At 43.9% G+C, this 144,179-nt stretch overlaps 2 protein-coding genes across 11 annotated transcripts; both read right to left on the bottom strand.

The window, feature by feature from the left end:
- Nucleotides 1-19,726: 19,726 nt before the first annotated feature.
- ZNF326 (zinc finger protein 326) lies at nt 19,727-43,516 on the bottom strand. Of its 4 annotated transcripts, none has more exons than XM_083511147.1 (12): nt 43,079-43,516; nt 40,273-40,393; nt 38,017-38,422; nt 35,590-35,785; nt 33,358-33,392; nt 30,873-30,957; nt 28,656-28,770; nt 26,706-26,853; nt 25,896-25,995; nt 24,966-25,096; nt 22,280-22,375; nt 19,727-20,411 (listed from the first exon to the last, which is right to left on the bottom strand). In XM_083511147.1, the coding sequence occupies exons 1-12, from the start codon at nt 43,092-43,094 to the stop codon at nt 20,241-20,243; spliced, it is 1,620 nt and encodes a 539-aa protein (XP_083367273.1). In that variant the 5' UTR covers nt 43,095-43,516; the 3' UTR covers nt 19,727-20,240. The 4 variants fall into 4 exon arrangements, with proteins under 4 accessions (XP_083367273.1, XP_083367274.1, XP_083367275.1 ...); XM_083511148.1 differs by having other exon boundaries at nt 28,674-28,770; nt 43,079-43,273; XM_083511149.1 differs by lacking the exons at nt 30,873-30,957; nt 33,358-33,392 and having other exon boundaries at nt 43,079-43,270.
- Nucleotides 43,517-62,834: 19,318 nt separating this feature from the next.
- Nucleotides 62,835-134,930, bottom strand: LRRC8D (leucine rich repeat containing 8 VRAC subunit D). Of its 7 annotated transcripts, XM_083511043.1 has the most exons (3): nt 104,849-105,052; nt 103,705-104,669; nt 62,835-65,761 (listed from the first exon to the last, which is right to left on the bottom strand). In XM_083511043.1, exon 3 carries the CDS (start codon nt 65,757-65,759, stop codon nt 63,180-63,182), a length of 2,580 nt encoding a protein of 859 aa, XP_083367169.1. In that variant the 5' UTR covers nt 65,760-65,761; nt 103,705-104,669; nt 104,849-105,052; the 3' UTR covers nt 62,835-63,179. The 7 variants fall into 7 exon arrangements, with proteins under 7 accessions (XP_083367169.1, XP_083367171.1, XP_083367173.1 ...); XM_083511045.1 differs by lacking the exons at nt 103,705-104,669; nt 104,849-105,052 and adding an exon at nt 134,566-134,930; XM_083511047.1 differs by lacking the exon at nt 103,705-104,669 and having other exon boundaries at nt 104,849-105,044.
- Between the last annotated feature and the right edge of the window lie 9,249 nt (nt 134,931-144,179).

The raw sequence follows: 144,179 nt of genomic DNA, 5'->3' as shown, positions 1-144,179 counted from the left end.
GCTTACCTGGCTGAGATTAGTAATAGAAAATGACCCAGTGAGTTTAACTGAACATCTTAACTCTGCCTTGTAGATAGAGAAGTCAGGCCCAGAAAGCAGGACTTGGGTTTCCTCAGGGAATTGCCAGGGCTAGCACTTGCTCTCAGTGGGCTCCTTGCTTCCTCCTCCCCCCCCCCCACACAATGCTAGGGGTCCAAATAGTGCTTGCCCCCACCATCTAAATTTTCCATTGTGCCCCTGATGTAGCATCACTTTTGGAAATTGTGGGACATTTGCATGGTTCACTGTGCTGATCAGAGCACCAGATGCCAGGATTTTTACAAAGAGCAATGGATTGGAAACACTATACAGTGGTACCTTGGTTCTCAAACTTAATCTGTTCCAGAAGTCCGTTCCTAAACCAAAGCATTCCAAAACCAAGGCACACTTTCCCATAGAAAGTAATGCAAAACGGATTAATCCGTTCCAGACTTTTAAAAACAACCCCTAAAGCAGCAGTTTAACATGAATTTTACTATCTAAAGAGATCATTGATCCACAAAATGAAAGCAATAATCAATGTATTGTACTACTGTATAAAATAAATAAGACAGTATTGCAGATGATAAAAATTAAAATTAATTTTTTTTCTTACCTGCACTGATGATAGTCATTGTTTGGATTTTTATCCATTTCCGCGGTCACACAATCAATCAGTAGCTGAACTGGGTTCCACACAGTCACAAAAACAAATTAACTGAAAAAGCCTAAAAAATGCAAAATAAATTTCAAAAACAAAAAGCGCCAAACTTAATCCATTCCAGAAGTCTGTTTGACTTCCGAAATGTTCGAAAACCAAGGCACAGCTTCTGTTTGGTGCATGCATCCCGGAAACAATAGCCAGCAGCCACATCGGACGTTGGGCTTCCGAAAAACGTTCAAAAACTGGAACACACACTTCCAGGTTTTCAATGTTTGGGAACCAAGGCGTTTGAGTACCAAGGTGTTTGAGAACCAAGGTACCACTGTACTTGTTGCTGTGACCTCCATTGTAAGACATGACCCACCAGAGGGCACTTTGCAACCCCCACCCCCGAACCTGAGAACCCCCACAAATCTGGAAAGAGCCCTGATAGAATTAGCACGAATGAACTGATAAAAAAGAAATAAGCTAGTTTGATTTCAGAACTTCGTAACTGACTGGCAGTCTGATCCTTTAAATGCTTTACTCAGGAAAGAACCGACACCTCCAGCTCCTCCTCTCTTCCCGTCCTCATTGTCCTCATCTTCATTTGCTGCTTCTTTTCTTCTGGCAGACGGAGGAGACACGACCTCTGGGCTTGGCACGAATGGCCTGGCCTGCAACACCAGCTGCTCCCCTTCCTACATCTCCATGGGCCCGGGACCGGGCACCTTCTTTCATGTAAAAGACGCACGTCTTTTGGTGCCGAGCTCTCACGGGAGCCATTTGACTCGCATGAGAGCTCAGCACCAAAAATGGGATAGCTGAGGTGGCTTCTGTAATTCTGTAATGTCCTGATCAAATCAGGACTGTTGACGGGCATGCAGTCAGTAACCTGCTGTCACCCAGGATGGATGGGCAAAGTATTATTATTATTATTATTATTATTATTAGCCCAAGACACTTGCAAAGCCATTGTGTGGATCTTTTCTAGAGTATTAATTTGTTGAGCTGCTGCCCAGCAAAAGAGAAATTAACCATTAATTAAATAACTCTCAGCCGATTAATGGATCAAACCTCCGCAAATCCTCATATGAGGGAGAAAAACCAAGAGAAAGGAAAGCGGGAAGCGGGAGGGAAACACACTTTGTGTGTTATTAAAAGATGTGTGTACAGTGGTACCTCAGGTTAAGAACGTAATTCGTTCTGGAGGTCCGTTCTTATCCTGAAACTGTTCTTAACCTGAGGTACCACTTTAGCTAATGGGGCCTCATGCTGCCGCCGCCACACAATTTCTGTTCTCATCCTGAAGCAAAGTTCTTAACGCAAGGTACCATTTCTGGATTAGCGGAGTCTGTAACCTGAAGCGTATGTAACCTGAAGCGTCTGTAACCCGAGGTACCACTGTATGTGTTTCATCAGGCATTGTCTGTATAGCCGTTCCCACTTCTCTGCCACATTGGAGAGAATACATCTCCTTAAACATTCATTTAATCCAGAGGTTTTCAAACTTTCTGGGACCACGGCTCCCTTGACCAACTCCCTGGGCCAACTTCTTTCTGTGGCACCCCTGTGGGGCTCAGGAGTCCAGTTATGTCGCCCCTTGCCTGCAGAGCTGGCAGAATCTCACTCCCTGTGGTGCCTCTTCCCACTGCCCCACAGGGGCCTGGGAAGCACCCCTGGCCAGCTCCAGAGGCACCATTCGCATGGGGAACCTGTAGCCAGGGCTGCTGCAACAAACAGATGTGCAAGCCTTTGGGAGGCAGAGACGTGATAGGGCATCAGAGGAAGGCAGAGAAGGAAAGGGGGCAGAGGCCAGTGTTGCCAGCGGCACCCCTGACCATCATTCAAGGCAGCCCAGGGTGCCACAGCACACTGGTTGAAAACCACTGATCTAATTGATTAATCAGCTAAATGCTGCAGCCCTAATAACATGGGTGTTGTGGCGAAAAATATTCAGAGCCGTGAGAGGAGGTTGAGGAAGCTGCTAAGTAATTCACTGTGTTGCATAACTGAGCATTGCACCTCTGTCGCGAACTGAACCCAAGTTCCGCTGTGACAAATCAAAGTACTTGCGCATTGTGGAATCTCTTTGATAGCAGCAACTAATGAGGATATTGAGAGTATCTCACACTCATAGCATAGCGTCATAGCAACCGCACACACAAAACAACAGGGAGGGGCAAGCCTTCCTTTCGCTTGAAATTGGTGCAACCTCCCATTTTGCTACTAGGGCCAGAGGTAAAATTTAGTAGTTGGAGGTGGAGGAGAATCAATAGCAGGAAGAACTTGCTCCAACCATTACCATAAGTTGAAATTACAAGGAGACCACTTTAAGCAGTCATGGCTTCCCCCAAAGAATTCTGGGAGTTGAGAGGTCTTAGTAAAGGTAAAGGGACCCCTGACCATTAGGTCCAATCATGACCGACTCTGGGGCTGCGGCACTCATCTCGCTTTTTTGACCAAAGGAGCCGGCATACAGCTTCCAGGTCATGTGGCCAGCATGACTAAGCCACTTCTGGCAAACCAGAGCAGCATACGGAAATGCCGTTTACCTTCCCGCCAGAGCGGTACCTATTAACTACTTGCACTTGGACGTGCTTTCGAACTGCTAGGTTGGCAGGAGAGGGACCGAGCAATGGGAGCTCACCCCGTCACGAGGATTCGAACCGCCGACCTTCTGATCAGCAAGTCCTAGGCTCTGTGGTTTAACCCACAGCGCCACCTGCGTCCCAATGCCACCTGTGTCCGAAGACCCTATTCCCATCACAGAGGGACAATTTCCAGAGTGGCTTAACAATCAATCCCTCTTCACAGGAAACCCTGGGATCCAGAGCTCTGTGAGAAGACAATGTGCCAACAACACATTAAATATATATATTTTAAATGATCAAAAAACAAATCTCTTTATTTTTAAACACGTCTTGGAACTTTTTGGAGCCAAGTAGTACAATATTAGGAGAAGTGCAAAATCTGACAGATAATTACATTTGTATCTGCATTGTATTATTTAGTTTATTTTATTTCAGCCATTTATATACCTCTTAATGCCGTAGTGCCTAAGCAATGTATAGTAAGCTCACGAAAGATATAATAAAGATAGAAGCATTACATTAGAAAACTTACTCATTTGCGTGCTGAGGTCCCCCAAAACACCCCATCCCCAATAACTCACACTTCACACATAATTTTTGTTTAAGGTTTTTGGCATAATTTTGGCCACAACTTTATTATCATACATAAACTGTGAGTGGTTGCTTAGGCATTGGTTAAGACTATCTGTCCCCCCGCCTTGGGGACAGGACTGACTTCCGGATTCCAGCGGAAGCCAGTGTGGAGGAACAAGTTCCGGGATAACTGGAGCTGCGACACAGACCCTCAGCTTCTCCCCACATGCTCCCAGGGGCTTACGCGGCCCAAACCCGATTCCAGGGGTTTGGACAAAAGGATGGTAAGCCCCTGAATTCCTTTAACGGAATTTCCGTGCAGCAGCATCACCTGAGGGGCAGGCACAGCCAATCCATACCCCTCCACCAACCAATTTAAACCAATGCCTAACCGCCAACCTTACAAGTTGTGACGATTTGCTACGCGGTAGGCAAAAACCAAATGGCACACACTAATCAGCCATATGGCAAAATTCCTACCGGGCCCCCGCATCAATGCGAACGACCCCATGACAGGCAATAGCAAGGTCAAAGCGAAGCCCAAACAAGGGAGGGCGGGCGGGTGATCCGATGCCCACAGCAAAAGAGAAAGCAACTCTCTGTGGGCCTTGCTTAAATATCCTCTGATCTCCACCCCCAAATTGGCAACATACTATTTGCCCCAACACCAATCCTGGCCAGATGCCTTCCCACGATTCTGCCTGGCAACTAAAGGGTGCTTTGCCTGGCCCCAGCCGCAACACGTGCTCTCCCTTAGTGAGAACACGCTTTGTCCAGGAGATGCAACTAAGGACAGTTTGCTTAAAAGAGGAGCTTCATCACTTAAAGGAGAAGGCACTGGGGCTGCCTTGAGAACAGGAGGTATCTGACTAGCAGTGGTGTAACATGGGGCACCCGATTGCCCCGGGTGCAAAATTTGTTTGTGGCCCAAAATGTCAACACCCATTGCTGCCGTCGCTGGGCTCTGTTGAAAACAACATCTCCGTGCAAACCAGGAAGTGACCTCTCCAGACAACGGAACAATTCTCTTTTTCTTAGCTCTGTGGCTGTGATCTCCTGGGTGACACGGACGCCTTAGGCAGTTGAATATGCATGTGCACTCTGTCCGTTCCCCTCCCTCCCACCATGCCTCCATGCAGCCCTGGGAGTTGGCAACCCACGCTATGCCACTGCTGACTAGTCCAACATCACAGGGGCAGAACTCTCCTCTGTCAAGCTCTTTGGTCCCTCCCCTGGATCCTGCTCTCCACTTCCTAAGCCACTGGACCGCCTCACCGGATTCAGGCACTGCTCGGGATCCCGATTCCATCTCCCACATCCCGCTATGATCCTCCCCGGGATCGATCAGCTCCAACTCCCTGTGCTCCTCCAGTCCTGCTCTGGATCTGAACATCCCCTCCATGGCATCTCCACAGGACTGGTGACACAGACCCGTAGCAGGAAGTCTAGAGACTTCTGCCTGTCCTCCTTTCTCCGCAAGTAACACAGTACTGCTGCTGCTACTGCTACTGCTGCTGCAGCCTTTCAGTTGAAATAAGAAGCTACCTCTTCTCTCGTCTCCATGGTGTGTGCTTGCCTGAACTCCACTACCTTAGTAGACTGAAACTGACAAAACTCTGAGTATCACATATCTCTCTCAGTCATCTTGAACAGATCTTGTTAGTGCAGATTAGAACTTGTTAAAGATTAATTCTTAAAGCATACTCAAGCTTTCTTTTCCAACAAAGGAAACATCAATTATAGGCTCACACATAAACTTTGCCCCTTCCTTGAATACTTGCTGCCCTTTATAAATCTTAGATTTCTTCCCCTTGAGTGTGTTCAAAGGAGAGATTTCATTGCCTCCAGGGGTTGTTAAACTGATTGCAATACCACATATTTAGAGCAGTTCAGTGGGAATTAGGCTGGTTCAGCGCTGTCAGACCTAGAATATAGCTGTCAAATAGCATTACAAGTAAAACACCCTTGATGAGAAATAATGACCAAACGTCAATCTGTTATTCACTGGCGGCACTATAGGCTTGGCCGGCCAATGAAAAATGCAATATTTCTGCCCATTATGGCAGCCATGCTTTTTAAAGATGGTGTGGCTCAGATTGCGTCGTTGCTTCTATTCAGCTTGTGGGGTTGTTTTTTAGGCGTTATATAACACAATCCGAAGCTCACTGTCAAGAAGAAGAAGAAGAAGAAGAAGAAGAAGAAGAAGAAGAAGAAGAAGAAGAAGAAGAAGAAGAAGAAGAAGAAGAAGAAGAAGAAGAGAGACTTTAAGCTGCCGTTCCATGGCCCATTTATCTTTAAGGGAAAATAAAACCAGGGAAGAAAATTCAGAAATAGGAAGCACACATTTAGCAGGATGCTTTCTAACTGAATAGATGTCAGCTCAGAAACTGGCAACATTACCGCAGAGTCCACTTCCTTCTGATGTTTTTCGTTCAAGGCATTGCATCTGAGCATAAAAAACCAAGGTTGCAATCCTATGCGGTCTTACTTCCAATTTCCACTGAACTCTACAGGACCCGCTTTTGAGTAAACACACAAAGGATCAGTCACCAATGACTTTTCGAAAGGCCATCGGACGCTCTAAATATGCAAGCCGTACATTACATTAATATAGCTTTAAACATCCACATGCTAATATTAACGAATATCAGCGAATAGATGAGCATATTTGAGCAAAGTAAACTACAAATGCGTACTATTCTTTCCATTAGCATTGATCATGGATTTTTAAAAATCACAGGTGTTCTAAACGACTCTACAGACCCATTCGCTGGCACGAGAGGAGAATCAAAGTCACTTGAGGAAAAGAAGGCTCCTTCATTATGCAGGGATCCTGCAATGAGAGTTGCCTACTGAGACACGCAAAACATCCCCAAAAATAAGTGGAACAAGGCAGCTCCTATTCCTGGCAACTGAATCATATATATAAATACTATATACGTATTTACCCATGAGCCAACGTTGTCTCGGGAGTAAATGAATCATTTACAAATACTCAGGAAGATTAGCAGAAAAGACGTGGGGATAGCAGTCTGATTGTCATTGTACCCACTAGGGATTCCTGTTGACTACCATGAAAGCCAGTGGCACGTATCGGAAGCCAAATGGGATTTGGTGCATTTAAAACCACATTAATTGGATGATACGGGAAGAGGGAATGAATGAATATATATATAGAGAGAGGGGGGGAGATGAAATCTGCTCAGAAAGATAGATGCAAAACAAAGTTCAGTCCTTTCATGTGGCAACTCTTACACTGGGGAAACCCAGCCTGAAGGGTGGGGTATAAATATATTATTATTATTATTATTATTATTATTATTATTATTATTATTATTTCTACTACTACTACTACTTTGGAACTCGCTGCCTACTGACATCAGGCAGGCACCTTCACTATACTTTTTTAGCGCCTACTGAAAACATTTTCGTTCAGACAAGTCTACGCAGATGCGTGGAATGTTAACGTGTTTTTTAAAATGTTCTTAGCTTCTTTTAATGTATCAAACAGTCCGACTCATTTTCTTTTTGTATGAACAAGTACAAAGGAGGTTTCCCAGCCCGTTCACAGGTCCTTATAATATCAGTGGAAACAGTTGGTCCTGGAGAGTATTAACCACTTTCAATTTCAATTTTAAACTAAGGATTGTCATTTGTTCAGTTTTAATTTTAAGTTATTTGAATTAATTTTGGGATGCATTTTAATCGATTGCTTGTTTTTATGCATATTGTATTACTTATATGATGTTAGCCGCTCTGAGCCTGGCTCCAGCTGGGGAGGGCAGGGTACAAATAAAAAAATATTTATTATTTTTTATTATTTAACTTTTTGCTGATAATTTTACCGTTTTATTTCTTTTTTTAAAAGGTTTGTTCTTTTTAAAAGGTTTGTTTTTTTAAATAAAAAAAATCAAGTGAGATATGCATTAGTTGAAATAAATAGAAATAAATGAAATCTCAGGGGCTACTAATCCTGGCAGCTCTGAATTGCCTCCAGGATCAGAGAGGGAGTGCTGCGACTGGGTAGCTCAGTTGGTTAGAGCGTAGTGCTGATAACACCAAGGTTGCAGGTTCAATACCCATATGGCACAGCTGCATATTCCTGCATTGCAGAGTCCCTTCCAAGTCCACGATTCTATGATTCTATGAATAGTAGTTAGTGGGAAACATGGGCTCTAGGAGAAGGCTATTGCCCTGGTATGCACTCCAGCTGGCCTCCACAGGAAACACGATCCTAGATTAGATGAACATTTGACGTGATTCAGCGGGACTTCTTATCGTAGGAAGCTGGTAGCACAGCCCTAACTAGGGTGGAATCTAAAGGTAAAGGAAAAGGGACCCCTGACCATTAGGTCCAGTCGTGACCGACTCCGGGGTTGCGGCGCTCATCTCGCTTTACTGGCCGAGGTAGCCGGCGTACAGCTTCCGGGTCATGTGGCCAGCATGACTAAGCCGCTTCTGGCGAACCAGAGCAGAGCACAGAAACACCATTTACCTTCCCGCTGGAGCAGTACCTATTTATCTACTTGCACTTTTTTGTTGTGCTTTCGAACTGCTAGGTTGGCAGGAGCAGGGACTGAGCAACAGGAGCTCACCCCATCGCGGGGATTCGAACCGCCGACCTTCTGATCGGCAAGTCCTAGGCTCTGTGGTTTAACCCACAGTGCCACCTGCGTCCCTAGGGTGGAATCTACACACATATTAAAAAACGTTCTGAAAATGCTTTTTTTAAGCGTTTTTTAAAAATACATTGAATTTTCCATAAGGCTCACTTTCGCCATTTAGCATCACATTGTATATTGCACCTAAAACACACTTTAAACGTTTTATTTGCAGCTGAATAGCTGAGTCCCTAGGACAGTTGACAGGTTAACTCAGAAATCATGTGTAAATGAAGAAGCAGGATTTATCTTCCAATGAGCAGTAAGCAAAGTAACCTTTGTGAAATTCATTGGTGCTTTAGGAGGGAAGAGAGAATTTTGGCTGTTTCCAGTGTACCTTATATTCAGAGGTCCTCTGCTTGAGCTGAAAGCCTATACCACGGGTGGCCAATATGGTGTCCTCTCGATGATGCTGGTCAGAGATGATGGGAGTTGTAATCTAGCAATATCTGGAGGGCCCCACACTTCCCATCCCTGACCTATGAATGCTTCCTGAACTTGCTTACTTAGCTTGTTTACTTTACCCAGTAAAAGCCATTGGCAGGGAGTCATTGATAACTAAACCGCTGGTCAGTGGGTGCCATTGACAACCAAGCTGTGCGAAACCACTTTGCTTGCACCTCCCTGCTGTTAAGTATAGCCATTTCATTCACTGAAATTGTAAATGTTTAAATTTGATTGGTTGGTAGCTGAATTCCAAAGTTCTCTAGCCATGTGATTGGCTAACATTGGTCACGTGGGAGGTATCTAGTGACTGAGAGATTCCGTTTTTGTCAGACAACATGGCGGTGTTTTAGAATCCACTGTGAACACTGCTAAGTTGAATAGAGTGTTGGAGTGCTTCTTCTGTGCTTGAAGAAAGAGAGTAAAGATGCAGGAGAAGGTAAAAGTGGAAATCTCTCCTAGGAGCTGCAAGGCATGGCCTAACTGAGATACAGAAGGCTCTGGAAAAAGAGGGGAACACAGTTGTTCGGAAGTTAGAAGAATACACTTTAAACCCAAGCATGTGACTGTAAATATTATGTTTTAATTCACCTATAAGTTTCTGCAAGTTAAGTTTTGGAATGTTAAAGTCTGGAGATTGATTTAATTTCCAAAGAAGAGTGTCAGTCATATATACGTTTTGAGCTTCTTTGCTGCGTTTTCGCTATTCTTACTTCAAAACCCATCATGGGGGGTTTCATTTCTTGGCTGCACACTAGCTCTGCACCCAAAGTGATAAAATTGCACGCCAGCTTTAAAATTCCAGGGTTCATCGCTCAAGTCCCCTCTGCCTACAAAGAGACTGTGTGCACTTCATCAGCCGAAAACACAGCTAGGTCGTTCTTTTTTCCTCAATTTGGATGGAAGCTGCTTTGGGTGGGGCAAGTATTAAAATGTAGTACTTCGTAAGAAATGACAGGATAGATACGGATCGTGGCTAGCAGTTGTATTCTGGATGCAGAATACACAGAAGCCAGAGAAAAAAATTCACATTTCCTTCAAAGGAAGGAGTATGGCAGTTTGGCAATAATGCAGGCAGCTTAAATAACAATGTACTATAAGAACACAGAAAGCTGAGGTAAAGGTACCCCTGCCCGTACGGGCCAGTCTTGACAGACTCTAGGGTTGTGCGCTCATCTCACTCTAGAGGCCGGGAGCCAGCGCTGTCCGCAGACACTTCCGGGTCACATGGCCAGTGTGACATCGCTGCTCTGGCGAGCCTGCACCAGCGCAGAACACAGAACGCCGTTTACCTTCCCACTATAAAGCGGTACCTATTTATCTACTTGCACTTTAAGGGTGCTTTCGAACTGCTAGGTGGGCAGGAGCTGGGACCGAAAGACGGGAGCTCACCCCACTGTGGGGATTCGAACCGCCGACCATATGATCGGCAAGTCCTAGGCACTGTGGTTTTACCCACAGCGCCATCCACGTCCCCACAGTGCTACCCGCTGCCATATACCAAATCAAACCCCTAGTCCATCAGCTCTCTTCCAGCAATACCTGGAGAAAGTGGGATTTCAACCTGGAACTTTCTGCATGCAAGACATATGTTCTAGCACTAAGCCACAACCCTTCCCCGACTGCTTACTTAGCAAAATAACTCAGCTGACGACTCAGCTACATTGGCAAAGGAAAAAATGTTTTATATGTGTTGTATTTGCAGTATAACACTGTGACACCAGATGGCGCTGCGGAGTTCCGTTTTTTGCCGACCCGATTTCTCATACAAAGTTTAAAAGGTAAAGGGACCCCTGACCATGAGGTCCAGTCGTGACCGACTCTGGGGTTGCAGCGCTCATCTCGCTTTATTGGCCGAGGGAGCCGGCGTACAGCTTCCAGGTCATGTGGCCAGCATGACTAAGCCGCTTCTGGTGAAACAGAGCAGTGCACAGAAATGCCATTTACCTTCCCGCTGGAGTGGTACCTATTTATCTACTTGCACTTTGAGGTGCTTTCGAACTGCTAGGTTGGCAGGAGCTGGGACCGAGCAACAGGAGCTCACCCCGTCACGGGGATTCGAACCGCCAACCTTCTGATCAGCAAGTCCTAGGCTCTGTGGTTTAACCCACAGCACCACCCGCGTCCCCATACAATGTTTATGACACGTTTAACTGGAACGCTTATTCGATGTGTCTAGATCCAGCCTGAATCTTGCATTTAATGAAGCAAACTCTACTTTGCTTTAACATTCATTGTTAATGGCTAGGGTACTGCAAAGGATATTCCCTTTTGGGTTAAATCGTAAAAATGAGACTTAAGTTTTTGTTTCTATTTTGTGTGGTTCCCCCCCCCCCTTAATTTTCTTTGGAGTGTGTCAGATTTTCCTGTGTGGGATGCTTACCATGCAGACACGTAACAATGCTGTAGGCGTTTTTTGTTTTTTATTTCGTTTAGGTTTGGTGCATTTATTTCAGAAAGAGGTTTCAGATTAAACACGGGGGTGGGAAGGAGGGAGAGAGAGTGAGTTCGGCCACTGAATAATATGAATAATTTCACACTGCTAGGAAAGTAACGTTGAGATGCGGTATATATCCGAAAATCAATCCTCTGCCGGAGGCGAGACTTTGTCCTTTCATTTTAAAGGATGCTGGAGGTGGAAAGACATCCAGAATCGTTTTGTGAAATTGCGTCCAATCCACCAAGCGCTGTTGTGGTAAGAGGCCCATTCGGTTCAATGCCGGCTGTTGCACAGTTCTGGCTGACAGGCCGCTCTAAAATGAATTTGGGATGCTCGGCTGTACAGGGCTTCAAAATATGGCCCTCACAATTTCCGCTATGTGAGCGTAACCCTGTACATGCCTGCTCAGGAGTAAGACCCACAGAGTTCGGAGTGAATCACTCCCAGGTAAGTGTTTGCGGCCTATCTCCATTAATGCAGCCATGATACATGACTAACATCTTGATTTGATTTTATTTTTGCAAAATGCTAAATTATCTTCGTGGGCGTTTTGAACAGGTGACGCCTAACTTGTTTCAGAAAACTCTTTCCCTATATTTATACCTGCTTGGCTTCCGCCTTCAAAATGCTTTCACAAGCGTTCTCTCGGCTGAAGCTTCCCTCTTGGTGAATTTTTAAATTGGTAAATAAAAGAGCGCATCACTTTTCAGTCGTGACACAGCTTTGCTGAGCTAAAATATAAAGCCAGTTTCTTAATTGAACCAAAGGGGGGAGGGTTGTTGTTTTTTTAATGGGGCTTTGCTGCCCTCTGCCGATCAGTTTGAGAAAAACATTGCGAGAGTGGATCTTTGACTAACTTAGGCCACATCCGCAAGGTTCACTCAGAGTACATAGCACATAGCTGACTTCCAAAGAATCTTGGGAAGCGTAATTTGCTGGGAAATGTAGTTCTGTGAGGGTAAACCACAGTTCCCAGCATTCTGTGTGTGAAGCAAAGGCTGTTAAAGTGGTTTAAATGTGACCTGGGGCAACTTCTCTCTGGTATTGGTAGGAAGGTGCAAGGTCTCTTGGGTGCAACGTAAGACGTATGTAAAAAGGATAGATTTGCAGAGCTTTGGTTTGGTTGTATTACGCAAGTCAGTAAGGAAGAGCACGTTCTGTCTTCTCCCCTATTCCTATCCATGGATCTGGCCAATTCAATAATATATGATATTACTCCTCTTTAAGATTCATCCCTCCCATAACTGTAGCAGAACCCCCACCAAATGTCGCTTTTTTCCAGGGACAGTCTCATATTTACAGAAGCCAGCCCAGTTTCTGATTTCATCCTGAAATACCCCACTTTTCCTTAGGACATCCCTCTTTTCATCGGAAAAATGTTGGAGGTAGGGCATTGCTAATTTTCACAGGATAAAGGTTGGAGTTATCTGACCCCCTGAGCCAAATAGGTAAGTTAACTGTACAACCTAGAAACCATCTGAAGGCAAGGTGTTTTTTAAATGTTTAATGTTTTATTATGTTTCTATAGATGTTGGAAGCAGCCCAGAGTGGCTGGGGCAACCCAATCAAATGGGCGGGGTATAAGTAGTAAAATTTTGATTATGGAATGGGACGTCCCAATTTTCATTGGAGAAATGTTGGAGGCTATGCTGTAGTGGGGTTCATTTTATTCTGTGTTTAAAAGTACTGTATACCCAGCCTTCTATTTTTATTGTACCAGCCTCATGCGTAATTTTGTTGCTGTTAGCCCAATGATGTAAGATGCTTTTCTTGCTTAAAACAATATATAATTAAAAGGTAGTAAGCAGATGTGGGGTGGGGAGAGAGGTCTCTCCCAGAGACCCTGGAGTGCTTTTGGCCATCTGGAATCGGCAACTGGAATCATATTGTCCCTGATCGCAAAGCAGCTTCACATGTTTGTTAAGCCTACCCGATTAATATGTGAGAGCACCTCCACAACACTTGAAAATATAACACAATCCACAATGCAACCTATTGGATACATCTCTAAAGTTTGGCAGGTCTTTCACCACAGAGAAGTGACTAAATGGCTGACCTGTTACATCTGGTTTGTGGAAGACTCCTGGGTGGTTTGAAAATAGCCACATGCTCCCCAATTCCACTTATACTATGCACTTAGCAGTTGAATTGTTACTATTTTGTACCACAAACATGGAAGTGCCAAGTAAGAAGAAGAAGAGTTTGGATTTGATATCGCGCTTTATCACTACCCGAAGGAGCCTCAAAGCGGCTAACCATCTCCTTTTCCCTTCCTCCCCCACAACAAACACTGTGAGGTGAGTGGGGCTGAGAGACTTCAGAGAAGTATGACTAATGAAATTTATGGCGATGAAGGCTGCTCCACACATCAGGTGTACTCGTAAAATCTTCTCCGCCTGTAAACCTGATATATGATGGCTTGCCAGAAACCTAGCATTGGGTACACCTTTCCAATGTTTTTACATTCCGTGGGAAATGGGTTGGGGGTGTAACATATTGAGCAGAACTGAGACTTGCTTCGGGTGTCGCGTTGTACCTATACAGTGGTACCTCAGGTTAAGACCTTAATTCATTCCGGAGGTCCGTTCTTAACCTGAAACTGTTCTTAACCTGAAGCACCATTTTTGCTAATGGGGCCTCCTGCTGCCACTGCGCCACCGGAGCTCAATTTCTGTTCTCATCCTGAAGCAAAGTTCTTAACCCGAGGTACTATTTCTGGGTTACCTGAAGCTTCTGTAACCTGAAGTGTATGCAACCCAAGGTACCACTGTACAGTGGTACCTCAGCTTAAGAAATTAATTCATTCCGGAGGTCCGTTTTTAACCTGAAACTGTTCTTAACCTGAAGAACCACTTTAGCTAATGGGGCCTCCTGCGGCTGCCGTGCCGCCGGAGCACGATTTCTGTTCTCATCCTGAAGCAAAGTTCTTAACCCGAGGTACTATTTCTGGGTTAGCAGAGTCTGTAACCTGAAGCATCTGTAACCTGAAGCGTATGTAACCCGAGTATGTACCACTGTACAGATACTGTAATGGTGCGTGTTAAAAACAACAACACATGCATACCTGGCAGCTAGTAGGGTCTCTGGCAAAAGGGGACATCTTTGCCATCCAAGAAGACACAGTCCTGTCAGGAAAGGCCATGCATGAAATGGTGCTGAGCTGAAGGACGGACACAGCCTTCAAGATTCCAGTTGGCATCTGCCCCAATAAATTGGTTCAGAAATTTCAATCTTAAACACAGAACCAATTCCTGAGACTTCCTTCCTTGCCTGCCTGCCTGCCTGCCTGCCTGCCTGCCTTACTTTTGTGCGTCCTCAGGACTTTTTTCAGCTGGAATTTGCTGGCACCTCTCAGGTGGGCACCATTGCCATTCTAAGAGAACAAGGGAGATGTTGATGGCGAGTTCTGGACTGGTACCTCTTTTTCTAGGAAAAATAGCACCGTGCGTCCTGAATCTTACAGGAGAAAACAACCCAGATCCCAAGCTCTTCCTAAACTATGCTTAATAGCTACAGATCCTCAAAAAGCAAACTAAAAAGAAGTTCTGCAAATTGGATTAAAGTACATTTGTTTACTACAAGAAATAGAAAAACCTGGAGCGACACATGATACAACTAATGAGCCGCTTCTATTGAAACTGAAATCCTATTAACGCTAATCTAGAATTATTTAATCAGGCAACTGTTCTTTATGCACCTCCCTCGGGCAAGAAATAAAAATAATTTTCGTTATGCTTGGGAAATGATTATTAACCTAGCTGGCACGTTGTTTGCACTCGCAGCCGGCTAGAAGAGCCAAGTGGATGGGAAGAGAGCAGACTTCCACTTGCAAAAGGAGCACTTAAAGGAACGTCTACCATTACCAGTCAACCTGTGTGCCACATTCGGCCAGGGGTGCCCTGCAACAGGGCATTCTCTGGAGCAGCACCTCACTTCTAGAAGGCTCTCCCTGTTGACATCCTGTTTGTCCCCACATTGAAACCAAGGCTGAAGAGCAAGAATCCTGGTGGCTAAGTACTATTGGAAAGGGAATCAGTTACCCACTAGGGGAGTGTGGCTATGTAAGCTTTCAGAATATTTAGAATTAGCCCAATTAAACAGATATAAGAAGGCAATATCCAAAAAGTGAAGTGAAAAAGGAATGGGAGTGTCTAAATGAATACCTTAAAAGCCAAGGTTCGAGGACAGAAATCTGGCTGAGTCTGGAATAACCTTGTGAAGTGAAAGGATAAGAAAGAGGGATTTATATCTAGATGCTAGGATAGAGATGATAAGGAAAACGGGAAGATACAATGAGAGGTAAAGGAGGTGCTGTGGGATTGGTGGAAGTCAATGTTTGTTTTTCTTTTTAGTATTTATATTATTAACTTGTAAGATACGGATTTTTTTTGGTATGTTGGTTTTTGTGTTTTGCTATTTTTCGATATTTTTTGTGTTGTTGTTGTTGTGTGGAAAATACTAATAAAATTTATTTTAAAAAACAAAAAACCAAGGCTGAAGTGTGTCCTGGATACTAACTGGATCTGATTTTGGCTGAGCGGAACTCGGTATCTGTTGCTGTTGAATTATTGTGATTTTACAGCTTTATATTTGTTTGGTCTGTGTTGTTAGGAACATAAGAAGATCCCTGCTGGATGAGGCCAATGGCCCATCTTGTCCAACGTCCTGCTCTCACGGTGGCCAACCAGAGACCTGTGAGAAACTCTCAAGCAGGAATCAAGCACATGAACCCTGCTGTGGTTTCCAGCAACTGCTATTCAGAAGCATTGTTGCCCCCAACTGTGGATGTTAGTAGCCATCAATAGCCCTCTCCTCCAGGAACCTGTCTGACCTGTGCTCCTGATTGACGGAAGGGCAGGATACAGTTGTACCTTGGAAGTCAAACACCTTGCCAGTTGAACGTTTTGGCTCTCGCAAACCCGGAAGTGACTGTTCCGGTTTGCGAACTATTTTTGGAAGCTGAAGTTCCGACGGAGCTTCCGATTGGCTGCAGGAGCTTCCTGCAGCCAATTAGAAGCTGCGCTTTGGTTTCCAAACTTTTGGAAGTTGGACGGACTTCTGGAACAGAGTCCATTCGACTTCCAAGGCACGACTGTATAAAAATAATAAAACAATTTTCCTCTGTTTAAAAAAAGAAAACATTCACAGCTACTCCTTCTTATACAAGCAGAATATCTAAAGCAGGGGTGCCCAAACTTTTTTCAAAGAGGACCAGATTTGTGAAGTGAACATGTGTGAGGGCCAACCAAAATTGTTGAGCTCTTTTTAGGATTTTTAGTTGCTGAGCTTTTTTTAGGATTTTACCCCCAGGACATATACTGCCATGGGGGCCTGATTAAATTGACCGGCGGACCGGATTAGGCCCCCAAAACAGACTTTGGACATGCCTGATCTATTGGAATGGTTGCTTGGAGGAAGAAAAAACCAGATGATGATGAAGAAGAGATGCAACATGAGCAGAAGATACCACCTTCCTATCTGGAACCAATCCCCTTTTCAGAACAAACCTTTGGTTAAAGCTGCAGCAGAGATCCACAGAAGACAGGTTAGATAGCCAGCTCCATTTGCACAATGTATATATTCAGAGCACTTCAGTGGGGAGCAAATAGGGGGTCCCCGAGGCAATTATGGGAAACTTGCTGCCCAAATTGCTTAACTTGAATACTAAAGACAGTCCCACGCGGAGGGAGAAAAGCAACAAAATACCTTTGAGGCGGCAGGATGAAAGACATAACTTGGGGGCCATTAAAGCATCTTGCACAGGCTACAGGCAGAGTCCTAGATTCTGGAAGCCAATTTTCTACCGAGGCAAAGAACTGGTACTTCCCCAAGTATATTCTGCCTACTTTCATATAAAGGCAAGTGCAAGAGTATTTAAATAAAGCTTCATATATTTCACCGGAGGGGAAATATAAGGCTATTCAAAGAAAATAAAAAAGCAACCTTTTCTCTCTTTTTGTGAGAAATGAATAGCTTCTGAAACAGCAGTGCACTTATTTTATCACCATTTTAGTAAAGCTCTAATGTGATGAAATGGTTATAGGGCATTTATGTTTCTGTTAGGAAAATCTGCCACTGATGAACAGTATTGCTTGCGTACATAGCCTGGCTGAATTCATGTATCCAGCAATAGAGGCTGCATAATAATAATAATAATATCTTTATTGTCATCGCCCCCTCTCGGGGACAACGAAATTACTTGCATGTGCCGTTTCAGATGCTGGATTAAGGAGATGTGAAGTTGGCAGCATCGGTTTTGACACTGAACTCAGTGAGACTTCCTTCACACAAGGAGCACCCCCCCCCCCTCAATGAACATGAGGTGCATTAAATCAAAAGTTCAGGCAAAGAAATTCCATCGTGCAGCTCTTCTGCTGGGTACCTTATTCAAATAGTTATTTTTTTAATCTTAAGCAAACCCTTTTTAAAGTGCAATTCTTCTTAGTCGAACTGCTGCCAAGCCCAACTTTTAAACGCACTTCATTTAGAAACCTAGTCTCTGAAACAGGAATTTATGCTTTGCAATCGTGACAGCATTCCCAACAAACATCCATCCGGTATGGAAAGGACTTAGCTGGAGAATACAAATAGGAAGCATTGGATAATTACGTCTTGGGGATTGCATCCTTCTCTGAGCTTCATCATTTAAACTGACACGGAGGCTCGCGATTGGTCATTCCCGATACCCCGCAGGGGCTGTCTGGAATTACAGATCAGGGACCTTATTGTCGTACCCCAGCTGCTGCACAAAGCCGCTCGAAGAAAGGAGATTTACGAGCATTTCAGCAGCACTGAACCAGGGCTACAGAAGCTGTACAACTGGGAGTACGGTGACTCTAAATCTACAGGCATTATGCAAAAAGAAAACGCAGACTTCGGTGCCAAGGGAGTCCCTGTAGGAGCAAGAGGACATTTTTGCAAAATCTCTAAAGAATAAATTTAACAGTTATTAGAGAACAACACCCTGTTATTGCAGTTGCTGAACTTTACATCACAAGGGAAGATGCAAGGGATTTTCAGGAAGACATCTGTCATTTAAGAGTGACAATGACCTCAGCACAGACAGGCAATCAAAAAACCCCCAGGGCTGGAAACGTATTAACCCCTTCGTGGAAGCTAGGACAAAAACTCCAGCGCACAAAGGCTTCCTAAAGTTCTCGGTGCAACACACCGCATCAAGGCACACAGCATCGCAATGTCAAGAAGGAATGGTAATTTAAATGAAACCCAGCATCGACATCTGGGTTGGTATTGCAACTCATTTCCAATTTCTGCTTTTAACCAGTTTGGGTATGGCAAATTGCTGTTAACTACAGAAGTTAGCCTGATATAGCTCCATTCCACAGTAGTATTACGGTAAGACAGAAAAGGAACACTTGTGGCTTCTAGCTATGGCCAGACACCAACTCCTGTGGTAGGAAGCTGAGTTATGTTGGGCCATGGGTCCATCATTGTCTTCACTTGGGTTGAGGACTGTGTGGCCCTCCACCATCTCTGACAAACGTTCCCCATTCCTGGTCTACTCCGACTCTCCAAAATTTCGGACAGCACTGTCTTCCAGTCCCACGAGATGCTGGGAATCAGAACTCAAGGCATCTCCTTCTTCTGAGCTACAATGCTTCCCCAAAGACAATGCTGGCTGGGACAAATGATCATTACCCAAAGATATTCTGGAGAGCCCAGAGTTCATACCTCTGTGGTAAGGACCAACAAACAAGCTATGCACCTTTAAAACTAGTGGAGACAAACAGGTTAGCACAAGGTAAAATAGTGCCCATACACCAAGCAGTGAGCCTAATTTGGTCTGCGGGGTCTTTCACTTTAGTAGGGAGGTAGGAAAATTCAAGGGTCTGGGGGAAACTGTTAGGTTTTGACCAAGGGAACACTGTTTTTTCATAAGGCTAGTGCGTAGTCCATTGTAGATTGAAGGACGTCTTGAGGATGGGGGCTGCCACCTTTCAGAAATATACAAGACAAACAATGGAAAGGAAAGCAAAATTTTGTTTGGCCTTTGTAGCAACATGTTAGCAGAAGCTTTCTAGGTGGAGCAGAGCCACTAGGCTGCTTTCCAACAGCATTCATACAGCATAGATCAACAGGGCCTTCTCAGTGTCTGCTCCCTCCTTATAAAAAGTTAAGACTGGCTCCCTCTTTGTTGTTCTTCTGCCAGCAGGTGAAGACCACCTTGTTTCAACAGACTTTTGTGAACTGACTGCTTTTAGTAAGTGGGCTGATGCTATGCTGCCTTTGTTGTGCTTATCTGTACATTTTTAGTATATAGTTTTAATTCTACTAATGTTTAACTGTTTTCAATTATTGTTTCCCCGCCCCAATGCTTAAAACAACAAAACACTAAGATTTCTAAAATGTTTTATTGCTACAAACATACATCTTTATCACAAAAAGACTACAAGATATATTGTAACATGTATTTTACAATGAGTGATGCAGTCCAAAAGACGGCCACACTCACAACATAATTCTTAAAGTTTATGCATTCTAAAACAAAGTAGCTATAGCATTCACTTGAAATACCTTTGTGCTGAAATGATTAAACGGTCTAGTTCCTTTATTTCCGATTCTCAACACCAAGAGAGGAAAACATTAAGAACACATACACCATACAATGTTTAATCGAATCTAACAGCCGCCGGCTTACTATTAAAGCTAAACTAAAAAGAGCTTTGTCTGCATTTTAAGCAAAGGTAAAAACAAAGTAACAAACACATTTTCAATTTAAATGGAATGCATGCATAGCGTAGGGATGGTAAAAAGCCTTATTTCTAACTACTATAAATTTTACACTTAGCCACGGAAACAATAAAAATAAAGCGGCATTTTCCTCTACTTGTGCACATTTCACGCATTTAAGCATCCTCTGTTTGGTCAAGAGTGAAGTCGGTTTGTTCTGCAGTCTCGGCTTCCTCTTCTTCCTCGGCTTCTGCTTCCTCTTCCTCCTCCTCCACAGGTTCGTCTGCCTTGTCTTCTTCCGCTTGCTGCTCAGGAGTTTGATCAGTAACTTCAAATGGATTTTCACCCTAGCAAGAACATTGATAAATATTAGCAACACTGGGCAAAGCATGTTGGGTGAAGAACGCAGTAGAAGATGCAAGGAAACAGCGGGATAAAACCGGATACACAATTCCCATGGCATGCTTAGAAGGCATCTTTAAATAATGAGTGTTACGAAACTGCTGCAAATATAAATAAGTAAAACGATAGCCTGCATTTAAAATGTACGTGCAGGAACAAGCAGGATTAATTGTTTTTTGGTCACATATTCTGCAACGTTCAATAAAATCACAATCGGGGAGGGGGAGGACCAGACAGGTAACACACTAACCCCAAAATCTTTTGATTTCTGGGAAGGAATCTCAGAGAACAAAGGAAGCATTAGATTTCTCTCTGAGGATAGAGACCTCTGTTCGATCTCATCATGGTGATCCAATGTTGGATGCTTCTTTACAATGCCATATAAATTTATTCAGCTGTTGACCAACACTGGTGTCAGTCAGGGTGAAAAGCGGGCATGCTATTGATAAGACTGGAAGCGTGCCAGGGACAAGCATGGATCTGAAGGATCCAGCCTTCCCAGTACCTGACATACCTACAAACCAGGGAGAAAACCTAATGTAGTGAATTTCCCTACTATTAGGAACAGTGGAAGGGAAATAATTTGGGGCTGGGGGAAATCAGAGGTCAGACAGAGGAATGCTGTCATGTGCTTACTTCAGCTCTGCTGGTGAAAGCCAGGCAGGGATATGAGTAAGGTGGATAATCTGCCTTCAGTTGCTATTCCTTCCCTGTCCACCTCTACAATGCCATTTCTAGCTGCCCAGTGATTAAATGGAATACATATAGGGAATCCCTACCCACAGATGTGCATGTCATTTCCAACCTACAAGTTTTACTGTTTACCTATTTATTTCAAACGACATCTTTTCCTAAAAGAGATCTTTTAATGTCGCAAAAGATGCAAGCGTTATAAGTATTACTAGTCTTCTGTTGTACTACTCAGTAACTTTTAAGCAAAGTGACCTGTGCATTTTAAAATTTTATGTTCCGTTATGGCAGTTTTCCTTCTATGTATTTTATTTCCCGATTATGCAAGCTGCTTTGTGACGGCCGTGCCCTGAAAGATGCCTACAAATAACAACAAGAGGCCAGAAACTAGACAAAGACAGACTGCTTTTTGGTTTTCCTCCAACAACCAATCAACAGGGCTTTACAGTAGGCACTGATTAGTCTTTCTTCCAAGAGGGGAGGTTTGCCTGCCCCTCCCTGGCCCTCTGGACAATGGACTTGGAATCCAAACTGCTCCTACCAATTAATCTACAGTCACAAACTCAAACCACATTAGGCTGCTGAGGTTTTCAAGACTTGATAGCCACACGTTCCGTTTTCTTCCATTTAGACCAAATTATGTCTTAAGGCAATGGAAGGCAGTTAATACTGAGTACTACTCAAGCTGAAATTCATGTTTCTACTTAAGAGCTGCAACTTTTAATTGATCAGAAATATTTCAATTTACTAAAAACACCCTCTTATCAAACAGATTTTTAAGAAGTAGTAACAAGTAAAAAACTTCAAATGACAAGCACTATCTTAATCCTTTCTACCTCACAAAGGAGTACTATTTCTAAGGTATAGTGTGCACTATTACACAAATAAAGTTTCTTGCACTGGAAATATTTAATTGATCAACAGACAAGCCCTTCTGATCAATCAATTATTTTTTATTTATTCTGATTGCAGCTGTTTTATCTACTGATGTGAAGTGCGGGTACCCAACAAAAAATATAGGATTACTTCACTTATAAATGATCAAATCGAGAAAATCATGCAGGAGCCGATCTTAAGCATTCTTTATCTGCCGCTAAAAAGTTAGGTCATACTGCAAGCTTACCTTGACATAGCGCTCATATCGTGCCTTCACAATTGGGTTATTCAATATGCTGGTAGCAGTTAGTACACTCTCTCTTTTAATTTGCTCTTTGTAAGTCTGTAAACAAGATTATACTGTAAAAACAAGCACTAGAAACCTATTCCAAAGAGACACCCCATTCCCATTATAACAAATGCAATATTAGCCAGACATATGAACTGGTTATTGAAGAGAAAAGTAAAAGTAAAATTTTCAGGAAAAAAGTTGAATTACTGTTAAGAGTGCTATGTACCAACTAAACAACTGGCTTTAGTACAATCATAAAAGGATATAGTTTAGGACTATCTAGCACATTCTAGAAGCAGGCACTCTGTGGTTTTACATTTATTATGGATCATTAAACAAGAATCTGCAATGATCTTCAAGCCCTACTGGTTCTGTTCAACTGCAGAACAGGATTTTGATTTAAGTATGAATCAGTTTTGTCTGCATTAATTTTTATGATATACAAGCACATACTATTTGAGGCCTATTGTCAACACCTGGAAATAAAGTTGGCTTCATAAAGTGTTGAAGCAGTTCCCGTGTTTTTAAAACATGCTAGCAACACCCTTAATCTCATCAAAATAATGTATGGCTTGCCAAGTGACCACATCCAAACACTTATTCAATCACTAAATTTAAGCTGTATACAAAATAGGACATGAATTACTTCATTGGTTATCTATTAATAGCACTGATTTCTCAAGGGGGGAAATGGTGAGAACATAAAATTCTATCCATCTTCCAGTCAACCACAGGAGACCAAATGATAAGAGCATGCTATAAATGGAAAACTAACAAGGTAGCAGAAGAGGAGGCAACAGTGTTAGAAACTGGGATAAAAAACCTAAGAATCAAATGACTTCTGGGACCTGGGTTGTGGGCATCAAAACAGAATGCCGTTGGCATATACTTCAAGGCTTCAAAGCACACACATTTCAGTAATCGTTGAGTGTCAGCCAGGTGCAAAAAATGGCACCCAGACTTTTGGAGGTGCTCGCAAATGGAGAATCTTTAGGTGCAAAATGTGCCAGGCGCCCTGCTAATTTCAAACAGTGGGAGGCAAGGTCATTTTTGTCCAATACCCTTCCCCAGCCCCCCCTCCCCCAGTGCCACTATCCACTCTGTTCTGGAGTAACCTCCAACTCTCTAGAATGGATCTGTTGAGAATACTGGGACAGCTTGAGGGGGCAGAGGGAGAGAGGAAGAGAAGAAGAGAGGAAGGAAGGAAGGAAGGAAGGAAGGAAGGAAGGAAGGAAGGAAGGAAGGAAAATTGGTGGAAGAAACCCATCCCCATTATTGGATGCTTCTCCAACACATTTCTGTGACCGCAAAGGCACCAACTGGATTAAGGCTATTATTATTTTTTAAACTTGTTTTTATAGTGGGGAGTAACCTGTATTTTTAGATTTTGGTTTTCAATGGACTTTCAATAATGTGAAAAAATTCTTATTTTCCTAAAAATATCAAGACAATTCCTTATTACCCCAAAGAGGAAAAATACCAGTGTTTACTTTCCTGTCAGTGTTTCAACATAATTTTGGGGTAACCTCTCCTCCTCCTCCTGTTCATAGGAGTCCATACATTATGAGCCACAAAGGCTTTATGATCCTATGTGTGCATGGTTGCTTCAGGTTACCTGCAGTACTGCTGAAAAAGTTTCACTGGAGTTTAGTACTCACCTATTTGGAAACTAAATCTATACACGGGGAAAGCCAAGTAAGTGCAAAACTATGATTGGACTTCGTCCACCATAAGAGCAACTACAGAGGTGTCATTATTAACTGCAACGCTAACCATTTATTTGTGGCAGGATGGAGTTCTCTTTATTGCTTTTGGAATGGCCTGTCGTACTTTGTCTGTGTACGTCCAACTGTCTGCACAAATGAGCACTGAGCTTATGTTTTGCCTTCTACTCATTTGCAAATGATTCTAAGTGTAGAGAACCATAGAATCAGGGGAAAACAATCTAATCAAAGTTGAAATTCAAGGAGGATTGGCACTAAAGGTGATCTTAGCTTTTGTCAATATTCTGTATCCATCTACAGCTCAGTCCTAGCAAGCAAACCACTGGGCCACTCATTAGATTGCGGGTGTGGCCAAGCAGAATCATCAGATTCCAAGTGAAATCTTCAGTTGGCCGGGAAAGCCAATCCCATAGTTTGTGATTGTGTGGCACCCACAGCCCCGGGGTAGTATGTAAACTTCACCACTACCCAGCCAGATCTTTCCCAACTGCGTTTAGATTTAATAGAAGAACCAAATATATGCATCACATTAGGTACTAACCCCTTTCTTCTGCTAATTTACACAGGAGCTGGTATGTCTTAAACAGGATTGTTAAATTTTGTACTACTGTGTGGTGTAATCATGAACTGTTGCTGATACTAATGGCAAAGCAAACAAAGGGGGGAAAGCATGGGCTCAATGAAGCAACGGACCAAGACACACACTAGACCAGGCACCCCCAACCTGCGGCCCTCCAGATGTTTTGGTCTACAACTCCCATGGTCCCTACCTAACAGGACCAGTGGTCAGGGATGATGGGAATTGTAGTCCAAAACATCTGGAAGACCGAAGGTTGGGGATGCCAGCACTAGACCATCTTTACTGCTTTAGTGGTCAATCAGTAAGGTAAAAGGAAAACTCTACAGTCAAATTTTACCGTTTTTCCCTTTGCATGCTCAGGAGACTTTAAGTGCTGCTGAACAGAACTGTGTAGAGCAGGAACATAAACACTGCATGCAGAGCAGAGAACAGTCTCTACTTTCATCATGTGGTCATCAGCCGTGACACCTGGCAAAGAAACAAATATGTTAAGGGTAACAGATTATGCTAAGAGAAAGACATGTAGTAAGGGTTAAGGGATCTGTGTGTGCATATCAAACAAAACCGATTTTGTAAACCATGAGACAAAGGGAGAAACAAGAATTTCTTCCAAATTTATGCCTATTAATGGTACTATCACATTTAAATGTGATAAGTTATTCTACAGAGGAGATTTACAAGTAGGCATCAAATATGGGAGTTTTGCAAATGCCTGGTGCAGTGACACAAAATTCTTCAACATTTACCACATTTCTCCTCCCAAAACCCAAAATTGATTGTTTTAAGTAACAATCACTTAGGTTTACAGAACCATTTGCCCTTGCTAGTTAAATGGGAAGTCCCATCGAGTCCAATATCGTTTTCAAAATGCATTAAGTAAGATTCATAGGGCCTCTTGACAACAAACTCTTTAAGCGGTGTACATAATGAAATTATCCATAAAATGCAGCAAAAATCTGCAAAACTATTAAAATACAAATATACATTAAATATAAATTAATTATCAATAAATCAGAAATAAAATGAGTAGAATAAATAAATAATACAAATACAGCTAACTTATACACTGTGGTAGCCTTGCTGGAATAAGTTTTTGGCAGGTGTCTAAGAACAGGCCATATCCCAGAGACCGGCATCCCCAACTTCTGAGTTTGGTGACCAAATTTAGGAAATATGATTTGGCCTTGTTAACATACAGTTCTAGACTGTGCCTACATGACAAATTTGCTATGCTGACACACAGCAGACGCTTTCATAGGCCACTTGCCTTCCATAACATCTTTTTCAGTCATCTGGGCAGCTTCCATTTGGCTAGTAGTCTGCTGCTTACGCATAGCAGTCTTCTTGAATTTATTCACCATACATTCCTTTGGGGGGGGGAGAGAGTGTATATCACTTTCAGGAAATCAAACATTATCTTCACTTGTTTTAAATTCACCTCCCACATACTGAAGCTACCAGACTCACTGGCCAGGATCCAAAGTATTATGAAATTAGTTTGATGAGCCCAAAGGGGATGGGTGCTTTAGAGAAAGAGAGAAAGAGAGAGAGAGATCTTCTGAAAACAGAAGAGGCTTTCACCACTACCCCATTTGCAGTGTTGCAAACTGCTTTTGTAACTGAGTAGATTCAAAAGCATTTTGCAATCCGGCAAAGGGGTTCACCAGTGAAAGAAGAGATCTTGAGAATTCCCCTGAGCTAGCACTCATGCCTAAGAAAGCTCTTTTGATCCTGGTCACTGTGCTATTCTTGGTCAGTGCCATCCCTGCCATGCAGCAAGATGAAGCATTTATCCTGAGTGTATAAACGAAGGCAGAAATTGGTATCTGAAAGGTGCAAGGTTATTTTAAAGTGCTGGTCCTAGCAGGAGGGGTGGGCTGTGTCATGCAACACACTCCATGTAGAAAAACAAGTAATGTATGTGTTAAAAACTCTTTAACGTTATTTATGTTTAGAAAAATGTATCACTTTACTTATGGTGTTAGAAATACTGTTTCAATTTTCCCAGTTTAAGGATATTGGGACAGTGAATCGTGTATTTCACAAGCCAATCCATAGTTCCATTTAGACAACTTACATGTAGAAACTCCATCACAACCTTGTCGAATTTGGTTTGCTTCTGAATATGATCTAACGTTTCCTGGTGAACAGGACTTTCCAGATGAGCTTCAATGTCTTTTTCTTCAAATGTTCGAAACTTGCAGAATGAGCAGGTGAATGCCATTCTGGCAGAAGATAGAGACATGTTGCACAGAGAGATATAGAATTTGTTAAAATCCTGCCACTGCAACACTCAATTCATTTCATTAACAAATGTAATATATGGATAAAAACACAAGAGATGGTTCCATCACAATAATCTAAGTCAGTTTGGAGTTTCCTTTAGACCCTTTAACTGAAATAGAAATAAGTGAGAGTACCGTATTTTTCGCTCCATAAGACACACTTTTTTCCTCCTAAAAAGTATGGGGAAATGTGTGTGGGTCTTATGGAGCGAATGATGCTGCGCAGAGGAGAGCGGCACAGCGCCCCTTCAGCAAAGCGGGAGGAGAAATGGAGCCTCTTCAGTTTCTCCTCCCGCTTCGCTGGAGAGATTTTTTTTCTTGTTTTCCTCCTCTAAAAACTAGGTGTGTCTTACAGAGCAAAAAATACGGTATCTTCTGAATAAGCATGCCTTGGATTGAACAGCAAGACCAGTATTTCACCCAGGATCTCGTGGCACCTTAACAGATTGAAACAAATGTGTTGTGGCACAGGCTTTCATGGACCAGAGAGAAATTCAAATGAATCCTCATTCTGATGGGACTCTAGCCCACAAAAGAGTCTGCCACAAGGCATTGGTCTTTAATGTGCAACAAGGCTCTTTGTTGCAGACACATGGTTACCCAGGCAGAGGTGGCAGAAAAGTAAAAGGCACACCTAGTTACACATTTTAATCACAGTACAATATAATAGAAATCCGCAGTATTAATTTAACAGGAGTGACTCAACAGTCCTAAAGTTACTGTACTCTAGAGAAAGAAATATGTTACCTCTCCTGTTTAAGCAGGTGATATTAGTCAAAACAGCAGCTACTTTTATACTTTCTGCTTGTTAACAGAACACACAGAGTCCAGTATTTCGAAGTTTATATAGACTCAAAGACCCTGGATGAATCCAGCATAGTGCAAATGGGCATCCCAGTTCCGCAACAGACTTCTCCTCCCTCCTCCCAAAATCTGCTCCACACATATGGGGACATGTGGAGGGAGAAAAGGGACAGGAAGTCCCATTGAGCAAGTGGGTGGACATCATTTGATGTCGCTGCCAGACAGTGCTGAGCAAGTTTTACTTGTCAAACATTTAACCACAGCAATAAATCACAACAATTACCATTTTTATATAGGATTTCAAATGTTCCAAGTGCCACAACACATTTATTTCATGCACTATACCTCCATATTGAACATGGAAACTTGCAATGAGCTTATGACCATGGCAAAATTTGAACCAAGAACCTTTGGGCTTGCAGCTCACATTTAGCCACAATACCAGCCCTGTATTGTTAAGTTTTTAATGTTTTATGTTTTATTATGTGGAAGCTGCCCAGAGTGGCTGCAGCAATGCAGTCAGATGGGCAGGGGTACAGATATAACAATAACAATAACAAACGGGTAACAAAACCAAATAAACCCATTACAACTTGTGAAGCTTTCCACTGAAACTAAGCACACACTCTTCACAAGAGGATTAAATGATAATTCGCTAGGAGATCCCTCAACATGGTGTGCAGGCATTCTGTCCTTACAATGAATAATTCTTTGGGTATTCCTGATAGTTCAGGAATAATGGCTTATCATGAAATACATTGCATCTGCCCTTCCAGATACATGGAAATATAGCATACTGTCTATGTGGCATTGGGGGGCTCAGGCATAAGACACCATGGAGCAGGCAGAGCAAAGACAGAATAAGGGAGATGCTATTCCCACTTTGCGCGCCTGTGAATTTTGGCTGGGGACAAATTCATGACATTTCCACCACAAACCTGTAACCATCACCATACTTTTCACTGTTCTTCTCCCTTCTACGCCTTTGCTTCTCTCTTCTTGCCTCAATTCGACGTTTTTCTTCCTCTTCATTTTTCACCTCCGGCTTGACGCCTAAAAACAATTAAAGAGCTAAATAAATAATTGCGTTCTAGACTCCAACAAGAGGGAAATGTGAAGTCCAACTTACCCTACACCACTCCATCTCAACCACTACACTTAGGGCGTCATTAAGGAGGAATAAAGTCAAGCCACCTATGCCAATGGCATCTACCAGGGCTTAGTTAATTTAAAACTAAAGGGAATATCTAAGCATTTCAGTGTAGGTTTGAGAATTAGCAAAAGATAAAGCCAACCTAACCTCATTGTGCCTAGATACTAAAGGCACTACTATGTAAGGGACCAGCAGAGAACAGTAAACAGTTGTAGAGCCTACAATCAAGAAGATATCAAACTTAATGCTGCATAAAATTTATGCTGTTTTAAGCTAGATTGCTTCCTGGTTTTATTGTGAAGACAGCTTATTGAATAAGGAAAACTATTATCTGAAAAGGAATAGCATGCAGTCTTCAAAATCCCAATAAAATGGAAGACTTTAACCCTAAACTACGACACAACATCGAGTACAGGTTTCCTAATCGTTCCCCCCAAATGATTGACAATCTGGTGGGTTTTAACACAAATATCAAAATGTATGAACAGTCCTCATTCTTCCAAACTTGGGATTGCATATTCAGAAAAGCAACTTCAAAATTTCGTTTCAAAGATGTTAAGGATTCCATGCATTTATTGGGGGGGGCAGGTTTTCAATTCACAGGCAAAATGGGGTTTTTTATGTCAATCTGGACATGATTTTCAAGCAGCCAAACAGCTGTTCTCTCCTTTGCATGTATCTTTGAAAGAAACATCTGCCTTATTAAAAACAGGTACCAATGATGTCAATTTCTGACTGTTATTCACACCCAAGGTAGGAATAATAATCAGAACAGCCTACAATTACTTTTGGAGGTGATAAGCAAACAATGAAGTACTATTCCCCCAGTACATAGAGCAAGCACTCCACTCGCATTTTTACACATACACACAGAGAAATCCATTCCACCAAAGAATCCCTAGGCCTCTCCAAAGCGCTCCATAGGGATGAACTTGCAATGTGGCACCTTACCTCAAAGGAAACGCAAGTGAGTCCTTGTTTAACTGCTGTATAAGCCATCTGACATTGGGTTCTGCAGAGAGAAAGTCTGCATCTTGTCTCTCAAGATCAGCAGACACCTTCTAAATCTCTAGATTTACTGAAGTCCAGAGGAATGGAGGCTCAAGTCCAGAAACCAACTCAAGACTCCTGCTTTCCAGCATGATGATTTATTTGAAGATTTAAGCGGAACAACTGGTAAATTTGCTAAGGTGCCATCAATATGAATCCAGATACAACACTACACTAGAATCTCAAACAGGCTTCAGTGGTAACCTGAAGATGGTTCAATTTTGGAGTAAAAAAAAGAAGATTCTGCTTCACCTTGTAATCATAGCAGCACAAACAAAACAGTGAACAGTATTTCAATGGAAAGCCTATTACACAGTATGAGATACACCCAAGGTTTTGAGACAAGAAACTCCATACAATTTGTAGCAAGTTCCCAGCATTCCTCATTTATCATACAGACCATATACAATAGCAAAGCACATCAGGGGGAAAAGAAGTTTAGGACAGAAGGTCAGCCTCAATGTAGAATTTTCTTGCTTGTGGGTTTGAAGATATGGTTTAGCAACTGAAACATCTTTCTCCTAGAAATAGATAGTTTACCTGTTTTAATAAGCAGCATGTATAAACACAACCAATTTATGGTGAAGAACAGCTGGCAGTTGGTCTACTTTAAAATCAATACCATGAAATATTAAGTGACTACAAAGATAAGGATGATCAATACTAGAGCTCTAATTTTAAGTGATGGCATTAATGCTACAGGAAACAGAAAGTTAAATTAAGTGTTGTGTATACATGATCTGGATGTAGAAAAGAAAACGTTATCACAAGCAAGTAATGATACATTTGTCACAGTCAAGAGCCATGGAACTAAACGTTCTCCGTTTTGAACATGAAACACACAACTGCAGGAAATAACACATCATTAAGTACAGTTTTTCTTGAAAATGTAACCAGATGAAACTGTAGAGGCACTGTACCTTGAGTTACCTGATAAAATAAGCAGGCTTACCTTCAAATTCCTGACAGATGCCATCACAGGCATCTTGTGTAAAGTCTTCATCTGTAATTGCGCCACCTGCTTCAGCTTCATTACCCTAATGAAAGGTCAAAACGCACAAGTTTCCAGAGTAAACAGATGAGCGGACAAAACGTGGCACATTAATTCCAGAACGGGAAGAAAACATTCATTTCAATTCAATTAGCTGAAGTGATCAGCTTGAATTAAGAGGAATGAACTTAAAAAGTAAATTCTGGTTGTGTTTTTCTGGGTGTTAAGTTGGTACTGTGGTGATGAGTAAATTTGGTTGCATTGAACGCTGCCTTTGGGCGAGTAGAGCAGGCACCCACTCATTCACACAACAGGACTTCACATTCCTCTTCTCCTTGCCCTCTAAAGATTTTTTTCTGAGTGGTGGGGGTGGGGCAAAGGGTGGAGGAGAGGAAGGTTAACTTCCACTATATGATAAAATATTGGACTCTGCTGACACTGATAATTTTAAATTCCACTTATTTGTCATCAACAATCTGACAGTCAAACCATTTGAAGAGTTGCGCTATTACATAGCATAATGCATTTAAAACTGTAATTATCATTAGAATTGCACCCTTAGAGCTAAAGATACTTCCATTCATAAAATGGGCAGCTATCAGAAAGACAAGTAAAAAGGAAATTTGCCCCATCAGAACATGAATATTAGGCAGGATGCAAATGTCCTTGTCGCTGACATGCTTGACTGATCAAAATTATTTTATCAGATTTGGAACATCTACTCTGCACATGGCGTGATAAAATATTCTGATCAACCAAGCATGTCAGCTACAAGAGCATTTGTATCTTGCTCAACATTCAGGATCTGATGGGACAAAAGCTTCTATTTTCCTGGCTTTTCTAATAGCTGCCCAACTCAGAAATGGAAGTCTCCTTATCCTTTAATCTTACCAACATGTATTTCCACTTTCCTACTATTAAGTTTCCATTATTCAACCTTTGCTCTTTCAACTTTAATAATGAGTTGCCTCTCAGGAGGATGTACGCTCCTATGAGACCATTCCCATATACAGCAAATTTCCTGGGGTTCCCTACATGGTGTCCATCATCAGAACTCAGAATGGAAGCAGGAACTTTCCTGTGGTGGCACATGTGACAAAGAGCACCAGAACTGTTACACTAAGCTTTTAGCGGATGTCATTTAACATTTGTTTCTACCAAGCTATGAGAGAATCTCTGGTTTTTGTGTTGTGCCATGTTCATGCAAGCCATTTTCTATGTTTTTGCTGTGTTCATTCTATTACCGATACTGCATTTAAACTGCAAGCCACCTAAAAGCCACGGGTTTCATTTAACAAAGCACAACTATAAGAGAAACAAATAAAACTACAAATTGCTGTGAAATAGTTCAGAGTTCCTTACACAGAGTGCTTTAAGTACTAGGTTCAAACCAGCTAGAAATGTAATTCAGTGTTCCAACATGCCATGACAGTCAGGTACCTAGGATTTTTCTAGACCTTATCTAGATAAATAAAACTGTCAGCAATCCTGTGTAATCAGGCTATAGATTCAAAGCAACCATGAACAGAAGCTGAAAATGAAACAATTGGTTAAAAAAGAAAATCTTTCCTCCTAGTTATTGTAACCACTGGAATGAAGATCCGCTATTTGGCTATATAACCAGTATTTTGAAACCTGCAAGTTTATTGAGACTCCACATATATAAACTTACACTAAGCTACTACAAGCACTGAAGTATCTCAAGTTCAGTACTGGATGTCTTTTAATAAAAGCTACAAGTTCAACTGAATAGTATGCTGAAGCTAAAACACCCGAGTCTCGATCAGAGACTGCCTAGGAATCCCACATACATTGCATTGAGTTCCATGATGGAAAGGAAGGATATAAATGTATTAAATGTGTTTTTTAGAAATGCAGGTTCCATGACCAAAATCTGAAAGTAGGTGAAGAGTCACAAGTACATAGCTTTTATCTTGCCTTTCAATTATGTCTTATTAAGACTAAAACCACAATGGCACATATAAAAGAACCACCAGTTGCCTACCCTTAAAATTCAATGGGCAGGATTCACCTAACCAGTCCCATTACTGGAAGCCAAGTGCAACGTCTTCCACTTCTGCAATGGGGCTTTCCCCCTTCCTTTCCCCCAATCGGGTTGTGGAGGGTCAGGAGAACCCCCAGAATGGAGCAACTGGAATAGTGTGACACTGAATTCTAATCTGTTTAGATTGCTCTCTGGATTGCACCACAGAGAACCTCACTCTTGCATTAACAGCAGGTTCTTATTCTAGTCCAGCACTAACAGGGGGGCGGGGGAGGGGGAGAGGGGGCGGGAGAGAGAGAGAGAGACTGAAAAATCTCATTGGGACAGGTATCACTGTGCCCTGTGGCCTTCTAGATTATATATGGTGTTTGTGTTAAATATCAAGACACACTCTAACGCTTATTGCAAAGCACAATATTTTGCAAAGCTAGAGATCGTTACCTCTGTAGTAGCTTTCTTGCTTGGTGTCCATGGCTCTATTAGCATGAAAGGAGGAAGAAATTTAAAGAGAATCAAGCTGCAGTGTAATATTTTGTCTCACCTAGCATTTTGCTTAAATCCTTGGGAAACTGGGAAAATAGGAAGCTTGGTTATAGAAAACTGAAAGAATATGTTAAAGAAATTAGCATGCAGTTGCAGGTTATATAAAAAACCACAAAGAAAATACATATAATTTGAATTAATCAAGCTCTTGTACTGGTACTGAAATTATATCAAAACTGGGAGAATGCAGCAGAACTAGCACATGTAGGATTACATCATCATACTGTGTAATTGGTTTTCCATTCATTGGTTACACACCTTTTAAATTCAATTCACCGTTGTTTATATCACACTTAAAATCTGTCATCATATTGTGCGCATGAAAGAATCAGTTGTGTTTTCTACATTTACTCTCAGACTCCAAAGGTAGAATAGCATACCTGAGGCTTTCAACAGACCACCAACCCCAGTGAGAGGAATTAACAAGAAATGGTAAACAAAAATTTAGACCATCTCATTGATTACACTGTGGAAACAAGACCATATGCAACAGTAGAAGACTTTTTTAAAAAGTTACTTATTCATATAAAGAACAATTTTTAAATCTCAGGTCTTAAGCCTAAATCTCAGGTTGACTTAAATGAGATGAAGACAACTGAAACAAGGTTTTGAAGATATTTCCAGCAAACAGAGACCACTGTCAATTTCTTGCTGGTTAAAAACAAAAATTGTAGCTTAAGGGCACCAGTAGGACATATTTTTACATTCAAGAAACAGGATAATCTACCGCAAAATAAAGACAAAATAGAAACAGGTGGATGGATGAAGGCAGAGACCCTTATGAGAAATCTCTCAATCTAGTCCGGTATGCTTCTACTGTAAGAGGAAATATAATTTCCAGTTTTCATTATATATATTTAATATCTTTTGTACCTATTGCACAGGCCACCCGTGAACAACACAAGCTATAGCTGATGCGATGTTAGTGAGCAATACCCAAATGCACAATATTAGATGAATTCAGCAAGTGACTGTATTTACTCAAATCTAATGCTCACCATTTTTTGGCCAAATTACGTTGCGAAAATTAAGGTGTGCATTAGATTCAATGGCACATTTGCATTCGCAAGCAAATATTTATTTTGGTTTCAAGGTTCTGAAAGTAACTTTGGTAGTACTTATGCCCCCATCCCAACCAGCATTCCCTCTGACAACCCATTACTCCAGCGTTCCCCAACCTGGTGCCCTCCTGATATTATTGGACTTCAAATCCCATGAACCCCAGGCAGCATGACCAGTGGCCAAAGCTGGTGGCAGGTGTAGTTCAATACATCTTGAGGGCATCGGGTTGGGAAAATCTGCTTTACTTTCTCACACACAGCCATTCAGGAAGAGCAAACCTGCCCATCAACACTGATGGCAAGTGGCCCAGTCTCCATCACCTAGGGATTCATGTGGAGATACCATGCAATATGTTACAGTCATTCCACCCACCTCTCACGTTTCTGCCACAGAACCTAGCCACATATACTCCATTCATCACAATTATGAGTATTTCACTAATAGAGATATTGCAAAGTGGCATGTGTGCCATTTGGAGTCCTCTCAAAATTCAAGTCAATTCAAAAAGCAACCACACACTGAGCCCAAAAAGTATGAGGGGGAAATTTAAGGTGAAATACACATACAAAGCAATCTATACAAACAGGCTTAGTGATGTTAGTGCAGAAAAAAAATGTTAACTTTCTGTTGTTGCTTCAAGTAGCAAGTCAACAATCTTTGCAGAAGGGAACCAAAAAAAAATCTGATCTGAATATTGTATTTCCATAAGCATTCAAACATTAAGGTCTGAAATTCGTCTAAGCAGCAATTGTTCTCTTGGTAACAATCCTACAGCATCTAGCAAGCAGTCTTCACAATAAAAGAAGCCAGAAGAGGTTCCAAAATATAGGCGTACATGTATTAAAGGACTAATTTTCCAAGATAACATTTCACACAGGAGAATAGTATATAGGCACAAATCTGATAAAGTGACTTCATTTTAAGTAGCAGATTAAATTTTCTGATCTGTGCTAAGTTTCAAAAGGGGCTTTGAGGCTGAAAAATGAAGAATGGCAAATCATCATAAATGTCTCCTCCCAGAAAAAGTTAAATAGCGCTATTATTTGTATCTTTCATTCAATTACTTACTAGGTTTGTTTTGGTTCATCTTCACATTAGGTTTTGTCAGTTTGGGTTTCTTGATAAATGTCCCACCTGGTTTATTATACGGCTGCTGTATCATTTTTCTCTTTATTCCTCGTGCAGCTACTGCTGCATTACTGGGTTTGTTATGATAGTCTACCACAATTCCAGGTCTATGCATGCCTCCAAAGTCTCCCATGTACTGTAAACAGGTGAAGAGCAAGTATTAGAAAATGATATGGTTGGTGGCAAGAAACATAATTCCTACAAACACATATTTACAAATATTTTAACTCCGGGAAAAGAACGCAATACTAGCAAGTTAACACACATCAGAACTGCAAGCTCATTCATTTTTCAGTTAACTGACCACAAACTGTTTATATCAAATGAATTTCTGCTTATGAGAAGTCATAAATCCAGATCTTGAGTTATATTCTAATTTCAGTTATATTCCCTCTCTTCAGATTCTCTAGATGATACATTTAACAAAAGACAAAGCCAAAAACGTATTTCTATCCTATATCAAGAAGAGGGGGTTTGCGGCAGTGAGTGCAGAAAAACAAGACTGCCTTGTATCATGAAATGTTTTGAAACAAGGATCAAACTGTCATCTACTGGTGTGAAAAGACTATTTCCTTTCTTCCTATTTCAGACATCTACATAAGGATACTTAAATTGGCTTGTTCCACACATTTTAAGGCACTGAAAATAGAAGCAAACTGAAGAGAAGGAACCAACCAAAAGGCAGGCAAGCTTTCCTACAGATACATTTAATTAAATCAAGAAAGCTCATCTGACCAGATAAGTGAAATCATATAAGCAGAAATAAGTTTCCCTAACTTGACTAACAAATAGCATTAGCACACCAGAATATGTTAGAGAACATTAAAATAATAATACGCTAACAAAGTCCATGCATACGTTCTAAATTTCACTTTGTCTACAAATTGGTCCCTAGCAAAAAAACAGTCTAGCAATATCTCCACGCTGAATGTACATAAATCAAAAGGACACTTTCTAGGCGATTTACATTTGCACAAGCAAATATTTCCAGATCCATTAAAGGTGCAATGCATTTTAAGTACAGTAAGTAGCTTATTCCTCAAAGTATTTCAAGTTCAAGAAAGGCACACTTAAGTTTTAAAAAGTGAACTGTCAATACTCCCTGAGACTTTTAACTCACTCAGTAACATAAACCTACTTAAAAAAAAGAAAGTCTTGACAACAAGGGCTACACAAATATGCAAAGTACTTTATTACCAAACTACAAGAAAGCTCCTAGCTCCTTTTATGTCTCTCTGTGTTAAATCTTATTATGCCAATTGTACCCTTAAGAATGCCACATGGGTAAAAACGTTTTTGAAAGAACAGTTTAGGGATGCAGACCACCTTTTCTTTTTTTAAAAGATCTTTATCACTACATTTAGGCTATAAATAAACTACCCTATGTTTTTTTTAGAGCTAGTTTCTTGAAACATATTATGCTTATGAGATTTATGATAGCATATATGAGCTCAAAATAAGCTTCTATAACTTAACTATTTGTACTAAAATGAGATATAAGATTATAAAGTAAGTTAATGGGACATCATCATCTTATAAACCTGAAGTATTCCATCAGGAGTCTAGCAGCTGTTAAAAGGTTTTTCCTGCTAATCTTTGAGTTTCTTTACTCTGTTCAAAATGTTTCAACTGCAATTTTGAAGCTGCACTGGAACATCACATTCAGCATGCAAGAACGTGTTGTGTGCAATTTTATATATAAATCATCCAAGTGTTAGACAAAACTGTTCAGTGCACCGTTAGTTTTCATTCTGAAACAATTAGTTAAGTTGATGGCGCCCCTTTAACTATGGTTTCAAATCACCTCATTTCTTATTACACATCTTTATTATACCCATTACTCCACGTAAGTCTAGCGACCTTACATTAAGTTAAGAATGAGTATGTAGAACTGATTGCCTGCCTATCAGGACAAAATCAGCTTTATGGCATTCAACCCCTAAAATTCAACAATATACATACATTGCACCTTTAAGCTACTCAGAACGGAGAAAGGTTCTAATTAACCTTTACAATGATTCAAGACTTCTCCCACTAGCCAAGATGCTAGTGTTAACAAGGAAAAATGCAATTCCTTTTAACCCCTTTTAGACCAAACCCATTGCCTTAATCTTCACCTTTCAAACAAAAGGAGAGATTTGATAAAAGCCTTAGCAACTAATCTCTTAGTGCTTTACTTGCAAATGAAGAAACACTGGGTGCTAAGTTCTAGTTAAATACCAAACGGGATTGGGAGGTCATCAACCCTAACAGTTTGGCCAAAAGTGCACTGTGTTTGGACAGCGCCCGTTTGTTTTAAATGCTATGGTCTTGAAAGGGTTTAAAAGAGTGACTAGTGAAAAGAATCTGAAAAGATTCTGTACTTACTCCTCTGCCACGGCCTCTGCCTGTTGATGGTCCTCCAAAAGCATCATAGTTTCTGCTTCCAAATCCACTGTCAGGGTAAGCAGGCGTTCCTCTCCCCCGAGAGCCTACAGGTGCAGGCTTCATATGGGGTGAAGAAAAACTGCTGTAGGAAGAGTAACTCTCTCTTCCTCTGTCCTCCATAAACCCAGGCCTCAACTTTGAGCGTGAGTAAGGTGCTTCCCAGCTAGACCCGCCCTGGTTTCTACCTCCGAAAGAGTCAAGGCTATTCCGGTAGTTGCTGTCAAATCGACCACCATAACTACCTCCGAAGCGGCTTTGTTCGGGTTCATTATAACCATAGCCAGATCTGTACAGATCTCGCCCACCCAGAGAAGACCCGGAGTCATAAGACTCATAAGGTCCAAACCTGGAAAAGTTGCAGTGAGGAAAAAAAAAGTAAGCTTACTAAAGTTAAAACATTTCAAAAGACAAGTCATCAGTTGACATTTATCAACTCAAATCAATGTATATTTTACTTTGGTAGGGTTTGCCTTGATTAGGGCTGGGCAATTTCAAGATATGACCAGACAGAAAGCTATCTGAGCCATTTTTCCATAAAAGTAATATTAAAAGTTCAGAATACCTGAACTTCACTAAATTTGGTCTATCAGCAGTATTTAAACCTCATTATTTGTGCCCAGACCTAGTCTTACAGATGCAGGCACCTGCACAGACTTAAAGGTTAATAAAACTATTTTATCTTTGAAGTCATACCTAACAACAGTTAACAGCATTTAAAAGGCTTTCCTCTCAATCGGGAAAGTTGTGATAGTATCAATAATGAGAGGCAATTACAACTTGATACTTTTTTCTTTTAATCCCTGCAAAGTTCACAGTGCAATTATTTAATTTTCTTATTTCTGCTACATACAGTCCAACTGCCAGAATACCCCATATTGTATTATTACATTTGGCATATTCTAGAGACTAAAGAAGGTACTTTAGTATAGAACTGAAAAGGCAAGTATAAGTTTTCAGTATCAATGTACCCTTGACAGAAGGAAAGGCTATGCATTACATGTAAACATCAAAAACCATATAAAACAGTATTTTACTTATTTACTGAGGTACAGGAATAGGCAGAGTGCAGGGGAACATAGTTGTCAGCTACAACTGCACTATAAAGGGGAGTCTCTCCCAGGATAAAAATATAATTAATTCAGTAGAAACAGAAAAATCCTTTACTTTGAAAATTGGACACTGGTGACTATGTATACTATCCTCATTTACAACAGCATAACCCATTTTCATTTTTAAAACTTCAGTCACACAAACTTGCATATTTAAAATACCATCTACAGAAGTGTCTATTACAACAGTGATTTTAAATTAATTCTGATCAGTGAACTCCAATCATATGCAGATTACTAAACGGTAGGTACATCTTAATCATTATTCTTGAGACAGTTAACTATGCATAAGTATTGGATATCAACCAATTCTTCAACAAAACTGTGCAGTTTCCTGATTTTCAATGTCACAAAAGATCTTGTGGATTCAGGGTTGCCAACCTGCAGTCTTGCATTCTCATACAATAATTAAAATATAAAAATGGGAATACAACAAAGTTTAATGTTTCATCCAGTTATTTTGTTTAAAATGCACAGATCTTAAAAGAAAACCAATTTTGCATAAAAAGGATGGCCTTAAGTTAGTAAACATGAACTGCAGGCACCGTGCAAATCCAAAAGCTTATCAGAATCCCATTACAGCGCTAAGAACAAAATGGTACGATCACTGCACAAAAAATTTGTAGAATAAGCCAAACACACATTTTAGTGTAATTAGTACCTGCCAATAAAATAATCTGGACATGACAATTTGTCTACAAGGGAACATTTTAACAAAATGTATTAGCGCTAAATAAGTGAAATTTAAATGTTCCTTGAAAATTGAAGGCTAAAATCAAATCAAATAATGTAATCAAAATTGTCTACTTCAACTATACGTTCTATGCTGCTACTTCAACGGTGATGTCAGAGACTCTAGATCAAATGCATGCAGTCATCTTAAAATCTGTTACAGCACTGTACATCATTAAAAGAATCCAACCCCAATTTTTTTAAAAAAAATTCTACCACACAGTACCTTCCTGTGCTTTTTTGCACACAGAATCAACATGGCATGTTCAAGGAACACTTAAATTCAATAAGGATATATTGTCAAACATATTTATGCTTTCGTTTAATACGTAAGGCAAGTGATTCAGTATTTTACCTGGCACCACCACCGCCTCCTCCACCACCTCCATGACTTTCCATTCCATATGACTGGTTCATATAAGAGTCCATGGCTCTTGGGCCACCATAGGCACCATGCCCATAGTCACGGTCCATTTCTAAGAAAGGAAGAAAGTTTATTTTATTAAAATGAGACTCGTGACCTCTCCTAGTGTATCAGCAATAACAGTGTAAGCCACCTTGGAAAAAAAGTTGGAAACAAACCTAACAATAATTAAATAAAGTGCAACTAATATACTCTTTAAACCATGGGTAGGCAAACTAAGATCCAAGGGACAGATCGGGCCCAATCGCCTTCTAAATCTGGCCGGCAGACAGTCCGGCAATCAGTGTATTTTTACATGAGGAGAATGTGTCCTTTTATTTAAAATGCATCTATTTTTCAAAATAGTCCAGCCCCCCACAAGGTCTGAGGGACAGTGGACCATCCCCCTGCTGAAAACATTTGCTGACCCCTGCTTAAAACCATGGGTTCCTGGCTTGTTTCAAAGCTGCTAGCCTATATAGGCAACTCCCAATTTATGGGTTATGTTCTGTGCCTCTGCACATGTAATAGAAATCATATATATTGTAAGCAGCGTGGAGAGTCCACCAATTTTAATATGTCTTTTCAAAGTGTAAGATAGCTGGATCTCACCCAACGCATGAGGCCCCCTCTGGGCTGTCTTCCACCAGAACAAGTAAAGGGGAGGGGGAGCCTGAAGAAGTTTTTAAGAGCTGGCACACGCCCCACATTGTCTTTTGGCAGAAGCAAAAGACACAATTTTTAAAAAACCTGCCCTACAGGAAGGGGAAAACTAATTCAAGGCCTAGTTCAGTCACTTTCCTATTCTCCAGGGTTCCACCAGCAGTCATCCACTTCTAAATGAAAAACATGTGTTCTTTATGGAGACACCAGCTCTTGTAGATGCCATTTTCTCCTACACAATAGTATTCTTGGCTTTGTGGAATTACTTGACTGCAATCAATCAACCTCTCTGATACCAGCATTTGACAGATCAAGGGCTGGCACCCCAAACATAGCAGAACAAAATACAAACATAAGACTACAGATTTACACTGGGTCCCAGATGTAACCTCTGAGAAGCAGAAGGCATGTGAATTGCTTTTGTGAATTGTCTACTTGCATTTTTCTTGTCCCGCTCTTGCAGAAAATATAAGAATAGCAGTAATGCAACTTATGGCCAAAGGTCTGGTAGGCTTTCCAATCATTGTTAAGAATAAGTTGTCAACGTAAAAGCAACAACTATTAAAAGCTCTTCATTCCAAGGAAGAAGTATTACAGCTATAACAGAGTTTAAATGGAAATATCCTTCACTTTCTAAATTCAAACTTAAGAACTACCCCGATAATTTAGTGTTTTGGATGCAGCCTAAAAAGATACTCCCACCAAATGCTGTCCCAAAGGTTTCCCCAACTCTTGGATCAGAATTGGGGATGGGGGCAAGGGCTGCAGAAGGAACGGGGAATAACAGAAAATGCTTCCCAGCACCCCTTCATGGAAACCTCCACTGGATCAGAGAGCTTCTATGAATGGTTACAATTGGGGAAAAACCCATTGGCTAAAATGTTTTGATTTGAAAGACAGTTAATTGATCTTTAAACCTACCCTTTGACGATTACCCTTACCTTTATATGTTTTATTACAAATATCGTGTGTTTTACATTCTATTTTCCGTCACTGATTACTTGGGGGGGGGGGTAATTGGGTTGTTCTTGTTTGCATTTTGATTATGTATTCTGGGTTTTTATATTGTGATTTTATCCTATGAATATCCCTGAGACCTGTGTGTATAGAGCGGTATATAAATTTAATACTAATAATAAAATACATTGGGCAGCGGCGTAGCTTGGGGGGGGGCTAGCCAGGTTTTATTTTGCCCCAGACACAGCCTCTAAAGGGGCGTCAGTGAGGCTTGCAACCTGTGTGTGCAAATGCCCACGGGGTGGGTGGGTGCCAAACCGGGTCTTTGACCCGGGTGAAATAAAGCCGAGTCTCGCCCCTGGGTTGGGGGATGGGTGGGGTGAACCTAGGAAAAAGCTTTCTCCACGTGCGGCTGTGGCTGTTGCAGGAGCCCCACCCTACCTACCCGCGCGCCCTCGCCCTGGATATAGTACCGGGGTATGTGTGTTTGTGTGTGTAAGAGTATTCATGATTTTCATTTATAACAAATAAACATCTCGACGACGACGAAATGCAAACAATTCAAGAATTCTCGCCTAGCAAACCTCGAGTTCCGCCCACCCCTCTTTTCAGCGGTTCCAGAAATCCCCCCCCCGCTCTCTCCCATCTTCTTTTTTCCCCTCCTCCGTATCCTAATTAACTCCATTTATTCATTTCCTCAACTATATCAGATGTTTTAGGAAATGCAAGCTCCGCCCCCCTATAACCCTGCGAACGTCTTCACTTGCCTGAAAACATTCAATAAATGAAATTTAAGGGGGGGGCGGGAAGAGCAAAAAAAATAAAAAGCAGGCAAAATTAACTGGTGGAGCCTTACTATTTATTTATTTATAAAATTATTAGTAATTTACTATTACTATTTATTAATTTAAAAGGGGGTGGGAAGAGCAAAAAAATACAAAGCAGGCGAAATTGACTCCCCCCGCACAGACCCGGGCGAGGCTCTGGGGCTCTTTTCCCCTCCCCTCCCCCACCAACATGGCGCGTCCAGCCAGGCCCGTTTCCCGCCTCCGCCGCAGACCCCGCCGCCATCTTGAGTCCGCAGCGCCCATCCCAGCGGCGGCGGCAGCCTCGTCGCGGCCTCTCCGGAGCGCCTCACCTTCCCCGTAATCCATGGCGGCGACAGCCCTCGGCGGTGCGACCGGGCTGCTGGGAACGTCGGCGGCCTCCTGGTCGCGTCTCCTTCCTCGCCGCTTCGCCTGCCGCTTCCTTCGCACCGCAGGCGCCCAAGTGACGCCGGGGCTGAGAGGAGCGCGGCTGAGAGACCGCCCCCGGAGCGCTCCGATTGGCTGCGCGGGGTCGCCGGCTATAGAGGAGGAGCGCGAAGGGATAGAAGGCCCGCGTAGGAAGGGCTCGGGCGGCGAGTGGCGGTGGCGGAAGTTGCGGCGAGATCCTTCTCCCTCTCGAGGGTGGGGGAAGCATAGTCAAAGGGGAGCGCCACCTACTGGGCACCGCCGGATGTGTGTACGCCGCGCAGCGCCGGGCGTGAACTGCAAGGTTTCTCTTACGGAGCGGTGGCTCGGAGCAGGGTTGCCATACGTCATCTCCGGGACGCAGTCGTCCGGGAAGATCCGGGCGCGTGGCAACCCGGCACGATTTTCCATAACTGGCTCAAAAACTGCATTTTTGCCCCTTGAGATTTTGGCCAAGAAAGAAAGAAAAAAAAGCTCAACAGCTTTTCTAAAAAAAATATTTTTATTAAAGATTTTCTTGGTTTACAAAAGTCTCTTTTTTCAGGTTGTCTTTCTTACAAATCAGTTACATTTGTTATGAGGTGTGATAGGAATTTTGAGGTCTTAGATATATGGTAATGTTCATAAGTGTACCAACCAAGCACGTACATAGATCAGCACAGAAAGACCGACCTGAATCCATTTTGATTCCCCAACTGGCCAAATGTTTTCCCTGCAAAGAGCATTGTCTCAGGAATTGAGTAATCAGCATTTTAATGGGTGACAGACTATCAGGAAAGGCAATCAGATAACCTGGCAAACAGGAAAAACAACTTTCAAATTTCTGTTTTAGACCGCCTTTTCTGTGGTGTAGGTATGATGTTTCTGGGGGTGGTCTTGAGCTCCAGGGCAGGGAATTTAAAATTAAGGCCTTGCTGGCCATTGTTAGGGGATCCTCCTCCCTCCTGCGTTGTGGTGAGTGAGGACCCTGTTGCAACAGATTCTCTCTGTGGAGAGAATATTTATGCCAGCTTTATGATCCCCATCTACGCAGAACTCTTTTCCTCGCAAGATTTGACGTCTTCCCATCTGCAGTTTCGCAAGGCAGATTCTCAAAAACCCCAAACTCTGAATGATGCTGCCCTTGTGGCATAAAACAGGTTGAATCCCTCACGCATGTTTTATTCTATTGCCTATTTTATGCACGCGCACAAAAAATGATAAATATTTGGCCACCCTGTTGAAAGAGGGAATTCATCACACTGACTCTTCAAGGTGTCTTATCTGCTGAACAATTGTAGGAACGACGTAGAGAATGTGGCAAGATTTTTGAGAGACACTATTGTTCACTATGAAATTACGTCACCCAAGGTCCTAAGAGCCATATTTGTACCTCACAATGTCTGGACAGTTTTATTGTAAAGTATCTCCTGCTATGTTTCTTTAACTGTGTTGTGTTCTGATCCATGTATACAATGCACTTTTTCTCTGCCAATGAAAGAGATTGATTGATTGCTCTTTTTTCCTAGCTTTTTGGTGGGCATAGTTGGGGTGTGTGTATACACAACAACATGTCACTGATACAACAATTGTTCATTAAAAAAGGTAAAGGGACCTGTTATGTATTAAGATTAGTTGCAGTTCACACTCAGGGCCACCAGTATGTAAATGAAGGATTGAAAACTGTTGCTCCTGATTGGTTAACTAGTTGTAAGTTGTTACTGTTTCAAGTTACTTAGTATTATATAAAGCAGCTAGCTAGGCTGCTGTCAGTCTGATTCCAGGAGCGGTTTTAACTGCTGCAATAAAGAGTTGTGAATCCAACAGAGCTGTGTCCTTCATCCATCTTTTCCACTATTCAGCAGGACCCTTGACCGTTAGGTCCAGTCACGGACAACTTTGGGGTTGTGGCGCTCATCTCACTTTACTGGCCAAGGGAGCCGGCGTTTGTCCGTAGACAGTTTTTCCGGGTCATGTGGCCAGCATTACTAAGCCGCTTCTGGTGAAACAAGAGCAGCGCACGGAAACACCGTTTACCTTCCCGCCAGAAGGTATTTATCTACTTGCACTTTTACGTGCTTTTGAACTTCTAGGTTGGCAGGAGCAGGGACCGAGCAATGGGAGCTCACCCCGTCGCAGGGATTCAAACCACCAACCTTCTGATCAGCAAGCCCTAGGCTCAGTGGTTTAGACCACAGTGCCACCTGCATCACAATTGTTCATTAGTGGTGGCTTTATACTGGACCATCCACAAATCATTTTGCTTTATTCATTGTTTTGTGCAGCTTCCCCAGTGTTATGGCATTACTGCTATCTGGAAGGGAAGTCATGCACTATAGCCAAGAAAGGAGGACCAAAATTTTAAAATAAAAAATGGAACATTTGTACTATCAAAGGTTACTGGATTTCAGCAGAAAGTTTGCAGGATGTGCGCTGATTGGATACAAATGTAGTCTGACCACCTTGGAAATTTTGCAGGTACAAACAGTTGCAAGTGGGATCATGTATAACTGCCCCGATACTATCATGAGCAAAAACTCTCATGAATGCACAATCGATCGGATGTCTGGAGGCACCTCGCTGCTGCTTGAAACAGACAATAGCTGAAACCATTGCGGCAACAGGGCTTTTTAATCTGGATGTTGTGCGGTACCGATATAAAGTAGTTGCATTTATTGCTATGACAAAGGCTATTGAAGATGATCAAATCTGATGAAGAGGAAAATGAGAACTGCAATCTTTTCTTCTTCCAATGTGTGGTGGCTTTTGCTTCTTAAGTTGTAATGAAACGCTGCAGGCAATGGAAGTGTGTGTCCTGATCACGTTTTCGGCTTGGCTAAAATGAAAGGGATGATTCAAAGTTGATGGCATAACTAACCCAGATGCAGTAGGAAGCAAGGGTGGCTTTGCTGTGGCAGGACGTGAAGGAACTGTGCTTGCTTATTAGTAGGGGAAAGAGAGGGGGTTTGATCAACTTTAGCCCTGGAGAGGGAAAGTGCACCCTTGCCCCCAGTTTTTATTAATCAACCGACATGTGCAGCTGGTTCAATGTACAAAGAAAATATTCTATGCATCTAGCATGCGATTGTCCTACCGGCGCTTCTTTGCTTAGCAAATGCAAAAACACACTCCTGGGTTTGAACAATGCAAGAATACTGAGAGAACAGTGGGTGAAGTTCTTCTCAAGCCATTCTGGCCAGCTTCCCATCCATTAAAAACAGCCTTTTTATTCACGTGTAAGATCAGATAACAGCTGTTGCTGGCATCAAAAGAGTGGGCAACAAACCAAGCTGGAAATCTAAAAAGCAGTATTGTTAGGTATTTGTGTGCTAGTTATTCTTCTGTTGCTGTACAGAGATGTTCATTGTCTGGGAACCCAAGCTAATTCAGTCTTTATCTTGCAGAAGGGGGTGGAAGTCAAGCGGGTACCTATTGGACGGCGTCTGTGTCATCACTGCATAAGTCCAACAAGTGTAATTATATTGTTACCTGAGTTTTTGTTTGTTGGCGTTGGTAGTTGGAATACAGACCTCAGTGTGAGTCAAGTTATGCATTGGATTCCACTGTTACGATGGCAGTTGCCACCTGCAGCTTTTACGAATGGTTGTGTTAAAAAATGTGTGTGGGTGCATGTGTGAAAGAGCTGAAACATCTGCCACCTGATTCACTGGGGGCATCTTTTTATTCAATTAAAAGGTTTTGGGGGGCGAAATGTTTCCACTTAAATTTTCAACAAGCAAATGATACAGTGCAAATAACAACCAACCACAGACTGGTATGTGATCAGAGCGCAGCATTCCTTCAGACATACGAATGGCATCAATATTGTATATAGTGAGACATGGAATGGCACATGGTGGCGAGTTTCCTTAATTTTGTTCCCATAGCTTAGAAATGGAAATTAAATCTTGACAAATTCATTGTGCTTTAATTCACATTTATATAGGTTTGGGGGTTTTTTTTTTTTTGGCAGTGTATACAATGGCTAGGGCAGGTCAGAAGGGCCCTTGCCAAATGCCTACACACCGGTAGAGGCCTGACTAAAAGGTAAAGGGACCCCTGACCATTAGGTCCAGTCGTGGCAGACTCTGGGGTTGCGGCGCTCATCTCGCTTTATTGGCCGAGGGAGCCGGCATACAGTTTCCGGGTCATGTGGCCAGCATGACTAAGCCGCTTCTGGCGAACCACAGCAGCGCACGGAAACGCCGTTTACCTTCCAGCTGGAGCGATACCTATTTATATACTTGCACTTTGACGTGCTTTCGAACTGCTAGGTGGGCAGGAGCTGGGACCGAGCAATGGGCGCTCACCCCATCGCGGGCATTCAAACCATGACCTCCTGATCGGCAAGTCCTAGGCTCTGTGGTTTAACCCACAGCGCCACCCGCATCCCACAGAGGCCTGACTGGAAAGATTAAAACCCGCCACTGCTACATGGGAGATGGGTCGAAAAAAAGGAAATATAAATTGGTCCTTGCCAAATTGTTAACTTTTGCTTCGCTTCGTTAAGTCCTTTACAAGGTCTTCCTTTGAGAAGTCACCGCCATATTTGTTTTAAAGGTTTTTTTAATGTATTTACTACTATTTTAAAAACATGAATTGATCATTTTATTTGGGGGGGGGACTATGAAATACAGAGGAAGGGGTAGGAGGAGGATTTTGAAGTACGACAGGAACCACAGCCATTATTCCTAGGGACAACCAGCTGGAATAATGCAACAGCACATGGATACAGGATGCAACAAATTAATAGTCCCGGTGCTGTTTGGATCAATTGTTCTGAGGATGTAATGTTCAGAACAACAACAAGAAGATGGCAGGACTCTACAGAGAATAAAAACCCAATTATTACTAGAAATGGCTAAGGCTGAGGCACCCTTACCTGGAAGTAAGTTCTAGTGTGTGCAATGGGACATATTTATGAGTAAACATGCATAAGACTGTGGCATCCAGCTCAATCTTTTGCAAGAGCAAAAGTGGAATTCTGAGGAATCTTGGCTCCGTCATTTGTGGTTTGGATTCTTTCCCTCGCCGGCTAACACAGAACTCTGTTCTATTCTGTCCCCCTCCCCCTTTTCTTTCTTTCTTTCTTTCCCATTGCTTTTCCTTCTCCTCCCTTGCCGTTCACTTCTTTTTGCAATCCTGCAGGGAGAAAAGAAGGCAGCTTGGTTTCAAACAAACTCGAACCAGCAGAAACCCGCTGACAGTTCCTCCGGCTAAAATAATACCTTCTTGCTGACCTGTTTATCTCCGACAGCATACCTGCTATGTCTGCAAATCCAGTTTCTTGTCACTTCCCCTTCCAACTTTTCTGCTTATCTAGGATAGCAACGCTTAATATCAAAGCCCACATATGTGGTTGCTATTCTGTGCACAGGTTACTGTGGAGAGAAAACGGCCTCTCGTCCTGAACCGTGCAGCGTGTGTAGATTTGTTACTGCAACACAGGTTTTTCTTTGCTATCGCTGCGAACCTTCTCATTATTTGCTAGTTATTACACGGCCATATCCCTAATGAGGCAGACGTTTCCTTATGGCGGGCTTGTCAGCAATTGCATCATAAATGAGGAAGAAGCACACAGAACATCCCCCCCAGTGCTTTCAAGACAATTGCAGAGATCAGGGCATTTTTCAGATTGACGGGCACCTTTCAGGCAACCTTTTGGGGACTACATCCCAGAGGTGGGGTGTGGGAGCACTGGCAAAAAATAGGACCACTTGATGTACATTTTGCCCTTGTGAGGGTAATTTCTACACGAACTCTCCTCTACATCCAGGCCTGCAGCAAGTGTTAGAAAAGGAAAAATGAAAGCTTGGAGGTCAATGGCACCTTAAACTGAGGTTACATGCGCAACAACAGAATGACTGGGCGCGCTTTTTATAGCAAGAATACAAAGCTGAAAATGAATGAACTGCAGCAGTAATAATAATAATAATAATAATAATAATAATAATAAATAAACAACGGTAGCATGATTGGAGCAATATTGCCAGGTAACTCCAAAAGCAGAGGAAGGGGCTCACCAGAGCGCACCAGTCTTCAGCAATTGAGGATATGTGTTCCAAACAAATGAAGGGCACAAGTTGAGTTTTAGGGTATGTTTAAAAGAGCCCCAGATAATAAAGACAACTGGGTCAGATTGAGACTTAGTCACACTTAGACCGACTCTTTTCAGCACGACACAGTCTGCATCCAGGCCAAGGTTGTCACAAACGACAATGAGGAATTGCTCTTGGATTGGCAATGTAGACATTTTCAAAATAAACAAATACATAAACCAGGGTATAAAAAAAGCGCTGTGAAAATGCTTTTTCTAAAAACGTTTTGAAAAATGCATTGAATTTGGCATAACTCACTGTCGCCATTTAGTGTCATATTTGTATATTGCACTTTACAGCACATTTAAAATGTTTTAAGAGCAGCTGTACAGCTGAGTCCCTGGATTGGAACTGAGTTCTCTGGTTGCATAAATGTCACTCAGGAATTACTGCATACTGCAGACAATCTGAATAACCTCACCATGTTTACAGTACTCCAAAAGACTGAACTTTGTGTGCGCTGAACAACTCCCACTGACATTTCAGGTTTCTGAGCAAAGGCTCACTCAGTGATTTCATCTGCACTCTGTGACATTTATTGAGGAAGATTCCTGAATCTGCCCACTTGAATACATCCGTAATAAGGCCTTTTTGGAATGTAACCGTATTTCACCTTTGCTGAAAGGGGGGACACACACAACTGAAGCTGAAGGTCAAGGGTCAGGGTTTTCCAGGGATGTGCTCACTAAGATTTCCACATCTCAGTAGTTTCTAACAAAGAGCAGCCGTAACTTGCATGACCAGGAAAAATGGCAAGTCTCGTTTGCTGGTTTTGGAAAGATCACCCCATTCTCTTCATCCTGAGCAGTGTTGCTCCTCCTTTGCCCTTTACATAGCTTTCCTCAGGTTCTCCAAAATACACAGCGAAGAACAAACATCTCAAAGGAGCCAAAATATGGCCTCTCTCCAAGCTACACAGATTTGTACGGTTTGTCCCCATTAAGGAAAATATGCAAAGGTTTAGGTTTGCCGTGAAGCAGCAAGGGAAGTGTGCTCATGTGTGCGAATGTCCACACACATGTACATACATTTGCCAGCTGCCACTTTACACGTGAGTAAGGATATTTGGTGGTGCTGGAGGAGACTCTTGAGAGTCCCATGGACTGCAAGAAGATCAAACACATCCATTCTTAAGGAAATCAGCCCTGAGTGCTCACTCGAAGGACAGATCCTGAAGCTGAGGCTCCAATACTTTGACCACCTCATGAGAAGAGAAGACTCCCTGAAAAAGACCCTGATGTTGGGAAAGATGGAGGGCACAAGGAGAAGGGGACGACAGAGGACGAGATGGTTGGACAGTGTTCTCGAAGCTACCAGCATGAGTTTGACCAAGCTGCGGGAGGCAGTGGAAGACAGGAGTGCCTGGCGTGCTCTGGTCCATGGGATCACGAAGAGTCGGACATGACTAAACGACTAAACAACAACAAAGGATATTTGGAACCAGAAAAAAAATAGAGGTGAAGACTGGATCTCTTTGTGCCTGGCTTGGCTGGTTTGGAGAACTCATATGATTACTTAACAGGCTGAGATGATGGCAATTGTTGTCCAACAACAGACTTTCCCCATCCCAGTGTTAAAGGAAGGACCTGGCTGAGACACGGTGAGCCTTTTCTTCCTGCAATTTGTCAAATGCCCACTCAAACAGCTCTCCCCCATGTCTCATTCTTAGGAGCGGCTGAAGGAAAAGCCTTGTTGTGCATCATGGACTGGTCCCAAAGGAGCTTTCTCCAGATGCCCCAGGCCATTGACAACGATAATTACTTTCGTTGCACTATAGGACCTCTGGATAGCAATCACGTGGCTACACTGCGGAAGCATAGCAGAACTTGATAGCTCAGCTGGTTAGAGCGTGGTGCTGATAATGCCAAGGTTGCAAGTTTGATCCCTGTGTGGGGCAGCTCCAGATTCCTGCTTTGAGAATGCAGGGTCCCTTCTGTTATGTATTGAAGTTCTCACCCTGGGCCAGCAGGGGGATACTGTAGATAGTTATGCAAATAAGGGATTGAAAGTGACATTCAGTGATTGGATAGTTTTAGAAAATTGTTACAGTTACGTTGTACTGGAGCTCTATACAGTGGTGCCCCGGAAGACGAATGCCTCGCAAGACGAAAAACTCACTAGACGAAAGGGTTTTGCGTTTTTTGAGCTGCTTTGCAAGACGAATTTCCCTATGCGCTTGCTTCACAAGACGAAAAACGAAAACGTCTTGCAAGTTTGTTTCCTTTTTCTTAACACTGTTAATACAGTTGCGACTTGACTTCGAGGAGCAACTCATAGCCTTTTTTGAGGTTTTTGAAGACTTTGGTGATTGTTGAAGCTTTTCCAAAACTTCTTTTGCAGCCATTTGCTAAGTTAAACTTTTAAAACTTTTTTGGGGGGTTTTGGATTTTGGGTTGGGGTGTTTGGAATTCAAGGACTTGGTGTTGGGGAGGGGTTTGCAAGAATCTGGAAGCTTGTGTGTGTTTTTTTCTGCATTTTTATGGTTTTCTGTGACCATTGGGCCACTCTGCTGTTTTTTTAAAAAAAATCTGGATTGGAATTTCTGTGTGGTGGGTGGCTGGGGGAACAGTTGAGGAGGGGGTTCTTCAGCAAGAAGCAAAGAGTGGAAGAGGAACCTTCTTCTAGTTGTCCCCCAGAGTCTTAGAAAATGTACTGTACACTTTGTTGATTTTTAAATGTTTTTCTGTCATGTTTAGAAACTTAATTTATTGTTCCTTCAATTTTTGAAATGCTTTTTACAGTATGTGTGACTTTAAAGAGCACTTAATAAACTCTTGTTGTACCAAATTTGGCTTCGTTTGGACTTTTTTTGACCATAGGAACGCATTAATTGAATTTCAATGCATTCCTATGGGATTTCGTGCTTCGCAAGACGAAAAATTCGCTAGACGAAAAAACTCGCGGAACGAATTAATTTCGTCCTGCGAGGCACCACTGTATAAGCAGGTTGACTGAACCCTTCAGTTCAGTTCTGGCCTGGCCTGTGAATAAACAAGAGCTGTTTGAAGAATCGCTGTGTTGTCTGATAATGTTCACCCACAACTTAACACCTTCCAACTCTACAATTCTATTAGAAAAGCTTAGCTAGAAAATAAAGTAATAGTAATATCAGGAGCGGCTAAAGTCATATACAGAGAGCCCCTCTGGTTCTTTTTTATTGCACACTCATGGTGATTTGTGCTTACGATGCTGTTGGGATCCCCATATGACTCTGGGGCAATTACCCTGCTTTGTTTCCAATCAGTGCATGTCCCCAAGACTTTTGCAGCAACCAGAACCGTCCACAGCTCCCAACAGAATAATAATAATGATAATAGAAAAGCGATAAAATATCAAGCATTAAAAATTTCCCTAAACAGGGCTCCCTTCAGGTGTCTTCTAAAAGTCAGATAGTTGTTTATGAATGAATTTATTATTTTGGTCACAGACCAGTTCATAGCTGTCAACGTTTCCCTTTTTTAAGGGAAATTCTCTTATTCCGAATAGGATTCCTCGCAGGAAAAGGGAAAAGTTGACAGCTATGGACCAGTTCCAGTCCACATACAATATCAAGGAAGTCATAAAACATGATAGGGATACATTTGAATTTGCAATTAGGTACAGTGGTGCCTCGCAAGACGAAAAGAATCCGTTCTGTGATTCTCTTCGTCTAGCGGTTTTTTCGTCTTACGAAGCAAGCCCATTGACGGATTAGCGGATTAGCGCTATTAGCGGCTTTTAGCGGCTTATCTGCTGATCGGATCAGCTGATAAGCGGCTTAGCAGCTTAGCAGCTTAGAAAAAGGGGGGGAAGGGGAAAAAAACAGCAGGAACTTTCAAGACATTGTCGTCTTGCGAAGCAAGCCCATAGGAAATTCGTTTTGCGAAGCACCTCCAAAACGGAAAACTCTTTCGTCTAGCGAGTTTTCCGTCTTGCGAGGCATTCGTCTTGCGGGGCACCACTGTATAACAGGGACAATACAGATATAGCAACAGTTAAAAAATATATGAATTAAAACTTACGTCACTAACATATAACCTAAAACTATCATTTAAGGCCTTAATCATGATGATAGCACAGCTTGTTCCCTAAGTTTTATGGCAATCGCACAGAATTTGGCTACCCTTAATGGGATCTCAGGATCCTTGTCCTCTACCAGGGATTTTAGACACAGAAGTTCGGATTCATTTGGAGATTTGTGCATAGCAGGGTAATAAATACCGATGGTATATCCCCGTAAAAATGGCAGCGTAACAAGGCATGAGAGACAGTGATAGTGTGTGATAGTTGTTTATTTCCTTGACATCTGATGGGGAGGACGTTCCACTACCGATAAGGCCCTCTGCCTATATTCCAAGTGTGGCCACAGACACTACAAAGACATTAAAGGTAAAGGGACCCCTGACCATTAGGTCCAGTCGTGACCGACTCTGGGGTTGCGGCACTCATTTTGTTCTATTGGCCGAGGGAGCCGGCGTACAGCTTCTGGGTCATGCGGCCAGCATGACTAAGCCGCTTCTGGAGAACCAGAGCAGCGCACGGAAATGCCGTTTACCTTCCCGCCGGAGCGGTACCTATTTATCTACTTGCACTTTGACGTGCTTTTGATCTGCTAGGTTGGCAGGAGGAGGGACCGAGCAACGGGAGCTCACCCCGTCGCGGGGATTAGAACTGCTGACCTTCTGATCGGCAAGTCCTAGGCTCTGTGGTTTAACCCACAGCGCCACCCATGTCCCTCACAAACACATTACTTGTGCTTTTATTTTCAGTCCCTTCCCTGAGGATCCCCAACATGGAATTTGTTTTGAACCCCGCAGCTGCCACACTCCGCGTCCGTGTTGCTTCTGTCCAGCAGATGCCACAGGCATTTTGAAAGCCAGGCATGAAAGAACTTCCACATCTCAGATGGGTGCTAAGTTTGCCATGGGTAAGCCTTGCAAGCGTTTTTTACACTTCCTGTGCGATGCGTTCAGGCTTGTTTCACGTTCCCCGTAGCAGCTGTATTACAAATGGTTAGAAAAGGAAGCCTAAGGGGATAGAAAAGGCACGCCTCGACAGCTTTGCTTATTCACTCATTTAAAGGTACTAGCAGGCATGTCTTTTAATTGTGGAATGAAGGCGTCTGATAACATCTCCAAGCGCTGCCAGGCCAGCTAGAGTCTTCATAATCATCTCTGCAGTGCTTTGAACTCGGAAGTATCGCTTTGATGTATTTAACGACACTTCCAGGGACTCAGCTACACAGCTGCGAATGAAAGGTTTCAAGTGTGTTGTAAAATGCAGGATGAAAATTTGACACTAGATGGCGACAGCGAACTATGCCAAATTCAATATATCTTTCGAAACATTTTTTTAAAAAAGCATTTTCACAGCGTTTTTAAAATGTGTGTAGATTCCACCCAGTTCCCCTTCCTGTCTCGGCACTTGCAAGGGCTGGAGAAGCTATTGCCTCGCATGCCTGAAGGAAATGGTTTAAAACTATATACAGTGACTTTCAGTGGTGTGCAGTGAAATTTTTCGTAGGGGAGCAATTAAGGCCACAGCCCCGCTGCCTCTTTCAGAAAGCTGGGCAGTCTTTGGGAAGGTGGCATGAGGGCTCCTGGATCCAATCAAAGCATCGCACCTCCCTCCCTAAGCCAGGCAAAAGCTTCCTGGGCTTTGGAAAGGAGGACCCAGGCTTTAATACTCATGTGAAATAAAAAGATCTCACTACTTCAAGCCCCTGGATCAGTAAATTCAGCCTAGGTTAGAGAGGTTGAGAGTCACATTACCTCCAGAGCAAACATCTGTACTTTGTTTGAGAAAAGCTGAGCTGTGGAACTCCTTGCCACAAGGAAAACACTGTGGCAAAGATTTTAGCCATTTCCAAATATGGTTTAAATCTCAGCAAGGGCCAATCAGAGAAGGCCCCATTGGGCCTGAGCCCCAAGCTCAAATTTAGACATTAGTTAATTTTTTGTTACGTTTCAGTTTGTTTTTCTGCACATCGTACCAGAGCATGCTGCACTCTAGCAGGTTTCAGAAGTTCAGAGATACAAGAGACTTTCTCTTTTTTTGTAAATTGATACAGGTTGTGTTCTATTGAATGGTTTCAAATGTCTTATTTTGTTTCTGCACACCGTCATTTAATTTTTTTATTATGGCTAAGTACCTCAAAAGCTGGAAATGGCCCAGGCCTCTCTAGACCTCCGAGAGGGGCTGGATGTCAGTCGAAAGTGATGCCCGTAATTGCCAACTGATTGTGCTAAACTCTGCCTGCATCTGCCACTGTTTTGTGACTGGGTGAGCCCAGGCACCACTATTTTGTGGTTGCTAGGGAAACATTTGTGCGGAGGAAATGTGGCCATAAGCAGTAGAGAACCAAATACATGCATTCGGCTCTCTCATTAACAGCTGGCATAGTGACTGGCAAAGAAGTGTGGGGTTTTTGTCCCTCATAAACGCATTCCCAGCTTGTCCTAACATTGCTGGCATTGGATAAAACATTAGTCAGCAAGATCCAGAATGATCCGGTGCCATTGTGCTCATGCTGCAATGAAGGTAGGTTCCTCGATTCCTCGATTGCCATTGTGCTCATGCTGCAATGAAGGTGGGTTCCTCGATTCCTTCGTGGGTTGAACGTATTTGCCAAGTAAAAGCAGGCAATGGGCATCTCTCCCCCCCCCCTTTTAATTGCATTTTGATATACAGTGGTACCTCGGGTTAAGAACTTAATTTGTTCCGGAGGTCCGTTCTTAACCTGAAACTGTTCTTAACCTGAAACACCACTTTAGCTAATGGGGCCTCTGCCGCACCGCCAGAGCCCGATTTCTGTTCTCATCCTGAAGCAAAGTTCTTAACCCGAGGTACTATTTCTGGGTTAGCGGACTTTGTAACCTGAAGCGTCTGTAACCCGAGGTACCACTGTATTTCCACAAAATATGAACATATATATAATGCAAAAAGAAAAGAAACTATGAGGATAAAATAAAAGAAAGAAAAATGACTGTTTGAAGATAACAAATACCGTATTTTTTGCACCACAACACTCACTTTTTTCCTCCTAAAAAGTAAGGGGAAATGTCTGTGCGTGTTATGGAGGGAATGCCTAAGGGTGGCATGCCTACGGATTTTCCTCCTCTAAAAACTACGTGCGTGTTATGGTCAGGTGCGTGTTATAGAGCGCAAAAATATGGTAATAGATAGAAAACCAGAGAGCATTCCTTAACTGACTTCCCACCCTCTCCTTCCACGGTTCCGTTTATTTCCTCTCTAATGTTTTCTTGTTTCATCCCGTCAATCGCAATGACTTAGATCGACGTTAGTTGTTTCTTACACTGTTGGAAAAACTTGCCATCCTGCGAGGTTGATGATCTGCTTATAGGCAATGGGCATTCAGCAACCCCTACTTGCAGGGGGCTCCATTTCTCATTCTCTAGAAATAACGAAACATCCCTCCTCTCAGCCAGTCTGATTTACTGACTGCCTTAATATATTGCTTTCCTGGCAGTTTTACAGTTTAAAAATAAAAGCATACAACCAGAGAGAGGTAATACAGTAAGAAAGGAAGAGAGGAGGGCAGAAGCTTGGTCCCAACTCAAGAGTACAGTGGTGCCCCGCAAGACGAATGCCTCGCAAGACGAAAAACTCGCTAGACGAAATGGTTTTCCATTTTTGCGTTGCTTCGCTAGACGAATTTCCCTATGGGCTTGCTTCGCAAGACGAAAACGTCTTGCCCTTTTTTTTAAAAGCCGCTTGAAGAGGCGCAGTTGCGACGGACCGTGCTTCGCAAGACGAAAAACATCGCAAGACGAAAAGACTCGCGGAACGAATTCTTTTCGTCTTGCGAGGCACCACTGTATGGAAAGGGTGTCAATTCCAGATGTTGTTGGACTCCAACTCTCATTAATCCCATACACTCCAATGTTTCTCCGATGAAAACAGGGACGTCCTATTCCATTATTATTATTATTATTATTATTATTATTATTATTATTATTACCCCACCCATCTGACTGGGTTACACCAGCCCTCTGGGCAGCTTACAACATATATAAAAAACACAACAAAACATTCAACATCAAAATAAAACCTTCCCCATACAGGGTTGCCTTCAGTTGTCTTCTAAAGGTTGTAGAGTTACTTATCTCATTGGCTCAGGGGTTGCAGAACTTCAAACCCTCCAATATTTCTCTGATGAAAATGGGGGCGTTCTAAGGATGCAGGTGGCGCTGTGAGTTAAACCACAGAGCCTAGGACTTGCCGATCAGAAGGTCAGTGGTTCGAATCCCCGCGATGGGGTGAGCTCCCATTGCTCGGTCCCTGCTCCAGCCAACCTAGCAGTTCGAAAGCACGTCAAAGTGCAAGTAGATAAATAGGTACCGCTCCGGCGGGAAGGTAGACGGCGTTTCCATGCACTGCTCTGGTTTGCCAGAAGCGGCTTAGTCATGCTGGCCACATGACCCAGAAGCTGTACGCTGGCTCCCTCGGCCAGTAAAGCGAGATGAGCGCCGCAACCCCAGAGTTGGTCATGACTGGACCTAATGGTCAGGGGTCCCTTTACCTTTTAAGGAAAAGCGTGACATTCCGGGATCAAATCAGAAACACTTGGAAGGTCTGCAGTTTGGAGTCCAACAACATTTGGAGAACTATAGGGTCCCCACCCTAGATACCCCTAGCTGAACCTTCACTGCTCTGCACTTCGTTCTACAAGCCTGGCAAAGTCAGTTTTAAAACTGAGACCTGCACCCAGAGGATCCTCCCATTCATACAAGATGAACTCTTTAAAAAATAATAATGAACAAATCTATCTCTCCTTTCAGTGGATTGTATTTATTGTTGCTTTTGTTCTGGATTCTTCCAGCTTTGTGTGCAGAACTATGTGTGCAGTTGCTGAACTATTACTTTGCCTAGTTGGTGCTCCTTAGAACAGCTTAGCAATTAATTGCCCTTTTAGGATCAGTGGTGCTAAAACTTTCAATGAAGCAGATTATTGAGAGAGAGAGAGAGAGAGAGAGAGAGAGAGAGAGAGAGAGAGATGGAGCAGATGGAGATTGATGGCATGAAGAATCCCTTCTTGCTCAAGTCTTCTGCACAACAACTTTTTGCTGTTAGAAACTTCCTCTCCTCTTGTCGAAGGCACTGCCATCTCTTCCCCAATGACCATCAGCCCCAGGCTGAGGGATGTGGGTTATAACACAGAATACTTTGCACCCTCCAATCATGAGGTTGCCTTGGATTTCTATATTCACATGCCTCTAGAAGCAAAGGATGGCAAAACTGGCCATGCCAGCTGGGTTGCAAAGTGATTACCGTATTTTTCGCTCTATTAGACGCACTGGACCATAAGACACACCTAGTTTTTAGGGGAGGAAAACAAGAAATAAGCAACGCAAAGCCTCCTGAGCAAAGAGGGACCGATCCTCCCTCTTCGCTCAGGAGGCTTTGCGGGGCTATCCCTGAAGCCAGGAGAGCAAGCGGGATCGGTGCTTGCAGCCTGCCCGCTGCTCCCGGGGTTGGAGGGGGAAGCTTGGGTTTCCCCTGCCAGTCCCAAAGAGCAGCTCAGGAGCATGGCGCACTCCGGCAGTTTAGCTCCAGGGACCACACGTTCACTCGATAATACACACAGACATTTCCCCTTAGTTTTTAAGAGGAAAAAGTGTGTCTTATGGAGCGAAAAATACGGTAATAGTGCAGTCCAATTCAGGCGCACAACCCACAGAAGTCAGTGGGTAAACTCCCCCCAAAATAGGTTTAGCAATAGGTTGCAGGCTGTTTAAAAATTGTCTGTACTGGCAATATGTAATTGTGGTTTTGGGTTTTTTTTTTAAATGACGTACTTCCAAGTGTATATCTTGTCTAGACTTGAAGTACGTTCAAGCTTGCCTCTTCTTTCAACAGCTCAAAAACAGTCTGGATCAAACCTTAAGTCTCCAAGGCATTGACATTTCAAACCTTCCAGAAACTTGCCAAAGCTTTCCTTTTGGAGACCGTAACAGAACCCAGCAGCAGATACACCGGCCTTTGCTAAACGCTTCAATAAGAGAATAAAAGTTTGGATCCAGACTTCCTGGCTTATATGCTATGGTAGTCATATGCAGAGCAGTAGACCCATGGAAATTTATGGGCATGGGAAAATGAGGTCCGTTAGTTTCATAAAAGTAGCATTTAATTGCACCCAGCACCCAGCTGTTGTCGTTGTCATCTTCATCAAACAGTGAGACATCAAACATTAGAAACTCCCCTCAACAGGGCTGAGAAGTCCCTCTGCCATGGGAAAGCCAGAAGAGCAGAAGTCCAGAGCACTCTTGACTCCTGTGGTTTCCAGCAACTGGTAGTCAGAAGCTGTACCATCTTCATCCATGGCTAGTAGAAGTCGACTCTATCTGGAAGAGTCTTGGAGGTGACAATGGGAATCTGCCCAAATCGCCTCTCCCCGCCCATCCTTCCTTCAGCAGATGTTTCTTCTAGATCTCTCTCTTGTGCGAATGAAAGGAGTCCTTCTGCTTGTGGAAAAGCAAATCCTTGAGCGTATTTCACCGCCAGGCAGTCTCAGAGTTCTTGCCACACAGCCCTCCCATACACAAAAGGAGGTTAAATTATTAGAGATAATTTAAAGGCTTTTCTAACAAAATACCCCCTGTCCCTGTGCATAGCTGGGTGTTCTTCTGCTAGTTAGCACACCTGGTACAGAGGGGAAGCAGGCCACACAAATGAGTCATGAACCCAGCGGAGATTTTGTAAGCCTCGGATTTAACACAAATAACTTTTAATATAAAAAAAATATTTAAGAAGCAATTTGGATTATTTGTCCAGCATGCAATACAAAAGGTGCCGTATGTTTTCCAGCCCTCCTGTGTCGCTCATTTTCTACAATTACGCAAAGGCCACGGGAAGGGCCTTTGTAGCAAGAATTCCATGAATGACTTTTACCCTCCCTTTTGGTAGTAGGCAATTGCCAGTTCCTTTCATTCTGGAGCCAGATTCTTAACTATTCTGCTTCAAAGAAAGGGGACTTTTATTATCAGTCCTACTTCCGGAGCATGTTCTCAATTCATGTTAGGGCACATTGTTCCCCTCTCTCTTCCAGCAACGAAGCAGGGAGCAAATGGAATGCAGACAGTAGACGAGTTTGGTACAGATATTTGGGAAGACGCACTCACTGACAGCAGTACCTGTGTACTCAACAAATGTAGTCTTAGCACCAGCTCTCTGGTAACAAACTCATTGTTCAACAAGGCAAAATTAATAAATACAGTCTTGGGAAGAGTTATATGCAGGTGGGGTTAAGTGATGTTTTGTCCCAAATGAAAACAGACGTTTTCAAATTAATTCACTCCCCCAGCCCAATCCCTTCCCTTCCCGTTTTAGTACTGTACCTCCAGAAGCTCCCATACAACAGGAGTAATACACACAATATTCCGATCTGGATGAGGGGAGCCCTGCTGATGGTCCCCCGCTACACCTCTTAAAAAGAAAAAGAAAATAAGGGGGTGTCACAAGAGCACTCCTGATCTTGAGTGATGTGAGGGAGCACTCTATAAGTAAATAAATATTTAATAATAATGATAATAGTGGTTCAGTGTTGGTTATTGCGGTCACTCATTAAGAGGGGATGGCATTGGCACTGAGCAATAGGTGCTTGTGGCACTCACACCACCAGATTCCACACAGCACTCACAATTGTAATAGAAATGGGGAAGGGGAGGACAGAGAATATTTACTCGCTGACATAACAATGAGGTACGAATGCTGGAGAAAATGCAACAGAAGCGATACCTTGAAGAACAGCCCTAGGCATTTATCCAGGACAACTGAGCAATGCAAGAAAAAGAAATGGTCACGTGCAAAGAATCAAAACTCACACTTTGAATACTTTGGAATTGGAGGGGGAAACATTCGCCTCAAGAGGATTTAAAGTGCAACCCTATGAATCTCTATTCAGGGGAGTCCTATTGAGTTCAACTGGACCTTTGGGTATTTGCAGGTTTGCAGATCTAGATTGTATTTATGGCAAACTGACTAGTGAAGTGGGTGGGGGTTTTTTTTTGGGGGGGGGGGGGTAGAAACCAAGTATGTGGCTCCACCAAGTTTAATAATCTGAAGTTCTGACAATACTGTCACTGCATTGTCTTCCAGTTGTAGTATGCTGTGATGGGGATTGTGTAGAGTGAAGGTAATCTTTGTGTGGGGTGATCTTTGGGGTGGGGTGTGGATGAGAGAATTAGCAGCTATTTAGTATTTGCTGCCCTTGGGAGGTATTTATACTGTAAGACAGGATAATTTATATCTATATATAAATTAAAAAACAAAACAAAACCAGACCACTTTTTTAATTCATTGCACAGCAGTGCTGGGAACTTTGCACAGAGAAAGAAATGTGCAATGTTAACGCACTGTCACCCGCCTCAAAACTCTCCTACCAGTTTCTACCCTACTCTGTTTTCCAGGCTCATGTTTGCTTTGTTGGAAGGGGAATTGGTCATCCATACTCTTCCCAACATCATTTTATCTTCCTGCTGCCAAGCCGTCCATCTATATAACTCAGCTTGACACAGTGGGGTTTTTTTTTCAGCTGATGAATTTGCCATTATTTTGTCTTCCTGGAATAAACAGTAACAAGATCAACCATCGTCGAGGAAGCAAACTTAATATGATGGTGCAAATTCTTTGTTTATGTACTCTCTAAAACTAGGCTGCTGAACGTATTATTCTTGAATAAAGGGGTGGGGGCTCAACTACTGGGTTGTAGTTTTTGGGTGGTTTTTAAGGCTACGTTCAGCTTGAACCCAGCTTTCCCAGCCATTTGTTTTAGCTAAGTGGGTTTTGATTAGTCCATTGGTGTTTAAATTAGTCAAAAGAGCAGAAGGCCTAATATGATTAAGGAACAGACCCGGATGGTGGCAGGCATCGAGACCATAGTCTGTAGAAGCTCCAAAATGTGATGTTGGGAAAATTGTTTTGTTAAAAACTACTGTTCTGTGGAACAGAGCGGATGCTTCATACTCCATCGCTATTGAGGTGCTGTATGCTATGCCTTTCAATTTTTATTTCAGCTGCATACGTAAGAGCTTCAGGGCATGATTTGAGGTGTTGTCTGTGCCAATGGATCTCTGTTTAGGCAAAGTGTTCTTTCTAGCATAGCTCGTCACTAACATTTGCCCTTGGTATGCTGTACTTTGGCACAGCCTGAGGCTAGCGTGATATAGCAGTACTCCCTCCTAGTCAACCCAACCTTGCATTCTCCCGTGCTCTTTGTTGGAAGATTCCCAGCCTTTTTTAGTGGGAGATGATGATTGCATTCAGGGTGTGTATCTGGGATCTATTGCATGTGAAACATCCCTTTGCTGTACATTTAGGAAACGAGATTTGCGGTCCAGAAAAGATAGCCACATGCAACATGCATGCATGCCACCACGAGGTTAAAAAAGTAGGTGTGGTGTATTTTCCATCCACGTTGCAAGAAAGGTGGAAATCCCTATTCCCATCCACATAGCAGAGGGCAGATGATCACATTAGACAATTCCCAACTAAATGAACGTCCAGTTTCTCCTTGCTAGATCAGCGTCAGCAATACAGCACCTGTGGTCTCTAAAAGAACACTAAAATGAACTGAGCCACTAAATGCTTTTTTATAGTAAGAAAAGGTCACCAGTTTAATCATGTACATTAAGCAGGCGAGCAGTTTGTAAACATTCAAAAGCGGCAGCATCCAAGTTACAAACATCTTTAAAGGAAAAAGAAGAAGAATCAAGATTGTTTAAGGATTTCCCTCCCCGCCCCTTCCTCTTTCCCCTCCAAAAAATTTGGAAATGATGTTTCAAAATACTACAAACACCAAACAAGCTTCTACCACCCTTGGTTAACAGTCCTTTCTTACAAAAAAGGAGTTCCGGATTCCCAACACAGGGTTTTATAACAAGGTGTACTTTTAATATAATCTACGTTAGTCACTTGGGAGTTCTACCTCTGTTCAGATCCCATTAGCAAAGGGAATGTTTGTGTCTTGGTTCAACGCTTCTTTGACCTCTGAAGGCAACGTGTCAAAGAGGTGATCTTCTACAATGAGTCCACTTTTCCTGAGAAGCCGACACAGACCCAGCGTAGCCGGGAGACGGTCTAAACAGTTCCCCTTCAGCTCTAGGTGTGTTAGCTGCAAGAGCTGGCCAATCTTTTCCGGAATCGAGGTGATGCAGTTTTGCCCCAGGCTCAAAGTCCTCAGCTTGGTACACTTAAACAGCTGTTTTGGCAAAATGTCTACTTTGTTTCCGGTGATATGCAGGTGCTGGAGGTTCTGCAGTAGGCCTACCTCCAGGGGAATCGCTGCAATAGAGTTGTAGCTCACATCTAAGCATCTGAGCTTCTGTAAACTGAACACTGCAGCCGGTAAGGATTCGAGTTTATTGTTGGAGAGGTAAAGCGACTCCAGGTTTTTCACGTGGGTAATGGAAGGAGGAATGATGACTATTTTGTTGTGCCACAACTTCAGGCAAGTCAGTCTTTTCAAATGTTGGAAGCTGATGACTTCTTCGATTGTGCGTATGCTGTTGGACTTCAGGTCCAGCTCCTGCAAGTTGGTGAGGCTGAAGATGGCGTGCGGAATCCGCTCCAGGTCGCAATTCTGCAATTCCAGCTCTGCTACATTCATCATTTTCTTAAGGCTATTCAACACAAAGAGCTTGGTGCCGTCGTTATGGATGACGAGCTTGGTTAGATGTGGGGCCACATCTGTGATGTTGGATGGGATTTTGGTCAGGTTGCTTTTCACGTAGAGAATTTTGAGGTGCCTCAGTTCCCTAAGAGATTCAAGTCCAATCATTTTGTTGTTTTCAGAGTTCAAGTTGCCTATCAGGTACAACTCCCGGAGGTTTTTAAGTAAGTACACCCAAGCCGGGATTTCCGCCACATCGGTGAACTTCACGTGCAGGCACCTCAGGTGGTCGCGAAGGAAGCTGAAGGCTGTTTGTTCCACCTTTGCGGGACAGTGGTAGAGGTGTAGCTCTTGCAGGTTCGTCATCTGGGAGATCTTAGCCGGGATTTTAGCTTCAGGGATCAGCTCAAGTTTCAGCACGTCCAAGTCGGTAAGATCAAACACGGCATCAGGGACCCCTGAGAGCATGAAGAGATGAAGTTCTTGCTTGTCCTGGGCGTTGCGGGAAACATGCTGGCGCAGCTTTTCAAAAGTCCACTCGTGGTTCAGGCTTATTTCCCTCAGCTTGTTTTCACTCACCTCCGACAAGAAGACACCGAACCGCTTGGAGTACAGCTGGTCATACTGGTCCACCATGTGCAAGAGAAACGCAAAGTCGTTCTTAACATCTGGAATATCGCTGAAGCTGCTCTCTTCCCTAACCTTCTCGAAGGAATACTCCTTCAGGGGTAACCGGAACAACCAGAAGAGTGTGTACAAACAGATGAAACCGTAGACGCAAATGAGGGAAATGTAACTGATGAGCAGCTTTTTCAGCATGTAAGCCATGTTGTGTGTGCATTCGAACTCCTGGTAGCCAGTCAGGTGCTCCACTTTGGGCATGCAGCTGTGCTCAAAGCTGATTTCGTTGACGAAGTTTGCCGTGTAGCAGAGAATAAATATGAACTTCACAGTTTTGATGACCGTCTGGACGACGTAGAGTTTGTATATCAAGTCGCTGTCCTCCACGTGCGCCCGGAATTTCCGTACTTTTTCGAAGAGGGCTTTGGCTTGCTCGCCATCTTTTTTGTCCAAAATGGTCATGCTCGGAACCTCGACGACGGGCTTCTCCGCTGAAAACTTGAAGCCCGTCTTGTTGATCATGGGGGTGCTGGCGCTCGGACTTCCTTCATCACTGCTGGTGGACACATGCTTGGGCAAAGACTGGGCCCCGGTCAGCCTCTGCTTATTCTCCTCAGAATCCTCACACGCCGTCTCAGACAACGCCTTTGTAGTCCACGGAGATTCAAAGCACTTCCCCAGAATGGAAACAAAGTGCTCGATCTTCGAGCAAGTTTTGGGATATTTGAACCAAAAGTTGCTGCTGACCATTAAAATAATGGTATGTATAAGAGCTAAGTAGGGAAAGTACTTTGAATACCAAGGAAGAGCCAAGTGGTAGCACATCTGGTTAATGAAAACATATTGCTGATAATCCAAGTTAGTTTTTCGGCCCAGGGGATCTGCCTGCTCCTTCTTCTCCTCCGGACTGGCGACAGTGGAGTGCAACGGCGGAAAGGTAGATCTGCTGAGAGGTATGTCAGTTGCGACGACAGGTGCAAAAGAAATGGCCCTCGCTCCCGGCGTTTCTTTGTCTTGAGCTGCGGTTGTTTCGGGTTCCGGAACAGCGTCTGTAGCTTTGGCACTCGCCGGGGAGGTGGGCTGCACCTTTGCGTTGACAGCCGACTGCAGGACGGGCAAACAGACCACCTGATCTTTGGTCAGCTGCATGGTTCCAGCAAAAATGGCGACCATCAGCATAACGACTGCTAGGTAATCCATAAATACGTCCCACCATGGTTTCAGAATGCGGTACGTTGGCTGAATGTCATTAAGAGATGCAACTTCTGCAAGGGTAAACATTCCTGTAACGAGAAGGAAGAAAAAAGCAGCTGTCATTCATTGCTGGCAGATCAAATTGTGCTTTATACTCTTGAATGTAAACTTAATCCATTAGACCAGGGAGTGGGTAACCTTTTCCTTTTGGCCGAAGGGCTATATTCACCCTTGGCTAACCCTCCAGTAGTGGGTGTAGCCGCCACACACACACACACACCAACCCTCAGCTAACCCATGTAGATCAGCAAAGGAGGGGGTTATTGTGCCCTCCTTGCTCAAATGAACCATTCAATGACTGGGAAAGGAGTGAGTTGCATCCCCGTTAAAGTGGTTCAGACGTCTCTGCTCAACCCAGTCCAGTATCCGCTTATATTGTTTTCCTATGCTCTGCCTTTGACCAAACTGCGGGAGGCAGTGGAAGACAGGAGTGCCTGGTGTGCTCTGGTCCATGGGGTCATGAAGAGTCGGACACAACTAAACAACAATAACATGCTCTGCCACTGCCAAAATGGGAGGGTTCTTGGGTAGCAAAAAAACCTTGTTTTTTTCCGGGGGGCGGGGAGAATCAGACCCTTAGGTCAGGGATTAGCCACTCCTGTACAAGACCTACAAATTGCTAACCTCATTCACTTGCTTTCTGAAATGAAAAAGGAACACGCACAACCCTTTCTCTACCCATTGTGAATAGCACCCCTAAACGGATTTACTCAAGCCTGGGCAATTTTGTTTATTCTGTGAAATACTCCATCTGAAGATTCTGCCCCCATTGACTGATAAACTCAAGAGTTTTAAAATCGTACCAAATGAAGGACGCACCACGCCGTTTAGTTCTTCTTTATAAAAGCCTTTCTTTCCTGAAGGGAAAATGGTATTGCAAAAGGGGCGTGACAAGTCATGATGGTACAATGGACGTCGCTAAAAAGCGGTTCTTAACGATTAAAAATTAGTCAACGTTTTAGAATTAATTTCTTTCCACAAAGAGCAGTTCTCAAAGCATTTGCGCAGCTCTCTTTTCAGTGATTTCAGGCTTTTGTTGTTCATTATGTTCACCGGATATGAGCTATGCAAGTATGAGAATTTGGGTGTTATGGAGAGATCTAATTTTGTTGCTTGTAATTACACAGCCCAGTATGATTTCAATTTTCACCTACGTGTCTTGAAGAGCTAAGTAAAACAAAACCACACTTTAGGAAACTGCCCCCTGCCCCCAATTCTTACAAGAAGAGCTGGCTTTGGGTTTTTCTGGAAGATAAGAAGCATCCTTTAAAACAAAGAAACCTACCATATATGTTGACCTGCAACTACAAGATGATCTAACTAAATGCAAAAAGGATGCCCGCTTATTCATCACTGCCTGAACCGGAGAAAACCAGATCTCCAAAGGAGAGACTGCAAGTAGTATCAGGTGAACTGCAAGACCAGCAGTAGGGGAGACTTCACGACTAGTTGTCTAGGCAACCATCAGTTTTAAGTCTGAAATCCCATTGAGCACAGCAGGACTTACTTCTGAGTAAACACACCAAAGAGAGGATTGCTAAGGCTATAAAAATATTTCCCCAGCTACGGTGGCCAGGAAGAGGAACTGGAAGCAAGGCAACGTGGAGGAAGGAATTCAGAATTATTCTAGTTAAATGCATTTGCACAGATTTTAGGTTTTTAACTACATCCACTTTGATAAGCAAATATTTTTTTTAAAAAAAATTACAAGACACAGGGGAATTGTGTGTGTGTGTATAATTTGACAATTCACTCCCCCCCCCCCCGACTAAAAGGTAAAGGACAAGGACCCCTGACAGTTAAGTCCAGTCGCAGACGACTCTGGGGTTGCGGCGCTCATCTCACTTTATAGGCCAAGGGAGCCGGCGTTTCTCCGCAGTTTTTCCGGGTCATTTGGCCAGCATGACTAAGTTGCTTCTGGTGCAATGGGACACCAAAACCAGAGCAGTGAACGGAAAAGCCGTTTACCTTCCCACTGGAGCGGTACCTATTTATCTATTTGCACTTTTGGGGCGTGCTTTCGAACTGCTAGGTTGGCAGGAGCTGGGACCGAGCAACGGGAACTCACCCCGTCGTGGGGATTTGAACCGCTGACCTTCTGATTGGCAAGTCTAAGAGGCTCAGTGGTTTAGACCACAGTGCCACCTGCGTCCCTCCACCACAGACCACAGAAATGTAAATATAGCGTGAAAGCTAAGAGAAGCGTGGCCAGTTAGAAAACTACTAGTCAGATCAGTTTTTGGAAGCCTCTTCCTCAAGTGCAAAGAAGGAGGTGGGGGAAGCTCCCTCCCTCCCCCATACAATCTAGTTCTTCTATTTAAAATTTTTTTTAAAAATGCTAGTTTTGCTCACATCTAATGGGTAGGGAGAGCAGGTTAGCCTGGAAGCATTAGTGTCATGGATTGGCTGATGCAGAGCGGTGTGAGGCACCAGCTGGGGAACCCCCAAGGGAACTCCCAGGGGAAGAAGGCTCGGAGCCAGGCGGTTGGGTGGTGGGACACCAATGGGTGGTCAGAGGGAGCAGACTGGGAGGAGGAAGAGTCAGAAGCTGAAGAGGCAACAGGGCTTAGTGAGCAGGAAGAGGTTGTGGCAGAGAGCAGTCACGAATCAGAGGCAGGAGAGGAGGCGGGCCAGTAGACAGAGATGGGGCAGGCTGCTGAAGAATCCAGAGAGTCTTCCCCTTCTGCTGCGACCAGCTCCCCTCCCCGCTGGTCTCCAAGAACACACAGAGTAATGAAGAGGGTGGAGCAATGAGAGACAAGAAGACAGAGCCTTAGGCTGCTGGGGAAGGAACAGTGGGAGGAGCCTTAGGGAGCGGTGGGAAGGTAGGGACTTTCATTCCCTGCAACCATCTCACTGGGGCAAGATCTACTGGAAGAGTTGCTGTGATCACACTGTTCAGACATTTCCAGGTTTTCTACGGACTAGAGAAAAACTCACAGGGAAGCCCAGATCACACGTTGCCTCCAATAGTTTTGACACTCATGGTACTGAAAAGGTGCCTTGTTGTTACTTGACTATTTCAACGCAATCACATTCGTACAAGCACCAATTCTAAGCACAAGGGGCTATTTCTCATGCCCTCCCAACTAGCTTCCTATACAACTGGGAGGAACGAGTGACATGAAATACAATACAAATTTCTGGAGTGGGGAATCCTTTGCAAATCTCTCTGGAAACCACTATGAATGTAGGACAAAGGTGCGGTATACTTGACAGCTCCCTGTAATCCTCTTATCTTCGGTTTTACCAACAGCAATGCAAGAGGAGCTTTAATAACATAAACACCTGCCTTCTTTACTTTTCACATGCCCTGGGAGTAAATTATAGGGACAGAAGCAGCCCCCATTGTTTGTAAACACTCTTGACATGTGCCCATGTGATTTAAAAGAGCTGTGGAACAGTGCTGCTGGTCCCATCCATGATAAAACAGTTTGCCCCAGCTTCCCAATTGGTTCTGCCAGAAGGTTTGCACCGCACTGACCTTGCCTCTTCTCTCCATTGGCCTGGCCAGAGAGAGATCAGGTTAAGCACCATGTTCCCAGTGCACCATCTCTTACTTCCCCAAGCATGTGTTAGCTGTGAGTTGGAGAAAAGCCTGGAGTTGTGGTTGTATAGGTACACAAGCCATGTGTAGGTTTTCCCCAATAGAAACCACACACAATGTATAGATGTCAGAGGCCGAGCTAGGGGGAACTAAATGTCATTGGGTGCAGAACCAGAAGCATGGCTCTACGGTCCAGTTCATCACCTGGTTTCTTCGTGTGTGCAAATTTGGGCAAGGTGGGTGATTAAGATCCATAGGTTTTATAAGCCTGTTGTTTGGCCCAAGCTCCTCCAGCTAATTCAAATTATGTATTTCCTGGGTAACTGCAGTAAAATTGGACACCTTGAGTGTATGCAAGACATTAGGGGGTGTTGCTTTTTGTCCCAATGTTCACACAAAGCCTCATCTACACTTACAATGACCGGTTACCCAGTTTGGAGAGTCCTGAAGCTCTTCCAATCTGTATGGAATTTCAACATCCTTGCGGGGACTTTGTTACCTCACCATATACCCCTTGTTCCAGATAATGCACGATAAGCGAAACAGATCTCTAGTGGATTCCATTGATTTCTTCCTTTCATGTGCCTCTTGCCTTATCAATAAGTGATTAGTTAAAAGAGAAACTCACAAACTTTTGTCAAGAGCTTCTTGAAAATCCAGATGCTATCAGCATGTTTGTTTGTTGCTAACCCACAAGGTTAGTTGCTAACCCCCCAATAAGGTTAGTAAGGTAAGAATTCTCTTTGAAAAAAAGGAAAGCTAATAAGTTCCTCAGCAAGGCTTATTCTTCTGTTTGGCTAACTGCTGTAATAGTAGAAACACCTTAAGGTGTAAAGTTAATGCCTTGACTTGCTCCTCAAATTGCTTCTTGGCCTGCCTTACTGTAGGTTTATATTTAATTTGTAAGAATTTATAATCTGTTTCTCCCTCTATTAGAAAAAAAAGTTTAATAAAGGAGGTTATCATGTGTTAGCCGCTTAACCACGTTTCTCAATTTTTCCATGTTTTGTGCCTTTTCCTATTTTCAATAGATGGCTTTACATAAACTCCCCTCCACACTTTCCTACTTCCTTTAAACTAAATCCTCCCATTCTTAATCATTTGAAATGCAGAACGTTCTGGTATAATGCTTTATACACAGTTCATGAGCTTTCAGGTAAATACGAGTGGACATTAAGATGATGAAAAAGCAAAGCTACCATTTTAATTCTCAGGTATATGATGAACCTCTCAGTTTAAAAGGAACGCACACGTACCAGCCACATTTTGACTTGTAAATCAGTTTTCTGCAAGGATCTTTCATTCACAGGCCTCTGAGCCCCTCGATTTTACTGAGTCAATGACCACCCTGGTGCATTTTGCACACAGCAGAGAGCATTAGATTTAAACACTTGCTTGAATACCTTGGCAAAACAAAACACACACACTACTTTCTGATTGGCAGGTCTAAGTGCTTACCAAGCCAGATTAATTTGGCGTATTAAATTCTGTAAGTTTCTGTTAATAACCTGTGGAGGCTGGAAAGTATTTTTCATTTCATAACTCCTTCTGTAGTTCTTGGCAGGGCTCGTGAATATGATGGAGAGTTACCCTCATCCCCTCTGGTGAAAGAGTAATAAAACGTATTTTGTGCAAGAGCCAAAATGAGATTAAAGCCCGAGTCTGTGCAATGTTCATAAAGCTAGGTTTTCAAACAAAACACTCCGCTTCAACCCCCTGCCCCCAAAAACTTCACTTAAAATAAAGAAGTCTGGGGGAGAGTGTTGGGGGAGTTGGTGCTTCAGTTCTTAAAAGGCGTCTTGTACTGTCCTTTATTTCACCTAAGTATTTCACCTAAGTAGCCTGAAATAACAGTCATACACAGTCATACCTTGGTTGATGAACGCCTTAGCAGTCGAACGTTTTGGCTCCTTAATGCCGCAAACCCGGAAGTGAGTGTTTCGGTTTGCGAATGTTCTTTTGGAAGCCAAACGTCCAGCGGGGCTTCCGATTGGCTGCAGGAAGCTCCTGCGCCCAATCAGAAGTCGTGCCTTGGTAGTCGAACGGACTTCCGGAACGGCTTCCGTTCGGCTTCCAAGGTACGACTGTACTTCACCATCCTGGGAAGTGTAGTTTCGAGGGGAAGGGAACACGAGGGAACTAACAGAATCCTCGCACCAAGCTACAATTCCTTGGGTTGCTTCTTTAGGCCACCACTCTTTCAAGCAGCTCAAGTTGGCAGTGTTAGAAACTCAGGACAGGAAGGAGAAGAAGAAGAGTTTGGATTTGATATCCCGCTTTATCACTCCCTTTAAGGAGTCTCAAAGCAGCTAACATTTTCCTTTCCCTTCCTCCCCCACAACAAACACTCTGTGAGGTGAGTGGGGCTGAGAGATTTCAGAGAAGTGTGAATAGCCCAAGGTCACCCAGCAGCTGCATGTGGAGGAGCGAGGAATCGAACCCGGTTCACCAGATTACGAGACTACCGCTCTTAACCACTACACCACACCAGCCACCAGGGGCCACATGTGACTACTAGGACAGTAATGGGAAACCTGTCAGTAGCTCTGATAGGAAGCCAGCAGTTCTACTATAAGAGCAAAGGAATAATTGCAGCTTCATAGCAGGGCTGTTTCAAAGCTTTAGGGAAAGCTGTTTAGATGTAACAGCACCTGTATAGCAGGGGGAAAGCGGGAAGGAAGAGAGAAGAATGAAAGAAAAAGCACTTAATCTCTTAAACGAGGCTTTGAAAAATCGAAAGAAATTACGTGCAGATTAAACAACCAGGTCAGACAAGGAACCAGCGGCAATTAACCCATCTCAAGGCAGTAAGACAATACTGAGAAACAAAATTGCAGGCCTAGGTTAAATCAGTAAGTATAACTCTTGGTGTATAAATAGTATTGCCTGCCCAATTAAATTTCCTTTAATTAGATGTTAGGAAAAACCCCGTTAGTACAAGCCCCCAAGAGACCGAGACTTTCTATGACAAAGCCTAAGTTCACAGCTATTAAAATTACTCCAAGATGACAAGCTCCTGGGTTCCTTTATTGAACGGGAGGAGAGTTGGCTTTTCATGTAAATAAACCTTCTACTCAGCTATTCCCGGGGATCATTTTATTGCACAATATATACGCAACTGTTTCTTATTTAACAGCTTCATGTGTCGCAAGGAAGAGCCATTTTCCAGGCAATAAATCACCATAGTTTGTAGGTGACAAGTGTCATTTTGTGTGCACAGACAACTGCTAGCAGGCCTCAGGGCTATATAGCTTATAGCTCCATGAGTATCGGCCAGCATCTTTTGGCTGGTGGCTATAATAATGTAACGGGAGGATGAGAAAATTTATTTCTTCTACCAATGCTATTAAAACATTGCATCTTCAAGAGGCTAACGGCTCTGCTGAACCACAACTAAAAAATATAACTGTGCCTATGGAGGAACCAGACATGAGCAAGGCAAATAGTTCCAGACACATTGATGGTGCTAACATTCAGCATTCCACCTCACAAGGACTGTTAATAGCACTAAAGGAATACTGTGCAATGGGGAAAAGATGTGGTTTCTGAAGGCTACTCCTTGTAGCCATGCAAAATCACCTCTTTCCTTGCTTGGGACGGTTGGGTCTGCATGCTTTGTTGCCAACACATGAACCATGAACTGTAGCATGAACCATGAGCCTACATCACGTGGTTCCTGCTACAGAAGTATAAGATGGGCTGCTCTGCTCTCTGGGAGTGACAGGAAGCTGAGAGAGGTTTTGGCAGAGAAAAGCAAATTTCTTTCACCCTGGAGAGGGTTGAGGAAACTGGATGTTATCTCCATTTGCCTGAGAGCCCAGTAATTCCCTCCGGTCTGGAGGCTTGTAGGAGCGAAGACAAAGAGAGATGGCAGCAATTAGGGCAGTGTTTTCCAAACTCCCATCATCCCAGTATACCTGAAGGAATGTCTCCACTCCTGTCGTTCAGCCCGGACACTGAGGTCCAGCTCTGAGGGCCTTCTGGCAGTTCCCTCACTGCAAGAAGTGAGGTTGCAGGGAACCAGGCAGAGGGCCTTCTTGGTAGTGGTGCCTGCCCTATGGAATGCCCTCTCATCTGATGTCAAGGAAATAAACAACCACCTGACTTTTAGAAAACATCTGAAGTTTTTAATGTTTGATGTCTTATGTTTTTAATATTCTATTGGGAGCTGCCCAGAGTGGCTGGGGAAACCCAGTGAGATGGGTGAGGTACAAATAAATTATTATTATTATTATTATTATTATTATTATTATTATTATTATTATCCCTAGCTAGCAAGACCAGCGGTCAGGGATGATGGGAATCCTTGTCCGAAAACAGCCAGAGACGCAAGTTTGGGAAACACTGGTTCAGGGTGTGAATGGCAGACTTTGCAAGGCCGCTCTTGCAAGGAAGGATACAAGCATGCTCTCCTAGCCCCAGCTTCTGCTACACTTGGAGGTATTTAGAAAAACAAGTTTGGAGTAAGAGTCAACCACTGGTGGCTCTTGAACCAATTCAGCTCAAGGGATTCTGTGTGGCTCCACAGTTGCCAGCAAATTGGAACACACAATTGTTGAGAAAGAAGCATCTATGGCAACAGGATTTTCACAGCCGGCATTGAATGGCTGGCCTAGTACTCTTCAGTCACTGCTCACAGTGGCTTTCCTGGAAAACTAGTTGCCAGCCAGGGCTTTACAGTGCCTACGAAAACATTAATATTTGGGCTGCAACTGAAGCCATTTCTGATATGCGCACGCATACCTCTGACTTGCGTAAAGGTAAAGGTACCCCTGCCTGTACGGGCCAGTCTTGACAGACTCTAGGGTTGTGCGCTCATCTCACTCTATAGGCCGGGAGCCAGCGCTGTCCGCAGACACTTCCGGGTCACATGGCCAGCGTGACAAGCTGCATCTGGCGAGCCAGCGCAGCACACGGAAACGCCGTTTACCTTCCCGCTAGTAAGCGGTCCCTATTTATCTACTTGCACCCGGAGGTGCTTTCGAACTGCTAGGTTGGCAGGCACTGGGACCAAGCAACGGGAGTGCACCCCACCGCGGGGATTCGAACCGCCGATCGTAAGGTCCTAGGCGCTGAGGTTTTACCCCTGACTTGCATAACCAGCGATTTATAATACCTAGAACGAAATCTTTTGAGATGACTATCCCTATTAGTTAATTGCTTATAAAAAAGAAAAAAATATTTCCTCCAGGTGTTGTTTAAGCACTCTGCTTAGTGTCAATGTCAAAACTTTCTTCGTAAACATCAAGGTAAGTTTACTAAACTCTTCCTAAGAAACCCTATCCTCTTTCCCTACTCAACTCCGAACTGCAAAACAAAGCAAAGATTTAAGATTTTGTTTGAATTGGTGTTAAATTGCAGCCAGGGATCCAAAGAAACCCTTTCAGGGCTGAATTACGACTCAGATGAAAACATTAACAAAGCCCAAGAATTTCAACCCAATAATTCAGGCTCCCTAAAGTGTTCATTTAAATGAAACTCATTCATTTCCAAACTAATAATTTATACTTTTAATAATAAATAAATAAAACTCCCATTAATTTTAGTAACATTTTGACATTGACTGTAGTCATACAAATAAATTCTCTTATAAGCAGAGCTAGACTTAACCCCCCCCCCCACCCAAAGAAAAACTCTTTCACAACTGGAGGGCAGACAGAACAAGACCAGAACTGGATCCAATGCAAATCTGTTTATCAAATGATTGATAATAGACCAGTTGATAAACTGATCAACACTTTTAGCACCATTTCTATGTTTGTCCCCCCCCCCCAAAAAAATAATCTATGTAGACTCATGATCAGAAATAATAAGATTTCAGGTGGCTTATTTTCACCCCCCCCCCAAAAAAAATATTCATCACAGCAGATGAACAATTCAGACAGACCAATTCAACTCAGCGCTGTGGCGCCACGAGAATCGTTACGAAATAACTCGGCGATGCCGCAATTTCTGTATGCCTAAGGGCTCTTGAGTCAACACCACCAGAGGTTCTTTCTTTTTGCGAGAAGAATTCCAGGTATCAAGCTTGAGAACTGGGAGACTTGCTGCCCCCTTTAGTGTACAGCACAGAAACAAGCCCCAAAGTAAAGACGAATAATTAGTGCTGCAAATATTTTTCGGCAGCTGAAAGGGGCAGTGGGATGTATACAGTAAGTAGTCAGACCGTGAGAACCACAAGCTTTTTCCAGACTGATTTTTTTTAAAAAAGGAACATATAGCTTGCTTCTAATTTATCATTTATTAGTAGCTCTCACAGAACCCAAAGCACAGCTTTTAACTTCCCTGGAACACGGACCAGTAAGCAATGAGGCGGCAGCAGCAATGTCACCTTGAGCCTAATGACCCAAAGGCATAATATCGCCTACAAAAGCAGCTGCTTTTATTTTAACAGCTACATGGGGGAAAGGGGGTGGTAAAAGAGTCCTGGCCTAGTTGAACTACGAGCTAAAAGCAGTACAGCTATAGACAGATACTCTGGTGCAGTGGCTGCATGGGCAAAAAACCAGGTCCAAATCCCAAAATGAAACACTGGCTTAACTCGACACTAATCTTGCTGCGTGAGGCTATAAACCGGAGACCCAGGTCACATTTATATATATGTTCAAATATATAAAAGGATGTCATATAGAGGAGGGAGAAAGGTTGTTCTCTGCTGCTCCAGAGAAGCGGACACGGAGCAATGGATCCAAACTACAAGAAAGAAGATTCCACCTAAACATTAGGAAGAACTTCCTGACAGTAAGAGCTGTTCGACAGTGGAATTTGCTGCCAAGGAGTGTGGTGGAGTCTCCTACTTTGGAGGTCTTTAAGCAGAGGCTTGACAACCATATGTCAGGAGTGCTCTGATGGTGTTTCCTCCTTGGCAGGGGGTTGGACTCGATGGCCCTTGTGGTCTCTTCCAACTCTATGACCCACACACATTTAAAGTACTCATTTACCACTCTTAACTGCCACAACTTCTCCCCCCTCCCACACACAAAAAAAGAATATTGGGAACTGTATTTTGTTAAGGGTGCTGAGAGTTGGGAGATTTGTGAGGGATCTCTTAACAACCCAGCGCTCTTAACACACTATTGTTCCCAATGTTCTTTTTTTCTGGGGGGTGGGGAAGAGCTATGGCTGTTTAAAGTGGGATACAACACAGCTGTAACTGTACGGCCTGGGTGTTGCTCCACAGACCATCTTGGAACACAAACCACCTGGAACACAACCAGAATAAATAACTTTAGTACAGTATTCGCAAACAGCAGCAGCAAGACTAAATAAGTGCAGAGAGTGGTTTTGGAGCAAAATGCAGGTGGAGAATAGGAAACATCAGTTTTCGTTTACCTGACTAATAACCACCTACACTGATGGACGTTAGTCAAGTTGACCAGACGTTAAGCTAATCATTACACATAAAGCTCTTTAAAAACTGTGTAACATTCCTAAGTACTTCATCACTTGAAGGTTTCGCCCCCCCCCCCAAAGCCTTAGAAGGTCATTTGACTCACCCACTTCCCACACTTCCACTCATTGCTGAGAAAACTTTCCAGATCATATGCCTATAAGGATGACAAGCATATTCTCCTGGCTACTTGGCCCAGAATGCCTCGCTCTGAGGAAGGAATCCATTGGCCCTTTATCTCAGAGTGGACAGGAGAGAGCAGCGTTAGAAACTGAGATATGAAAGCGAATTGCTAAATGGCACCTTAAACTGAGGTTATGGGCGCAACAACGGAATGTCTTGGCGTGCTTTTTTTGTAATCAGAATGCATAGCTGAAAAATGAATGAACTGCAGCTAAAATATTATGTTCATTTTTCACAGGGTCTAGTCCTTCCCCTACCCACCCTCCTAATATTCTTAAGGGGGTCTCTTCTCCAGTCTTCGGAAAGTAGCTGGAAGTGGGGAGGCAGAAAAATGTCCTCCTTTCCTTCCACTCTGCAGTTTTAATCAGAAATCTTAGGCGAAGCACTGCACCCAGATCTTAGAAATGGCTTGCGCTGATGACATTCCCTAGATGCGCATAGAACATGGGTAGGCAAACTAAGGCCCAGGGGCCAGATCCGGCCCAATCGCCTTCTAAATCTGGCCCACGGACGGTCTGGGAATCAGTGTGTTTTTACATGAGTAGAATGTTTTATTTTTTATTTAAAATGCATCTCTGGGTTATTTGTGGGGCCTGCCTGGTGTTTTTACACAAGTAGAATGTGTGCTTTTATTTAAAATGCATCTCTGGATTATTTATGGGGCATAGGAATTCGTTCATTCCCCCCCCCCAAAAAAAATATAGTCCAGCCCCCACAAGGTCTGAGGGACAATGGATCAGCCCCCTGCGGAAAAAGTTTGCTGTCCAGTGGCCTAGAACAATGGGAGTTTCGAACACTGGCTGTGGCAGAACAAAAGCAAGGAGGGCTGCAGAGAGAGAGGAGCAGAAGGAACGTGGGAACGTGGCAGGTCTCTTTAGCAGATGAGTTCAGGGCTGGGGAAACTGTGGCCTTCCAGTTGTTGGGACAGCTGCCATCAGCTCCAGCCAGCGGCAGTGGATGATGGGAGCTCAAGTCCAGCAAGATCCAGAGGACCACAAATTTTCTGAGGACTTCTGTTTCTACATATTTGATACTCTTTTGCAACTTGATTGCATCAGGATTCAACAAACTCAACTGCAATATGTTTGAAAGTTGAAGGTGTACAGTAAGTGTATCTCTAGGGACAATGGATAAAACAAACATGATTAGCTGTACTGCTGGATAAGTGTTTAATTGTTATTTGTTTAAAAAGCAAAAAAAGAAGAAGTTTTTTTTAAAAAAAACAAACAACTGCAAAATAAAAATACATTTTTAAAATGCCAAGTCTGTAAAATACAAAGTCTTGTATTATTGTAAAATACAAAGTCTTGTATTTTTGAGACTCCAGCAAATAAAAAATCCAGTGTTTTCTTCCATCTTAGATTTGTAAAACAGCCGTTATAAATGTACTTCTGTTCATCATTGTTAAAAGATATCTATCTTCCGCCTTTTGGGATCGGTGTCCTCATTATGCAGCATGCAAATGCCATCACAAAACCTAACTCAAAATAATTGATTTCTACAATTAAACCCCTTGAAAATAAGCAATAAAAAAAGTTGGACATAGCAACTGATAAAAATGAATAAAGCATACATAGATGATTGATACATAGACAGATAATATATATATGTCTTCAGGGTCCTTTTAAAAGTCACTAGTGAGAGAGCCACACATACTTCAAGTCAGATCATGGGTCACCACTGAAAAAGCCAAGTCCTTGGTTACTGTCACAGCCTAGCTTCTCTTACTGATAGCTAGATAGCAAGGCTCCCAAGGATTATCGTAAAACTCAGGCAGGCTCATACAAATGCAGGTGGTACTTTAGGTAGGACGGTCCCTTTTGAGGTCTTTAAACTACAAACCCAGCATTTTAGATTGAGCCTGGAGATCAGTACAGAATGGGGGTGTGATATGGTTGCTTGGCTCCAAGAGCATCCTTGCTGCTGCATTCCATATCTCATCCACACACAGCTCTCATTGCTGAGCCCTAAAAGATGTGCATATGCCTCACTCTAAACGAATTATGAAGTGGTCTAATTTGGCAATAGCTGATGGCCAGTTAGAGCCTACTAAGAAGCCAGTGCAGATAGTAACACATTAAGGATTTATCAGTTCAGCAAGCTAAGATGGATATTCCAGATAGGATAGCCTCTCCTGCATTTTTTATCCAGTCACTCCTGTTTCATGTTCATCATAGACATTGGCAGCAGTCGAGGGCAAAATGTCCCTGCAAGGATGACTGTAGAGTTTAAATATGAACAACACCAAAATAATCCTGCTGGTGCAGGTATTAGTTTTCAGAACTATATTCAGCACCACTTAGCAGCTCTTGATATTTCTACTAACAGATAGACAACCTGAGAATAGTATTTCTGGAATTAAAGGAAACCAGAATGCCAAATTATTATACGTACACTATCTATAACAAACAATGGGTACATTACCTCCCTGCTGGAAGGTATGATTGCAGGTTACTATAGTTTTAAGGGAGCGCAGAGGAAAGGGAGAGATGCTGTTCTCCACCTATCAAAAGTTGACATGAATGAGATCGCGCGTCCTAGTAGTCTTGAGTCTCTGCTCACCAGGTAGACTTGCTCCCCTGCCCTGAATGTTTACCTGCAGCAGGGAAGAGTAACTACAGAATAGGTAAAGGTAAAGCTAAAAGTACCCCTGACCATTAGGTCCAGTTGCGGATGACTCTGGGGTTGCGGCACTCATCTCGCTCTATAGGCCGAGGGAGCCGGCATTTGTCCGCAGACAGATTCCGGGTCATGTGGCCAGCATGCCTAAGCCGCTTCTGGCGAACCAGAGCAGCGCACGGAACACCGTTTATCTTCCCGCCGGAGCGGTACCTATTTATCTACTTGCCCTTTGACGTGCTTTCGAACTGCTAGGTGGTCAGGAGCTGGGACCGAACAACAGGCGCTCACCCCGTCGCGGGGATTCAAACCACCGACCTTCTGATCGGCAAACCCTAGGCTCTGTGCTTTAGACCAGAGCACCACTACAGAATAGGGCATATCAACTGAACATATAATTTTTGGTGCCATGGAGCACCCATTATTTTGGGCTCTCCTATCATCCAAGTTGCAAAAAATATCAAAAGGGTAGTTTACAAATCTTGTAAAAGCTATGCCACACTCACACATAAAACCCTCAACACATCTAAGATCTCTTTACAAGCTGCATTACAAACCCTTGCTATTGTTTCGGGTTGAAATCCCCAAAGGGATAGTTATAATAAAGAAGAGTGGGGAACCTGTGGCCTTTTAAATGTTGCTGGAATACAAGTCCCATCATCCTTGAACATTGGGCATGGCCACTAAGGGTCATGGGAGTTCGAGTCCAACCACATCTGGACGGTCACAGGTTCTCCGCGATTGTTATAAAATAATGATTTATACCTTGTTCCAAGATTTAAGACAATGAATGAATGAATGAATGAATGAATGAATGAATGAATTTCATAGGTTACTATAAAAAGATGTTCTAATACAGTCTTTCCCAACCTGGTGCCCTCCAGATGTTCTGAAAGACAACTGGTCTCCGCTATCAAGGATGATGCAGTACAGCAAAACATCTGGAAGACACTAAGTTCGTGAAGATTCCTTATGGAAACCACATTCTCACAACACAGAACCTTTGCAGCTGTTCTGTGCAGTTGAAAAGAATAATCCTAGCAGTTGCCCCACAAACACTCTCTGTATTTTCACCACCCATCACAACTTTTATAAAATAATCGCTCTTTCAAAAAGACAGACCTGCTACTTGTTTTTTTTTTAAAAAAAGGCCACTTCTTTGAACTAGCATTGTAATGGAGTTTGGATTAGCAGGGAATTCTTAATGCCTCATTCTTAGTTAAAAGCATAAAGACACAGCAGAAGAACATGAAGGAGCCAGGCCTAATCTTATTCCAGAATGACTTTCATTCCACTCCAATGTCTGCAGGGCTTAAAACAAAATGCCTTTGGAAGACTCCACAATGACCCCACCAGATCTCTATCGCCACTGTCATTATGTCTCATTAATATACTAAAGGCAGTTTCTCTACCAGGCACAATCAAAAACACCCACTCAAAGCCCATCCTAGTCTCCAAATGTTATGGTCAACGTGGAGCTCCGTTTCATAATCAAACCCTCCATCAGCTCAGAAAGGGCATGTTTACGTCTCCTGGGAATATTTCCACCCCCCGGAACATGTTCGTGCAAGTCTTAAAACCACCACGCATGCTACCAGAGCAACAGCTGCTGCTGAACTAATTCTCTGCTTCTGTGTGTATATTTTAAAGGAGATTTGCCCTTATCGGTGGAGAATATGAGAACAAATATTAACTGCTTTTTGACATGCAGTTAATGCCCAATGAATATTTTTTTAAAAAAAAAGAAATGTAATAGCTCCAGCCTTATTGAGAATTAAGCTTCCCACGTAAGGATATAGCAAGTAAGATTAGGCTACAAGGGATCTCAGAGAAGGTTCTGTAATTTCAGGTCGAGGTTGTGGTGGTACAATTGGAGCGCCAGATTCGTTCCACACATCTCCAACCTCGCTGACGCCTCTTGCCTTACCATGCCATGCTGAAACATAGACTCTGCTTTGCCAAAGCCCGAGCTTTACCCACAAACCCACCGCCACCACAGCCAAACAAACTCTGGCCACAACATCACAGTCAGACAGTGGGCTTCCCAGAACAGCAGCAGCTAAGCAACTGCCATACTTTTAATGGCTTCCGTAAATGAGAATCGTATTTACTTTTTTTTTGCATCTCCTTCTCACCTCTCTCCCTACGGACGCACATAATGATGGCCCCCATCTCAAGCATATGGACAGGAGCACCTCCCCTTGGACACCTCGAGCAGGGTACCCCACTTTCTTTGAGGTAGAAGGGGTTCCTAAGCCCCACCTCCTCTGCCTTGACTAAGGATCCAACCCAATGCCTTAGCTGCCAACCAGTTGTGACAATTGCTACGAGGTAGGTGAAACCCCCGGGCAGGCCCAATTTGACTGGAGGGGAAATTCCTGCCTGGCCCCAAATACGGTGACCAAGTCTCTCCATGGCAAGGTCTAAGCATGACCTGCTAGCTCACCTTTGGGCAAGTTAGACTACACTTTAAAGCAGTGGTGGCCAAACTTGGCTCTCCAGATGTTTCCCCCAACATTTTATTGGTTTTCTCTTATAACACATAAACATTAACACAAAAGAAAAACATTACACTTGAAGCAACATAAAAACATAACAATAAAAACAAAAAAAGAAAAGAAGAATTGTTTCTTCTTGTTTCCTGGTACATTTACATTGCTAAAAGACTTCATCGACACCCTCCAATCTGAATTTCATTATATCGCATATTTAGCAGTTTCCAATTTCATATTTATAACACCAATATCTTCTTTTAGTTACAAACTTCTTATCTTTACTTCCTGTTCTAATCCATAATATTCATTATTATTAATCTTTTTCTATCCCTAAGCCTAATCTGTTACTTCTAGGAATTTCTTATATTACAATATCTAGCTAGATATTCTTTAAATTTCTTCCAGTCTTCTTGTATTTCCTCTTCTTTCTGGTCACGGATTCTTCCAGTCAGGTCAGCCAGCTCCAAAAAGTCCATCATCCCTCCAGATGTTTTAGGGACTACAACTCCCATCATTCCTAGCTAACAGAACCAGTGGTCAAGGATGATGGGAACTGTAGTCCCAAAACATCTGGAGGGCAGAGTTTGGCCACCACTACTGTAAAGGGTGGGAGATCCAACTGTGATGGAGCTGTCAAGTCCAGGTACAGCCCCGTTAAATGCCCACACTGAAAACATGGGGTCTGGTCCCCAGGCCATGCCCACTACCCCACCCCCCAGGACTGGCTGGTGCCAAGGATGGTCACAGTAACCCCCGTGGCTGAAGAAGGAAGTGGCATCCTCTGCAGGCCACGTCAAGCGCAAAAGGCTTCCCTGGCTTGGCGGAGAGCCATACAAACGCCGCTCCCTGAGAACAGTGAGCAGAACTTCCTATCAGGGAATCTTTTTCACAAGCTTCAGGCGCAACCCCTGATTTCATGGGACATAAAACTGTATAACCTGTTTTAGGCCCACTGTAATTACAGAGAACAAGAACAGCAATGCCTGTTATTTAAGATGCCCAACAACCTTTGACTCTAATTGTTATTTTCAACAGTTATTTACATTGTAAAACAGTAAGCAAGTACTGTAATTTTCCACACCTGGTCTGTAGCCCAGAACATTATGGTGTGTGTTTTTTTGAAGACTTAGTAAACAATGGCATAATTACACTGGAGACTTTAATTGCAAACATTAAGAAAGGGGAAATTTTATACTTTCGGGAAACTTTCATAGCAATCTGGTTTCTCCGCACCTCTTAAGATATGAAAGACTACATCATCTAGAGTTCAAAGAAACTTGACTTTTCAGAGGCATATTGTATATTTCCTGATGTGGGTTTTCCTCATTTCCTTTTACCATACAATTCATTGATTTCCCCCTGGCTTTTATTGATTTCATGACCTTGGTGGGCTTTGTTGCAGTTATGTGTTGTTGCTTCTGTTTGCTGCTCTTTTGTGTTCTTTAGTTCATTCATGCAACAAGCGTTGGTTTAATTATTTAATGCTGCTTACCACTTTAATTTGGAGGGAAGATAATGCCAGTTAAACATTTTTTTTTAAAAAAAGTGAAATTTTTTAAACATAAAGAGGAAGAGGAAGTAGACAATAGTGAACAATGTAAAATGGGTGTGTTCTTGTTTTTAAATGGAAGAAACTAAAGCAGATTCAAAAGGAAGCTCAGCCAAAAAATTAAAATGTTACAAAAAGAGAAATAAGCACTGCAGGTATCAGCGTTGGTAGTGGGGTTTTTTTGTTTTGCGGTTTCTTTTTAAGTATGAGGATTAATATGACCACTACTACAAGTAGTTTTATATGAGGACAAATTAACAGGAAGGTCACCAGAAGAAGGCAAGAAGAAGTTTCAGAAAGAAGAGGCACAGAAAGCAAATAACGAGCGGAGTAGCAGAAATATAGCAGAATGAACAGCAGATTATAAACGCGGGGGGGGGGGGCTGAGCTAAAATTTCATGCGTTAGCAGGATGATGGAACTAAGAATTGCCTAAAAAGAGGCAGAGTTTGAGAAGAGAAATGGGGATGGCAAACCACAGCAACTAGAGTATTGGCAGGATAACACCCTTCTAGTTTTGTGAGACAGAGGAATGGGGAGCTTGTCGCAGCAGGAGGGGAAGACACCGAAGACTCTTCACCAGCCTGATTCATCTCTGTCTCTTGGCCTCCCTCGTCCCACTCACAGGCTCCGGCTTCTGCCTCCGATTCTAGACTTCTCTCTACCACGATTCTTCCTGCTCACTAAATCCTGTTACCTCTTCAGCTTCCGGCAAGCCCTCTCCCCAGTCTTCTCCCTCTGGCCACTCATCGTTGTCCTACCACCACCACACCCGGGCTCCGAGCCTCCTTCCCTTGGTGGCTCCCCCCACCATTCCTCTGCATCCAACCGGTCCATGACCCTCCCCATCAGCTGTTGCCAGTCAGTGTAGGCAATACTACGCTAGACAGACCAATGGTCTGATTCAGTATATGGAAGCTTCCTGTACAGTGGAGCCTCGTGTTACATACCGCCCTCCTTGCGAACGCTTCGGGTTATGAGCTCCGCTAACCCGGAAGTAGATACAGTGGTACCTCGGGTTAAGAACTTAATTCGTTCCGGAGGTCTGTTCTTAACCTGAAACTGTTCTTAACCTGAAGCACCACTTTAGCTAATGGGGCCTCCGGAGCACGATTTCTGTTCTCATCCTGAAGCAAAGTTCTTAACCCGAGGTACTATTTCTGGGTTAGCGGAGTCTGTAACCTGAAGCGTATGTAACCTGAAGGATCTGTAACCTGGGGTACCACTGTACTCCTGGTTGCGAACTTTGCCCCGGGATGTGAATGGAAGTCGCGCGCCGATGGCAGCGGGAGGCGCCATTAGCGAAAGTGCGCCTCATGTTAAGAACGGTTTTGGCTTAAGAACGGACCTCCGGAACGAATTAAGTTCGTAACCTGAGGTACCACTGTATTTCCCTTCCTCACTCCCACCCCCAAGCAATCCAAGTAGGACACTCCAAAGTGCCATTTGCTTTAATGGAATAGATTTTAGCATCTGCTTACCTCTCCCACAGCCATCGTTAAGGCTTAAATGTGCTTGCAAAATAGAGTAAGTAATGCATAGGTCTCCGTTCTGCTTTTAGGAATGTTGGGCCACATCTTAAAAGATGTTTATCTCGAGTGTATTATTCAAAGAGCAGTCATGCTGTATTCAGAAGTGAATTCAGTGGGGAAGTTACTCTGTGATCTTATCTCATGTTTGGAAAAATATCTGTACGACTTGTTTCCTTACTAATTTTCTTCCTTCTGGTTAAATTCATCTCTGCAAGCATTCCTGTTCCAAATATTTATTTTAAAATCTGAACCATCTCTTATTATTCATTATTTGGCACATATCCTTTGCCTCTGCAGCAGTTATCAGTTCTGCTGAAATGCTTGTTCTTGTCATTTTGGCACCTGTTTCTGAATTTTAAAAATGTGTTCCCCCCCCCAAAAAAAACCACATAGAAAGCATAAAGGGGAATCTATTTAGTTTATAAAAACAGATTATTGGGGTCTTGCAGATTTAACTTAAATAAATCACCATGTTTCAAGTGCTTTTGACTTACACAGTGTGAATAAATCAGTGCACAAGAAAAACAAGGAATGAATCAAAGCTTCTAAGTTAGAAGGCAGATTTATATTATTTTCCCAACTTGCGTACTTTCTAATCAGCAAGGCTGCCTTGGCTCTGGATGTATCTGCCAAACAGTTTGTTTTGCTGGCCTCGGAAAAACAGATTCATGAATTATATAAAACCCATTATGTTTTAGCAAAAATCCCTATCCCTATGGTCATTAAATTTATCTGGCTCTCACTACAGCAGGGCTCGAGAAATTTCACTGCCAGTATTAAGAACGGAGCTGCGAAGTACTTTTATTTTAAAAGCAAGGCAACCTTCATTAGAGGCTATTTCCCCACCACCACCCATTTCTTTCATAAGCTGATAAGAGAGAGAGGTAGAAGGTGCACAGCTATTGTTCAACTTGTAGGCTACTTGCAATTCCCAGAAATAGGATTCCATAAACAGCATTTTACACTGCTATTTAACGTATGGGTTTAACATAAAGAACAGGGAGGTGAAAGTTAAAAAGAAGACTAGTACAAGAGGTTGGATACAAGGGGTTGTATTTCCAACTACTCAGAGGAGACTCACTGAAATTAATAGACATTGGTTTCAATGGCTCTACTCCGAACACGTCATAGCTAGATGCAACCGAAGATCTGTGTTAGAGAGGTGATAGCTAAATGGCATTTTTAAATGACTTAGATTTCCCTGTATGGGGTGTTAGGGGAAGGGTAGGACCTCTGGTGGGGGATAAGTCTTGGGCATCTAACTGTTTTTGGACTACAACTCCCATCAACCCTAGCTAGCAAGACCAGTGGTCAGGGATGATGGGAGCTGTAGTCCAAAAGCAGCCGGAGACACAAGTTCGAGGAACGCTACTCTGAAGGTTCAAAGCGAACATACCCACCGGAAAGAAAACGTCAAGATGTTTGCAAAACCAGTTTCTAAATCTATCCCAGTTTAGGTAGCGTTTTCTCACTGAAGCGTTGTTATAGCATCCACAAGAATATTTACAGGAACAGAGAGGCGGTCTATTATGATGCAGGGAACTTAATAGAAAAAGACATGGCACTTCCTGTCCTACAGCATCTAGACTGTCTCTCCGTGCCAAAACACCCAAGATGCTCTTTCACTTCTCCTTGCCTCTAGCACAATTTTAACATGTAAACACATCTACTGTGCATACACAAACTCTTTCTTTAAACTTCAAACAGAAATGCAGGAAGTTGCTGAGTTCTGACTCTTTTTATAGGGTGGGGCACCATCTTTTTTTTTTTTTAAGTATTCACACTGTGTTCCAACCATTTTCAAGAATATCACATGAAGGTCGTGTTTTCCTTTGTCTACCTACCATAAACTTACAAAAGAATGCACACAGGCTGACATAAACACACAATGCTTTCCTAGGGAACAATTTATTCAGATTAAAATCTAATTCAATCTGGAATTAATTGTTCCAGCCCTATACGATATATCTATATGCATATATGATATATCTATATGGACTTCTTACTGACAGCATGCAACCAGTTCAGCAAGGCATGAGTTAGGATTCCTTTAAACAGAAATGTGGGCTGTTTTCTTTCTGAACATGCTACTGACAGTCAATGCCTTTGCATGGCTGCTCCTCCTTCTAACCAGTGAAAAGCAAGCCACAGTGAGGAAGAAGTCCCAAGTTTGGTTCTGGCATAATTCAAAAGGTTATTAAAGAGTTAGAGGGATAAATTATGCCCTTAAAAGCCTCATTCTAAAAACTCTTGTTTCTTACTTGCAATTTCCCTATGGTTTGGAGCCAACGGGTTATTCCCAGCTAAGTTATACTCAACAATAGACCCAGCAAAATTAATCAATTTACTCTGAGTATGACTAACATTGGATATGACTCAATATTTTTATGGTTGCCTGGCTAGGTTTTTTTCACCTTAATTTTTGGGGTGTTTATTTTATTTTTATTTTTACTGCTGCTTCTGGTTCCATCCCTCCCTCCTCAGGAATTGTTTAACATATATATAAAAAAATCTTTATATAAGAGTAAGCTCTCCAGACCTTCTGGACAGCTTACTACAATTAAAGTAAGTTAACTACACACAGTAATATTCCATAAAAAAAAGAGCAATACGACAAAATAGAAGGAGGCTCAGAAGATCAAGGAAATTATTTGCTAGGTAAAACAAAGGATGCACACACAAACACACTATGGGTATACAGTGATGCCTCAGGTTAAGAACTTAATTCCTTCTGGAGGTCCGTTCTTAACCTGAAACTTAATTCCTTCTGGAGGTCCGTTCTTAACCGTTCTTAACCTGAAACTGTTCTTAACCTGAGGTACCACTTTAGCTTATGGGGCCTCCTGCTGCCGCCGTGTGATTTCTGTTCTCATTTTGAAGCAAAGTTCTTAACCCAAGGTACTATTTCTGGGTTAGCGGAGTCTGTAACCTGAAGCGTATGTAACCTGAAGCATCTGTAACCCGAGGTACCACCATAACATTAAGAACGTGGAGGTAAAAGTTAAGAAGAAAATTAGCATGAGGGGTTGGATACAAGCTGTTGTAGATCCAACTAAACCTTACTCAGAGGAGACTCACTGAAATTAATGGACATTGATTTCAATGGCTCTGCTCCAAGTATGTCTGGGCTAGATGCAACCGAAGATCTGTGTTAGAGAGATAACAGCTGAATGGCATTTTTAAATGACTTAGATTTCCCCGTACGTTTTACCATCCAGTGGAGCACGGTCAAACAAACCTCCTGGACCACAGAATTTTGGACTTTGGGGATGATCAATGAAAACACCCCTTCTGTTGTTTCCCATCAACCAAATGACTCTCCTGATCTGTTCACTGGCAAATGCGCACTTGAGATTCAGCTATGCCCTCCATGACTTTAGAACCATCAGCACCTTGGACAGCAACTTCCCCCTCCCCACAAAAGGGGGGTTCAAAGAAAGCACAAGGTCTTTGAGGATGGCACAGGCCTCTTTCTTGACGTGTGGCCCACGTCCTACACAGACGTAAGCGTCAGGCAGGCAAAAGCACTTGCACCATCCCTATTAAACTGCATTGCAGGGTATTTGTTTCGACACGAGTATGTCAACAAACTCATTGGCATGCATGGCAGGTTTGTGCTGCGCCATCTCTGCCGACAGGACTATCCTTCAGCTTGCCATTTAGGTTAGCAGAAATCAGCAGAGGGATGGCCCAGCCATTACAGAAACTTGTGGACACAAGGTGAATCAGTGCCCGTTATCGGGGAAAGTTCACCGCCTACCCTAAGCACATAGCCCAGTAGCATATTGTTGGGTTCGCCAGATTCTTCCAGTGCAATCTACTCTACTGAAATTATCGGCTCACTTCCGCTTTCAACTTACAGTGAAGTACTCTTGGTGTCAACACACACAAAAGAGGTGCTTTTTTCCTCCCAACCCACTGATGCGTCGTAGCAACTCAGCAGGAAAAAGCAATCCTACTTAGGAATTCGTATTACACTGCAGCTCCATCTAAACTAAACTAAAATTAAGAGTTCATGGTTAAAGTATGCCCCAAATGGCAAGTTCTGTCTTATAGTGTCGAAATTTAGGCAGCATTATACATGGCCGGCCTTCAAGAAGTGCAAGGTTCTGCTGAACGATAAAAGGACTCCTTTGTAGCTGACAAGATGATGAATGAACACACACAGCCATGCAAGGCTACACTACCCACGCCTAAATAGCATTTCCTTCTTAGGCATGCATTAAATTAAAAGCCAGACCAACAAGTAAATGGTACCCATCTTTATCCCATGAAAATACAAAATTGGAAGCGTCCAAATGACAAAATAGCTCCGCGTTAAGACATTTTGTTCCTTTTGTACAGCAGGGAATCCCCCAACTGCTACTATCCTAGGTTAAATTGACAGGATCTTTTGAGCTTCCCTGCATACAAGATGAACGTAAACCCAAGCAGTTCAACAAAGCATAGCTAACTTTCTCCTTGGCCAGAGGCTGGGAAATCAAAGGACCATATGCCACATGGTATGCTTGAAGCATGTTAAGTATGTAAACCATCTTCCAAGAAGTCAAAAGCCCACAATTCAAAATAAGTAAGAGAGAGTGTGAGTGTGATATCAATAACCTCTAGCTTTATTCCACAACCCATGAAAAATAATATTAACTGGTGGGTGGGACTAAGAGAGGGAACCTCTGCTCAATACACTTAGGCCAGAGACTGTGCCGATGTTCAATTTTCTATTTAAAAGACATATCAGTGTCTTATAACACTAGGAATAGGCTAATGACTCAACCTGGTGTCTTATGTAGGCAAGCGATTTACAGCCAAATTTAGAAGCATTTCATATCAGTAGCAAAAATATAAGCCCACAGTTTTTAGCACCTGAGAAAAATAGTTCTCCAGGCATTAAAATGAATACAGCCGGACATTCTTGTAAGTTGGACTTGAATGTGTGTGCTGCAAAATTCAATGCGGTTTTCACCCAAGCAGTAGACTGGAGGGGGGAGGCTGCCTAGTCAAGCCTCTTCTTCAATCTCCTCTCCCCCTCCTTGAACAATCCAATAAAGACTTAGCAGCGCTTTGGCAAAGCCAAATATAGAGAACTATTTCGGTAACCTACGGCGTAACATTTGACACGCAAACACCCCAGCGCTATTGCATGCAGCTCAAAATGGTACAGTCATCTGCTCTTTGTGTAGACAAGCCCACAATAATAATAAAAATTCCGATACTTTTAACATCACCAACGTATAAAAGCCATAGCCACAGTATGCATTTCTATCCAAACTTTCAAAAGTTACTGTATTTTTTGGTCTATAAGACGCCCCCATGTATAAGACGCCTCCTATTTTGGGGGACTCAAGATTTAAGAAAACCCACCCATGGCACTATCCGTGTATAAGACGCCTCCTAATTTTGGACATTATTTTTTAGGGAAAAAACCTTAGTTTTATACACAGAAAAATACGGTACTTCCTGTCTGCTGCTGGTATAGTTTGAGGGGAAGCAAAAGTTGGGGACTCATTCAAAGAACCAACTTTCCCCATCATTCTGTGACAGGAAGAACATGCTATGTGATACAAAATGTCATAAACAAGCCATCTGCTCCCAGAGATTCTCTGCTAATTCCAAAAACTCAAATTTGAGTCGAAGAGATTTCTAGGGTAAACAGAGCGTTCCTTGGGTAACTGGGCAATGTAGCAGTTTTTGCACCCAATTTCTTTCATTTATTCTTTAAAAACCATGTCAGCGTGTGCTGGGAGAACTACCTCCAGCTAAACTGGTTCGATAAGCTTCTGTCAGGTATGGAAACTAGCAACAGGTGCCTCTTTTGACTTTTGAGTAGAGATGTACAGCCTGAAGTTTTCAAGACAAGCTTTCCAAGTAGCTCCTGATGGTCTGAATCCACACAATCACTGGATTTTGCTTTCAATCCTGCTTATAAGGTCTTCACTAGTAACCAGAAGTGGGAGAGAATTATTCCACTCAGGTTAGCCCCATAATGGGGACACCTGAGTCAGCGGTAGCAGTCACATGTCACAGAGGCAACGTGCTTTATGCAACCGCAGGCAAAGAGGCAGAGAATTATTAATTAATGGGAAAGGTTGTGCTCATACAGCTTGCATGAGATGCATCTAAAGTGGGTTAAAAGCTCTAGCTGTCCAATGTGAAAAGTGACCAGTGAAAAATATGGCTACTTTCATAACCAGCAGCTGGGAATAGAAATTAGCCTAGTCATCCCAAACCATCACATGGACATCTGCATGCACAGAAATGAAAGATGAAGATTCAGGTTATTGGGGCGTTAGAAATCACAAAGGTGCAGAACTGCAAGACAAACATTTACACAGGAAAAGAAAGCTGAATGAAAGTTCATCCTGCAATAGCTGGCATATCTGATCCCTGTGCTAAGCCCCAAACAAGTGACCAGTGTTAGAACATCAGATATATAACCTACGGTAATTGCCAAATAGCACCTTAAACCTATGTTATGGTCACCACAATGGAATGTCTAGACGCCTTTTCCCCCATTGAAGTTTTATTTATTTATTTTATTATTATTATTATTATTATTATTATTATTATTATTATTATTATTATTATTATTATTTCACTTCTATACCACTCTATATTTTAAAAAACAAATATCAAGGCTGTTTACAAGACATTGAAACCTTAAATAAAACAATCCAGAATAAAACAAATTCAAGCTGCAAGGAAAATATTTCAGATCCTTCTCTAAGTTACATTTTGCTTTTCCCAGTTGCCATCCTGGCATCCAGAGTTCTGCACATGGGTCGCAACTGGACCCCTGCCAGTTGCAAAATGCGCCTAGCGCCTGGCTAATTTCTAACACTGCAAGTGACTAACGTGTAAAGGACTCACAAAGGACTTTCCATGTGTAGCAGAGATACGCCAGCATTTGCTATGGAGAGGCACATTTCTAAACATGCCATGGATGTGCACCAAGAGAAAAACACCCCCAAGACTGCCTCCCTCTCAACTGAATCTCCCCCACTAGTATTTCAGAATATTCTCTCCCCCCTTCACCTTTTTACATGTTAGCCAAAGCAAATGCCCATCCACACTGCATAAAACGCGAAGCAACTTTTAAAGGTGGTTTGGATGCAACATGCCAGGCATAATAAAGCGCGGCTTATCAAATGATCATTTTGTGTGATTAGCAAACAGATATAAAACCACAGTTCTCCGTTTGGGGCACAGTGGTTGAAAGACCAAAGAGCTGGAGCCAAAGCTCACTTCCAGCTGGATAAACAATAGTTAATTGAGCCATAAACACTTTGACTAAAACAACCTTAGGGACAATGATGGATGGGAGTTTTTGCAAAGTCTTCTGCGGTGTAGTCTATTCCACCTTCCTATACGTCCCCCAATTGCACGTTAAGAGGCAGGTAAATATTTAACTACCAAATAAACTCTAGCATTTTGGAAGAAGGATGCAAGTGAAATCATTATTGTGTGGGGTAGAAGCAAAATTCGAGGAAGGTGATAGCCGGAAAGGCTGTGCCTAATTCAGCAATAATTTCAGCCAACAGAACCCCATTTGCAGATTACAAACCTCATTTTGCTTTTTACATCAAAATCTCACCCACAGAGCTCTCTAACAGCAGCTAGTCAGTAGGTAAGAAAACTTTTCAAACTGCGGGACGAGGTAACCATGTACAGAATGGCATCTCACAGGCAACCAGTGTTAGAAACTCAGATATTTAAGTTAGGCTGGGGTTGCCCTGTTCAAAAAGTAAATCTATACCTCTGACATGGGTTGCCCAGACATTTAAGCGAGCTCTGCCCAGACACTGTTTCCGATGGCCGAAACCAGGCAGTGTCCAGGATATGTATAGCAAACCTAGGGGCCAAATGGCTCCTCCTTAAAACCAAGGTTAAAGGTAAAGGGACCCCTGACCATTAGGTCCAGTTGCCGACGACTCTGGGGTTGCGCCGCTCATCTCGCTTTACTGGCCGAGGGAGCCGGCCTACAGCTTCTGGGTCATGTGGCCAGCATGACTAAGCTGCTTTTGGCAAACCAGAGCAGCGCATGGAAACACATTTACCTTCCCGCTGGAGCAGTACCTATTTATCTATTTGCACTGCGTGCTTTCAAACTGCTAGGTTGGCAGGAGCAGGGACCGAGCAACAGGAGCTCACCCCATCGCGGGGATTTGAACTGCCGACCTTCTGATCAGCAAGCCCTAGGCTCTGTGGTTTAACCACAGAGCCACCCGCGTCCCTAAAACCAAGATTACATCTGCCAAAACAGAATGTCTAGCTGCCATTTTGGGCCAAGATGGCTCTAGAGTCTTTTTTAAAAAAAGGATGGACTGTGATTGATTCTCAGTTAAACATCTGGCTAGTTCAGGCGACAAGCTAGATTAAGAGCTTTGAGGACTTAAAGATGAAAAGTCAGTTTGTCCAGGGACAGTCCACATATATACTGGCCTGTTCCAACCTCTTTTTCTTAATGGTGACACAGACCATTCATAACATAATATGCTTCGCAACTGTGAGCAGGGCAGTGGGGTTGGGATAAGCGAAGGCAAGCTAGAACAATTAACTATACCATTGTTTGCCGCTCCTGCTGAGGCTGCACAGAAAAAGCATTTGGGTTCCTTAAATTCATTCCAATTGTGCTAACAAAACAGAACTGATAGACTTCTAAAGGTGGTTTGCATGAAGCCTGGTGGCCCGTGCAAAAGTCAACGTGCATCGATGTTTCGTGACACTGATACAAGCACAGCTCTGCACCTGCTAATGGCTCGCATGTGACTTCTTCCACATGGAACACTGGCAGCTACAACAAGCAGAACAAGTGGCTGCACCTCCAGAGGCATGCATGCCAGTCAGCCCCTGCAGGAATGCTTTTCGAAATCTTACGGCGGGGAGTGGGAGAATTACCTCCCTTCCCTTGAAGAAGATGCACATCCGCAACGCAGCTAAAGATTTAATTTTTAATGCACCCCAAAATTTAGTCTATATTCAAATCACGGTCTGATGGTGGCCAGAACACGCAGGAAGAGTCATGTGCCAGTTTTGGCCCCGCTCTCTCCACCATCCGAATCTGCCATCTTTATCTGAACAAAAACCATGAAGCAAGGAAGATGGTGTGATGAATTACTGGCGGGGCAAAGCCTGCCTTTTGTTTGGTTGCCATGAGGAGCCGATAGGCTCCTGCCCAGTTCAAAATGGCTCAAGAAACAAAAAGGATCAAAATGAGCACAGTGCTGTTTGAGACAACTCAGTCCTCATCCCTATAGGTTTGCTTAACGCAGGAACAGTCAATTTCCTCATACCACCCCCTCCAAAATTCTCCCCCCAATTTTTTTTTGTTTTGTTTAAGTCTAAAGTGTATGCGTATTCTAAGAAACTTTGATTTAAGGAAACTTCTAGTACTCAAACATTACTTCTATAAAACCAAAAACGTTATACAGTAGTACCTCGGCTTACATACACTTCAGGTTACATACGCTTCAGGTTACAGACTCCGCTAACCCAGAAATAGTACCTCAGGTTAAGAACTTTGCTTCAGGATGAGAACAGAAATCGTGCTCCAGCGGCGCAGCAGCAGCAGGAGGCCCCATTAGCTAAAGTGGTGCTTCAGATTAAGAACAATTTCAGGTTAAGAACAGACCTCCGGAACGAATTAAGTACTTAACCCAAGGTACCACCATAGTGTTTGAAATTAGCCAGGCGCATTTTGCACTGGCTTTCGACCACCTGTGACCAAGTGAAGATGTCTGGGCACCAGGATAGCGCCTGAAGTCTCCACCATCTGGAGGTGCATGCCTAGGGATCATTGGATCGGGGCTGTTTTCACACAGTAATGCCTCATTCTGTAGAATTCTATCCGTTCTATTTTACCTGCACAATAGGAGTGACTTTCTGGAACCAAATTGCTTTTTCTCCACAGCCTGCGCAGAAGAAGTCACCATGAAGAAAAACGGGTCGGAATAGGCCAATATATACGTGGACTGTCCCTGGATCAAGCGACTTTTCTTCTTTAAGTCCTCAAAGCTCTTAACCTAGCTCAAGGTTGTCCTCTGAAGTAGCCAGATGTTTAACTGAGAATCAATCGCAGTCAGCCCATCCTTTGAAAAACAAGAGTCATCTTGCCCCAAAGTGGCAACCAAGGACATTCTGTTCTGGCGACTGTAACCTTGGTTTTATTTAACTATTTGGCACCTAGCTTATTTATCTGAGTTGCTAACACTACATGAGAGAAGGAAGAGAGAGTTCTTGGTGGAAGCTTTATTTCCTACCCATGATCATGAGATTACAGACTTGAGATTCCCACTAGGTCATGTAACCTGGACCAGAGCCAGCACGTTTTACCCTAATATACTTACTGCATAATCCTCTAAATGCTTACTCAGAAGAAAATCCCACGGTGTACAAATGGTGCATGTTCCCTAGAATAAGCATGTTAGCATGGCAGCCTTAATTTGTGGGACAGGGATGGGAACTTCCCTTGCATAATCAGAAGCCATTTATTTTCTCGTAGCTTTAGCAAATGAAAGCCTGTCTCGGTGATAAGCTATTCAAAGCAAAGACCGCTGCCAAGGTTGCTTCCAGGGATGGGGTCAGGAGAAAATGCTGCAAATCAACAAGGCCTCCAAGATTTAAGGTCAGACTCAAAGAAGAACCTTGTTGCTGAACTCATTCTCACCTCTCTTCCTTTATATTCCTTTTCCAAGCCACACAAAAGACCACAGCGGTAGATTTTGCTAGCTGCATCATCTGTGATCACACTCACACATGGTTTAAGTGCATGAAATAACACAATCAATATTTTTTTAAAAAAATAAGATAAAATTGCAGGACACGACTTACATAAACAACAGGGCAGACAGGATAGCCAGAGTGGCAAATAATCAAGATGCCTCTGTCACAGTCATTAAAACTTGCGTAACTGACCCAATAATACGTTTTTCTCCAAGCTTCGCATCACATCTTATGAAACTTCCTGTCATTTTCAAAAGGGTGGGAAGAGAAAATTTAACAACGAAAAAGGTAATCTGCTACTTGTTTGTTGGTTCCAATTGCTCCAATTGTCCCAATAGGATGATCCGGACAAAGGAAAGAAATACATTGGGTTTGGGATTTTAAAACTACTTTTAAATTTAAGAATCTCAAGATGTGATCATTTTCTTGTAACAGTGCATCACAGAATATATACTTGCAGGACCTGCAAAACCTGTGTGTGTGTGTGTGTGTGTGTGTGTGTGTGTGAGAGAGAGAGAGAGAGAGAGAGAGAGAGAGAGAGAGAGAGAGAGAGAGAGAGAAAGGAAGGAAGGAAGGAAGGAAGGAAGGAAGGAAGGAAGGAAGGAAGGAAGGAAGGAAGGAAGGAAGACTGTTATTTGCCTGTATTTTATAATGGCAGAAGACTCAAAAATAATGTTCAGGGAAACAGTAAGAGCTGTTCGACTGTGGAATTTGCTGCCAAGGAGTGTGGTGGAGTCTCCTTCTTTGGAGGTCTTTAAGCAGAGGCTTGACAACCATATGTCAGGAGTGCTCTGATGGTGTTTCCTGCTTGGCAGGGGGTTGGACTCGATGGCCCTTGTGGTCTCTTCCAACTCTATGATTCTATGATTCTATGATTCTAGGTAACTGAGGCTAGGATTACTGAGATTCTAAAACCCTGCACAATTTAAAATTACAAAAACAAGAGCTTAGGTATTCTGAAATACTAACATCTATTACTATTAACAGCAGGCTAGCTGACCTTTCTTTTGAGAAAGACAAAACAGAACAGTTTCACTGCTACCCGAAGTATTTACATCCTGTTGTAGCTTCTGCTTTGTTTTGACAGTTTTCTGTATATGATCTCTCTCTCCTTCTGCCTGTCTTGCACAAGTTCAAATCCAGCAAGTCTTTATACCATGGGCAGAAATAGGCAACAAGCTTTCTGTATGAACCGCAGTTCATGCACACATGCATACACAGACACAGTGCAGAGAAAGTCACACAGGTCAATTGTCCTGATTTTTTTTAAAAAATAAAAACACTACTTTTCCTAACTTCAAAACAAGCTAAAAAAAAGGTAAAGGTAAAGGACCCCTGACAGTTAAGTCCAGTCGCAGACAACTCTGGGGTTGCGGTGCTCATCTCGTTTTACTGGCCAAGGGAGCCGGCATACAGCTTCCGGGTTATGTGGCCAGCATGACTAAGCTGCTTCTGGCGAACCAGAGCAGTGCACGGAAAAGCCGTTTACCTTCTCGCCGGAGCAGTATCTATTTATCTACTTGCACTTTTTTGTTGTGCTTTCGAACTGCTAGGTTGGCAGGAGCAGGGACCGAGCAACGGGAGCTCACTCCATCGCGGGGATTCGAACCACCAAGCTTCTGATCGGCAAGCCCAAGAGGCTCAGAGGTTTAAACCACAGCGCCTTTAATGCTGACATTCCTTATCTTCAAATCATGCTGTGCCCCTCAAAAACTAGTAAAGCGTAAGTCACAATATTGTACTATCTCCAGAAAGTTAAGATACCCACCTTTCCCATCAATAAGACAGTTACCGGTAGTTACCTAGCGACTGAAACACACCCATATGCCCTGCCAGGATCAAATTCTGCCCTCCGCTAAGCACCTTTATAGTGTACTTATACCCATACATTTCCAGCTGCAGATCACAGAAGAGGCAAGAAGCCAATACAACATTGCTGCCCCCCCCCACTTAGCCTTATTGCTTTTCTCCCACCAGAAGTGCCCATTAGAAGTACCAGTCATTAGGCATCCCAATTCAGAAGCCACAATTTAACTCTACAACTACATTTCCTTTCGGAATAGCTTCGGAGGTCACTGAAGAAGCACTCCAGACAATGGAGCACAACAAGACCCATTTCCGCACAGCGTTCGAAATTAGCAGGGCGCCAGGTGCTTTTTTGTGCCTAAGGATTCTCCGTTGGCGAGCACCTCCCAAAGTCTGGGTGCCTTTTTTTTGCGCCCGGTTGACACTCAAGGATTACTGAAATGTATGTGCTTTGAAATAGCAAGGTATATGTTAAGGATGGACAACATGTTAAGGGGTTTTAACAATAAAGAGTAGAGTGTTTTGAAAACTGAAGTGTGGTACTAATATTTTGATTGTCAACACCAAATAAAACATGTACAATGGTACCTCAGGTTAAGTACTTACGTAATTCGTTCCGGAGGTCTGTTCTTAACCTGAAACTGTTCTTAACCTGAAGCACCACTTTAGCTAATGGGGCCTCCTGCTGCCACCGCACCACCGGAGAACGATTTCTTGTTTTCATCCTGAAGCAAAGTTCTTAACCCAAGGTAATATCGGTATTTCTGAGTTAGCGGAGTCTGTAACCTGAAGCGTATGTAACCTGAAGCATATGTAACCTGAGGTACCACTGTATTCAGATATTAACAATGTGTCACTTATGTGAATTGCGTATTAGTTCATGCTTATTGAAATAATAAATAAAAAGTGTTGCTCACCTCCACAAATGGCGACTAGACATTCTGTTTTTGGGTGCCAACCCCGGTCTCAGGAGCCATTTGGCTCCTAGTTTTTCTATCCCAGTTTCTAACACTGCTTCCACACTGAACCAAGGGTGCTGCTTGCACACAGATACAACCTGAACAGGTTCCTCCACACAAAGGTTTCCCTTCGAGTGTTTATAAGCAGCAGAAGGCAGAGACATTTGAGAGGACTGTGCTCCTACAGTAACGTCCCAAGCCATTCGCAGAAACGACGAGCTCGCCTGCCTAGGTGCAACTTACAAAACAACAACAACGGTTTTGCTTCCGTCAGGGGAACTCCCAACCAGCCTCCCTGCCCTATGTGGAAAAGAGCAGCAAAGGTACAAATTACCAGCTACATTCCAGAATATCGCCTTGTTATCTACAAGCTCAAAACAGTTCTTATGGGACAGAGCTTATCCTGCAAAACACACAATAGCTGAAGAAGTAAAGATAAATAAACGCCGCATAATTGATCTCCAGAGCTTCCAGTGAAACAGCAAAGTTCACTGCAGGTTCTGTGAACAAAAAGGCAGCGTTTTTCAAAACCTGGAAATCTGGAGAAAACGAAAGAAGCCTCAGAGGTGGAAGACTAGAATGCGGCTCAGCGGCTACCCTCCCCCTAAGGTCGACTTTTCTGCATCTTAAATCTACTCCCTCTTTACTTACCTTCAGCAGTAAAAAAAAAGAAAAGAAACAGACCACCGTTCTTCATTTTTCTCCAGCTGCCTTTTAAAATGTGGGATTATAGAGATGAGAATGCTCAAAGCTTTAAACCTGGTTTTGTTTAGGATTATCGTAGCTCTCCCTACTCCCAAAGGGTCTTGTTAAAAGGCCAAGCCAGGGCATGAAGATTGTAATAATGATGGTGATTAATCTGGAATCCTCAAACCATCCAACTTATTAATTTTTTTTGGGGGGGGCAGGAATTTCTAACCTGTCCTACTCCCAAAGGGCTGGAATAGCTAGCACCACTTAAAATAGCATATCTATTCAATATACTGCAGTATATTATATTCAGAATTAGCTCATATGATTATGCAGGCATAAGGTGGTATAGCCACAAGATTATATAGGTATATGTTGGCTGAAAAGCATTCTTTTTAAGCCTATGTGCTGTGATCCAGTCCCAGAACTTGATTAAGTACGTTAGCCGCATTCTATAAGATGCAAAGGTGGTGGCGTTTTCAAATTCATTGTGAAATATTTGCCTTTGGTGCTTACGATCACAGCATCATCTTTGGGAGAAGACATCTTTTCCCCTCTGGGGTCAACACGTATCCTAAACATTGTGTGAATAGCCACACCTCCAAAACCATCCCAGTTAAGATATTCCAGGCTCAGCCTGGAGAACCTTTGCAATCACTCAGAATCCTAGTCTACATGCCCTCATAGTATCAGTTTGACACATGAACAGCACAGCTATGAGTTCCAGTCACTTTTTTTGGATTCGTCAATGAGGACCACTGATCTTGCAAAAGACTTCCACAGTTTGGAAGACTTGCATGCGTTTTGACTGCATTCTGACGGAGTCTCACAGAAGAGATTTTATCTGGCCACTCTTCAGGAATCTTCCCAGCTGCCCACCATGGTATTACTAGCACCAAATTCTTCTCCAGGGCCAGAAGCTGAGAGAAGGGGGGAGTGTGGGGGAGTGTATGAACCCATCTTCATACACCCTTCTCCACTGGGAAGGAGAGCAGAGACATATATGATTTTGTTGTGTTATATTTATATCCTGCTTTTTGGCCCAAAGGTCTGCAAAGTGGTGATGGGCAGGACCGAGGCAGAAAACACTAAGATCATGGGGGAAAGGAGAAATGAAAGTTTAGAAATTAGAGGGAGGAGCTGCTTTAACAATGCAAAAACAACAGAAACCACAAAAGCTCTCTTCTCAAAGGTGCAGGCTACAGGCAGGAGTTAAAAACAAGGAGCAGCACTCCTCTCAAGACAAGGTATTGACTTTTTGGGTGGGTCTGCCTGCTGGTTCATAGCAGCAGTTCTTGCCTGAATGAGTTTGGTCCTCAAGGAAAGTCCTGGCAGGCCAGCAGTGTTCGAAACTCCCATTGTTCCAGGCGCATTTTGCGACAGGGAATTCCATCAGCGCGAGCCGTTTCTGAGCTCTGGGCGCAGTACTGCGCCTAAGATTTCCGATTAAAACTGCAGAGTGGAAGGAAAGGGAGACCTTTTTTCTGCCGCCCCACTTCCAGCTACTCTCTGAAGACTGGAGAAGAGACCCTCTTAAGAATATTAGTGAGGTGGGCAGGGGAAGGACCAGACCATGTGAAAAATAACATAATATTTTAGCTGCAAGTCATTCATTTTCAGCTTTGTATTCTTGCTATTAAAAAGTGTGCCTAGAAATTCCGTTGTTGCGCCCACAACCTCGATTTAAGGTGCCATTAAGCTCCTAGATTTCAAATCTCAGTTTCTAACACTGCAGGTCAGATACAGTAATCGGAGTCTTTCATTTCCTATAGAAAATAGCTAAAGGTAGAATAAAAAGGTAAAGAGACCCCTGACCATTAGGTCCAGTCGTAACCGACTCTGGGGTTGTGGTGCTAATCTCGCTTTATTGGCCGAGGGAGCCAGCGTACAGCTTCTGGGTCATGTGGCCAGCATGACTAAGCCACTTCTGGCAAACCAGAGCAGCGCACGGAAACGCCGTTTACCTTCCCTATTTATCTACATGCACTTTGATGTGCTTTCGAACTGCCATGTTGGCAGGAGCAGGGACTGAGCAATGGGAGCTCACCCCATTGCGGAGCCGACCTTCTGATCAGCAAGTCCTAGGCTCTGTGGTTTAACCCACAGCACCACCCGCATCCCCAAAGGTAGAATAACTATAGTTTAAAAGCTACTCACAAGTAGACTGGGCATGTTTATTATCTTCACTGACATGTGAGCAATCGCGCCACCAAAAGAGGTCATCCCCCGCCCCCTGACTCACTGTAAAACTCAAAACAGATTTAAGTATTTCCCCCCCACGACCAAAGTAATTTCCATGTACACACCCTTAACACTCTTGAATTACAGAGAACGGCCAGGCATCTGCTTTCTTCCACAATTCCAGATGTTTAAGCAGATTTGTTACAAACAAACAAAAAAGGAACTGGGAGTTCTTTTCCAGAAGTGTTTGGCACCCCATAGTTCCAGCCGGAACTCTAGCTTAAAGTTGCTCTTGGGGACAGGATGAAAATGGACAGACTGTGTTGAACAGATTCTTTGGCAGGGAAAAAAAATCAAAGCAGCTCTTCCCAGAAAAAAATTTGCAACCCTGCTATCAGTTAACTTTCTGCATGCTTGCTAGCTGTTAAAAGCAGAGGAGCCCTGATGTTAAAGAAGCTGATAAGTCTACCAGATCAAGGAATGCAATCCAACTAGGCCCCACTGATTTTAAATGCAGTCCGTCAGGCTAGACTGCAACCTACAAACATTGCTTGCACAGAGGAAGCACGTTCCACTAAATTCAATGGGATTTACTCCCAAGTAATTGGGTATAGGGTTGCACCATTTGCTATCTCTCTGCACACTTTTGCACTGCTTGGGTAGACAATTGCTAATGATTTACTGTTAGTTAACTTCGGCAACTACCACAGCTAACATTTTACCCGCCCCCAGTGGGGGAAATGCAGTAAAATGTACGTTCACTACCCTTAAGATTCATCTGCAATTATGGGCACCCTGGTTAACTTCTGCTGAAATGACAGTTGCAAGATTTGGAGTTGGCTATAATAGTCTCCATCTCCATTCACCCTTATGTGTTACAAGACAGTCTGCACAAGGAAACTTATCGCGGACAATGTTTTAAGAGAAGAAATAAGGTGAGATTTTAAAAATGAGAAAATATAGCTGAAAGAAAAGGAAAGTTGTCACCAGGAAAGTTACTGGAAGAATAACTCAGTGGAGAGAGGACGAGTAAAGTATGACCACAATTTTATTCAGGTAAAAACCTATTTTGGTGCTAGAACATTATATAAGCAACTACCGATCCACCCAAAATAATTGTCGTCACCAAGAGTTTTTCCAGAGAAAACAGCATGAAATGTCTGTACATAACACAACCTTACATCAGTTGCTCCAAAATGCAATTGGGGATATATATATATATATATATATATATGCAGGTTTTGGTGTCTTCGGGTGTCTTCCCGTGTAAGAGTTGGGGTGTCTAGGCGACGTTTCGACGAGGTCTCACTCGTCATCTTCAGGCTGGTGCTTTCGGCTTCTTGTTACTGGAACAGAGCAGGATCTTCCAGTAACAAGAAGCCGAAAGCACCAGCCTGAAGATGACGAGTGAGACCTCGTCGAAACGTCGCCTAGACACCCCAACTCTTACACGGGAAGACACCCGAAGACACCAAAACCTGCATTCCTGTACCCGTGAAAATCTACGAAAGCATATATATATATATATATATATATATATATATATATATATATATACCTTGTTTCCTTGTTTGTTCTCTGTTTACTAACATCACACACTCAAAACAAAAGGTCTCTGTACAAAAACAAATTAATAGCACCAATTAACCCCTGGGTTTGGAGAAACACAGGAGAGCAGACCTGGGCAAAAACATGCCCAGTGATGCTTCCCTCAATTCCTATTTCGGTGCAAAGAAAGGGGGTGGGGGCTTGTCCCGCCCCCCCAACTCAGGCCTTGCTCACCTATTTCAAGCACTCACACCTTGCCAGTCTCCACTCAGCTCTGCCAGATTACAAGACAGCCTGCAAAAGTCTGCAAATGGAGGAGACCATGCGAACTGTTGTGGCATCACTCATTGCAGCAACATCCTAGCAAGCATCAAAACACGGACCCTTGTTTACTGCAGTTAATGGCATTACTGGCATCTTATATGGAGCTATATTCCATTTTCCGGATATTGCTGCCCCCCCCAAACTGTATTGATATATCGCATACCTGTAATAATAATTAATTAATTATTATTATTATTATTATTATTATTATTATTATTATTATTATTATTATTATTATTAAGTTGATTTAGAATAAACGTCAGGCTGGCTTTTGTTTTTTGCAACTCTAACAGGACAGGATGCAATAGGGAGCGGGGAAAGAGAGCCCTCCCACACCCTCAAAGAACTTTGCACCGGAAAACCTCCTCCTTTGAAATGCACCATCACACACACACACACACACCAAAAAAATATTAGAGAGAAACACACTCAACCTGCCGGGTCGTCTTTCCTTCTGCACCGCTTGACGGGGAAGATGTGGCCAAGGCGATGGCAGGCCCTCGCTCCGCACCCACCCACCCCGCTTTTGAAAATAAAAATAAAAATGAAATTGATTACGATCTGGGGGGTGGCGGGAGCAAAGGGCAGCCGCGGCGCCTGCTCTCCTTATTCTCCCAAGCGGCCCTCGCAGCTCGGCGCCGGTCGCCCTCCTCCGGCCCGAGCCGGTTCGCCCCGGTGCTGCACGCGATTCCCCTCCCCGGCCGGCAGCATCGTCCTCGGGGGGCTGCGCGGGCGCGGGAACAAAGGACCGGCGGCGGCGGCAGCAGCAGCAGCAGCCGGCGCTCGCAGGCTGGAATAAGCCGGTCTCGGGGAAGCAGGCTCATTGCGAAGCCCCCATGGAGGACAACGGCGCGCCGCTCCCGAGCCGGGCTGTGCGTCGGGGGCGCGCCGATGGGCGGCGCGCGTGTGTGCGCGCGCGGCGGCGGCGGCGGCGCCTTTGCAAGCTCGGCAGTGACGGCCAGGCGTGCCAACTTGGCCCCGCGATCGTGGGTGCCCATGGGGAATTTTGTGGGTGCTCGAGCATACAGGGAGTTGCCACCAATGGCAGCGGGCGCCATGCAGCGTGCATGGCCCTGGCAGCAAAAATTGGTGGGTGCCCGGCCCCTTCATGGGGAATTTTGTGGGTGCTCGGGTACCCAGGGAGCTGACACTTAAAGCACTTATGGCAGCGGCTGCTTGCAAGCGCCGGAGGTGGCGGGCGAACGGGGCGGACGCTTGCACAGCTTGCAGGAGCCGTCGAGCAAACGGTCGCCGTCCGGGACCTGTTTTTCCCCGCTGCCCGGCCTTGGAAAAAGCTGCAGTCCAGGAGGCTTCTTGGGAGAAGCGAGGAGCGCGCCGCAAAGAAGGGGGCGAATATCCCAGCCATGGGTCACGCCGGGGCAGCCCTGCGCAGCGCTTCCTGCGGAGAAAGGAAAGGGGGAGAGGAGAAAAACAACAACCCAGGTTGCACTCCGGTTCTCCCTCCGTTCCCCCCCCCATCAATCTGGAGCAAGGATCTCCCCCCGCCCAGCACCGATCACCCGATCCGCCGCGATCCACTCAGGCCACCCCCACCCCAAGCACGCGCCGGTCACACACTTTGCGCACAGCCCTCGGAAGTTTCCCGTCGGTGGCGGCGCCGCTGCTTTGCCTCGCCGTGTCTCCAGACTCAGACTGGTTTCCCCGGGCAGGATGGCCGAGCGCACCTTGCAAGATGCGGCAAGGCGGGAACTAGCAGCCTGGGGCCCATTGCGGCGAGCGGAACTCCCTCTCCACGCCGGCTGCTGGTTTTGCAGAAGCGGCTACATAGGCACACCGCACCAGAGCGTGCATGTCTGCTTGCATAACAGTTTCTTGAGAGGGGAGGAATCGTGCCTCTTTCCAGAAGTGTGTGTGCAAAGAGTCCCCCCTCCACCAACCCTTTATAAAACCAAAGTTAGGTTAGGGACGCGCCCCTTGGCTTGCAATCCAGCCAGGAGCTCGGATGGTTCTGGATTCATAACGCCGATATTTGGAATCCCCTCCAAAACTGTGCCAGAGCAAGCAACCATGCGCCAGAGCAGATCTTGCCGGCTGCATAGTTCTGTTGCTCCAAAGAGGGTGTCATGTACATGAGGAAGTGTGGGTCATGCATTCCTTCAGGACAATGCCTACCCCCAGGGCCATGAGGTAAGGCGACTGTCTCAGATGACAGGATGGGGAGGGGCAGCAGATTCCAATGTTGATCTTTCTCTCTTCCTATGCCTCACTCACCCCTTCTTCCCTGGCCAGGGCAGGAGGCACCATTTTGGGGTTCACTTCAGATGCCAAAGGTTTTTGGGTGGGCCCTGGTGATTTCTTACACAGATATTAAAATGTTTCCATTTAAATGTCAAAAGAAGCCTTCCAAAGCCACTGTAAATTTTGCAGGCCAACCATCCCTGAAATCTCCTCACCTTCTTGTACGCCAGGTGATGGAGACCCCCAATGCTCTCTAGGGATTGCTGAGCTCCAATTCCCACCAGCTCCAACCGTGGTGGCCAATGATGATGGGAACTGGAGTCCAGCAGGGCCACTGGTCCTCTGCTCCTGCCACAGGCTCATCGCTTTCCCTAGCACTTAGGTTTGAAGGAGCCAAGGTGTGGCCTCACACCTGTCTAGGCTAAATTTGCAAACCAATATAAGGATGGAGGAGGGGGGGGACTAGCAGCCTTATACAGGCTGCCTTGGTATTATGATACAGCTAGCTACAGTTTAGCCTGTCCCCAGCTCCCCTCTCCGCCTGAACTGCTTACAATCACAGAAGCAGCTGTCCACAGTGTAGCAGACTAATGCTTATCACGCCTGTAGTACTGCAAATAAGTTACAGGTATGGACAGGAAGTTCAACTGACTGGCAAGGGAACAGTGCAAGTCAATCACACTTCCTGTTTGTCAGGTGTCATGAAGGGACAGAGGGTGCTTACTGGAAATATGCTGTTAAGGTGAAGGTGACTTTACACATTTTTTTAGCCTCTTTCTCCACTAACAATGGGCAATACTGAAATCAACCTGTCAACCTAGCAGTTCAAAAGCACGCCAAAAAGTGCTGGTAGATAAATAGGTGGCTCCCTCGGCCTGTAAAGCGAGATGAGCACCGCAACCCCAGAGTCCTCTGCAACTGGACTTAACTGTCAGGGGTCCTTTACCTTTTAGGGTGCCACGGCACTGATATAACCTATTGTTTTTCTTTCAGAGACCTTAACACTTTGCCCCTTTTGTAAAAACCCTGCCACCATTTTTACTGGTGCCACCACTGCTAGGTGGCCCTTGGGAAGGTCTTGAATTATCATGACTGGGGGGCACCCAACAGGATTGGTGCTTTCAACCCCTGTCCTGCCTTCAGATAGGGGGGAAAAGGAGCACACTCCCTAAGCAGATACACATTACAGTCGCAACAAGTAGGCAATTCCACCCCATAACAGTAGGGAAGTGGATATGTGTGTTTATTTAATTTTGTGCACATCACAAGGAGGTGCTACAGATAGCAACAGGTCCCTACAGAATGCTTTTAACGTAGCCTGTAGCAACATCAAATGTGCATCTGTAAAGCACACGATGCAGATTCCACATACGAACCTAAGTTTTCAGCAAACATCCCCAAACCTTAACTCTGCTGAAAAAGCAGAAGAAATTCTCGGTACTGTATAGAACTTTGTGATGTATCTTCCAGACTCAAAGGAAACAATTGAACCACTCTTCAAGATGCAAAGATCATTTGCATGTAAGAACTTCACATCTCTTCAGTGAAAGTTGAGTGCTTCCTAGTTTTCTGGGATATGATATCTTCATTTTTAACTCTGTTGCAATATACAATGCAAATAAGAAGGGAAATAACACAGGCAGAATTAAATGAAATTAGGAAAGTCTCAAAAACTGGATTACATTCACCTGGGAGGACAATCAGACCTGATGTAACAACTGAATCAACAGGGTTGTTAATTAATGACTGCAAACTGAAAACAACTGAAATTATAAACAAATGCTTGGACACCGTAATTGCAAGTTTTCACAATGCAATAATAATGTTACATCTTATCCAAGCTCTCTTATATGACTAAAAGAGGTCCACTGCAAATGGTTGCAGTGGCATTTGCTGCCTTATAAACCAAGTATTTCCCAGCGATTGCAACAGGTACGCTCTTGTACGTGTATACGAGAAATAAACTTAATAAGCAGCTTGTGGTGTTTAGGCTACAACACTCCTAAACCTGAAAGGCTATAGAAGCCTTCTTGATTTACACCATCATTAAAAGAAGTACATGGCTGAAACCTGTCCTGGAGGAAACCGCGCCCAACCACGATGCTTTGAAAAGGTATTTTCACCCAGACTCAGAAAATAACTTGGTTCATTCCAAACCAAATTGAGCCTGGTTGCAGTCCAAGGGAGCTTCCAAACCCCAGCAGCAAGGAGGGAGGGGGTGTCCCTCTCACCCTCCACTCACTGGCATATCCCAAAGCCTAAAAGGGAGCGGGTGGCGCTGTGGTCTAAACCACTGAGCCTCTTGGGCTTGCCGATCGGAAGGTCAGCAGTTTGAATCCGTGCAACAGTGTGAGCTACTGTTGCTCTGTCCCAGCTCCTGCCAACCTAGCAGTTCAAAAGCACCCCTCTATACAAGATTGGATCCAAAAACTGACAGAATATGCTAAATTAGATGGTTTATCGGAAAAGATAAAGAATCAATCAAAACAGGAATTTGTTTCTAAATGGGAGGTTTTTAAAGAATATCTGAAAAATAAATATAGTAGTTTAAATTCTGTTGCAGCATTCAAGGAACTTCAGTAATAGTTGCTAGGTAGATAGAAGAAATTAGATTTATTGAGAATAAGTTTAATTATGAAAATGTGTATTGGCAATAAGTAATATGAATTTGAAATATGGAATAGACGGACTATATTTTTTGGGGGGGGGAGAAGGAATTCCTATGCCCCACAAATAACCCAGAGATGCATTTTAAATAAAAGCACACATTCTACTCATGTAAAAACAAGCTGATTCCTGGACCACCATGGGCCGAATTAAGAAGGCAATTGGGCCAGATCCAGCCCCTGGGCCTTAGTTTGCCTACCCATGGTGTATGACCTCAGGGAAACCTTTACCTTGCCAGTACTGAAGGGGAAATGTCCAGGGTAGGGGAGAGGAGATGGAGGAAGAGGGCTGAGAAGGGGGCAGGGGAAGCCCCAGAACTCAAGTGCCACTCAGTTATTCCCATCAGCCTGTTCCCTTGACTCCCAGCTGAGTCCCCATGACTAACAGCCTTTGTACAGATGAGCCAGCCTCTCCATGAGTAAGGATCTCATGAGCACTGACAAGGAAGGAAAGAGCTCCATGCTCTTCTCCTGGCAGACCCAAATATAGCATGCCAGAAAGAAAGAAGGTGGGAATAATCCCTTTCCCTCCAACCAAGTTCAGAAGGGATCAGAGCTTACTCTGCCTGGGGGGGGGGTGTCACTAAATCTGGTGCCCCAGAATAGGAGCGTTCGATATTTTTTAAAGGAAGTCTATATGTAGTTCTCCTAGAAATATGGTTATTATGGAACAGAAGGTCAGGTACCTCCTAAGAGATTTCTGTGAAATGTGAGTGAATGTTGTGTGACTACCATGAATATTTTTTCTGGTACTGAGGAATGTTCCCTGTTGTTTTAAGCAGCAGCAGCGTGTGTGTGTGTGTCCACAATTAGGACCGGCAGGACATAGATGACTTCCCAAAATTGGCATAAGGTTGTTGGGGGTAGCTGCCTCGTTTATTTTGTGTTAAGCTACAACACACACACACACACACACACCAGCTATTTTGTGACTGGCGCCCCAACACTCAAAATTAAAAATGTGCTCACTGGTCCAAAAAGGTTGGCAAGCCCTGCTCTACCTCCTTCCTGGCACTGAATGTATGAAAGAAGCAAGCCTTTAATTGCACAGCAATCTCTTCTTGTATGCATCATTGCATTTATCCAGGTGTAAATCCCATGTTGTAATTCATGACAATAAAGCAGGCCAGCTGCCAATATGGAGTTTGAATGAATGCAAAAAAGGAAAGTAGTGCGTGTTGCTTGTACAGACAAACTCAGCTGAGCAAGTTGCACACCAGCTTTGTATGCATCATCATTCTAAGATTAACTCGTCTCTACATTGTTATCCTTGCTTTCCTCAGCTGCATTTGCACCTTTTCTGTGCAAGCACTAAGAAGGTACACTCAAACAATGATGGGGTTGACTCTCCCTTGAACAGTGTTAGAAATTAGCCAGGCGCATTTTGCAACTGGAGCGGGTCCAGTTGCGACCATGTGGAGATCTCTGGATGCCAGAAGGACAACTGGGTAAAGCAAAATGTAACTTGGAGAAGGATCTGAAATATTTTCCTTGCAGCTTGAATTTGTTTTATTCTGGATTGTTTTATTTAAGGTTTCAATGTCTTGTAAACAGCCTTGAGATTTGTTCTTTAGAGCGGTATAGAAGTGAAATGAATAATAATAAACCCCACTGTAAAAAAAAAAAGGCGCCTAGATATTCCATTGTGGTGACTATAAGTTTAAGGTGCCATTTGGCGATTAGGTTATACAGTGGTACCTCGGGTTAAGAACTTAATTCGTTCTGGAGGTCAGTCCTTAACCTGAAGCTGTTCTTAACCTGAGACACCACTTTAGCTAATGGGGCCTCCTGCTGCCACTGCCACACAATTTCTGTTCTCATCCTGAAGCAAAGTTCTTAACCCGAGGTACTGTTTCTGGGTTAGCGGAGTCTGTAACCTGAAGCATCTGTAACCTGAGGTACCACTGTATATCTGAATTTCTAACACTGCGGTCTTGAATCAACACGGAAGGTGTTTTGCATAAACTAATTCCCAGCCATTTTGTGGCGAGCGGGTGGGAATAGGCCAATGGTCACAACTGGTACAAAATATCAAAAGGGCTGTTGCCCGGAGCAAGATTAATTTCTCCTACTCCGGAGGCTAGGATGCAAACCAATAGATTCAAGTTACAAGGAAGGAGATTCCGACTTAACTTCAGGAAGAACTTTGTGATGGTAAGAGCTGTTTGAGAGGGGAACAGACTTCCTTGGGAGGTTGCGAGCTCTCCTTCCTTGGAGGTTTTTAAGCAGAGGTTGGCTGGCCATCTGCCATGGATGCTTGAGTCAAGATTCCTGCATTGCAGGGAGTTGGACTGGATGACCCCGAGGGTCCCTTCCATCCTATGACAAGTGCATCAGTTATATTTTTATGCTGAATCTCCAGCTGTCATGACAGAAGCACATGGAAGAGGTGAACCATCATTGATCTCTTCGATTATTGCCATGAGACATATCTAAGAATGCATCAAGCATAAGTTCATTCATCAACGATAACAGTTTTGTTGCTGTCTCCTTTTCTACCTTTTCTGTTGTATCCAATGAAATGAGGACTTTCTAAGCCCTTTCATAGCTGGCAAATGACTTCACATTTGCATTCCTGGAAAATGAGGCAAGACCCACTAAAATGTTTTCACAGTAAGAGATCCAGTTAGTTTGCAAGAGCTGTCACAGAGATAGACTGGAATGTGTTTTTAGATGGCAGCCCAACGTTTAGCTATACATTTGTACATCTAGAGTTTTTCTCCCCGTTTTAAGCAATCTCAACTTTCTTGATGTGTTTTTGACCACAATGTTTCTTGAAGGACAAATGTGATCCAAGAAGAAAACCATACCTTCGGTACATCTTTGTGACTGCTCTCAAAGTGACTTTTCTGTTTATGTCCCTGAATGAATAACTTCCATATCTGCAGCACAGACCACCTTAGTCCCAAGTAGGGTGGAAAAGCTGTCGTCTTGCCTGCTGTCAGCTATGTCTAAAAAATCCAATTATTGTTTGAAAGGCATACTAACAACTTGAAAAAGACAGTTGGCGAATTGCACCAAAAATTCATGAACTTAGGGTTTTTAAAATATCCATGACATTTCTTTTGTCTTGTTTCAGATATTTTGATTGACAACTGTTTCACCACCTAACACAATGTCAATCTCATTCAGCTGAACACAACACAAGGGAAAGAATGAGAGGGAGAGGGGGGCGGGTGGCCAAAACATGACTGACAGAGTTCCATGGCTTTGGAAGAAAACATTCATCTACAGTCACACAATTTACAATCATTGACGACGTGCATGACTTTCCAGGAGCCTTAAAGAATGTGGATTTGTCATGTTTGTTGATCAAGCCATCAGTGTAACAGAAAGCAAGCAACGGTGTGTCAGAAGGTAACTGAGCATTAGTGACAGAGCCTTTTCTGCAACATATAGGATTCTTTCCATTTGGTGTCTCCCAACTGCTTTCTACAAGACTCCTTGCCGCCGCCGCCACCTCCCCCCAACCTTTTTTCATCACCTTCCACCCTTCAAAGCAAAAGCTGACAACTTCTATCCTACGGTGGGCTTTAAAACTGCTACAGTGGTGCCTCGCAAGATGAAATTAATTCGTTCCACGAGTTTTTTCGTCTAGCGAATTTTTCGTCTTGCGAAGCATGGTGTCGGAAAAATTTTGGAAAAGCTTCAAAAAATCACCAAAAACCTCAAAAAAGGCTACCACACCGCGTTCTATGAGTTGCTCCTCGAAGTCAAGTCGCAACTGTATTAACGGTGTTAAGAAAAAGGAAACAAACTTGCAAGACGTTTTCGTCTTGCGAAGCAAGCCCATAGGGAAATTCGTCTTGCGAAGCAGCTCAAAAACCGCAAAACCCTTTCGTCTAGCGAGTTTTTCGTCTTGCGAGGCATTCGTCTTGCGGGGCACCACTGTATCTATTGCACACTCGGGCCTAAACCTGTGTCTGTGCTATAACATTTCAAACTATGAGAAGGTGGGGGCGCTAGCCTATGTGAATTCACCTCCATATGAAAATTTCGTACACAGGACACTAGCGCCATGTTCAAGCATTTGCCCCAAAATGCAGTTTAAAAGTGGGCGTGGGGCCAAGAGCACACACACAAGCCTGACTCCCATATACACCCCCCCATAGGCATCAGGCTCAACCTTCTCATGTTGCGCAGGGAGGGTCTAGGGACTGAGTAGACAGAAACTTCACACACAGAGAGAGAGAGACAGAGAGAGAGACATATATATGCTCAGGTGAACATCTCAACAGGGCTACAATGTCAGGGTGAAGGGCTCTAGTCCAGCTTTCTCCCTAAATGCTAAATTTTCTATGTTTTGTAGGGGGTGCATTCTATCATGTCATCCCTTACTTGAAGACTGAAGTGCCGTATTTTTCGCTCCATTTTTCGCACTTTTTTCTTCCTAAAAAGTAAGGGGAAATGTCTGTGTGTCTTATGGAGCGAATGTGTGGTTCCTGGAGCCGAATTGCCCAGGGCAAAAAGCAGATCGTGCTTTTTTAAAAAAAAGAAAGAAAAAAGAGGGAAGTGGGTGTTGAAGCAAAGCCGCTGATCGGCAAGTGATCGGGAGGGAGATAAGGGACGCTAGCAATAAAGGAGGCTGCCTGGGAGCGGGGAGGTAAAGACAGCTAACTTGCAAGGAAAGGAGACAGGAAGACTAAAGCAATGAGGAGAGAAATTAGAAGAAAAGGAGGAGCAAAAAACTGCTCCAGCTAAGGAAACTATGGCAAACAAGAGGGAAGGGAGTGTTGAAAGGAAGCAGCTGATCGGCAAGCGATCAGGAAGAGAGATAAGGAACGCCACAATGGCACAAAAACGTGGTTACAAAACACGGATCCACATGGATCCTCAGGATTTTTGCATTGGGCTACCCCAAACTTACTGTCAAATCACATGTCTGTGGCCACAGCATGAACCACAAAAATCATACATCCACCGTTTCATTCAGAATATTTTTTTCTTGTTTTCCTCCTCTAAAAACTAGGTGCCCCTTATGGTCAGGTGCGTCTTATGGAGTGAAAAATATGGTAGTTATGTAGTTAAGAATCACAAAGTTCTTGGGAGGAAATTCCTGGTTACAGTCATATGCAGAGGTTGCCCAGAAGGAACAGACAGTCTTTGTCCATACTTTGTCCGGGGCACCTTGGGTGCTGTTTGTCATTGCAGTTGCATCCTTTGTTTTCCTTCTTTGGGGCGTGAGGCTGAAGTTGTCAGGATTCATATCTGTTTAGCCAACAAGGATGTAAGTAGACTGGTTCTTATGTAATGGCTCCGAGTCCACATTTGTCGCGCTGAGAGTGTGAGTGAATATTGTAATCCCTCTCCGCCTACTTGCAGCATCAGCGTTCTGTGTTTCTTTCAGGGTCAACTGGATTCCACGGAAAGTTTGGGAAGTTCTTACATGTTCTTTAGGTTGTAAAAGAGGCTTGTGGAATTCACCTTCACTTCCTGGGTGAGATTCCTCCGTTTTCAAGCATGTTGCTGCAACGTTTCGCTCGTCATCTTGCATTACGTTAGCTAAATGCACATTTAAAATACCCGGGTGGGCGGGGAGTGGAGCTGAAATCTAGTCTGGTCTTTGTTCCAAGGGCAGAGAAGATGCAGAAGAGACCCAGGCAGAAGATGAAGCCAACATCAATATTATGCCTTATGATCCAGGAAGTCCCCCTCCCCACCAAAAAAAACCACAATCAGACTTTCTTTTTTAAGTACCATACTTTCCCATCTATAAGACTATGTTTTTTTACTCTAAAATAATGTTCAAAATCTGGGCTCGTCTTATACATGGATAGTCTCTCCCCCCATTTTCTTAAATCAGAGTCCCCAAAAATAGGGGATGTCTTATACATGGGGGCGACTTATAGATGGAAAAATATGGTATGTTAGAGCACATTTTGTTGTTATCATCATCATAAGGATGATGATATCCAGTGTGTACTAATGCTGTACAAACATAACTTCTTTTTTAAAAAATCCCAATCCATATGATTGGCAATCTAAAAGAAGAAGGAAGTTAAGAAAGAAAAAAAGGAGAATTGTACTAGGGAGAATGAAAAGAAAAGAGAGAAGAGTTAATATATTTTAGGAGTAGGGCGGGGTTTTTTAAATAGAACATCAAGAACGAAATGCAACAGAAAGAATATGCATTTTTAATAATTTCTTAAAGCAAGGCAAAAATAAAAGAGGCAGCAAGGTGAATATCAGAGGGAGAAGCAGGGAGATTTCCACACAAGAGAGAAGGCAGGGAGACAGAAACAGCCCAAGATAGTGGTGGTTTAATAAGATTAGTGCCTGATGAACAGATATAGAAGCAAGAACATAAAGAGCCTTAAAAGGTTAAAATAAGAAGTTTAAACTTGATACGAAACAATAGGGAAGCAGCGAAGTAAACATACGAATAGGATCAGAGAACATGAGTAGAAAAGTTGTGGTCCTATTGTTTATTCATATAGCGTCATCTATGTACATAATGCAGTACAGAGAATGGGTTTGATGGATTCCTACGCAAAGGAGCTTACAATCCGAAATAGACGCAGGGGAGCAAGAAAGGAACAGAGGAAACTAAGACAGGCATAACAGATTTAAGCCAAAAGTTAGGAAGACTGGTGAGCAAAACTTTGAAATAATTTCCCTTTTTTGTTTGTTTGTTTGTTTGAGCCACGTACCATAAAATGTATAAACGTGTGGCCAGTGTTTTTTTCTGGGGGGACGCAGGGGTACGTATACCCCTAAACATTTTGTGAATCTTTGTACTTTTGTCCATTTATTGTATTTATTTTCCCCGATTTGAACTATAAAATGGTGATTTTCTTGAATCAAAATGAGAGTGCCCCTAAACGTTTTTTTTGGGGGGGGAAGCACTGTGTGTGGCATTTTGCGGGTGTCCATTTGGGGCAAATTCCAGTAGAATTGGGTCAGGATGCATTTCCACACAAAACAATACCGATGTTGATGAGACATAAATCAAAGATACTTCATGGCAGTGATGGACGGAGTATTCACAAGCTTGTTTTTACAAATATTTATAAAGGGCTGTTTGCGCTGAGACTTTCAGAGCACTGCACAATTTAAAAGCACAAACATTATTTTAAAAACAGAAGTATAACCAAAAACCGACAGAAAAACCCCAGCGTAAAACCCCGCCGATCCAAGAACTTGCACTAAAACGCTTCGGCAAATTAAAAGCAAACAAACAGAGAGTTGCCACCAGGCGAGCCACCCTGGGGAAGGCATTCAACTACTGGGGTCCCACTGCAGAGAAGGCCCTGTCCAAACTGCCACTCACCTCACATCAGAAGAGAAGGCGACATGGAGAAGACACCCTGGGCAGTAGTCTAAGGTTCACATCTCTCGGATAAGTGTACAAATGCTCATCTGATGCAATGACTGTAAAAACGTGTGCATTGTGGGAAGAACATGAATGTGTCACGAGCTCTTGCTCTGCTAAGAGGCATGTCTTACAAACCCCTCAGTGGTGCTGAAGTCCAAGTACATTTTTCTACAAGGCCTCCTGGAAATGGCCAAAGGTCACCATTCAGAGAAGCCGGAGAGGGGAGTTAAGAGGTCAACCTCGTAAAGTTATAGAATTGCTACCAACTGAAATCCTTGGTTCAAATCACACACACTCGAAGGAAGACTAAACAAATTGTTCCCAAGTATTTGCTTATATATACTGTATTTTTTGCTCTATAAGGCATACCAGACTACAAGACGCACCTCGTTTTTGGAGGAGGAAAACAAGGAAAAAAATATTCTGAATCTCAGAAGCCAGAACGGCAAGAGGGATTGCTGTGGAGTGAAAGCAGCAATCCCTCTTGCTGTTCTGGCTTCTGGGATAGCTGCGCAGCCTGCATTCATTCCATAAGACGCACACACATTTCCCCTTACTTTTTAGGAGGGAAAAAGTGAGTCTTATAGAGCAAAAAATATGGTAATACTTTTTCTGAGCAAAGTACTTTGGGTCAGAGAAATTCTCTCCTGCTCACCGCAGTGCTTACTATTAATACTAAAAGCGGCTGGCTTTGCACAAACTACTGATTCAAGTAATTCCCAGAAAGTAGAAGGCGGTTTCCAAAAGGTATATTAAGGAAATCTGATTCCTATGTATCTCCAGGTGTAATCTGAGCAACTACTAAAAAGGGAGTTTCCTTCCTCGTTCTTCTCGTGTGCCAAGAACTTAAATGCAAAGTGGAAATCGAGTATTTCGCTATTCAGAACCGTTTATTTAAGGACATCCCACTAGATAAACAAGCAATAGTAAATCTCATTCCACACTCAACTGGTTTTGAAACAAAAACACCTTGTGTTGTGGGGCGGAAGGCCGATGCATTACATAAACACCGCGGAGAGTTTGCTTTTTAAAAGCATCTCAATTGTTTGTGGGTTCTGCGGGTGGAGACGCAGTTTGCAAGCCGTGGCCTATTGTGGAGATCTTGTGGGTTTCTGCATACCACCAATTTATTTTGGGGTGAGGGCAGTGGATAAAATGGGACAATGCCATGATGAGAAATACATGTAGGAAAATAAAATAATCTGATGTGTCTAGTGGGTTGCTGAACCTGACTAGTCCCCTGTGTGGAGACCGCCGTTGTGCATAGCAATTAAAGAGAGGCTCCATGTGGCAGCCACACTGCGTGTGCCTCAGGCCATAGAAAGCTTCTCTCCCCCCCCCATGAGATATGTACAAAATTAAAACAGAAAGGTATTTTTGAGGGAGGGCGGTGGTTGCTTTGGACGTGGGTAAATCACCTGACTCAGAAGAAAACACAAAATGGCTAGGTCAGGGAGTCAGCTGTGCCATCGCCGTACACCAGTATTTAGCTATACTGTGGTACCTTGGTTCTCAAACACCTTGGTACTCAAACTCTTTGGTTCTCAAACGTCTTAAAACCCAGAAGTAAGTATTACAGTTTTTGAACGTTTTTCAGAAGCCAAACGTCCAATGCAGCTGTCGGCTATTGTTTCCGGGGCACCTGCACCAATCAGGAGCTGCACCTTGGTTTTCGAACATTTTGGAAGTCAAACGGACTTCCAGAACGGATTAAGTTTGACGCTTTTGTTTTTGAGGCTTTTTCGGTTAATTTGTTTTTGTGACTGTGTGGAACCCAGCTCAGCTACTGATTGATTGTGTGACTGCGGAAATAGATAAAAGCCCCTCATCCAAACAATGACTAGCATCAGTGCAGGGAAGAATTTTTTTTATTTTTATCATATACAATACTGCCTTATTTATTTTATAGTACAGTACATTGATTATTGTTTTCATTTTATGGATCAAGGGTCTCGTTAGATAGTAAAATCCATGTTAAATTGCTGCTTTAGGAGTTGTTTTTAAAAGTCTGGAACGGATACTTTCTATAGGAAAACGTGCCTTGGTTTTGGAACGCTTTGGTTTTGGAACGGACTTCCGGAACGGATTAAGTTTGAGAACCAAGGTACCACTGTATGCATCTTCTAAACTGAAACATGGGAGTAGTACACACCGTATCAAAAATATAGGTTGTAATGGGACAGGTCTAATATCGCCCACAGAACCACACATAACTGCATTGCTGGATCGGACTAAAGACCCAGCAGAGACCAGCCACACCAGCTGGGAAGTCCGCAAGCAGAGAGAGCGCGACCAAAGATTAATATGCCACCACCAATTTAAGGAGCGGAATAGGGCAGTTTGCAATCTAAAACCCAACGCAGGAGAAACCGAGGGGAAAGGAGGCATGGGTAAAAGGGAAAGGACGTGCAGTTGTTTCGCAGTTATATGGGCTTGTTCACAGGCATAAAAAATGCAGCACGGCTTGGGAACTGGGGAGCTGTGCCAAAGGCTTTATACAAAAGGTTAAAATTGGAGGAGGGATTTGAAGGAAGCAGCAGTCCCATTTAAGAGCCAGCGAAGAAGAAAGGTCAGAGTCGTTTGAGGGAGCAGCCATCCTGTGGTATTTGCCTCCAGCAAGTGGCATTCAGAAAAACGCTGCCTCTGGAAAAAGGAGGCTCCATTCACTTCTCGTGGCTAGTAGCTGCCACTAGACTTATCCTCTAAGAATTTCATTTAGAAGCCATCAACGCAAAGGGCCGTCGCAACATCCCAATGCAATAAATTTTGCAAAGTAAGCGTGTGCATAATTACATGGCAGGCTGCTCTTTTTCAGCCACCCCGGGTTCCTTTCCTCTGTCACGGTACTATGATTGCCTTTCGCTTGAAAATCATCTTTGGACCCATTCCCTTTCACAAGTCTACCTTATCTGATCTCACCTGCAGTAGAGACAACAGATGCTAGCACACAGAATCAAAGAGCTGGAAGGGATGGCAAAGGTCATCTAAGTCCACTGCAGGAATCTTTCCTCCAGCGCGGGGCTCAGAGCCACAACCCTGAGATTAAGAGTCTCCTGCTCTTACCCACTGACCAGTGTTAGAAACTGAGATATGAAAGCTGGGAGCTAAATGGCACCTTAAACCAAGGTTAGGGGCGCAATGACAGAATGTCTAGGTGCGCTTTTTTATAACAAGAATACAAAGCTGGAAATGAACAAACTGCAGCTAAAATCTTATGCTCATTTTTTACATGGTCTAGTCCTCATTTGAAGACTGCAAAAAAAACAAAGCCATACTTCCCTTGCCTGCCCCCGCCCTCTAATATTCTTATGAGGGTCCTTTCTCCAATCTTCGGAGAGTGGCTGGAAGTGGGGAGGCAGAAAAAGGTCCTCCTTTTCTTCCAGCAGTGGCAGTTTTAATCTGAAATCTTAGGCGCAGTACAGTGGTACCTCGGTTTACAAACTTAATCTGTTCCGGAAGTCCGTTTTTTTAAAATCATTTTTATAGATTTTTCAATAAAAACATACAATTAACATATCCAATCACAATACTCCAATTAAAAAAAACACTAAAATAAAAAGACCAAATTATAGTCCAGATTATAATTATTAATTTTTCGGAGCTCCCCACAATCTGGATCTCTGAAGCATATCTCCACAGAAGTCTGTTCTTAAACCAAAGCTGTTCTTAAACCAAGGTGCGCTTTCCCTAATGAGGCCTCTCACCACCGGTGCCCTTCCACCGTTCGGTTTCCATTCTTAGACCGAGGTAAAGTTCACAAACCAGGACACTACCAGGGGCGTCTTGCCCATAGAGGAAAGTGGCAAGTGGCGCCAGGGTGCCAAGTTCTGGAGGGCGCCAGGGAAGAGGCAGAGGCTGGACGTGGCGCCTCCTGGCATCATCTCGTTGCCCTCGCCCGCCTCCACCATGCCCTGCCAAAGCACGCTGCGTCCAGAGCCTCCGCCTGCCATGGCCACCGCGGCACGGGAGCCAGGGAAGGGGCAGAGGCTGGGCGCGGAGAGCCAGTGTGGTGTAGTGGTTAAGAGCAGTGGACTTGTAATCTGGTGAACCGGGTTCGCATCTCCGCTCCTCCACATGCAGCTGCTGGGTGACCTTGGGCCAGTCACACTTCTCTTAAGTCTCTCAGCCCCACTCACCTCACAGAGTGTTTGTTGTGGGGGAGGAAGGGAAAGGAGAATGTTAGCCGCTTTGAGACTCCTTAAAGGGAGTGATAAAGCGGGATATCAAATCCAAACTCTTCTTCCTGGCATCAGCCCGCCGCCCTCACCCGCCTCACTAAAGCAGCCCTGGACACTACTTCCGGTTTTGCAGAGTTCATAAACTGAATAGTTCGTAAACAGGGCTGTTCTTAAACTGAGGTACCACTGTTCTGCACCCAGAGCTCAGAAACTGCTTGCATTAATGAAGTTCCCTGTCTCAAAACACGCCTAGAATAATGGGAGTTTCCAAGGCTGCAACCAAGCTATTTCTTGCTTTCTCGTTCTTCACAGCTTTTACACATCCAGAACCAGAAATGTCATTTTTTTAAAGATCAATTTAAAAATGGGGGAAAGTCCCCATTGTCAGACCTGCACCGTTTTAACCAGTTCTTTTTTGTGTGTGTACAGAGTACTGTCACCTCTGCTTTTGCTGTCAATGGCAGACACACCGTGACGGCAGCTACAGCACCTTTATCACAGAATCGTAGAATTGTAGAGTTGGAAGGGACCCTGAGGATCAACTAAGCCCAACTTAGGGATATGCAGCTGTCCCACAAAGGGATCGGACCTGTGAGCTTGGCATTATCAGCACAATGCTCTAACCAACTGAGAACCAGCTGCAGCGCTGATTTAAAGTAATGGTCTGCTGCGAAAACAAGCAGCCAGAATTAGTTCTAGGCATGCTACACTATTTCTCTCTGCCACTTCTGTAATTTAAAAACAAGTCTTAGCATGAATTCAAGGGAACCATTAGTAGTGATTTCACGCCTCCTTCCTTTGAGTCCTTTCATGGTTTCCTTCTTCAATTCTGCCTGAATTATCCACAACCAAGAAGGGAATCTGGTTTCGCCAACCATGGGCAAATGATACAGGGAAAGCGCTAAATCATAGGGCATAATCCAGCACTTTTAACCTCTCCAAAGTACACGGAAGAATTAAGCGTGATCTTAAATTTACCCTTTGAAATTAATTGGAAAGGTATTAACTTTGGGTGAATGATGCATTTCAGTATTTTGGAAGAACAGCAGTAATGGCAATAATGCATTAGGCAAACAGGGCACAAGTTCACAGAATAATAAAAGTATTGTAGTGCTGGAAGGGACCATGAGGGTCATCTAGTCCAACCCCCTGCAATACAGGAATCTTTTGCCCAACGTGGGGCTCAAACCCACGAGCCTGGGACTAAGAGACTCATGCTCTACCGACTGAGCTAGTGATGACAGAGAGAGAGAGAGAGAGAGAGAGAGAGATGGTTCTTCAGATCACTGACCAAAAGTAAGGGATCTCCACATAAAGTAGGTAACAATAATGTGCTTATCAGTTTGTGCAACACAAATGTGGTGGGACACATGAAGATTTCCATTTTCGCAGCTTAAATATTTGCTGGATTAAGCATGAAATCTTGATCCCCTGTGAATGTTTATGAAGCCAATTGGGAATGCATGCAGAAAATGTGACTCGGCACACGGGTGTTTTAATACTAAATGGGCATGAAAGCATGTTTTTCAATAAGAAGAGATGGCGTAATTTTGCCTAGAACATTGCTTACCAGGCCAGAAAAAATGCCTACCCTACCAGGTATACAACAAAAAACAGTTTCCACATAGTGAGCTTTTAGCTGGGGATGGGGTGGGGGAATCACTAACCTCCAAATTAACACCACGAAAATGTTCATTCAAGCAACCTGATTAAAAGGAGCCAATGTAAAATCTGTAGCAAAAATCCTCCACCCTAAAACCACATGTTAACAGATAGTGTTAAGGGATGTTTTCTTTTCTCCTCTCTTGTTTTTAGAACAATTTATTTGTTCAATATTATAATGGATTCTTACACTGTACTTATTGTTTGTGATCTGAGGCCAATGTTGAAAACCATGCATGCACAATTTACTGTCGGCAGATGTTGGGACATTTCAGACATTCCAAGAATAGACAGACAGTCTAATGAAAACAAGCTCAATAGATTTGCTCTTGTGAAATTGTTTACACTCAGGTGCTAACCATGAGCAAAAGAGCGTTTTTCATAAATTATGGCCGTGGTCAACCTTGTAAGCGATGCTTATGCAAATCACGTTCTCTCAAACGCAGCTTCTTCTTCTTTTTCTAATTAGCAAAATCCAGGTTAACGTTGCTTGAACCAATAGAACAAAAGCAAAGGATGTCAGAAGCTCCTTAATGTACACACAGAGTTTTATGGTTATCAATAAAAAGATATGGTAGGTAAATGGCAGATAAAGACCAATGTTACGGGCTGATCTACAAACCCAGTTATTGAGACAACTGGAATGCCCCAACATTTCACACTTAATTTTTCATGTTTCAAGGACCTGCGTGGTCTCACTATATAGAAGTCACACGAGAGAACATTAAAGCACAATGTTATGCGTGTTTATTCACGAGGAAGTTTTGCAGATGGGGCTGATCCTAAACCTGCAGTGCCTTGTGGGATATCTTTGGGGGAAGAAAAGGCTAAGGAGTAATCCCTACACAAATCCAGAGTGGAGTCCCTAAGATGGTTGGATGGTGCCTTGTATGCCTCCTTCTGGCAACTGTAGACAAGCTGGTGCCAAACGTATTGCTCTGCTTTCTTTTGGACCATATTAGCAAGGGTGAGGGGGAAGGGCTTGTCATTTGGGCAGCCCATACGCACTGCCCAGGCTTGCGCCCCAGGGAGGTCATTTCAGTACAGTGGTACCTCGGGTTAAGAACTTAATTCGTTCTGGAGGTCCGTTCTTAACCTGAAACTGTTCTTAACCTAAGGTACCACTTTAGCTAATGGGGCCTCTCGCTCCTGCTGCTGCGCAATTTCTGTTCTCATCCTGAAGCAAAGTTCTTAACCCGAGGTACTATTTCTGGGTTAGCGGAGTCTGTAACCTGAAGCGTCTGTAACCTGAGGTACCACTGTACTGCTAATGCAGCTGTTTGGCTTCACCCCTGCCAGCGCACGCCATTGTTTCTTGAGACAGACGGGCGCCAACAACAATATACAGTCATACCTCAGGTTGAAGTAGCTTCAAGTTAAGTATTTTTGGGTTGCGCTCTGTGGCGACCCGGAAGTAACGGAGCGGGTTACTTCTGGGTTTCACCGCTCGCGCATGCGAAGACGCTCAAAATGACATCACGTGCATGCGCGGAAGCGGCAAAACGCGACCCGCGCAGGCACAGACATGCAGCCGCATCTTATGTTTACTTCAGGATGCAAACAGGGCTCTGGAACGGATCCCGTTTGTATCCAGAGGTACCACTGTACTCTCCAAATAAATAGGTTATATCCAACAGAGCACTAAGCGACTGTCCTGTCAGTAAGAGGATTTATGCTTGTGCCACAGGACTTTCTCCCTCTCCTTAAATCTGTTCTGGGGGTTCCCCCCCCAACTTTCTGGAGCAGATTTGAAGAGGAAACGCACAGAGGGAGGGAGGGAGGGAGGGACAGAGAGGGCACACTGCACAAACATAAATCCTTTGCCATGGCCAAACGTCACATTAAAACATCTGGAACTCCTGATGTTGCTGAACTACAACTCCCATCATCCCTGGCCATGGGCCATGCTGGCTGGGACTGATGGGAGTGAAAGGTTCTCCACCCTGCATGAAGCTACAGTTAACATTTAACTATGGTGTTAACATGAACAAGCAGCAGGCTGGTGCAGGCTGTTCAAAACTCCTCTCCTGCTCCTGCTGGGAACAGCCACCACAAGCCTTGGCCTGGTGTGTTGTGCCAACCCAGCTCATGGTTTCTCCCCCCCAAAAAAAACAATCTATGAGCAGTAAGCCAAGAGCAAATGTTGGTCGCTCCATGGTTTGTTTTGGAGAGGAACAAACCATGAGCCCAGGTTCGGACAGCACAACAAGCCTGCTGTTTGCTGCTCCTGGCACAGCCAGAAGCTGAGAGAGGAGCAAAGAACCATCACACTGCTCTTTAACATTAAACCGCTGTTGAACATTAACTATGGTTTAATATAACATGCCAACCCGGCCAATGTCTTAAACGACAGTAGAGTAACTAATGTAGCTGGAGGTTGCTGGATTAGCATCTACTAGGGGTCATTCAGAAATCCTTCTATTCACTCCATTGCCTTCAGAGGTATTGTGAGGCTCCCAAAATACTTTTCAATAGCTTTTGTTGGAACACCAACAAATGCAGTTTTCACTAATAAAGTTTCTGGCCGTCATTGTTATAAATTCAAAAACCACTCTGCAACAAGAGAAGTTGCACCAGTTTTATGGAAGAAGGACACAAAGTTCAGGGAACCAGGCAGAGGGCCTTCTTGGTAGTGGCGCCCGCCCTGTGGACGCCCTCCCACCAGATGTCAAAGAGAACAACTACCAGACTTTTAGAAGACATCTGAAGGCAGCCCTCTTTAGGGAAGCTTTCAATGTTTGATGTATTATAGTATTTTAATATTTTGTTGGAAGCCGCCCAGAGTGGCTGGGGAAGCCCAGCAGATGGGCGGGGTATAAATAAATAAATTATTATTATTATTATTATTATTATTATTATTATTATTATTATTATTATTATTAAATCCAGCTGCAGTTTTATATCCATCAAAACTGTGACAATGATATGCAATTATTAATTAATTAATTAAAAAATTTTACAGCCATTCATCAGATATACCAAACTAAACTATTGGTAGCCTTCTAGCTCAGGGTATTTTGATATGATCTTCTCAGTCCTAAATAGATAGCTCACACGTACTTCCTAGATTCTTAAGTCACTAACAGGGCTGCATGGCATAAATGAGTCAATGCATCAAATATTCATTTCAAAAAATATACTATCAACATCTGTTTTAATTTATATATCTTCCTTGCAGCCAGCAAGGCTTACACTTCTTTCATCACAAAACTTTCTTCTCTTCTGTGAAACAGGAGTCAGGTAAAGAAAGAGGGAGTTGCAGGTGGCAATACTTAAGCCAAGGCTTATTCTCATTAATATACTAAAACAGAAGGCAGCTTTCCTGAATCCTGTCAAAGCGAGACTTGGTGCAGCCGTGCTTATTTTGTACTGGTTTTTCTGTTCCTTTAAAGATGAATGGCAAAATAACTTGCCTACTCTTCTCCAGGAACTTCCAAGAGATATAACCTACTTCCTCAAAGAAATTTTCAGACCCCTAGAGCTTTTGCACAGTTGCAAGATGAAGGTCCTCTCTGGCAGACTTCCCCAGCTGTTTAGTTGCCCGTCCCCTTTGACAGTTTGCAAGACCTGGAAAATGCCACTGCAAAGAACACAGAGGTGCCGCACTTCAAAAGGACCTTTGATTCCTTTGTATGAAAGCAACTTTTGGCATGACAGGGAGAGAGAGGCCATGTCAGTTAAAATTAGTGATGTGGAAATGAGCCTTACTCGCAGCACCGGACTGCCAACTTAACTTGCGAGACAAATCTGTGCCAACAACACGAGAAGATTCTTCCCAGTTAAAAGCTCGACATTGTTGACGACGTTCTCCAATACAGTTATAGCAGACACTCCCAACCCAAAAATAAAGCTCTGTAATCAATGCATCTTCTGGGAGGGTCAAACAACACACGGCATGGAGATCAGAGATTGCATTTCCCAACGTTTCATAGAATATCATTCTATGTATTGGAAGGGGCCGCAAGAGTCATCTAGTTCAACGCCCTGCAATTCGTGAATATTTCACTCAACATGGGTCTCATGCTCTACTGACTGAGCAATTCCAAGATTATTTGGTTTATTACTGAAATGCAAGTGCAGGAAGTTGCCAACATGGTCCAAGCACTGGTGCTGAGCAAATGAGCATTTAACCCTTGGTGCTAATCATAACCACTCACACACACCCCAGGCTGCTATTTGTGCTGCAGAGCTGGTGGGAAGAGGAAATAAATGTAAGGTAGCTAAGGGACAAACGAGAAGTGTCAAACAGTTTGACCTTGCATGGCTGACTTTCTTTCCAAAACCAACAGCCGGCATGGTAAGTGAAGGGAAGCTTTAACCTTTTGCCGCCATCACAGTCCCAACTGGAGGAACCTGCACCCCACAGCAGCTATTTACAATACAAGGAAAGCTCATGTGTTTCTAGGTATTTATGTAACTTGCCTGCTTGAGCATTTTGGTGGTGCCATCAGAAGAGAAGCGGCTAAGATACAACTTAAGTGGCTCTGTTTATCCACAGAACACTATTCCACAGCAAACATATCAGATTAATGCGCCCTAATTCCTCCAAACACCTGAACACATTGTGCAGAAGTTGGGGCTAAATGAGGCTTGGTGATTAATTAACTGAATGAATGCAGTTAACAGGCATTTTGCACTGTAAGTAGCAGCCACGGGGTGGGTGGGAACAGCAGCAGGGTTCTGGAGTCCGCAGTTTCTTCCTCCCCCTGCAGTGGACCCAACAACGAATGTGTGTGTGTATATATATATATATATATATATATATATATATATATATATCAGGAGTTTTTACTGTACTACCAAATAGATCCCATATCAATTTCAGACAGGTCTGCATTCATCATATAATTCTTGACTTCCTCCATTTCCCTGCTGAACTCTAAAATAATAATAAAAAACCCCAAAATTTATGAGTTCACCCACCCAGCGTTATTTTCAAAACTTTTTAAGAGTGAAGACAGACAAGGCAGACATTCCAAGATTGATGGGAGCAGCCTGAACATATATATTTTTTCTGTCCTGGAAAAAGAACGCTTCAGAATGCAGCAAATAAATGTTCAGACCACATCTGCTGAACTTTGGAATGAATGCTTATCTCTTCACCCCATATTCGTTATTTTGATTTAATCAACTAGTTCTCAAATATATAACCTCAGCTGTAAAAATTTAGACCATGGAGGTTCCCTACTGGACAGACATTCTCTTGAGTTCACATATCCATTCTATAATTTGGATAGATGGCATTGCCTATGTTTTCCACAACTCAAAGGAATCTGATAGACTATTATAACAGAAGCAAAGCCCATGTATCAATGCAGCTATGTGAAATTTAACTGGATAGATTATGTAACTATGTACTTGTCCCAAACACTTAATAAATAACTTCTTGGCGGCGGGAGTTGCTGGAAGGAGGCGTACAAGGCACCATCCAACCATCTTAGAGACTCCACTCTGGATTTGTGAAGGGTTTATTCCTTAGCCTTTTCTTCCCCCCAGTGGCGTAGCGTGGGGGGTGCCAGGGGTGCCGGCCGCACCGGGCGCAACATTGGGGGGGCGCGTTTGGCCGGCCCTTCGCAAGACAAAAGTCCATAGGGAAATCTCCGGGACAGCGGGGAAGCGCAGCGCGTCTTCCCCACTGTCCTCGGACCTCCTCCGAAGCCTGGCGGTGGGGCAGAGAGACCTCCTCCCGCCGCCAGGCTTCGGAAGGATGCTCCGAAGCCTGGCGGCGGGAGGAGGGCTCTCCGCCCCACCGCCAGCCTTCGGAAGGCGGCGGAGAGACCTCCTCCCGCCGCAAGATTTGGGTGGCTGTCCTGAAGACTTGTGGTGGGAGCAGTGGCGTAGCGTAGCGTGGGGGTGCAAGGGGGGCCTGCCGCACCTGGCGCAACATCTGGGGGGGGCACGGAAGAGACTCGAGTGCTAAAATCCACGGGTTAGGGGGCGCAAATTACTTGCCTTGCCCCGGGTGCTGAGAACCCACGCTACGCCACTGCTTCCCCCAAAGATATCCCACAAGGCAGAAGAAGTTTAGGATCAGAGATTTCCTTATCCTAGATCAGGCTTCCTCAACCTCGGCCCTCCAGATGTTTTGAGACTACAGTTCCCATCATCCCTGACCACAGGTCCTCCTAGCTAGGGATCATGGGAGTTATAGACCAAAAACATCTGGAGGACCGAAGTTGAGGAAGTCTGTCCTAGATGGGCTACCTTCCAAGGATGACCAGCCCCATCTGGCCCTCACTTCCCCCTACAGCAATTGCAGAAACAACCTTCTTGACTGCTGGACTCACTATTGGTCTTGTCAGCTCAATCTACCAGAGCCTGTTTTCGCATGCAGGGGAAGTTCCTAACTTTCCAAGCGTTTCAGACCCATTGGCTACCCTCACCTGGTTTAGCTGGCCAGTGGAAGCCGATCCCACAAGCCACAGGTGACATCTGAGTGCAGGGTGGGGACCAAAGGTGGACAAACTACCCCAGAAGGAACATGACGTGTCCCCCACCAGAAGTACTATCTCTCCCCTAACACCCCACACACCCAAACGTCATGAGAGGTGCCACACTGAAGCACACACTTAAAACTTCTGAAAAGGCTTGATTCCAACACTTATCAGGAAGGTAATTTCACATTGAGCACCTGAAGCAGGTAAAAACTTTACATCTCCGTGCACAGCTTGCCTGTCAGTATCAATTTGGCGCTACTGTGATGTTCATCTGCCCTGCATAAATTGTGCTCTGAACATCTGGAAATAGCTCGGAGGGAGACAGAACCCTCCAGTTCCCAAGGAATGAAAATGTCAGGATTCAAACCTCGAATAATGGAATTGTGGCTACTGCAGCCATATTTATGCCCATTCCGTGAGCACCAACTTGTATACAGCGTAGTGCAGGTGCTTTGTGATCGTGAATATGGGAGAGCAATAAGGTTCATTTGCTTGTTTTGCAAATGGGACGCCTCTGTTGGTTGCTGCATGATCACCCTATACTGCCAAGTTGTCAGTGTCTCTTAAAGTGTTGATTCGTGAGGCTCCTGGATGGGATAAAATACAACGCGCATACCCAATATCCAATATCCAATAATAATCTAAATGCCATTCATTATTAAAACTGTGTACGGATCAGATAGTCAAGTGAATATGCAGTTAGGGCTTCACGGGTCAAAATGATCTTCTGAACAGGGAGAGGCAAATGATCAAATCTCCTCTGCCTCCTACAGATCCTGGTAAACATTAGTGCATAGTCCGGGGGGGGGGGATCACCCAAACAAGGGAAGAAAACACACACACACAAACACAATGGGAGGCGTAAGTAAACTCTGCAATAAAAACCTGTGCAAAATGAAACCAGGCTGTTCATCAGTCCAGGCACAGCCTAAATCCTCAAGACCCCGTCTAATCTTCGGGGATTAGGGCTAGACAATTCTCCTGGGGTTGGTAAAGCACGTTAACAACAAGAACAAGCTAGTAGCGTAGTAACAAGGAAGAGGGTTGTTTTGCAGCTGCCAGGGTGAGCAATGACTAAGGATTCTGAAACTGCGAGAAATTCCTCTTGCAACCCACCACAGAGCGAGAAGGGAAAATGACCAAACAGCAGATGCGATCAAGGAGAAGGGGGGGTGGGGAGCCACAAAGAAAGCGGGGGGGGGAATGGGAGGGGGAGGAGAACTTCTAGACTCTTCAGGGCAACAGTGACTTTTAAAGCAAGCCACTTCACCAGAGATGACGAAAGTCTTCGACTCAGGGTTTGGTGTTGTTTTACGAAGCCTGCACCAATTTAAAATATATATATATTCTCAAGAGGTCTTTAAAGGTGGAAACCTGTCCAATTCAATAAGGATATCGAGTTTGCAGGTCTGATTGTTTTTAAGATGTTTAGCTCCTTTCGCTATGAGGTACCGGGGCGCTGTTGCAGCGTTACAATCAAGCAATTAAAAAGAAATAAAAGAAGGAAGGCAGTTGTGCATGCAATTATAAAAGCAAGTAAGGCAATTCCAAGGAAAAGCAGCATAGTGCGGATTGACCAATACAAGAGACGTATCCCACAAAAAAATTAAAAATAAAATCCCACTTGTCCAAGGCCTGAGTCAAGCAGTGAGTCTTCAGCATAGTATGGAACATGTATAATGACGAAGCCAGAAGCGTTTCTGCTGGGAGGAAGATTCACAATTTAGGGGCTACCACAGAGAAGGCCCTGTCTGGGTGGCCCACACATCTTAGAGTGGCAGCATTACCAAGGAAGCCCTTGTGAAAGGCAATTTTATTATTATCCATTAAACACCTAAACTATCCAAGCACTGTACATGAACAATAATGCAAAGAAATAAGCCAGTCTATATCAGGGTGGTTCAATGCGTGGCCCAAGGGCTACATGTGGCCCCCAAGGCCCTTTTTCGGTGGCCCTCGGCAACATTTGATGCTCCCTCCCTCGCCCTCAGACTGCCTTCCCAAAGCTGGGTAAGCAAGATGCTGGGCTTTGGGAAGGAGGCGTGAGGGCTCTGACAGGGTCCCAGAGTCTTCCTAGGGGTAAAGGGACCCCTGACCATTAGGTCCAGTCGTGACCGACTTTGGGGTTGCGGCACTCATCTCGCTTTATTGGCCGAAGGAGCCGACGTTTGTCCGCAGACAGCTTCCGAGTCATGTGGCCAGCATGACTAAGCCACTTCTGGTGAACCAGAGCAGCGTATGGAAACGCTGTTTACCTTCCCACCGGAGCGGTACCTATTTATCTACTTACACTTTGACGTGCTTTCAAACTGCTAGGTTGGCAGGAGCAGGGACCGAGCAACGGGAGCTCACCCCGTTGCGGGGATTCAAACCATCGACCTTCTGATCGGCAAGTCCTAGGCTCTGTGGTTTAACCCACAGCACCACCCATGTCCCAGAGTCTTCCTACCTCCTTCCTAAAGCCTAGTTAGCCCTTTCCCAGCTTTGGCAAGGAAGTGGGAGGGCTCTAGGACCCGGCCAGACCCTCACGGCTCCTTCCCAAAGCCCAGCACCTTACTTAGCAGGCTTTGGAAAGGCAGTGTTAGAGCTAGGGAGGTACCAGATTTGGGATTCACTCCCCCCTCCCCATGTGTGCAGCCTGCGGGTTCTGTGTCAAAGAACTCCTGCGGTCCACTTGGTATGAAAAGTTGGACAGTCTGGTCTATATACATGCTCAGAGTCTAACAGGCACAAGACTAGATAAGGGAAGAGGAAAAGAAGCAAATTCAGGGACCAGTTCTTGAAATTACAGCAAATCACATAATTGTTCTGGTAACGACTACCTGAGGTTGCTGCAGAGACAATTCTGGGAACTCAGGGGATCTTGGGAGAAAAGGATCCAAACAGATGTTCCTTGTCATGTTTTAATCTAGCTAAATTACAGATAGTCCAATCATTCGCCCTGCTAAAGGAAAGGAGGGGAAACCAAGTAGCGGCTCACTGCTACCAACGCAGATCATGGCTATGTAGTCACATTTAGATGATTAAATATGAAGTTTTTAAAAATGATAGCAATGTCCCTGCAGGCCAGCCTTCCCCAACCTAATGCCAGCCAGATGTTTTGGACGACAAGTCCTATCTTCCGCAGTTGGCATGGCCAACAGCAAGAGATGATGAGAGTTGAAGTCAAAAACATCTGAAGTCATCAGATTGTACAAAGCCGCAATATACCATGGTTACACGACAACAATGGATACACTACAATTTTCAGAGTGAGTTTCAGACACCATAATATGCATACAACCAACTCCAGAAGGTGGAGGTTTGGGCATTTCACAGGGTCCGCTGCCCTAACAGGACTATCATTTCAACTTCACGGAGTCATAGAGAATTGTGTTTGCAGGTTCCGATTCTTCCAGGTGAAGTGGCTTCATTGAAGGCGCCATGCCCAAGAGCCCCCAAATCCTGGAGCCGGAACTGTTTGTGCCTTATATTTCCATCACACAATTTCACCCTTATTGGTATTTTTAAAATCATGCTTGCTGTTGTTCTTCGCTTGCTCTAGAAGTCCTCTTTCCTTCTCTTTTTGACCATTTGGGGAAGGAAAGACAAAGAAGCAAACAAAAAATCTGCTTTCATAACCGTTTGAAGTTTCATAACTATGGGAACAGAGCTCCCACAGAATGAGCACGCCATCCATAAAAATTATACGCACAATTTCTCCACACATCAACAAATAAGATTCAATTTTGGCAGCGCTGCTAGAGCGACAGCGATTCCGCTTGCGACAGCCAAATTCAACGGACAGCTTTGGCTGGGGAAAGTATTGCACCATGTTAACCTATCGGATGCTGTCTTCTACTGCGACACTACTTCAACTTGTGCAGAAAATTCAGCTTGTGGAACAACGCTGAGTCCCCTACTTCCCAAGCAAAGATAACATTTGATCTCACCCAATGTATGTATTCTAGGTTACACGTGTGTTGCAATGAGGAGGGGGGGCACTGTAGAAACACCACAGAAGTGTTGCGTCAGCCATTTCCCCCAGACTTTCTGCTGCCCACAAACTTCTCATCTTTTTTTCTTTTTTCTTTTTCTTTTTGCAGGCCTTTACAAACAGCCTTCAAAAGATCCTAAAAACAATCTCACACTCAAAGGTGGACAAATGGCACTATGGAATAGTTAGACATCCACCAGCCGCACCTCAACATTAATTATTGTCACCAGTGATGTGGAGCAAGAAGCAGTCCATCTGCTGCTTTGTTTTTTCTGTCAAATGCCAGCCAAATGGGCAGCCAGAAAGTGTCATTATTTCCCCCCACGATTATTCCTAGAAAGATGCAGGCACAAACATAAACACACAGCTGTTTTGTGCATGCAAATAAATTGTGCTTTAATTTTCATTGCCTTGATTTTTTTTTTTAAAAAATCAATTTTAAACAATGTAAGGAAGTGTATGCTCTTGAGTTGTCATATTCCAAAATACTTAATAAGTATTCCAACATAATTTCCAAGCAAACCTTCAAATATATATAATTTAAACTACATAAACAGCACTTGAACTACTCCTCAAAAGCCAAATATTTCAAATACTATTTGGGGGGGGGGGGAATACAAGTCAAATAGCACACTAAATTAGGCCCCAATCAATTTAGGGCATTTTTTTTTAAAAAACCCCCCTCGATATTTCCAAGAAAATCCTCATCAGAAACATTGAACGCAGATTGTCAATCACATGCTAGTAACTCCTAGCAATTAAGTATATTTCTAAACCTTACATGCCTAGCCAAAAGTGGAATTAGATCCAAGAGGTACATCTTATCCTGCCAGAAATTCATACTGAAATCCTCAACTTTCTCTTTTCTAGCCGGTATAACACTAAGCAGGGATAATGGAGCTCTTTTATCTCCCAAAAAGATGGGAAAGAGTAAAGAACTTGCCTAGCTTGGCCTGAGACTTCAGCTTGGCGTCAGACTACTTATTCACTATAAACCAGCTATATTGCGGGCAGGCTACTGGACAGGAACCAAGCCTTTTGACGTGCCTATTTTCGCAATATGGAACAACCTATTGTTTCCCAGGGCATAAATGACTGATGGAAGGAACCATGCAGTAATAGAGCAACTCTTAATGAAAGGGCAAAAGGCTTTCTGCCCTTAACCACCTTGCATTCCCTCTTCCATAGCTCTGCCCTGCCTCCTGTTCTCTTGCAGCAGAGTTACTGAACCAGGGAAAAATGAACCCTCCTCCTTCCTTTCTGCCAGTCAATCATTATTATTTCTTTCATATCGGCTGCAAAATTAGTTACCCCTTTTTCCTCTCAGCTGCAGATTCTATTCTCTGTATTTATGGATGTCCCTGAGGCAAGTCACTATTGGCAGGAGGAGGAGGAGGAGAGAGACACAGAGAGAGAACAAAGGACTTTCACAAAGGAATTTAATCTGAGTATATTAGCCTTCCCAGCTTCAGCGGACTTGCTAAACTGCTGGACGCATTCCAATTGCCCTGCACAATGCCAGCATGAGCTGGAAGCCTCAGATCTGGTAACAAGATGCATCATATCCTAGTGAAGTGGCAAAGGCTCTGAGCATTTCTCACAAACCAGCATCATCTGCTTTGGATCTCTTTGGCCCATTAGACATAATGCATCATTCGGAGGCATCTGCATCAGTTCTCACTCTTGTGGGGCCACTCACACCAGCTCTGCATTTCCCCTTCCAATAAGTATGCCAAAAAACACTTCCTTTACACCTGTCCATTTAAACTAGGGGGTGAGGGATTCCAAATCCAATTGGGACGTTTGACTTTTTGAAACAAAGCGGGATGGGGAATTGCGTTCAATTTTTATCCGGTGCACTGATCTGGAGTATAAGGCTGCTGTTTAACATAGAGCATTTATTTTGTTATAAGTGCTCTGATCTTGCAAATGAAGCTGATTGCAGTCATAAAGTATGGTTGGGCAATTTGAAATCCCCCCTCCCCCCTTTAATTTGCAAGAACGACAAAGGACAGTGTAATGCCGAGACTGGAAACCTGGCTGCGTCTTTATGCTGTGGAAGAGAAGGCGCACTCTGCACGTTGCCAGAGACCCTCTTCTCTTTATTATTTCGCATCCTCCATGCGTAAGCTCGGCCTCTTAGAAGGGGAAGGCTATGAAATAAGCCGTGACAATCTAGAAGTCTCACGCAGCCCTAGCAGCAGCCGGAAGTTCAGCTGAGGACAAGAGAGGCTGCATCATTTTTTGCAGACAGAGACCTCGCGCGGCACAGAGGCAAAGACTGAACGACAAAAGCATGAGGTCTCCCGCCTGACTAGGCACTTTAGAGCGCAGCAATATGACAGTCTGTTCAGAGGTGACGCCTCAGTGGGTTCAACAAGACTTTACACAGGAGCCAACTCCCAGGGGCCGCCGAGATCTCTTCGCCCCCTCCCCGCAAAAATAAAACATTTGAGTGAGCCGGGGCACCCCACAGTTGATGGGCATTGCCATTCGAATGATGTGCGTGCGACTGATTATGTGGGATGCGGTTGCCCCAATATGTCATTCAACTTGGCACCCCTGGAACTTTATTTTTAAGCCTGCGGTCCTTCGCCTACTTACTTACCTGCGCGAGCACAGCCAGCAAGTACCGAGGATAAGGCTACAAGTAACCAAGTTGGGCAACCTTTCTTTTCTGGCCTCGGCCCTCCAAAGACTACCTTCGGGGATACCAGCACCGAGCTGCCTTGCAAGGGCTGTTGCAAAGGGGCGCGCAAAACCCTCGGCACCGCCGGCGGTGCGGTTTCGCCGGGGATCCCCCCGGGCGCCGCGCGCCAAGGCGCACCGGGGAATGTCCAGACGCGCCGCGCTTTTACGCACCTCAAAAGTGGGTCACTCCGCCGGCGGAGCCATGAGGAGAGGGGGAGAAGCAAAGGCGGCAAAGCGGAGCCCCAGGAAGCCGAGCTGCCGCGGCGACCCCCGGCTCGGGCTGCAACCCCCCCCACGCAACTCCAGGAGCGCGTCTTCGGCCTTGGCGAGGAGAAGAAGAAGAAGAGGAAGACGCGCGGCCGCCCCTTCGCCGGTCTCTCTGCCCCCTTGCAAGCGCCTTCAGCGCATTGGCCGCAGCCAATGGCACCGGCGGCGAAGCCCATGTGATTCCGGGAGACGCCTTTCCTCTCTTCCCCCACCCCCACTACCCCGGCGCGCGCCCGGGTTCAGGTTCAGGTGCAGGCGCGGCGTGCGACAGGGCCGCCGGCAAGGGGAGCTCGCCACGTGCCTGCTGGCTGGTTAGCCCGGTCGCCGCGCCTGCACCTGAACGCTCCAATCAATGCTAGAAACAGAGATATGAAAGCTAGGCGCTTAATAGCACTTTAAACCTAGGTTATGTAGGGTTGCCATATTTCAAAAAGTAAAAACCAGGACAACCCGAAAGTTATTGAGCTTTTCAAAAGGAAGGTCCCAAAATTGAGATTTCTTTAGTGAAAACCCAAAATTGTTGAGCTTTTTCTTTAAGGAGACCCCCCAAAATTGTTGAGCTTTTCTTTAGGGAGACCCCGAAATTGTTGGTTTTTTCTTTACGAGAACGCCAAAATAAGTGATTTTTCAATTGACTTGCCTAAGATCCAGGTCAAAATGCCACTTTTCAGAAACCCCACCACCCCCATGTCCATTCCACCATTGAAATCCCAGTAATGTCCAGAAAAATCCGGACATATGGCAGCCCTAAGGTTATGGGTGCAACCACAGAATGTCTAGGCATGCTTTTTTTATAACAAGAATACAGTACTGAAAATGAATGAATGGTGGATAAAATATTATGTTCGTTTTCCACAAGGTCTGGTCCTTCCCCTGCCCACCCCCTAACATTCTTAAGAGGGTCTCTTCTCCACTCTTCAGAGAGTAGCTGGAAGTGGGGAGGCAGAAAAAGGTCCTCCTTTCCTTCCACTCTGCAGTTTTAATGTGAAATCTTAGGCGCAGTACTGCGCCTGGAGCTCAGAAACGGCTCGCGCTAATGAAATTCCCTGTTGCAATAATGCACCTAGAACAATGGGAATTTTGAGCGCTCTTCCCCATTGGTCCGGCTGCGGAAACCGGTGCACTTGTAGAGCAGGGTGAGCCTCAGGAATGGCATTGGCTACGACCCGGATTTGCTGCCAGCCTGCCTGCTTGGCCATTGAACTGCACCTCTTCCTCCCCCTGAGAGCTCCTTAGGGTAGCGAATAGTGGCATCCGCTCCCTGGGCCAGCGTTGTCTCTTAGCTTGCTACAACAAGAGTTCTGTGGCAGCCTTAAAAGGACAGCAGATGCTTCTGTGGCCTACAGTTCCTCAGATACTGCCCTATCATAGAGTTGGAAGGGACCACTAAGCTTGTCTAGTCCAACTTCCTGCAATGCAAAAGTCTATTTGCCCAGCGGGAGGCTCGAACCTGCGGCGTGAGGGTCTCGTGCTCTGCTGGCTGAGCTACCCACAAAGGCACTGTCTCTATACTGTAGAGAGACCGTTATTGCTAAACTGTTAGCAGGAGTGCCAGCTTGGCCCTGCAACCCTGGGTGCCTGCTGCTGTATGGCCCTAGCACCGAAATTTGTGGATGCCCAGCCCCTTCATGGGGAATTTTGTGAATGCTCGGCCACCCAGGGCCCCAGGGAGTTGGCACCTATAACTGTTAGGCCATCTGTTGAGAGAGGGAAATAGGCTGGGTATGTCCTGGAGTTTATGCATTGGAGTGGCGGGTGGCGCTGTGGTCTAAACCAGTGTTTCCCAACCTTTTTTGGGCAAAGGCACACTTGTTTCATGAAAAAAATCTCGAGGCACACCACCATTACAGCCCCGTGACGTCAGCGCGCAGCGTCACGCCAGGAGGGACATGAATTGCTAGCAAATTACATAATCACCTCCTTGAGGGCTGGCTCATCTTCTCCGAAGGCAGAACCCCATTAATTAACAGCACAGACTCACACCATAGCCAAGACGAGGGGGGAAAACCTCAGTCATGCACAGTCATGCACATGTGGGGGCTAAATGAGGACGAAGACCGGGCAGAGAGCAGGGTTCAAATCACCCCACCTGGCCAGGACAATCCCTGGGTGCTCCCTTGGGCCACTCGCCTGACCCACCTCGCAGGGCTGTTGTTGCGAGGATAACACGGGGAGAACCACGCACGCCCCCGGGAGCTCCTTGGAGGAGAAAGCGGGCGATGAATGCAATGCACGAAATATATGAGAGGCAACCAGGTTTTGCAGGTGAGGGGCCCCTGCCAGCCTCCGCTTCCAACACCCGGCGCAACGACGCCGAAGTTTCCCCCCGGACTTGGCTCGGGGAGCAGCGCTGCTCCCCCCCGGCTCCCCTTCGCCCTCCCGGCTCTCTCTGCCACCCACTGGGGACCCCCCTCACCTGCCAAGTCCGGAGCGCCGGTGGAAGTTGCATGCATGCATGCAGGGCGCCGCGTTGCCATTGCATTGCACTGCACTCCATACAACGCCTGCATGCATGCATTGCCTTGCACGCCCGCCAAGGGGTCTCCCCGCGGTCCGATGCATCCCCTCCGGCGCGGATGCAGCATTGCAAAAATAAAAAAACCCCGACGCAGCCCTGCCCACCCGGCCGCCACCGCTGCGCTCATTCCATGGCCGGGAGAAGAGCGCTTCAAACAAAACGCCCGGCCCGCCAGGCCACGCTGGGAAACGTAGTTCGCGCACCCCACGCAGGCGCGGAGCCCAAGTGCGAGGGGACTACGGATCCCGGCAGCCCCCGCGCCGGGGACGGAGGGGGAGAGGCCGGGTGCAGGGATGGAGGGACGGGTGGGCGAGCGAGTGAGTGGCAGCCGCCAAGCCTTGGCCGAGAGCCAGGAAGGGCCTCCCCAGAGGAGGAGGAGGAGGGAGGCGCAGAGCGGGAGGGAGGGAGGGAACCCCAGGGGTCATCTAGTGACGGCGCCCCAATCGAAAATTTGACTTTTTTAAAAAAAAAATCTTTCGAATTTTTTAATTTTTCCCGCGGCACACTAGGCAACATCTCGCGGCACACTAGTGTGCCGCGGAACAGTGGTTGGGAAACACTGGTCTAAACCACTGAGCCTAGGGCTTGCCAATCAGAAGGTCGGCAGTTCGAATCCCCGCAACGGGGTGAGCTCCCGTTGCTTGGTCCCTGCTGCTGCCCACCTAGCAGTTTGAAAGCATGTCAAAGTGCAAGTAGATAAATAGGTACCTCTCCGGCGGGAAGGTAAACGGCGTTTCCGTGCACTGCAATGGTTAGCCAGAAGCAGCTTAGTCATGCTGGCCACGTGACCCGGAAGCTGTACGCCGGCTCCCTCAGCCAATAAAGCGAGATGAGTGCCGCAACCCCAGAGTCGTCCGTGACTGGACTTAACGGTCAGGGGTACCTTTACCTTTTTAAATGCACTGGATTGTGCTATCAGTCATTTGGCTGTAATTCTCATACTCCTAAGGCTGTAATATTGCACCCACTTACCTGTGAGTAAGCTCCATTAAACTCAAGGGGACTTGCTTCTGAATATAGGATTGCACTGTCAGACTGCAGTTCTATACATGCTTACGTAGGAATAATCCCCATTGAGCACAGAAAACCATATTTCCAAGTTAGGGTACATAGGCTTGTACTTAAAGGCTGACTCAGTTGAGTGAACACCACTGAGCAGGCTGGGACTTACTTCTGAGTAAGTGTGCATTGGTTTGCACTACATAGGTGCAATCTTAGTCACTTACTTGTAAGTAAGACCATTTAACTCAGTAGGAGTTGTTTCTGAGGATGCATGCACAGGGCTGGGCTGCAAAACTCAAAGAATTATTGACGTGAAACTGTCTATTTAAAGTTTCCAGGGAGCAACATCAGCTTCTGAAATCTAAAGAAAATTATACCAATTGTCTCAAACATCCATCTGTGGTTGTATTTTTAACTCAGCTTTTCTTTATGGCAATTAGCTGCGGGTTATTTTAAGCCTTTTAAAAATGCTTGGCCAGTCCAATCTAACTCAATTATTTTTCTCACTCAGCTGCTTCTCATTTATATTATTTCTGGCCAGCTGTGAAAAGGCCTCACTTGTTGCTTCCACTGTGTTTATTTGTTGTGTTTGGTTTTATTGACTGTGACAGTGGGGTGGACCTAACATGCTGAGTGTCGTTTCTGCTGCTTGGCCTCCATGCTGAGGAGAAAAAGTGGGTTAGCACTGAGAGACATAACAAACAATAATATATTTTTAAAACCGGCTGGAAAATCTTGTGCTGGCAGTTAGCAGAATGAAACCATTAAAGGTGAAAGAAAATTATCAACTGAGATTTGACCAAAGAAAATGGAGAAGGACAGATATTGAGGACCAAAGTTTTAAAGATGAATCTAGAATCAATGGGCCTTTTCGCACATCACAGTCAACCATAGTTAATGGTTGACCATGAACACCAATCTGGGTTGTTTTGGTCGCAGTGAACCACAAGCTGTAGTCCATGGGTAGGCAAACTAAGGCCCGGGGGCTGGACCCGGCCCACTTGCCTTCTGGATCCGGCCCGCAGACGGTCTGGGAATCACCGCTTGGATCGGCGTGGGGATTCTGATCGTTCAGGCTGCGCCATTCCCCCTCCCTCACACACACTGCGGCGGCGCCTCCCTCCCTCCTCCTGGCTTCTCCCTGCCCTGCCTAGAGGAGGAAGGGAGCTGGGCTTTGTTGAGCTGCAGTTGGCTGAGCACCATTTTAAGCAGCCCCTCTCCAGAGCCAGCCCTTTCGCGCCGCTCATCGCCCCTCTGCCGCCACCGCTGCCATCCCCTGCTGCTCGCAAGGCACAGGTAAGCAGCCACTGGGGCTCATCCAGTCCTGTGGAGAAGGGAGGGAAGAGTCAGTGGGGGGGGATTTCCCCCCAAAAAATATAGTCATCCCCCAAGGTCTGAGGGGCAGTGGACCGGCCCCCTGCAGAAGAAGTTTGCTGACCCCTGCCGTAGTCAGTTACTGATAATTGTTTATTAGACCGAAATAAACCACAATCCCCAATTTGGACATAATGCTAAGCCAGGAATCCTGGTTTATTTTCCTGGTTTATTTGCTTTCCTGGGGTGAATGCCATTAAACTCGGTGGAGTTTACTTTTGAGTAGGCATGTATGGGACTGTAAGTCCCTATCGACCAACTCTACTGCAATTGACTTGTGTCATATGTTTGTCATGCAGTCAACACAGAATAAGGTGCAACTTTTCTTAAGATGACTTTAGGGAAATACACAACTCCATGAAATACACAATTTCCAGGAAAACAACTCAGCTTCTCAGTCCGCTGACAGAAAGGAAACATCCTAGATTCACCTGAGTAAGATGTGAAGCGAAGCAAACTGCTCTATAGCAACTTTCTTCAGGAGAAAGTAGAGGGAAGAAACAGGCAGTGTAAGCTACAGGCAAACACCGTTAAAGGAGAAATGGCACTAAATGGATTTTAACCTTTGGAGATACCTGTTAACTAACAACCGTGGCTATGAGATAGAAAAGGTTCAAAGTTCCAAATTAACTCTGTACAAAACAGGAAGGCACAGGAATCTAAGTTACAAAGGATCAATGATTAATTTGCAGCTCAAAAGCACATAATGTTTTGTTCTAATTGCATAAATAACAGTGAAAATATGAATGCACATATGAATTAAAATAAACAAATCATTATTCATGGTTTGGTTCGAGTTTGATCCTCTTAATAACTGAGGGAGACAAAAAAAGGGGGGGTATGAAGTTGTATTCATTTTACCAGGTTGAGCTTTGTATGATGAGTAAATGGAATCACAATTACACTTTCGAGTCAGCCTGGGCTCTGGGTTTCAGTCATAGAAGAACTTGGCACCACAATCTGCTGTCTGTGGAGGCCAGGGAAAGCCAGCATGACCTAGAGAGGACCTCTTGATATCCACCATAGGTGATGCTTCACTCTGGGACCATGTTGAATTCTGGGCTTCAGATGTGGACACATCCAATAAAATACACTTCAGGATCATTCCCCAGTCAAAGCTACTACTAGCCAGCTCTGAATTTCAGAGATTCTATTCACAGGGAAGTCTCCTGTCTCAAAGGATCATCACTAAAAATGGCATTGTCCTGTCCCCCCTGCCCACTTGCAATTACCAAAGAGGTTTTGGTCTCTTCTTCACGGAAAACGGGTCATGTGCCCCTTCCTTATACTGACTCTTCTCTGGAACGCATTTCTCTTTCCCCTTTCTTTTTTACTTTTGCTGTACCAGGAAAACACTACCAAACTTCTCTGCATCCCTTACCATTCTACTATGAGCCAGTCCTGCCTGTTCTTCCACTCTTGATCCAAATTTACCATATTTTTCCATGTATAAGATGCCCCAATGTATAAGACACCTCCTATTTTGGGGGACTCCAAATTAAGAAAACATCTCTCAGCACTACCCGTGTATAAGACAAGCCCCAATTCTAAACCTAATTTTTTTGTTTAAAGAAAACCCTAGTCTTATACACGGAAAAATACAGCAACTGTCCTCTCTTGCCATTTCCTTCCAAAACTTTGCACAAGCTTCTTCAAAACAGCCCACTGGTTTACCCCTCTTCAGTCTATTTTTGTTCCATCTTTCTCCCCTTATTTCTGTTAAGAAAGCCACATAGCTCACAGGGTGGGCTGCTTTGAGATTTCCAGAGCTGAACTCTTTGCCTATTTTTATTTAATAAAAATTTTAAAATGTCCATCTGTACCCTTCTTTCCCCCCCACCCAAAGTCTGCTACACACACACATCTGTAATTTATTTGCAGCATGTCCTCCTCAAAATTTGGACAGAGAGGGAGGAAGAGATGAGGATGATAAGAGAACAAGTGTGGTCAATTTCACTGGTGCCATCGTCCCCACTGGAACCACACTGAGGACTGCAGAATTAGATAAATTCACAAGGAAACAGGGACTAGTCATGATTGCTTGAAGGAACTTTCATGTTTCCAGTGGCAGAATTCCTCTAAATACTGAAGACAAACCACAAAGGAGGACTGCTGTCTTTCCGCCCCGCTGCTAAGCTTCCCAGAAACATCTGACCGGCCATTGTTGAAACCAGAATATGAAACTAGACCAACATTTGGTGCAATCGAGAAAGGCCATTGCTTTGTTTTTAATTCAACTCCAGTTTATGGTTTATTCAGTAGCGTTAACAATGCCGGGCTTAAAATCGCCTCTTGAATGATTCTCCCTGGCAGAATTCGTCCTGTATCTGGTTACATGAGCTCCGACTTCCAAGTCCAAAACAACCCATTCTCAGAACGCTTCTCAAGATCTGCTTGCAAATACCAGGTACAGAATGTACTTATGCACTGCACTTTTTGAACTGTTGCGAAACTCTTGCCAATGGAAGGCCTGCGCAAGGGCTTTTGCTTATGTAATAGGGCTTTCCCCCTCCTCCCACCACATGGCCCCCCAAATTGGCTTGGGGTAGGGGGAAACCCCAAAACAGTGGGGGAGGGGTGATTGTCAACAAAATGATACATTTGCACAGACAAAATGTTCAACATAGCGTGGCACTGAATTCCACCCTTTGTTTTATGCTCTGTGGTTGGTCCTTTGTCCTGGCAGGCCTAATTAATTTACAGTGGTGCCCCGCAAGACGAATGCCTCGCAAGACAAAAAACTCGCTAGACGAAAGGGTTTTTTGTTTTTTGAGCTGCTGGAACGAATTAATTTCGTCTTGCGAGGCACCGCTGTACCTGCAATACATGATATGCTGTTACATCTGATCAAATTTACAGGATTAGAGCAATTCACAACAATTGGTAGAATTCCTTGTGTCCCCAAGCCTATGACTCCGCAAGGAATTTAAAAAAGAAGGGTTTTTTCCCCAAGCAATGCAAATGTTGATGGCTCTCTTTTTATTTCTACTTTTTCCTTGTTCAGAAAGCTGCATGGGGAAGCCACCTTTGAATGGATGTAACCCTGACGATAAGCACTATTTGAGTTGGGTTTTTGGTTTTGTACGTATTATTTATTTTATTTAGAAAAAACAAAAACAAAAATGTGTACTGTCCTGGAAGCAGTACTTCCAGGGTGGTTTGCAAAAGCAAGACAAAATACAAAAATCCACCGAAAGCAGAAGAAGCCAATGTGGTGCCCTCCATGTTACTGGACTATGACTCCCATCATCCCTGACTATTGGTTCTGCTGGATAAGCCTGGTGGGAGTTGTAGTTACTTATCGCCTTGGCTAGGGAACTGCATAACTCCATACCCTCCAATATTTCTCTGATGAAAATAGGGATGTCCTACGGAAAAGCGGGACATTCTGGGATCAAATTAGAAATGTCTTCTGTAAATCTGGAAAATAGGGACACTTGTAGGGTCTGCATTGTGTGACTTTAATGTTTTTTGGGAATTCAGTTCAAGTATTTCACTTTAGGTATTAAGGAAGGGTTGGTGGGCTTATATTCTAAACGCTGGATGATTTAGTTCAGAGGTCTTCAACCTTTCTGGGTCCATGGCTTCCTTGACCAACCACACTCTTTCTGCGGCACCCCTGGTGGACTCACGAGCCCAGTTATGCCATCCCTTTCTTGCAGAGCTGAAAGCCTCTCACCCTTTTTCGAACACCCTCTCTTGTGGAGCATTCCCTCAGCCTCCTCTCCTTGGGAGTCCTCTGGGCAGCCACTGGTCTCGTGAGCTGCCCTCCTGCCCCAAAGAGAGGTACCTTCTCACACTGCCCCATAGGGACTGGGGAAGCAGCCCCTAGCCAGCCCCAGAGGCACCATTCATGTGGGGAGCTTGTAGCCAGGGCTGCTGCAACAAACAACCGTGCAAGCCTTTGGGAGGCAGAGACGCAAGAGGGCATCAGAGGAGGGAGGGAAGGAAAGAGGGACAGAAGCCAGTGTTGCCTGCGGCACCCCTGACCATCATTCAAGTCACCCCAGGGTACCACTGGTTGAAAACCACTGGTTTAGTTCATAGCTGTTTCTCGGGTGGGGGGTGGGGGGGGGAAAGTCGCTTCAATATATTTCATCTTCAACCACCAGATTCCAGGCAAAATTCAGGTTCAGTCTGTGGCCTATTATATCAGTTGCAGTTTCTGAACCCGCACAGCTGCTGTAGATCATTTCAGCAATTCATTCTGGTTATGGCTAGAGAACGTGACCAGTATCAGGCCCACAGCTTACTTTGACCGACTTCTGATCACTCTCTGTATCTCCAAGGTACTTAAAAATGGAGACTGCTGAATAATGGTTTCAGAGAACAGGAACGTTTTCTTCTTCTCAAAGAGCTCCCTCTACTGTCCAGTGTTCTTATTCTTATTTTGTTTTAATTCACAGTAAGACTTGAAGTACAGTGGTACCTCGGGTTACATACGCTTCAGGTTACATACGCTTCAGGTTACAGACTCTGCTAACCCAGAAATATTACCTCGGGTTAAGAACTTTGCTTCAGGATGAGAACAGAAATTGTGCTCCGGCGGCGCGGAAGCAGCAGGAGGCCCGATTAGCTAAACTGGTGCTTCAGGTTAAGAACAGTTTCGGGTTAAGAACGGACC

The sequence above is a fragment of the Podarcis liolepis genome, assembly GCF_965112155.1.
Source record: "Podarcis liolepis genome assembly, chromosome: 6".
Taxonomy (NCBI): domain Eukaryota; kingdom Metazoa; phylum Chordata; class Lepidosauria; order Squamata; family Lacertidae; genus Podarcis; species Podarcis liolepis.
This window is presented reverse-complemented; position numbering and strand designations above follow the sequence as displayed.

Bases quoted from the DNA above. Each gene is read 5' to 3' on its own strand.
- ZNF326 (XM_083511147.1), bottom strand. The intron at 35,786-38,016 runs GTAAGTACAGAA...ACCTGTTTACAG, and splicing joins GCAGAGGCCGTGGCAGAGGA to TACATGGGAGACTTTGGAGG. The intron at 26,854-28,655 runs GTTTGTGGTGGA...ATCTTCTGCCAG, and splicing joins AAGTATGGTGATGGTTACAG to AATGGCATTCACCTGCTCAT.
- LRRC8D (XM_083511045.1), bottom strand. From the start codon at position 65,759: ATGTTTACCCTTGCAGAAGTTGCATCTCTTAATGACATTCAGCCAACG.